This window comes from Amblyomma maculatum, chromosome 2 (genome assembly GCF_055883805.1).
Source record: "Amblyomma maculatum isolate TAMU_Amacu chromosome 2, ASM5588380v1, whole genome shotgun sequence".
NCBI classification, from domain to species: domain Eukaryota; kingdom Metazoa; phylum Arthropoda; class Arachnida; order Ixodida; family Ixodidae; genus Amblyomma; species Amblyomma maculatum.
The window spans coordinates 151,288,163-151,432,341 of NC_139345.1; the positions used below are offsets into that span (position 1 = coordinate 151,288,163).

General features: G+C 46.6%; 1 protein-coding gene across 2 annotated transcripts; it reads left to right on the forward strand.

Annotated features, from left to right (window-relative positions):
- The first annotated feature begins 6,590 nt into the window (after window positions 1-6,590).
- On the forward strand, window positions 6,591-65,008 carry LOC146200180 (venom metalloproteinase antarease-like TserMP_B). Of its 2 annotated transcripts, XM_084595416.1 has the most exons (13): window positions 6,591-6,722; window positions 12,068-12,240; window positions 16,265-16,357; window positions 16,529-16,667; window positions 16,778-16,932; window positions 17,426-17,497; window positions 17,562-17,689; window positions 17,765-17,817; window positions 32,081-32,189; window positions 32,942-33,109; window positions 34,367-34,502; window positions 62,496-62,642; window positions 64,562-65,008. In XM_084595416.1, the coding sequence occupies exons 1-13, from the start codon at window positions 6,665-6,667 to the stop codon at window positions 64,727-64,729; spliced, it is 1,599 nt and encodes a 532-aa protein (XP_084451542.1). In that variant the 5' UTR covers window positions 6,591-6,664; the 3' UTR covers window positions 64,730-65,008. The 2 variants fall into 2 exon arrangements, with proteins under 2 accessions (XP_084451542.1, XP_084451543.1); XM_084595417.1 differs by lacking the exons at window positions 62,496-62,642; window positions 64,562-65,008 and having other exon boundaries at window positions 34,399-34,502.
- Window positions 65,009-144,179: the final 79,171 nt, after the last annotated feature.

Here is a 144,179-nt window from a genome sequence, read left to right on the forward strand (position 1 = left end):
AATGAACAATAATTTCAATCATATCATTATGGAGTGCATGGTAGAAATAGGCAGGAGAATTGTCAGAGAAATTACCGGTAAACTGTCTAAGGAGATGAAAGCTTTGATTATGAAACGCCAAAGTATGGAAGCCTCCAACCCAACACCCCAGGCAGAACTGGCAGATATCGCGACGCCAGTGGCATGCATGGTGTGAACAATTTTCTGATAAATCATCGAATGCCTCACTATGGCGAACGTTTCGTGCAATGGAGCATGGTCGTCGTTCTACTGACGCAGCAGCAACAGCATGCTTTGCGGCTAATCTGTCGCCGGGTGATTTCGCCAAAGAAGCTGCTCGAAAATTTTTCCCAAAATACGATATACTGCCTCCTTCAGCTGTAAACCTTAATTTGGCAGGTATCCCTGCAGACGCATAGAAATTACCATCTGCTGCCGACGCAGATGGAATTGCGAGCCCCTTTTCGATGTGCGAGCTGCTGGCTGCAATTGACGATGCGAAACGGAAAACAGCGCCCGGCCTGGACAAAATTCAGTATGAGGTTTACAAGAACCTCAGTACTGCTGCACTTCCTCAACTACTAGACACCATAAACAAAGTGTGGCTTGATGGTGTCGTACCCGAGAGCTGGAAAACCGCTGTCGTGATCCCTATTCCCAAACCTGGGAAGCCTCCAACGGACCTCGCCAACTTGCGACCAATCTCCTTAACATCAACGCTTTGCAAGCTTGCAGAGAAAATGCTAGCCACACGACTTTCTTGGTGGCTTGAACAGCACGGTTTTTATCACCCTGCTCAAATTGGATTTCGTCCATACATAGGTACAGAGGACGGGTTGGCTGTCTTGGCCTCAGCAGTTCTGTCATCTACCCGCAGCCGCGATGTACGTACCATATTAGCAATGGATGTTGAAAAGGCATATGACAACATCAGTCATGCTGCAATCCTGAATGCCATTGACATGCTCCATCTCCCTCCGAGAGTACGCACTTTTGTCGCATCATTTTTGGATGGACGAAAATTTGCAATACGTCTCAGCGGTGACACTGTTGGTTCATTCGTTTCACTACGTGGCGTGCCCCAGGGATCAGTATTGTCTCCGACGTTATTCAATATTACTTTCATCCCATTGGCGTGGCGCTTACATGATATCCCTGAAATCAAGTTTTTGCAGTACGCAGATGATATCACGGTATGGAGCACTCACCATGATCTTCTCACTCAAGAGGCCGCCCTTCAGTCAGCATTAGACGTAACCTCTGATTACGCCTCCTCCATTGGCCTTCAACTTTCTGTGTGTAAAACGTCATACACGTCAGTCGCCAACCGCTGGGGACGCCGTAAACTTGCCTCAAATCCAATTCGTCTCTCTCTATCAGGCACCCCAATACAAGAAAGTTCGAGCCTGAAAATTCTGGGCTTAACAATTCACCAATCAGGATCAGCGACTGCTTGGCTCTCTCAGGCAAAAAAGCAAGCACTTCAAACTATAAGTTTAATAAGAAGAATTGCACCTAAAACGGGTGGCGCTGGCTCGTCTGTTGCACGCCAGTTAGTGAGGGCGGTTCTGCAGCCCCGTATTGTTTATCAGGCCCAGTTCCAGCATCTTACAAGGGCACAATGGGATCGCCTTGAAGCCTTAAATCGAGAAGCTATGAGGACCATAACATGCCTTCCACGAATCACACCGGTCGTAGCGTTACAGGAGAATGCGCAGCTCAACACCATCGATGAATTGGTGCAGCAGCGCCGAGATGCTCGCAGACTCAAGGCCACTTTGTCACATTCCACGCAAGCACTGAGGGCGTATGCAACGTCACACATTATTCTTCAGCCACCTACGCCAGTTCTCCCTCCCTGGAAATTTATACAGTTAGGAGACAACAAGCCAACTGACATCCGCAGACCGACGTCTGCCAACTCTGCATCGTTGCTACGCCAGAGATTTGAAGAGCAAGATGCTAACCTGCCTCAGGATTCCGTAGTAGTGTACGTAGATGGAAGCCTGCAAGGCTGTGAAGCCAAAACGGCAATCCACTGTCCACGGAGGCCTAGCCTGAATCAGACAACTACGTTTCAGCTTTCGGAACCACTTACATCTTTCTGCGTTGAGCTTGTGGCAGTTCAAGAGGCACTCTGCTCCGTGACTTCTATAACCATGCTCCCTACAGCCCACATTGTAATCCGCACTGACGCACTTCAAGCAGTACGTCTGCTCCGACGTGTCAGCCGCTGCCCTAAAATTTGCCAGGACATCCACCAGCTTGCGGCGCGCATCCCACAGTCAATACGCATTGAGTGGGTCCCACGGGATCTGCTGCCTTCCCAAAGTCAAGCTGATTTTGCAACCCGCCTCGTGAACCAAGACGCATCAATCCCACAGCTTCTCGAAGTCGACGACGCTACCCTCCTTTTGTCAAGAAAGGAGCACCTCCGGCGCCGCACACGTGCACTTATCCCTCCGTGTGCGATATCCCTTCCCCGCGGTCTCACCCGTGCAGAGGAGGTTGCGCTTAGGAGGATCCGGGTCGGTGTTGCCCTTACACCAGCTGTAACTAGGACGTGGTCATACTTCCAACACTTATATCCTCGCCCAGGATGCCCGATCTGTAACAACGAAGATGTCGAGGCCGACATCCACCACTTGCTGTGGGACTGCCCAGCACTCAAGCCAACACGATTCCGGCACCTGAGAATAGCTGGCCTTTCAGCAACCAATCCTGCCTCATACGTCACTTGGACGCAGGGACCTCATCATCGCTCACTTCTGGACTTCATAAAATCAGCCAACCTTTTTCCATTCATTTAATCATTTATTCATCCTTCATCTCATAACCTACTGATGCCCTGAGGCAATAAATATCGACTTAAAAAAAAAAAAAAACTGGCAGATATATCAAAGCTAATCAATAGGCGCAAGTTGGCCGACACAAGGAAGTATAACATGGAGAAAACTGAGCAGGCTCTAAGGAACGGTCGTAGCCTGAAAGCTGTAAAGAGGAAATTAGGCCTAGACGAAAATCAGGTTTATGCATTGAGGAACAAGGCTGGTAATATAATAAATAACGCGGACAAGGTAATCAAAGTAGCCGAGGAATTTTACGTGCCTTTACTGTAGCTTTAGTAGTTGGGACAAAAAAAAGTTGGCTACAATGAAGAGCAATCAGACGTTCAACAAGTAACGAAGAACGAAATGAAGAAAGCCTTAGAAGCTATGAAAAGGCGGAAAGCAGCTGGGGAGGGTCAGCTAGGGTCAGATTTGATGAAGGACGGAGGGTATACTGTGCTAGAAAAAATGACCACCCTGTATACACAATGCCTCATGCCATCGAAACTACCGGAATATTATCGTAATTCATAAGAGAGGGGAGGATAAGGAGTTGAAAAATTACAGACCATATACCGCTTACTGCCATTTACGTACAAGGCACTCACCAAGCTATTCGCTAATAACATCACGATAACCTTAGACTTCAATCAACTAAAGAATCAAGTAGGATTTTGGAAAGAATACTCGACCATCAATCATATCCGTACACTATAAAGCAGGTGATAGAAAAGTGCTCAGAACATAGCTGGAGTGTAGGTGAGGCATATGTGAAAGTGGCTTTACAGCAACCATAGTCCTGCATATAGAAATTGATAAAATTCTAATTAAGAAAGGTATTAGCCAAGGAGCCACTGTCTTCCCAGCGATATTTACAGCTTGCTTAGAGGGTGTATTCAAATGCATGGAATGGGAGCAGTTAGGCATCAGGGTCGATGGAGAATATCTCAGTAATCTACGATACGCTGATGACATCACCTTGTTAGTAACTAAGGGGTCCAACTGCAACTAATGATAAATGATCTGGACAGGAGGAGCAGAAAAGGTAGGCCTAAAGAGTATGATGCCGTAGATTAAGGTAGTGCTGAACAGCCTGAGAAAAGAACAGCAGTTAAAAGTAGGTAGCCAATCGTTGCAAGTGGTAGTTGAATATTTCCACTATATACAGGTAGTAACTGCAGATCCGGACCACGAAAGGGAAATAACCAGGAGAGTAAGAATCAGATATAGGAGAAGGAGGAGGAGGAAGATGACAAGGAAAGGCGGGGAGGTTAACCCGTAAAAGAAACCGGTTTGCTACCCTGCACTAGGGGAAGGGGGTGAGTGGATATAAAAGTTGTGAGAGAGGGATGGATGAAGTTACTGCAGTCTCTTCACACACATACCGCATCACATCAAGTCACAGTCATATCACGTAACATAACAGCAAACGCATAATCTTTCGATTAGTCCTGTGGAGCAGTTTACCGGTATCGCTCAAGAGGAAAGTGCATAACAGTTGCATTCATTCGACACATACCTATGGGGCTGAAACATGGAGGTTAACGAAAATGGTTCTACTTAAGTTGAGGACAACGCAGAGGGCAATAGAACGGAAAATGGTTGGTGTAAACGTGAAGATAAAGGCAGCGTGCAGAGTGGGTTAGAGAAGCAACTCAAGTTACTGACAATCTAGTCGAAATTAAGAAGAAATGGGAATTTGCCGGACATGTAGTTCGGAGAGAGGATAACCGATGGTCCCCTATAGGAGTAGCAAACTGAAACCGACAAAAATTCGGCCCCTGACGGTAGTGGGCCTTTCGCCGAACAACTCATGTTCATACATTGCGTGGACGCAAGGCCCTTGTCATCGCTCTCTCTAGAACTTTATTGGAAAAGCCAACCTTTTTTCTTTCATTTATTACACATCTTTAATTTCTTTACATATGATGCAAATATTATGGGATGGTGCAAATATTATAATTATTATTATATTAAGACATTCGCAAAGGTCAAATGGATGCAGCTAGCACAGGAACGGGTTGATTGGAGTTAATTGCAGGACTTTTGCCGTGGAGTGGGTATAGTACGACTGATGATGATGTTCTTGAACGTTCAGACACATCACAAAGCACACAATTGCCTTTCGCCACCATCGAAATACGGCCGCTGCGGCCTGGATTCGATTTCGCGTCCTTAGGATCAGCAGACGAGCGCCCGAACACGGACGAGCCTGGTGGGGATTTGTTCGTGTGTTCTTTAGGCTGCTACATATTTACAGAAGTGTCACATAAGTGACGAAGATTTACCCATACATACTGCTGGTTATAGCGAGCAGAAGCACCCTCCGTGACGGGTTAGTCGTTACGGCTCTCAACTGCTAAACGCACGTGGTTACACTTGTTCGAACCCATGCAGTGCGAATCCGCTTAATTGGGATGTTTCCGTTTCGTGAAAGCGCTACACGCGGATTAGCTAGATAACCAATATAGTGACTACGTGTGACCTGGTGAGGCTTTGAATGTCGTTCGCTGGTAGATGGGTCGAGAGGTATGCTCTAATATATAGTTTATCCCCATTCATTGGCCGATTGAGATCATGTGGGGTCTGTAGAAAAAATTCTTTATCCCTCTAAGAGGCCTAGAAGAAGAGAGGAATGGGGCTTCATGATGAGCTCAGGTTCATTTCCTCCAGAATTTGAACTCATTGAACTCCGGAGTTCCAACCGGAGAAAATAGCTTCCACTATAAAACTTCCCAGCAACGTTAACATAAAACTAAGGGACCACAGTGGGTTAGGAAAAAAAGGCGAGTTAATGACATTCCAGTCAAAATCAAGAAGAGGTTATGGCTTGAGATCAAAGGACACGCATTGCGAAGGTGGGATAACCGACTGTCGTTAAAGGCAACAAACTGGAATTTGAGAGAAGGCAAACGTAGCAGCGGATGGAGGCATGTTGGATGTGAGATGAGATTAAGAGATTGCGGTTATAAGGCCTGCTCAGCTGCCACAGGAAAGGATGGCCTAGGAGGAAAATAGGAGTGTCATTTGCTTTGCAGTAGGCATAGTTAGGGTGATAAATAGCCTTGTGCGACTGACGTCAGTAGGAATATATCGAATGCGTATGTCACATCCTTGCAAATTAGCACATTTCTCCAAATATTCACATCGCAGGTCATATTTTACAGATTTAGAAAGTATGTGTAGTCGCTCATTCTTTTTTTACATTCTTTTTCGACACTAAACTTTTCAGGGTATAAATATGACGCCAAGCCGCACGTTGCAATTAAGCGTAGAAAAGAAGACAAATGGTTTACTTAGAACTAGAACCTCGTGCGAATTGACTTAGAGAAAGTTTAGACCATGTTTTAAAGGACGTTTTGAGAAACATTTTTGTATATTGTATAGAGGCATCTCAAGGGTACAAAATGACAAGGCACAAATGGTTAGCGGGAACTTTAGGTTTGATCTCAAGAAACTTGACCACGAGGAATATATTGCCAGATGTAATAAAATGCGAACTTTTGATTAGGATTGCAGGCATGAAGCACCCTCAGGGACGGTTGACTTTTTTACATGTAGGCGATGTGTAGGCGATGATATGCCGGCGGAAAACAATGCGACCTTTTTCGAGGTTCGAAGAAGCATTTCTCGTTTCAGAACTGTAAATGCAGCTATATAAAACGCGATAGGCTGAGAAACGCGATGTAATGACATTAGCACATAAGTTCAATGATTGATTGCTAGCTTCTTTCTCCCTTTGAGAAAAGAATATATAAGAAGAACGCTACATCGGTGGCAGTGTAAACAAGGCCAGACTGCTTAACTGTGGTGTTCTTCACTAAAACGTGTTAGGAATGGCCGGACAGACAACGCTGATTGTCTTCATTGGGATATTTGGCATGGCAGCTAGCGGTAAGGAACTCACGTATAAGCGTGTGTCGAGGTTTAGACTGAGAGCAGGTATGGCGGATTAAGGTGGCTTCTGTGATTTCGGGATAACAATTTACTCGCTTTCTAATTTTTAGCAAAAACTTGTTCGCATCAACTTTTCCCATTGTATAACAAAGATAATGTTTGTCAATTTTTAGGCCATCATTTTCTAAAAACAATGTTTTGGCCTTTGCAGGTATTGCCACCTGTAAATTCACAGTAATATTGTTATTATAATTTAAACTCTGGGTGTATGAACATTTCACAGAAAATTGCTTTCATAAAGATATTGCTTGTGCGCATAGAAAACATAAAGGGTTATTGCATTCTTCACTCTACTGCAATTCATAAATACCTACAGTGTCATCGGCGACGTAATGGCATATGAGATGAGTGATGAAAATAACAGAAAGAGTGAAATATGAGAAAATGAGCCTTTAATATGTTAGCGCGGAGCGGAGCGCTCGCGCCAGGCAGGCCCGCTGGCCATTAAAACATATTTCATCGTCATGTCTTCATGTCGTTCTGTTTCTGTTGTGTCGCCGCGTTCCATCGCTTGTCATGCCACCCCGTAACATTTGGTTGGAGGTGCGGCTCATCCCCATCCTCGGCACTGTACCCAGCTCTGCCCCAGCCCTTTTTACTCAGACCCGACCAGCCGCTGTCCCCAGCCTCGTCCCCAGCCCTGACCACAACACACGACGACCAGAAAGAGCCCAAAGTCGACCCTACCGACCCTACTGACCCCACGACGAAGCGACCTCACGACCACTCGAACGAAAACAGCACCCCCGCCCAAGCCGTTCGGAGTGTCCATGAGCATTGGCCTTCGGCAAACGGTGGAGATTGGACTTGATGGTCTGGTGCAAGCATTCTTCCCATCTTCGCATTCATTGTGGTGTCCAGCGTTTCATGTCACAATCCTGTGTCTGTGTTCATCGTCACGTCATGCATTGGATTTCTAGCAATCGATCGGGACGATTGCTCGGTGGCCGCGGTTAATGCTACGCAGATGACGAAGCGGGCAGTGGCGCGGGGCGGAGCGCTCGCGCCAGACCCACTGGCCATTTAAGCATATTTCATCGTCATGTCATCACGTCGTTCTGTTTCTGTTGTGTCGCCGTGTTCCATCGCTTGTCATGCCACCCCGTAACAATATTTTGAAGCCATAGCTTCACTAGGCTTGGTAAAGCCAGGTTTTTCCCTGTGCTACAGTTTCCAAAGTCCTAAACTACACTCAAGTTAAAGCTAAAAGGTCAAAGTTGAAGGTAAAAGGTCAACGCGAGAGTGTGGGAGCGTTGTTACGTTGCGTAGGCGCTGTGTGACAGACGTGACGCGGTGCCACAGAGCTGGAGGAAGAGCAAGTGAGTCGTCCTACCTTGGGCAGTAGAAGGCTAGCTACTTAAGATCTAGCGTACATTGTGGTTCGAGCAGAAAGTAAAAGAAAGAGGCGAGAATTGAGTGAAGCTAAGAACGCAGCCGAAGTGCTTCACCAGGAATAGTCTCGTGAAACTATCTCGATGTACTTGGTTTACTCAAAGCTAAACCACAGAATTTTTTCTTGTCTGATTTGGGGCATGCTATGACTTTTCTTGTGTCTAGACTAATGCAGTATTCAAGGCAACACTAGGGTAGCTCTTGCAGCCACAAGTTTTGATTGTGATACTATTTATCAAATCCATTTGAAGATCTGATGCACTTGAGGGAATTTTTTTGCTGCTGGTTTCAAAGTAACCTAATTTCAACGAAGGATCGGCCTCACGCTATGCGCGTTCGAAAGGTCGATCAGTACTGACCTTATCGTTAAAAAAAAAACATCTGAACAGCTCCGGCCATTATCGGCGGATTCCAATAGACGTGTTTGGGTATGTAAGAGACGAGTACGAGGAGCTGAAGAAATGGCTGACATTTTTTAAGCGGAAGTGAGCATTCCTGACTTGTTACGGCCAGAATTTTGAATACAGATATTGGTTGGCTGACATTTTTTAAGCGGGAGTGAGTGTTCCTGACTTGTTACGGCCAGAATTTCGAATACAGATATTGGTTGAGGGCCCTAACCTTCATTTTGCATCTCTGTCGGTAAATGGGCAGAATGATCCAGATCTTCAGTTCGAATTCATTCTGAAATAGGGGCGCTGCGGTCTAAGCAATCCTTATAATTCGTTAAATGCAAGAACAATCAGAGGCTCATTGCGCTCGCAGTTATTGAGAACGACCCTTAAGAATAATTTTATGAATTTGTAGGGCTTATTTTGTTGCCCGTTTCCACGAGGCAGATGATGGTCCGTGGTACGCGAAAGCATGAATTGAGAAATAAGTTATGTTTACCGCGAAACTGAAGTGACTTGCCACGCTCTTCTATAGCGTTTTCGTTCCTGGGGGAAACAGGTGATTGTGACCTCCCTTAGTGTTCCGAAAATTTGAGACTATTTGCTGTGGTTTCTTTTATTGGTGCAGTTAAGGCAACGTTCATATCTGAATTTTGCAGGTACAATTTTGAAAGCTACGAACTGTCTTTGTGGCATGATCAGTGGCAAGAGGCCGCTGTAGAGAGCTCCCAGAGAGCTCTCACTGACGTACTGAGCGTGCGTATGTCACAGCTAGGTTGTCCTGCGTCCAGCTTAAAAAATGAGCCGTTGATCCAAACGTTCGCGTGGTTTGGTTTGGTTTTGGGGTTTAACGTCCCAAAGAGACTCAGGCTATGAGAGACGCATTATTGGAGAACTCCGGAAATTTCGACCACCTGGGGGTCTTTAACGTGCACTGACATCGCACAGCACACGAGCGCCTAGCTTTTCGCCTCCAGCGAAAAGCAGCCGCCGAGGCCGGGATTCGATCCCGCGTCCAAGTTGGCGTGATGAAATACACTTTTCTCTCGCGATGACTATGGCGCTGACCCATCAACGTCATGTTTAGAATCGCTAGTGTAGTCTGGCGAGGCGTTGCAATTTGTGCGGCCACCTGGGACGTCCTTTTGCTGTTGCTTCACTCATTTGACAAAATAACCTTATTCTTGGATATATGCACTTGCGCAATCACTTCAAGACAGTTTTTGTACATTATACATCTGCGGCGTCCCACCGGGTAGTTCACACTCTCAAGCTTCTGCTTCATTGTGCTTGGTGGTACGTAATCAATATGAACATTATAATACGCTGTCTAAGGCCTCGCTGAATCTGGACACGCACAGCTTGTTTCAGTCCGCTTCTATTAGTCAGACTTTCTTTTATGTTTTCCCGTAAACGGCAGCGTTCTGCGGTTTTTAGCATTTATTGGAAGTACTAGTGATCGATACGGTCCTTAATCACGGTTCCTCGGCCTTAAACATGACCTAAATGCGCTGTGTGAGATGCCTTTTGGTATAACGAGTTTGAAATCCCGTTGGTTGTCCTTTGAACAAGCCCGTTCAGGAAGCGAGTGGCGCCATTGTTTCCTTCTTCCTTGAAGCCTTGCATGTTTGTCTAGAGCTAGTTTAGGTGGGCACGGAATGGGCTTCTGTTTTAGCGGCGTATCACACAAAAACAGGCATCGACATAACGGAGGAACAGTTCTGAAGGAAAACAGAACGCGCCTCGAGCTTCCCTTTTGTGGAATTCTAAACTAATGTTTGTGCACACAAACGAGATAGATACACCCATAGCGGTAAAAAAGAGTTGTTTGTAGTGTTGCGTTTAAATGGGGTAGGATGTGTAGCTCAAGCAGAAGGCCAGGTGACGACAAAGGTCTTGTACCTCGAAAAACACGTTTTTGAAGAGAGTGAAGCGTCGTTTCCTAGGAGAACGTTATAAAACGAAACTGCGAAGTCTAGTGAACTGACGGGAACATTCACGTTACCAACTTGAGCGCTGCCTTCACCTTGTGTTTGGCATACTTTGGTCTGAGATGCCCTTGCGTCATTAAAACCCACCGGCATCATCAACATTGACTTTATCTAAATAGAGGCTAGGAGGTTCGAACTCGTCGTCTTTACTGACGTCGTTTTGCCTGCGAGCGAAGTGCAGGGAGTCCTTTACATATGTAGGTGTTCTTTAAGCCATAGGATGAAGCAGTTATTGAAATTGGCTCGACATCACGTACTGTGGAGAGAGTAAAAGTCTACAATTTAGGGTTGTAGAAATCCTTTTTATGCACTTTTGGCAGACTGTGGATGGCCGGTGGTGGACTCGAGTGGCACAAGACCCGGTGCCTGTTTTCTTCTGGGACTAACTTCAAGACGTCTGCATGTACCCTTTGAACTTGTAATGTAACGATTCACTTTTGCCTGAGTTATTTTGGGGCGTACAACCTCCAAAATAACCAATGGTTCAGTTTTTGCACATCACCTCGTCATGCAAAAGCGTTTTCATCTTAAGAATGCAGTCGACTGGTTGAAGGCTGCGTTTGTTTTGCCCTTATCAACTTGTAGAACAATGCCATCTTCGTCCTCCCGGACATAGAACGCCGCTACTCTACGCAGGAGGGTGAGCATCACACGTGTTTTAAGAGCCAGCGCAGCCATAGCCAGTATATTTAGGAACTGCAACATTCATGACGCCAAAATACCATCTAGCACGCTTAAGCAGAAACTTGTAAGAGTGAACGCAGCAGACATTCTAGGGTTGTGTACGAAACTGCAGGAAATTACTGCGAAGATACCTGTGCCATCCAATAAGGCACTTTAAGCAAGCCGTCGAGGCGAGGACTCCAAAGGCCGCACGGAAGGAAATACCTTGGAAGAACATTGCGCACCGCGCAACATGGCATCGATTACCATAACGCCTTAGTGAGCGCAAAGAGAAATTGTCTGTCATCACGCCTGCTTCTTGTATGACCACTTCTAGACGCTGAAACGTGTTTAACACGGGCGCTGGACAATCGTTCCGAGACATACACATGCTGAATACGCCACATGTTCTATACGTGAGTCGCCACCTTCTCCTTTCTCTTTCCCTTCGAAACAGGAAACCTATACGGCCGAGAAAGTGTGATTTGTCTTTTTTCTAATTTGGCTAGGGCTCGTTTCATTCGTTTTATTGTTCTTTCCGTTTCCCAGACTGAATTCTGTGAGACACTAAGCTGGATATGCTCGTGTTATATGTCTGTAGAAAACGTAGAAAAATTCTAGGTCAGCCACAGTATAGTTGCGCATAGTATTTGTATCAGAACTCGCCGTGAGGATGAAAAAAAGGTTCGAACAGAAATAATTCTGACTTTCATTTCATTTGAACATCAAAATTCAACCGAAGCGGCGTTATTTCAGCTGATATTTTAAAATTTTAAATAAGAGAGAATGACGGCTGTTGGTCACCTAACTGTGGTAATGTGTATTGAATTAATGGGTTTTGCAGGACAATGGAAGCCTATGCTTGTGTACCCTCGTTTTCTTGAAGAACGCTCACTGGATGGGAGGCTGGCGTTGCATATCCACGATAACCTGACATTGAGCCTTAGGAAGGCATCCGTAGCAGCACGGCAATTCCGAGTAGTTGAGCTCGACGATGGAAGAGAAGTAACACGCTTTGTAAGTTTGGCGCACGCCGGATGTCTTCCTTTTTTTCTTCCGCCAACTGAAAACTTTCGACTTTAATCCGTATCCCAGTTTCATGCACCTGTTGAACGATTCAAAGTCAAAGACCTTAAGAGGAAGTAAGTACTCAGAAAAGGTTAATGAGATGAGGGAAGACGGGGCTTAGGGCTTCTACATTACTGAGTTGGCAGTGTAACGGTTTTCCACAAAAATTTGCTAATGAATCTATTTGGCGTTAAGAATCGTCATTTGCACTTGTATTAATACGCTTATGCAATGATTAAAATAAGAATGACGCGTTCATTAAGAAAGCCTCTTGCGTCTCTAATAAATACAAGTGCCCAAAAACAAAAACAAAATAAGCTACTGGCTGGAATGTGGCATTTAGGGTGCTTCTCGCTGCCCTCGGTCGCACAGCCACGAATATTGTCCAAAACAGTAATTCTTAAAATTTAAGGACAACCATATTTGCGCTGTCGGCGGCATCTCTCGCGCTCCTAGGTGCTTCTTCACCCGCCATACACTACTCTTCCTAGGCCGCCCATTTGCGTTTGGGTGGACAGCAAGTTCAACTTGCGGTTTTTTACGACGATGTTTAGCCTAGCGAGCGCGAGGGATTTACACCGCGTCTCCAATAGTGCAGCTGAACCAGATATGCTGCAAACTTCACGCTCTCATTTCTTGAGTTGTTAATAACACCACTTTCTTGGGCCTCCTGTTCAGTGAAAAACTCTGAGGCCTTCCTATTGACGTCGTTGTGAAGGAAATATTAAGACGCGGTCCTCTGGTAGGTTGTTGGTAGTTGGCTGGTGACATGGAAAGGCACTTGTTGGTCGGCGGATTGTGCGAAAGCTCGCAGCCCATGATATATTGCCCTATTTACAGGTGCTGCCGATACGATGTGACGGTTGGATGGGAACTGAACCAGGAATCCCTGGATAACGAGCCAGACACTCTGCCTCTATGCTACTAGGAAAATTTGAGCTAGTTGGTACAAGACTGCAGATTACCAGTGCTGCGACGAGGAACAACAACGAGAGAGGAAGGACAAGGACGGAGAAGCTCTTGTCCTTGTTCTTCCTCCCTCGTTGTTGTTTCTCGTCGCAGCGCTGGCAATTTGCAACCCTATGCTACGTATTATTTGTTAAAGAGGGGATTTCGTATCTATTTCCGGAGATCGGGAGAATGATTCAGTAGTTTGGGACTGAGTAGTTGTGAGTTTTGTCACATGCCAAAGGCCCCAGTTAAGTGATTATTGACCAAGAGATTCGAAAAAAGAGCCACAGGCGAGAGTTAATAAAGTGGCAGCCTCGAACCCCTAAAGGTAAAGCCTCTATGTGCCCCGATACTCTTTTTTTTCTTCTGTTCTCCGCCGAGGTAATTATAGCTAATATCTCTTATGCACAACATTCGCGCTGCTAAGCTACAGTCACTCGAATGGTAATGGAGAGATTACGATATAATGCGTTGACATGACGTCACCACGAGCTCATAGTTTGTGTCATGCGATGTTGCCATGGAGGAGGCAGGAACGCTAGACAAGGAGAAATACGTTTCTCAGAGTTGAAAGAACTTTAATTTGCCCTGCCAGTGCAAGTATTGCTGTGCCTTTTATATCTTGTGTCTCTTGTCAAAACACAGCAAAAGAAAAAAATCATGGCGTAACGTAATCGGTTAACGCACTCGGCTGGTGAACGGATTGGTAGGAGTTCAATTCTTGGTAGATGATGATCTTTCTCCTTAAAACTTAAACAGAATCCCGCCGTCATTTTATTAATAGGTGGAGTGTGATACTTTCTGCGGATAGACAAACGCACACACATCAGCCCATAGGAGCTGTCGCATTATTAATCAGCCCTTTGATTGATTCGCGTAGTGCTCCCATAGCAGGTGGGTCGCGTCCAACGCTTGGTAACAGGCGCGGTCCTCTAGCGTGGTTACGCTCTTTTATTGTACTTTTTCTGCCTTGTTTAGTTTTGAATATTAGTGCTCTGACTGCTCAAACACTTTTAAAAACTGGTCATATATTACAGTACTAGGTGAGGCAACGGGCGCAGCTTTTTGACTTGTTTCAATCCCGAGACCACTCACGGTGCACGTAATTACGAATGAGGTAAGGCTTAGCCGTCGGCTTTGTTGTGCATCTCAACTCAAACGGACCATTTAGAAGGAGCCGTCGCCGAAGAGGAAGCATGTAAGTCTGTTACTAAACCGCCCCCTTCCTCTTTCTGCTCATGCTCTCTCCAAGCTCTGCGCTGTTATTCTTATCATCTTCCGCACTCCGCGTGCACGCTCTTTCATCCTTCGATTTGATCGCTGTTACTTCTGTCGATAATGGCACAGAGAATATGGCGCCGCACTGTAAAAACTGTTTCTACGCTGTAGACATACCCGATAGGGCTTCGAGCATGCTTACTTTAGCTTACATGGAACACGCGTATCTTTAGCTTTATATGATCCGCTAAACAGACAGTCGGTTTTTTTTTTTTTAAGTCATCAGCACTGTGCCCCTGAACACGGGATGCTTCCGGCATAGTTCGATTAAAATTGGAATACTATCACACATCTGAGCTTCGGAATAAGCGTACAGATGTAAATCGCTTGAATGACTCAAAACAGAGGAGCTAGATTCAATAATTCCTCGTATTCTTATGTCATCAGTATATCATCTTTCTTCAAAATCGCAGTCCAGCCTCTCGGCCCTTGCCCGGGATTGCTGCATGGACGTTTGTGTTCAACTATTTGTGTTTTATATTCAGCTAAGACACGAACCCTACATTTGCGCGTCCCCATTACGCATCCCTCATTGCACCGGCCATAAACAGAAAGTGTCACGACGGCGCATCAGCACCGGTACATTACGTACTTTCTTTAGCAGACTGCCAGCGACTGGAGGGGTCTTCCTCGAGATCGTGCAGCCATAACCGCCCGGTTCAGGTTCCTTGATTGCATTACACGTGTGATCAAATGACGAGAACTTTAGTATAGCATTTTCCTTCTTTTCAAATTAAGTGCTTACTCAGTTGTAAATTTTTATATCTCCCACTCCTTATATAGTACCTCCGACGAGGGCCCTTAAGGTATTTAAGTGAAGTAAAGAGCACACTTATGGTGAATTGGAGCGGCAGAGCAGGCCCACCTGAGAGCACTTTAAAAGTACTCTATGATAAGCGGCGCCCTCCAGTGGGAGAGCAGGAGTAGAATCACTGGCTTTCAATGGTAGAGGAGGAGGGGTTTTCCTCCGCTGAGAGCACCCGAGTGCACTTCCGGCTGCTCCCTTGTCTAAAGCGAGAACAGAGAAAGCACATGGCATAAAGCGTCATATCTGCGCCATCTTTTGTTTTTCTCTCTTGAGTCGGTGACGCTCAAAACGGCGGTTTCAAAGCTTCGGCTATACGTCGGCACTCGGCAAGCGGAAAGCATTGCTCAGGTGCTGTATGCTTGTTTGAGAGCCGCTATGCAAATGCATACAAAACAAGCGGTTCTACAAGGAGCGTTGGCCTCTCGACACGCAGAGAGCGTTCCCGTGGGAGGACAGTTACACCCTCGCTCGGCATGCTTCTGTACTGCTCTGTACTGCTCGGCGCTTCTGCTCTCGTCGCCCCAACTGAATAGGCCATTACTGTGTTTGTGGGGGAGTATTTTCAGTTCTAATATTATCTCTGCTGCGCAGAGAATGAAAGTCTGCCAAAATAGAATATATGCTTATCAATGTTCCAGATAAAAGGGTAATCTCTGCTTTGAAAACTAGGATAGGTTACCTTACTGATGTCCCCTATACTTTATATTGAACATTGCTAACGGTCGAAACAATGTGGTAGTGCTACGTGCAATCGTGTTCCTCAACTCGTTTTTTTTTTTTATCGAATGAATGTTTAGAGCCCTGAAAGCGACAATAGCTCTTCGCCTGTAGGAACAAGTCAAATGCAAAATTTAGCCACAGAGGTCGGCGATACGCCCAGAGAATAAGTTCTGGCATGTGCCTTTAGACAATCACCTTCTATTCTTTATTTTTCAGTATAATGGAAAGGACATCGAGGAACACCTGTTTGAAGATGAAAACCACTGGTCGACTGTCCATGTTACGCAAAAACAGAGCGGGCTAGAAGTTGTGAGTGCAGTTTTCAACGTGATTTAGTGCTTTTAATTTGTGCCTTGTTTAGGCGCTCTGGGCTTTTCACTTTATTGAGGTGTAGTTTTAGCATATAGGAGCACTCTATCACAAAGAACGATATACGGCTAGAGGTAGTGCATTCGGAAATGTGAATTCTTGTCCCTGCAGGAAGGCGTTGTGGGACCGAATTTGAGAATTCATCCAATGCCGGAAATGCAAAGGAGCGGCGATGTCATTGTACCGCATATGATATTCGAAATAGAGGAAGACAATGTATTCGACACTGTTGTGCTACCGAATGACAGAGGTAAGTTAGTGTGAAGGGCAGCGCAGTTAACGAGGTCGTAGAACGTGGGTGATATTTGTCACCTTTTTCGTTCCCCTTATGTAAGCTTTTTCAACTCCTCTTTTAATAAGGTCATCAGCAAGCCACAGAAAGAATCTATCGCTCTCAGCCCCCCGTTCCCAGTGAAGTGAATATTGAGGTGTTTATTGTCTCTGATGGTCCACATAACGGACACTTCAAGAACAACTCCGATCTAATAGTCTATTTTTGCATAACCATGAATTCGGTGAGTACCTTTGGTTTGTTGATAGGAAATAGAGTGCGCTAAAGATTTCTAGTTTTTTGACACCTCGCTACTTCAGCTAATATGTGTGCTGAGGTTCCTAGCATTTCATCCTTGTACCGACCAACAGCACAGGGAACACTAATCAAGTGACATTAACAACATAGTGATGTTCCACGCACTAACGGATTTAACCAAAGTGACCCTTATCAAGCCCTTAGCCACACCTATATGAATAATTCGCTTTTAGGAGGTTCTGAACGAATGAGCACAAGAATGAATAAATGGAACATACAAAGAAGCAACCATAGCAGCCGGCGGTAGAAAGTGAGTAGGGCGAATAATATGGCAATGTTCTCAGCTGCATTCCCTACACTGATTAGCTGCTTGGTATACAGTAGGTCTAAGTGGCGTGGCGATAAGGTTGATCTCATTATTTGCCGATATTCTTGAACCTCTGTGTCTTCTACATCACTCCTCTGCCCTGAGTTTGCAGGTCAACATGAGGTACAGTGAGACTAAAGATCCCAAAATAAAGCTGCTATTTACTGGAGTCCAGCGGAGCCCTGTAAGAAATTATTTGATATTATTCACTAGAGCCTCAAATGCTAAAACTGTCTTCGTATTTTCAGTTTGACCATTATATAACGGCATCTGGAAACTTTATGCATGACACTTCGTCATTGGAAAGATTCAAACACCAAGCTGGGCTTTACAAGACAATATACGGAAACCCGGATGTTGTGTACTTGGCAACTGGGTAGGCAAATAGTTGTTGAGCATTGTGAGCAATGGGTGCAGCCTGAATAATTATCATATTCCCAGTATTTTGCAGGCGAGATCTGTACAGCAGCGATGCGAACGGAAAGGCGAACACAAATAACAAAGGTAAGAAAGCAATGTAAAAACACACAATGGTATTTCCGTATACTATCTAATTCCATCTCAAGCAGCACATGACTCCAGACCTCTTCAACTTATTGCACGCTGTAGTTTTATTTGGAGTCTGAGGCAGATGACGTAGAGACTCTACTGTGAATCTGGTTTGCCCAATACATGGGTTCTTTCACCGAATGTTGACCAGAATGTTTAAATATGACCGCTTTAAAATATGAAGATTGCATCTGTGGTGCTGGGGTGGCGGCCTGCAGGACACCAGAGATCCGATAACGTATGTTGTCTAGGAAGCTGATAGACATTTATAATAGTCAAGCTTGAAATTACCGTGGTTAGGCGCCGACGCAGCCATGAAAAAGTTATAGCTGGCCTTTTGCGAGATACATATTTACACAAAATTTCAACAGTGCTATCGCCCTGGCCATCATGGCATAATTATTCGCAATGCCGCGTTATCTCTAAATTTCAAAAAAGCGCTTCTCCGTTTTGCCACGAATCGACGTCATTCAGTGTACGTTACCCACTAGAGCGCCTGGCACATTACTTTCTCCTTCATGTGTGAGGTTGAACGGCGAGCTGTGGCGACTGCAGTAGCGTGGCTTGCGCAGAGCAGGTCGCAGACAATGTGCGGTACAACGCGACGCAGAGCGTGTCTGTATCTTGTGAATATCATCATGGCACTCGCCGCCGATTCGAATGCTGATGGCTGCAATGGGGATGCGCGTCCCCTTTTTCTCTTCATTTGTTTCTTTCAACTTTCTTCTGTATGCTCGAGCCAGCGGTGGTGGCTCAGTAGAGCTAGACGGTCACAACCCACATACATGCACAAACAAATACGCACGCACAAGGCAACACATACGCACATACTCATATACAGACACGCGCACATAAACATGAAGAGAATGGCATCTCTTTGCACTGCGAGCTCTACACACACCCCGCGGTGGTTGATGAAGTTATGCAGCGACATCGAGCAGCAAAATATTGTCTTCTAAATGTTGGAATGTTGACTCGCGCTTATCTATGAACGGCGGCTACAAATTTTCCTTTTGAAGTCAATCACCTGAGCATAATAACTACAACAAAACATAAATATTAGTTCACCAGGGTAATATCCAGCAAGTGCGTCTCGCCCGGAATGAGACACCTATTTATTATCTCAAGTATGACTCGTATTTAAACGTTAATGAAGCTACTATTAGTTTTTCAGAAGGCTTTAAAAAACTGCACCCGAACATTCGAACATTCGGCATATTACAAGGAAGTCATGAATGTGAAAAATGACGATTGGAGTTCTCGCTTTTTTATTGAAAAGATGAGATGGTCTGAATATGGCATGTCGTCTTTACTAAGGGTAATCAATTACGCCACGGTATTCGCATAGCCCTGTGGAGGAGCAGTTACATCGTTGACTGAGCCCGGTGAAGACTAGTTGGCACTAGATGCTCGGCACATCGGGAATATTGTTCAATAAATAGTTTGTATTTAAAATTGCTGTCATGACCCCTTTTAAGAAATATTGCACGATAAAATCGATTTCGGCTTCTTCAAAAATCAACAGCCTGGAGCAAAACTAGTTTTCTGACAATCACTAAGCTCTCATAATATGGTAAAGGCTTCTAAAAGAAAAATAAAATGTGCAAATACCTTCTTTTTGCTAAAAACGGCTTTCTCGCCGGCCGCCGTCGACGGCGTGCATGCAAGCACCTGAATGCAGCAGACACTGAATAGCAGAGGACACGGACACGAAATGCCGTTGTGACGACAGCGATCAACGGTTGCCAGACCAGCAAGCTGTTTTCAAGTGAATCGAAAAACTCATTGATCACGCTACTGCTCCGAGTGAGCTTCCATTTTAAGGAATTATAATTTCACATGTGGAGTCAAACAAAATGATCCGTTTATGTTCTAATTTTAGCTGCCATGTCCTCTTTACACCGCCATTACATTGCAAGAATATTTTAGATTGACAGAGTCGCATAAAATTTTGCACAGTGCTGAAAATATCTTCACATGGCGTGGTTTCGACTGAAAAGAACATGCAGTATTAGTCTGAGTTCTAATACCAGCTAACCTCCAATTTGAGCTTACAATGCGAGATAGACGGGATAAGAATTGTTATAATTGATTGCGTCAGAAAAGTGATATGAAATTACGTTTCCCGTTAGAATTTTACGCCATATTTGAATTCCGCGAAAGAAATAAGAAGAGGGCGTTTAGGCCAAAACAGCCCGATGGGCTATGATTTAACATTTTTGTTCTTCGAATTGAATTTTCTTGCATTTATTTGCGAAAAGCATCTAAGTCACATTACTTTCAGGCATGAATTCAGCCCTTATGTTTGGTGCAACGCGACCTAAAGATAGGGAGAAGGCGGAGAGTGCTCGACACAAACTTTGCGGAAACTTCCAGTTCACCTTTCAGAGCTTACGAATGGAGCCGCTACCTGGCAATGGGAGCTTTAACTAAATTTGCGTCTGTACAATGTGAAATGTCGGGGACTGCACATGAGCCAGGCGCCCAGTCTTTCGCTGCGTCAGACTGAACACATATGAACGCCTCTGCAGCCACTTTCAGCAGCAAGGAATACCCCCTGACCTTTAAATTTTTTTCTCATTCAGAAGACATTTTATCAATACTTAGGCAAAAGGGAATTTGCTCCAGTACCCTTGAGCAATGACTGGAACAGTATTGATAAACAGTTTTTGAGTGCGCGCATATCAAATTGCAAGGAGGAAAGAAAATTTATATCGAAAGGAACCATACGCAATCGGTTCCAACCAGCCCTGCTTTTAGATGTGCACTGCCGAGAAAATATATTTAGATAGATGCAGTATACGCTTTATGAATTCTTTGTGGAAACTTCAACCCGAACAATGAGAAAAGGAAGGAACATATTCAAAAGAGAAGAGGGTGCAGCGTGCGTTGCTTTGCCGAGACAACCGCCTTAAAATGAATGATAACGGATGGTCTCTGAGGTTAATCGAAAAACATTTCAAGCGAAGGCAAGCATAGCAGTGGATGGTAGGAATTTAGGTGAGGCAATCGAATTAGAAAGTTAGCGGGTGTTGTGCAGATGCGGCTCTCAGAAGTCCGAGGCAAATAGAATGATATGGGGGAAGCATTTGCCCAGCAGTTTGGTAGAAGGCATTGAAAGGCATTGGAAGGCAGGTAGGAAGGCACTGGAAGAAAAACATGCTTCGTACAGTGGCGTGTCTGATATGGTAATAGCTGCAATGAAGCTTCAGAAACGACGAGGCTCTTTTCAAATTAGCTGCACGCTAGGCTTCCTTCGCATTTTCCACGTGTAGCTCCAGAACTCGGTACCGGCATTCGCGTTACATGTCCTGCCCGTACCCATTTCGTCTAGAGTTTTAGAACGTCAGTTACAGGTTAATATTCGCTGTGTGACTATGCGGGCTTCCTGTGTCTTGATATTACGCCTATAGTTGTCCGCTTCATTGATCTCTACCTTGTCCCTAATTCAAGTTGACAAGTTCTGTTAACATCCACATTTCTGCCCCACATGTGAGTACTGGTATGATACAGCTGTCGAACGTCTTCCTCTCCAGGTTTTTTCTGCTATTCACGATATGAGAGTATGTGTTTATATGCGTGTCAAACCAATCTTTGCTTAAATTTTACTTTTCAGGTCTTTGTTTGTGGTCACTGTATGCCCTATGTAGGGTACAATCGTACACATTTCACCGCGTTGCTACCTTTAGAAAACTGTTTCACCTTCTAATGCTGTTGAACATTACTTTTAGCTCTCGACTTAAGATTTAAGCCTACTGTTCGGCTTTTGCTGCCTAGTTCATTCATCATTCTTTGCAATACGTCCCCTGAATTAGCAACACAATGTCACTAGCGAACTGCAGATTATTGTAGTATTCTCCGTCAACACTTCTCACAAACTGTTCCTAGTCCTGGTGCGCAAACAGCGGTGTGCTATTCACCTTCAAGTAAGTAGTGAATAGTACAGCTGAAAGCATCTTTAGTTATGAAATATTACAATTCCTCTGCATACACGAAATACGGGTACCAGTTTTGTCATTATCTACAGCCCCATTCTGCAATCACCATATACATTTTCTACTGAGCTATGCTTTCACATCATATATGAAAGCTATTTATATGAAATAGACGTACATATTGATCATTTTTTACCGCCCGAGTCATAGTGTGAACATCAACTATTTAGGAGTAGTCTGCGAAATATTCAGCTGGTTGAGTTGATTGCATTCTTAAGATGTCTTGTTTATTTCAGCGAATACATTTTTAGACAACGGTTTGTTTATGCCTAACAGATAACTAGCTGATCGGTCTGTTATTTCTGAATTCTACGAAGCACTATTCCTTCTGACCAATGTTGTTTAGTGTTCTTCCCAGATTCCGGCATCTCTAGTTCATAATGCATTGCTCATGAAAATTGGCGAATGTTTCTAGAACGATCTCTCTACCATTTTTGAACAAATATTCTGTGCAATGAAGATGGCTATGCGATAATCGAAGCATAGAACTCTCGATTGCTCGGCAGTGACAACTGCTGTGCAAACACTTCTTGCAGAAAATCTTACTTGTTGCAGCAAAGTAGAACCAGCGTTGGCATCACACAAAGTTCTCCCGTGAAAATACATCGCCAGCAAAGCTCGTCGTTGTGAGTTTGCATCATGCTGACGTAGCTTTTTACAGAGCATAATCCTTGAAGTCATCCTAGCCTCGTATGCATTGGCAGCTGATATAGGCCATTTTTCAGTCGAAGAGGGAACTAGCCTCGAACAGAAGCGCACAGCATCACTCTTCCACTCCGGTATGTGGAGAAGCGTTGATAGTAGCAGTTGCGCCAGTGCATTCTACGCAGAAAGCGCACGCGCTACGCGGGCTTTCGCACACCAAGCATCTTGAGTAACCGAAAAGCGTCTAAGCTGCTTAGCTGCTGTGAGTGGTGCGCTAAGATTGCTGTTTTGATAGTTTGTACGCTTTCTTCCCATCCTATACCTATCTTTGCCTTTTTACCCAATTCGTGCGTTCCCCTCCCTGTTCGTTTCATTTCAACCGGCTGCAGCGCAGCTGCTAACATGTGCCGCGGCAAACAATATCTTTTTGTTTGCTTTGTTGCTTGAGTTTACAAGAGTATAATAACCGAAAACGGATGATTAACGGAATATGAAGACAATAACAACGGTTGTATGCAAGCGTATCACTGCACGCTGTTCCTATTGGAGAAGACGCGGAGCTTCTGACTTTCAAACTTCAACCTAAAGTGTTTCACCTTGGCAGCATTTCCTGCGAGTTGTGAGCGCTGTGTTTCGGAAGGAGGGACAGGAAAAATTGAATACTCGTAGAAGCACCCGTTGGGAAACAAGCAGATTGTTTTCTTTGTCGCAAAATATACTAGATGCCGTCTGGCAAAGAAAAATTATTTCGGCACAGTAAGCTGAAATTTATGAAAGTATAAAAGAACATGCGTTCCGCTTAAGACAACGATGCCTAATAGATTGATTGTCAACTTATCATTCACTGAAACAGAGTATTATTTTGTTTCTGAATCACTGATTTCGCAAGGTTGTGCTGCCAAAAGGAAATTTAAATGTAGTCGTGGGAAGAGCAGTCATTCCTGATAGGCAAATTTTGCGACAACAGATGCACCATAAAATATATATTGTAGCAATCCTGAAGCAGATGAAAAGCATAGCAGAAGACAAGGATAAAAACGTTTAGAAAATACTTGTGCCGGAGAGGCAGCCGTTGACTGGCTGAGATCTCTGCCTTCACAAAGTGTTCAGCGCTCCAGCCTCAAACCTCGTCGTTACAAATTGGTGGAGAGCGGGGAGCGCCTACCCCCTCGGCGCATCCTCAACCGCTGGAGCTTCGCACGAGCTGTTACCTCGCGGGTCTCCCTCTCATTCCGATGAGAATGCAAGACAACTGAGCAGTTACAAACAACAACGCGAGTCCATTGCTCCCCGTCTGACGATGTACCGCCCACCGCCTCGAATGCGACGCTACTGTTTTGAAAGCCTCGTTATTTTGCCGGTCAAGCATGGGAAGATGTCCATGAGTGGCTTACTCATTATGAACGCGTAGCCGCTTTAACCGCTGGGATTCAGTGGTTAAGCTCAACAACTTCGTGTTCTTGACGCAGACCTCTTTGATGTGGTAACAGAACCACAAAGACTCCCTGAAAATTTGGATGGCTTTGTAAAAGCCTTCAAAGAATGTTTATGTGATATTAGTGCGAAGAAGACATTTGCAAGGACGGCAAGATAGGCCATCTGCTCAAGGGCGTTGTGGAAGATGTCAAACACATCCTCATTCCCAAAGACAACTTGAGTTCGGTCCCCGACATTAATAGGCACTGCCGGAAATTCGAGACACCCAGGATTCGCCGCATTACACCGAAGTTGGGGCGGCTGCAGATGACACTACCGTGGCTAGTGTAGAAGAATATCTCTCCTAAAATCACCTGTGTGCCATTCGTTAAATTGTTCGCGATGAGATTTCACGACGTGAGCAGCTTACTCAGTCCCCTTGCTTCGCAGATGTAGCATGTGCTTTTCCAGCTCATGCACGGGCGTGCCCACCGACGTCCTGGTATGGGCCAGTGAATGACAATGACTTCGCCTGCCGAGAGAAATTGGAGACCCCGCTACCAAGATCCAACCAGATTTACTAGCAGTCCTCTTATAAGCGAGGAAGCACCCGGGGTCCCGGTGTTACTCCAACCGTAAATCGCGCCGACCGCCAGACAAACACATCGTCCCAAAACCTAATTTCAATATTCGTCGCGTCCTGCCAAGCAGGAGGCCAATGGCGCGCCGCTTTTTGATCGACATATTCCCGTGTGCTATCGGTGTAGTGTCGCCGGTCACACTTCCCGCTACTGCAAACGGCGTGCACCTTTCCGGTGCAATCCTGCGACGGCATAGACCCGAACCGCCATCCATTTCTACATCGACTTCCATCGGCTAGAAACTCCTAAGCGGAGGAGCCGTTTACAAACTGAAGGACTTCGCACCTATTTTACCGCCTCTGACTGTAGGGCGGTACCACCTCCTTTGTTTCGTGTGCACCGTTCTCCTCATCACAGAGCTGATCTCGCCTACTTTGCAGGAAAACTATCCAGCGCTGCTGATGGAGGGGAGGTCGCAGGACATTGTGTGCTGCTGCCTAGTATTCCTCCAGCTGTTAGCATTTAGGAATCTTTTGAAGGACAAAGTAATGTTTGAGAAAAACCTCCTAATTTTTATGGAGTGAGTAGATAGTTATTGTATCCGGATAGGCAGTGTAGCTTCAAAGTTTCCTTGGGGCACGGTATTTCCGGCGGAGTGTGCTGTACTGGCCCGATCTACACGCGATGTTATCTTCGGAATTAGCTTTACGCGTATGTGGGCCGCTACAGTTGATTGTCGAATGGCAGAGCTTAGCCTTAGTGGTCCTCTTCCTCACGAACTTGTTCTACAGTGTACGTCCAGGTCTCCTGCTCCCGTGCCATTAACGACTCCGTTGAGGCTACTGCGTGCCCTTTCGTTTACAGTGCGTCAAGAAACATGTGTTAGTTCCGAATTGCTTGGTTTCTCTATAAGAAGGCCATACCGAACTGTGGACAACAAATTGCGCACCGAAACCGGTTGTTTTTCCGGCGGGCTAGAAACTGGACTCATTGTAGCGCAGCTGTCCTGAATTATATGTAGCCAAAGAAGAGGAAGTGTGAGCGTTCCGTGAAGAAAGAAGATGCTGATGCAGGCCATCTTTGTGGTGCTGTGGGTATCCCCTCCGTGCGCTGGTTCCAGGGGCCGCCCTGCTGACCTGCGATCGCTGTCATCGTCCCGTCCTCTGGCTAGGCGAGACATTTGGTGGAGGTACTGGATGCGAATCCCATGCAACGTAGCTCTACACGTAATTCGAGCTCGGTCTTAAAGTCCAGGCCGCCGAATTTTCTTAGTCTGCTACAGCACCTGAACGCCGCGCCAGTCGACGCCAATAAGTCCAAGCTCCAGAATTCGGACTCTTGCCCGAAGGGAAGACCGCCAGGGCGAACGTCACCATGGCCTTCTGGCCGCAGCAAACCGACAGTGCGGCTGCTGCGCGGATCATCTACGTGCCATAGACCCCAATGACTGTCACCCCATTTCGTGGCGATAGCCTGGACGACGTTGAAGATTGGTTTCGACATTTCGAGCGGGTTGCGCGCTACAATGGGTGGACCCCCGATCAGTGCCTTCCAGAATATCTACTTCTCTCTGGAGGCAATGGCACGTTGCCCCAGCAGTGCTGATTACTGACCGTGACGCCGCGTTTGTGGCGCAACTCACTCAGGAAATCTTGCGCCTTAGGTGCGCCAGCCTTCGCCGAGCCACAGCTTATCATCCTCAAACTAATGGGCTGACGGAGAGGCTCAACAGAACTATAGCCGATAAGATCGCCATGTACGGGGACGTCGACCATCGGAACTGGGACGAGGTACTGCCCTATGTTGCCGTTCTCTTATAATACCGCAGTCCGGGAGACCACCCTTGTGTCCCCCTTCCAGCTGGTGCATGGAAAGCAAGTCACCACCATGCTTGACGCTATGCTGCCTCACGCATTGCCAGACGACGTAGCTGATGATTCTCGGCTAGTATGAGAACGCGCGGAAGAGGCTCGGCAACTGGCCAGACTCCACATACAACAGCAATAGCGTACCGATGCTCGTCGCTACAAATTCCGGAGACGTGACGTCAATCCCCGTCCCGGAGACAAGGTCTGAGTGTGAACACCGGTTCGCCATCGAGGGCTCTCAGAAAAGCTCATGAAGCGGTACTTCGGTCCGTACACAGTTGTTCGTCGTGTCGGTGAACCTAATTATGAGGCGTTTCCCTGTGGAACGCAACCGTCGTCACGCCGTTTCTCCCGTCCTCAAATTGTGCGCTTAGTGCGGCTTAAGCCGTATTACCAGTGATCACCGAGAACAGTTCCGTATACTGTAGCGAACGTTCTGAAACCGTGTGTGCTTCTGCGCGGCGGTTATTTCATTTTGTGCTTAGCGTCGGGACGATGCTTCTTTTCAGAGGGAGGCAGTGTTGCAGAAGAACAGGAAGTGCGAACGTTCCGTGAAGAAAGAAGCTGATGCGGGCAATCTTTTCGGTGTTCTGGGTATTCCCGCTGTCACGCTGGTTCCTGCTGCAGCCCTGCTGACCTGTGGTCGCTGTCATCGTCCCGTCCTCTGGCTAGGACGTGACAATATGACTCTCGTTGGCGCTTTCCCGGACAACCCCGCTACTTACACTCCTGCTGAACATAAGCTTCTTTCGATGGTCAGTACATCGTTAAGCACCTCAAAACGCCACATATTGAAGAAGCGCTTGTCCCAGCACGCATGTAGTTTCGATTGTACATAGTCGGATGGCTCGCAACGTTTTTCCGCTGACTCGCCGCGCCATGGAAGTGACACGGGATCTGCCCATCCGATCCGCCAAAAGCCGTACCGAGTTTCACCGTCAGAGTGCAGTGTCATCACCGAGAAAGTTCAAAAAATACTTTAAACAGGAGTGTAATTAAGGAATCCTCCAGTCCTTGGCGCGGTCCCTGTGATACTGGTAAAAACGATGAATCCTGTGGGTGCTGCATCGACTACCATCGCCTCAACGCCATCAATAAAACGGATGTGTATCCTCTCCCGCAAATCAAATATACCATTGATTACCATTGATTTCTCTTCGGTTGATTGGTGATCGGGATATTGACAGATACTGAGATACTCTCCAGACAAGACAAAAAACTGCATTTGTTACTCCGCACGGCCTCTTTTAAGTTATTGTTATGTCCTGTGGCTTCTTTGACCCACCGGACAGATTTGAAAGATTTATGAACACAGTACTTCGTGGCCTAATGTCGGAAATCTGCATGCGTTATTTAGACGATTTTGTAATTTTTGGATTGATATTTACTGAAGATAGCACGCAACTCGCTATTGTTTTGGACTGCCTGCAGAAGGCTGGCCTTCTTCAGAATTCTAAAAAATGTTTTTTTTTTTTTTTGCGAACATCAAGCGCTAGTGCTCGGACATCGCGTCGACCCCGATGACGATCGGCCAGATCTACAGAAGACTACGACAGTTGCTGCATTCCAACGACCGCAAACTCAAATGGAGCTCAGCAGCAGGTGCTCTAGGAATAGAGTGCGCTGGTAGTCCAGTGATTCGTTCCTCAATCGGACAACCAGAAGTCATCCTCGTGTGGCAGAAACCTTTTATGTGTTCTTTTTTTTTTGACCAAGTGTTTTGGTCCGTGGCCCCATTTTCCAAGCAATTAAGTCCCGAAAAACCAAGCATTAGGCAGCAAAATGTTTATGCCAATTATAAACCTGGGGCACCCGGCAGCAACAGGAATCGCCGGTACTTTTCGTATGAGAGGCTGGTGCTCTCCCACAAGGCCACCACTTCGCATCACACACAGAATAGTGCACATGACTGCAAGTGGTCGTCGCTCAGCCACAAGAAAAGTAGCCCATGTCGCCCGGATCAAGCCGTGTCACTACCGCTGGAACGACTAACTACCTCACCCATGGGGAAAGTGTAGCAACCTCAAGAAGTTGGCAAGCATATTAGAAGGCAAGAATAAAGACGTTAGGGAAAAGCTCCCGTGCCAGACACGCAGCCGTTGACCAGCTAAGCTCCCTGCCTTCTCCACCTGTTCAGTACTCCCACTTCAAACTTCCGTAGTAACATTATCATATAAACAACTTTTGCTGAGGCCTTTATGGGACATAATTCGATAAGGTGACTATTCCATATGTATCAATTGTCTATTCTTTGTTTCATCTGGCTGGCCGTTAGCGTGTAGGCAACATCAGACTAACGCAGCTTGGGGACAGTCGCAGAAATTTCAGCACAGGACTTTCTGCCTTCGACAGCTGTCATCACCACTTGCTGTACACAGCTGCAAAATGGTGGCTGAGGCATGTAGGCAATGCTAAAATCAGACCACGACCACCAGATAGACAATTCTACGACGCTTGAACGCCGCGGCTTTGCCACCCAGCAATTGTCACCTACTTTAGAGTAAATAGATCCGAAATAGATAATAGATAACCTTATGAAAGACCAAACAGCTTACTGTCTGTTGTGCAAAAGGTATTTACTAAGGTAATCGCTAATAGAATCAGGACAACCTTAGACTGCAATAAAGCAAAGACTCAAGCAGGTTTTCTGAAGCGGTACTCTACTATCGATCATATCCATACCATCAACCAGGTGATAGAAAAATGCTCGAAATATAACCAGCCCTTACACATAGCATTCATTGATTACGAAAAAGCATTTGACTTAGTTGAAACATCGGCAGTGATGCAGGCATTGTGAAATCGGAGGGTAGACGAGCCGTACGTGAAAGTGCTGGGAGATGTATATAGTGGCTGTACAGAAACCATAGTTCTACATAAAGAAAGTAACAAAATTCCCATAAAGAAAGGTGTTAGGCAAGGAGATACGATCTCTCCAGTACTATTCACAGCTTGCTTAGAGGAAGTATTCAGAGACTTAGAATGGGAGCAGTTATGGATAAGGGTAGTTGGAGAATACCTCAGTAATCTGCGATTTGCTGATGACATTGCATTGCTAAGTAACTCGGGGGATGAACTACAAATAATGTTTGATGACCTAGACATGGAAAAGTGGAAAGGTAGGCTTGAAAATCAATATGCAGATGACTAATGCAATGTTCAACAGCCTCGGGAAGGCACAGCAGCTTACGTTAGGTAGCGAAGCACTGAAAGTAGAAGGCGAATGTGTCTACTTAGGACAGGTAGTAACCGCAGATCCGGACCATGAAAAGAAAGAAACAACAAGAATAAGATTGGAATGGAGCGCATTTAGCAAGCACTCGCGGATTATGACAAGCAGCGCACCGGTATCGCTCAAGAGGAAAGTATACAACAGTTGCATCTTTAGTGTACTCACCTGTGGGACTGAAACGTGGAGGCTAACCAAGAGGCTTCTACTTACGTTGAGGACAACGCAGAGGGCTATGGAAAGAAAAATGGTAGGAGTAACATTAGAAGATAGGAAGCATGCTGATTGGGTCAGAGAAAAACCTCAAGTTACTGACATTCTAGTGGAAATCAAGAAGAAGAAATGGCCATGGGCAGAACATGTAGTACGAAGAGATGATAACCAATGGTCGCTTAGGGTAACAAACTGGATTCAAGTAAATGAAAGCGCAGTAGGGGACGGCAGAAAGCTAAGTGGGCGGATGAGGTTAAGAAGTTCGCCGGGGTCAAGTGGATACAGCTAGCACAGAAGCGAGTTAATTGGAGAAATATGGAAGAGGACTTAGCCCTGCAATGGATATAGTCAGGCTGCTTCTGCTGCTGCTGATGATGAATAAAACCCCGATTGAAGTGTGACAAATCTATGCAGTAGCTGCTGAAGCAGAAAACAGAGTATGTTTCTTGCTTTTACTGCTGCAACGTTTGCGATAGATCGTCTAAAAGTCATTGAAGGATAAAAAGCACACCTAAAGCCGCCTTTCATTGCTTGCTTCACCACCCCTTTGGGCAATGGTGCGCCATTGCCTCTCAGTGCCCCAACCTCCCTCCGAAGTTACATGCTAATAGTAATCAGGCTTGCAGTTCTTGGGCTACCCCATAAACTCCTGTATTTTATGACCGTTTGGCTGGTCCGCTGCTAAAAATCGTTTTTTTTTCAGTCAGGTACTTCCAAACTCAAAAATATGAACGCGGAAGTTACGAAATGCTGATGTGCGCTGCCTGTCTCTTGTTCCGCAGTTGCGACCGCACGCGCCAGCATGGTGGTCGCTTTCGGCTTAGTCGCTAGATGGCGCGACCTACACACAGTGGCAGCGCCCATAATAAAACGCTCTATACCCGATCCTTCGCCGCTGCCTCGGAGGATTTCTTTAGCTCGTTCTTTGTTATTAGCAGAACGTCTGATGCTCTTCAGTAGTGTAACTGTAATAAGTGTCCTTTTATTACAACAAGTAACCTTAATCAGTTGGAGTGCACTTACCCGTCCTTTTATCGTTCTTATAACACACTTAAGTTAAGATAACGAAATACTTAAACTAAACTCAGCAGTTCATATCAGAAATGAAATTTCATGTAGCCAGGTTTCATTTTATGGTTTATACCTGCCCAGGAGCACAACCGTCAGCTTTCAGGTCCGCTCATTCTCAAATGCTTCTCTTGAGACCCAGCTGTGGTGCACAAAATAATATTGTATTCCTGAATTACCAAATAAACACTAACGCGCTAAATAGCTTCTGCTGGTAAATTCTGCCTGTTTTCGCTATTGCGCCCCGGCATTTATATGTGTTAGTGATTGTCATTTCATTTAAGGGCCAACACCTGCCCCGACATAGGCCATCTGCTTTTTAGCCCACGTGCATCGGGCGTTATGCTCGCAATGGTCACCTGAAACCACGACCGGCTTTATTACTTACCGTGATCGTACTACTCTGACATCTCCCGTCAGATTTTAGGCATACACACGTATGGAAGGGGCGGCGCCTATAAGGTGCCATTTTTATATTTGTGATGTTTTTGAGAGTTGATGCGCAGGCTATGCTCTAGACACAATGAATACGCCACTGCCGGTCAAATCTGGCACTGCACAACGCATCTGATATCTTCTAATCTAATCATGCCTCTAAGAGGGAAGAACAGCAGAAGCTGATTGGGCTCTTGAACCTGGTGGGGTCGGCCAGTGTTGCCTGGGCGCTGTAAATGATAAAGGCGGGTATGCAGGCGCAGGCTTTCCCGCAACGTCGCTGATGTGGGCAATTAGCAGGGAAGTTAAGGGAGAGAGGTGGTGGTGTTCTAGGATGGCTGAGGGTGCTTGCTCACAATTTTACGATACGACTAAGTTCAGAGCAGTCTCCCTCTAGGCACATGAGCAGACGACATACTAAGTTTCCGCTTTTGCGGAGGTTGCAGTGTAATAGAAAGCAATCAGTTTTCAAATCAGTGTTACTAAAGAGCAAAATGTATGCACTCAATTCTAAATCACCACATACCTCAATATGAGCAACTGGCCGAAGCAACCAAGTCATATAAATGCTGACTGCATACGATATTGCCGCCTCTATCAATGTTTAAACAGCAAAGGCTCTATAAAATACGTACTTTTTCATTGCCGGTGCTGTAACCTTCCAGAAACACGCGTTGTCTAAAGCTTTAGGTGAGTTCAGGGGTGATTCATTTGCACACAATAGTAAATAAAACTGTGCCTTCTTTAAAACATAGATGTTTCCTTCAGGTATCGGATACCAAGCTGGCTTGTGTACTGAATACTTTGTGGCGCTTGGAGAAGATGCTGCTGGATACTATACTGGAATTTACACCATGGCTCACGAAATTGCGCACGTGTAAGTATCGAGCACATTTGGATTTACAGGCACCAGTGCATGAAAGTTACTTTTTGTATTTTCGAAAGGCAGTCTCTAGCCAGTGTAGGCACGTGTATCTGTTCATTTGTTTAAGGGCTTTCCAAATTCACCTTGTAATAATGTAGTAATCGACGCTTTTTCTGGACGTTTCAATATGGGTTTATAGCAAACAGGCAAGATTTTACCAATGCATAAGTGCCTCCCTACACGAGGGAAAAGGGCCACCAACATTATCTGGCGAAAATAAATATATTTTAATTCTATCATTCGCATATATCACTTCATTCGCGGACCGTCCTGGGAGACGAGCAAAGACTGCCAATTTTGGCCCCTATTGTTCTAAGTCAAGTTCCGTACTAGCAGATTAGCCGAGGAGCAGAAAGGTGCGAATGGCAAGCCTTGTCAAATTAGCAATTATTTTAGCTCAAATTGAGCCAAAATATATAAAACGAACATTGAGGTCAAGTCCACACTTCATGCCCTTAACGTTCCGGACATCTCGGCAAACCACGGTTCATTCAAGTGTCGTTCAAAGTCAGCAAGGCAGACAGCTCATAGAGGCTGATGTGTGCCTTGATTCTAGTGCGGGGCTTTCATGACATCTGTACGCGTACCTTGCACATTACTGTCGTAATATGCTTCGCGAAGTGTTATATCTTTGGTAATAATGTCACTGACAGAGACAATAAAAAAATCTTAATGTTTTTTTTTATTGTTAACATGTTTTATAGGCTAGGCTCTGCCCATGACGAAAGCCCACCCTTGCCCTCAATGCCTGGACACCCAGGATCTCAAAGGTGCCTTTGGAGCAGCGGTTTCATCATGAGCTACATCGACAATGGGCCTAACCGACATCGCTTCTCTGAATGCAGCCTTGAGCAAATGCGATTTGTAATCCTGTGAGTTTCCCACTTCCAAACTCGAATCTTAGGCTCTTGGACCTGATTGAACTATGGAAGTGAGTGAACAAAGTATTTCGATATCAATTTAAATGGGGAAAACTAGAACCATTGCAGCAAACGTCTACAGACAATGAGCATTGGGCACGATTCGCATATGTGCCTGGCCGAGGATAACCTGATCCCCACTCCACATAAGTGTACCGTAGGAAACAGTGGGTACGCAACAACAGGCACGAATTGGTATGCTAGTTGAAATACAAAAAATAGTACTAAAGCAGACAATATTGCAGGAAGAACAAATAGCCCCTGCTGGTTCTGACAGAGGTAAGTAGTTGTAAGAGGCAATAGTGGCAAAAGCTCAAAATGGGAGGATACGCGAAGCAAAACATATGCGTTTTATAGTGAGATTGTGCCTGAAGTTTGGCAGGAGTTGGATTATTACGCGAAGTACTTACAGCCTGTTTGTTCGAAATTCCGTCGCCGTAACACAGAGTTGAGAATGGTGTTGCAGAAAGCACGCAAGTGGTTCCCTATCAAAAGCGCTACACAACCGTTCTTTGTGCACTGTTGTGCACTGAAATCAATAAGCTGCATCCGCAGCTTATTGCTTTCAGTTAGTGTTAAGCATTGAAGCTTTTCACTGTCATAATTATTTACTGCTACTTCTTACATATGTCCTTAATTAAAAGTCCTTAATGATACTCTATAATACTTATTGATACTTAATGATATGTCCTTAATGATACTTGCCCACAAAAATGATGATTGAAATTTCGTGCGGGCACTTTGGTCGACTCGCTCTATCCGCGCCATTGGTGAGCCATGATGTGAGGGGAGCATATTGAAGAATATATGCTTTGACATGTTAAAATGAGCGTCGAGTTCGAGCTTTCGTGCCTTCGCAAAAGAAGGGGTAAGTAGGTGACATATAAATTTATGGCTTCATCCTCTAGACTTGCGAGGTTTGGTGGGCATTAATGACCTCAGTGGTGAAAATCATGCATAGAAGAAGCCTTAGGAAGATATCTGATTTGGAGTGAGCTAGGAAGTCACTCGGTGACATACTGATGCCCGTGGGACAAAAGCTCGAATAGTGCTTATCAAAGCGCCTGCTTTTTCTTTTGCAATCTCGCACTTACACTTTACAAAGTATCAACTGATTTTGTTTAGAAGTTTAAGCAAAATAGTAAAACTATTTGGCAATGCAAAACAATCTATTTGAAGGAACCTTCCATTGCTTTACACTCACGACAGATTGCGAGGAAAATTATGCTGGGATGTTACAGGCGATGAAAAAAGAGAAGATGGCAAATATCCTGGAATGCAGGTTTCGCCCGATGATTATTGTAGACAAGTAGTCAAAAACCAGCGCAACGTCACTGCTGATATGGTGCGTATATTTTCAAAATTTGCTTATAGTGTCGATTGCCTCTTCCAACCTCCGATTTGGATGCTAGAATAAAAGTACCAGAGGAAGGTCGGCTGCCATGAACATTGTCGCCTACATGTTTTCACTCGGATGAAAATGAAAGTTTTGGGAGCGAGTGGGAATGTTAAATGCCCAGCATATAAATGTTAATTTCGACAGCATATATTAATGTATTTAAATACGCTGATAAAACGAAGGTAGTCGAGAAGGCTGTGAAAGGAAATGCGATGCATAACACAGCAGCGCAAAAATAAAATAATAGGCATCTGCGGACAAAAAATTGTGTTGCGTAATATATGAACAGTAAAAGCAGATCTAAATACATTGTCAAAAATTTAGGTAACATACAGCAGCCTTAAAAATAATAAACTCGATAATGCGGAAAACTTACCTGTGAATGGCGTTTCAATTGGCAGAGGTGCTGGGGAAAATGAATAAACACAATACTTTGTGCGGCACGAAGATATTCCTGCTGAGGGTGATCGGTGCGGCTTAAAATAGATGCAAGGGTAGCAGTAGCCCGGTTTAAGGAGTGGAGTGTCATGGTAGAAACTATGAAGCAGGTGCAGACGAGAAATACTTCTGCGGTGGGATATGTTGTGATTCGTCTTTGTGCCTGTTGTAGTATGCTGCCATGGAGGGTTGCATAGTTTGTTGATGCTCAAACTCCGCCGGTACACTTCATCACCCTTTGACACGAGATGCGAAGACCTTCGAGAATTACCTTGGTGGATCGGTACCGTGCCTCACTGCTTTCGCATCTTTCCATGTTGTAGGTATTTGGGTGTTTTGTCTGCATTATGTGTCGCATATTTTAAATTCAGCGCTTCCGGGAGCAGCAGGCATTGAGTTCTTCGACAACCGCCCAGCAGATTGTTGGTATCGGCAACGCTGCATGCAGGTTTCTTTGTGAGCTCCAGACAGCCCTATTAGGCTGACTGAAAATCTCACCGCCGTGGACAAATAAAGTGTTACTTTTGGAAACTAATCGCTGCTTTCCTCACTTCTGGACAGCAATTACCACTACGTGAGATTGTGCGACTATATCGAAGAATTTATGAACAGTTTTCTAGCATTTCGCATTACAAACAGTGTAACTAGGCCGGCAGAGTTGTGTAACTACGCCCGCCAAAAAACATTATGCGCTCAAAAGATGAACAGGTGAAAATGCTCTCTGCTGTAGTATGGGGAGTTAAAATGAACGGACTGTGCTTCCTAAAGGTCAACGCTTGAATGCCGTGCACAGAAGCAACCAGTGCGATATTTTTGCGCGTTAGTATGCTTCAGTCTCTGATGATTAGTTACGATCAGTCCAGAAAAACACGTGCCTGCAAGTGGTCAGCGTCTGCAAGATGAACCTGCGTACTGTTATTCATGTCCTCAAGACGGGTTACAGCAACTCAAACCCAACACGAAACCACTTAGCGAACTGTGCATGTAACGCAGCATTTGCATTACCGTATTTGTTCGTCTGTCACCACTCCGCGGTAATTCCATTGTTGTAGCTTAATGGGCACACCACACCCATCGGCGATGTTTCAGTATCCCAGTACAAGCATTATAAATCTTCCCGTAGCAGCCATACGATCAAGGATAAGGAGCCACTTGGGGCTCGCTGGCAGTGTCGGCCCCAAAACATTGCCTGGCTTGGGATTATGTTTTGTGCTTGCGCGACCGTATATAGTGCGCCCACTTCCGGTTCTTTCTTTCAGACTCGTCTACAATTGTAACTCGAAACAAATATTTGCTTTAAATACAAAATGGTGCATCGAAAACAGTGGGTTTTATAAAATTATGCTTCATTTCATTCGCACAAAAATTCTCATTTTCACGCCTGCGTTGAGCGAAGCAAAAGATGGTGGGCTGCCAAATGTCGGGTACAAGCCCTTGATGCGCTCAAGATATTCTGCTGCCATCAGAGTGTGGCGTCACGAACGATGTCAGGGGCGCATATTCAATAAAAAATTACGAGGGACTTTAGCGACTAAATTGGTGAAAGGCGAAAGCCGGAGATCTCTCTTCTTGTCCAGCGTTCCTGCCATTTGCAGTCCCACACTTGAACGCGCGCCAAGGAACGCCACGCTTCTAGAGAGATGACGTATGTTTGTTTTCTGTTTTGTGGGGTTTAACGTCCCAAAGCAACTCAGGCCATGAGAGACGCCGTAGTGGACTCCAGAAATTTTGACCACCTGGGATTCTTTCGCGTGCACTGACATCGCGTAGTAGACGAGCGCCTTGCTTTTCGCCTCGAACGAAAAGTGGCCGCTGTCAGCGCACGTTAAAGATCTCCAGGTGGTCGAAATTACTCCGTAGCCCTCCACTACGGCGCCCCTTTCTCTCTTTCCACTTTCACTCCCACCTTCCTTCCTTCCCTTACGGCGCGGTTCAGGTGTCCACAGAGCAAGTGTGACAGATACTGCGCCTTTCCCTTCCTGTGAACCAACCAACCAACCAGAGGCCGGGATTCTATCCCGCGTCCTTGGCACAGCAGTCGAGCGCCATAACCATTGCGCCACCCCGGCGGGTTGGAGCGATGGCGTACCATCCAAACTCAAACTTGTCGGAGAAAGTAAGAGATACTGCGTATTTCCTATAGAAGTCTCATCTTGTCTAGCTTTCCTGCCATCTGCAGTCCCACACTTAAACGCGCGCCAAGCGGGACACACGTTTTCCGCCGCAAAAACGGCTAATACAAGCGCATATAAAGACTTTCGCCTTAGTAATATACACAGCGTAAGATGCGGTCGTCAACGCAATCCAGACACCGCGGAGCGCTCAGGTGAGCTTCCATAGCCACCGCATCAGGCAACTCAGCCACTACTGCTTCTTTTTTGTTATCGCAGCAACTGGACATCGCAAGGGTTATGTACAGTTGCTAGCTCTCACGCTGAGCGTCGCCGTCTTCATAACTTTCATCCGAACACGACTGCCTCAAAAAAGACCGCGCAGGCACTTCCACGTGGAAACCAAAATTTGAAAATGTGACCGTATTTGCATGGAGAGGGATGCCGTGTCTCACGCCGTAACGACTTCTGGGACTGCTCTAAATCCTTGCTTTGAAAAATAGGGACAGAGAGCGAATCCTGCCGTCGATTCTGCCGGCTTAGGACCGGAGCCTTTCACACCTACACACATTTTCGAGTCAGACCTAAATAAACTCACGCTGGTTGATGGGTTAGGCATTCAGGTTAGCTCTACAACTTTTTTAACCACGAAAAGCTTTTACGCACGTCGTCGCGGACCATGACGTAATGTGGAGCCAAAATGGACAACTGCTCTTCCGGCCACCAAAACCAGAACATGTGGGCGCGAACGAGATTTATCTATACAAGTTCTCCCCCATTTTATGCTGCGCAAACGAGTAAAAAATTTTATTACCTCGAATTCGTTCGCGATGTTCGTTGAGATGTTACTCAAGCTGTGAAACTCAATGGCGTTCAATTTTAATAATAATAACAATTGGTTCACACGAAGGGAAAGGCGCAGTATCTATCACACTTGCTCTGTGGGCACCTGATTGATTGATTGATCTATAGGAAGGGAAAGGGGCGGTAACTGTTTCACTTGCTTGCTGTGGACACCGCGCCGTAAGTTAAGGAATGAAGGTGGGAGTGAAAGTGGAAAGAAAGTGGAGCCATAGTGGAGGGCTACGGAGTAATTTCGACCGCCTGGGGATCTTTAACGTGCGCTGACATCGCCCAGCACACGGACGACACTTCGTTTCGCCTTCATCGAAACGCAGCCGCCTTGGTCGGGTTAGAAACGGGAACTTCGGCACAGTAACCGTATGTCTTACCACTGCACCACCTATTTGCCATTTCTAGCAACGCCGCTCGAAAGGCAGAAGCGCGACACCATACACTCCGTTGTCATTCGTTGGCAGTCAGGGGCCTTTTACAGTCGACAGCTTCAGGGTAAAAAGGGTGCTTCAGGTTGAAAGGGGCGTTGCGCGTAGCAATGGCTTTTTCACTATCAACAAGAATGGCGCCGCGCTCCGTTGCCATTAGCATTTCACTTTGCATCCACGCTAACTTACGGGACAGGCAGTAATTTTTTTCTTCACATCTAAGAGCCCTGAAAACGTTGCCCAAACAACATTTTTGATTTATTTTACACTGTCTCGAACTTTTTTGTTAGACATGTAGTTATTTACAAAAGCATGTTCATTACGGGCAACAAAATATAGCTCCGCAAAATGTTTGTTCCCATGAACAATACATTGAATTCTTCCTTGGCCATATGACCAGCATTAGGACAAGAAAATGCAAACTATTTCTTAGCATAGACAGAAGAAGCATGACTATGTCACGATTTTTCGCTGTATGTGAAAGTATTGTTCGGATTACGTTGTCGTTGATATTGTTACGGAGCGCAATGCCCAGACGACGACGATGTGCTGGTGCGGTGTACTGAAGACGACGACGCTCAGGCTGAGGTGGTTTCGTTCTTTGGTGTGTAGTGGGCTTCTAACAATGAACTATCGTTTATCGCTGCGTACTTTTCCTTATTATTTGGCAGAGGTGCTGGGTATATTACCAGGTGCTGAGGTTATTGACCAGCTGCGCAACCACCCCGATCCTTCCGCCAACATGTTTGTGCTCCATAACGAGATATTATACAGATGCAATATGCGTCCAGATGGCGCGACCTTTTACTGGTCGTCCCGGCTCGGCAGCGCTCTGCTGTTCTCTACCAGCTTTACGACGCTCCTACAGCAGGACACTTGGGAGCATCACGCACGTATGACAGTGTACGACGCAGATTTTAACGCGGTAGCGTTAAGGAGCTCGTGCCGCAGAAAAGCCGGTGTCATCGGCGGCGTTGGCCGTGAGCGATAAATCCCGGCATGCACTTCATAAATAAAAAGCAACTTCCAAGATGGGCTGGGTGGGAATGGAACCAGTGTCTCCGCAGTGTGAGACGGAGACGCTACCACTCAGCCACGAGTTCGATGCTTGAAAGTGGTACAAAAGCGCTTCTAGTGAATGCGGTGTTGCCTTATAAACGTGCCGTAGAACGTTATACTGCGGTGTATATCGGTAATTATGAGCATGTTACTTATAGAAGTCGCAGTTACACGAGTAGCGAAGTACGTTTCCGCTACATTTCTCCTGCGCTTTGCGCACATGCAGAGCCATCTTGCGGAAAACACAGAACCCCTCCTCGCAATGTGCGGCGCTGCTCCGACACGTGGCGCGCCACTCGCCCCTCACGTTTCGCCGTGCACCCTCACGGGTTGTAGAATCAAGCGTCTTTCCTTTCTTTAGATCACTATCTTCGCTCACCCGCTTCTCCCCTTCGGCCGCGCGGATACCGGTGCGAGGATGCCCCAATACCCTTGCGTTTAATAAGTTTTCTCGCTCTTTCCCCTTCCAACATCCAGCGTGTGTCACTCGAACAGTGGTGTTTAGGCGACACGGCTCCTCTCTCCGCTCACAGCGCGATTGCTAGATGCAGCGTCTGATGCCGGACGCCTCTAACGTGATCGCTTCCGCCGTAGCGCTTCTGCTGGAAAAGCGTCCCCTGCGATGTGTGACTGACCGACATACTCAGTGCGTGTGAACGCTAAAGGAACACGGGAGCAAGAAACGTTGTAGTGTGCACAACACAGTGCGATAATGTAGATTGTGAGAAGCATTTGTTTGAACAAATAATTAGAAAAAAGTTGTACAGTGCACTTAGAAGTGTTGAGCATGAAAACTATGTATTTGTGTGACTCAAGAGCATACCGAGCGAATGAGTGGGCGGTTCAAACGAGGTGCAATAACGTTATCGCATTCCACTCTTGAAGGCGAGGCTTAAGCGTCCTCCAATTTTTTTCTGGCCGTGTCTCTACCGCTCTGTTCGTCGTTACGTCGTCGCTTGTGAGCTGTGTCAGCGCCGTAAGACACCCTCGCTTCAACCTAGTGGGCCCCTGCAACCAATTGCAGTGCCGACTGAGCCCTTTTCTCGTGTGGGCCTCAATCTTCTTGGGCCTTTTCCGACGCCGACTTCTGGAAACAAATGGAGTGCTGTGGCGACTGATTATACCACCCGATATGCTGTAACCAGGGCTATTCTCACCAGCTGCGCCTCCGACGTTGCCGACTTTCTTCTGCATGACGTCTTCTTCATTCATGCCGCTCCACGTCAACTGCTCACAGATCGTGGCCGCTGTTTCTTCTCTCAAGTGGTTTATGACCTTCTCCGCTCATGCGCTACTCGTCACAAATTCACCACGGCCTAACATCTGCAAACGAACTGTCTTACTGAGCGCCTTAATGGCACACTGGCCAGTATGCTGTCTGTGTATGTGTCCGATCACCATCGTGACTGGGACGTCTCCTTACCTTTCGTCACGTTCGCCTCTAACTCCTCACGCCATGATACCTACGGATACTCTCCCTTTAATCTACTCTTCGGCCGTGACCCTTTACTCCCATTCGACACCTTTCTTCCTCTTGACTCTTCCTGCAGCTACGCTTCGGATGCCATCGACCACACTGATGCCACCCGCCACATTGCTCGAGAGCAGCTTGAAGCGTCTCAGCGCTCTCAAAAGCGTCGTTATGACCTTCATCACCGTGACGTCCACTACCCCTTCTGGTTCCCTCGTACTTTGGCTCCCGGCCCGCCGTGTGGGGACGTGCGAAAACCTCCTGCCTCGTTACGTAGGCCTTTACTGCGTCTGGCGGAAAGTCACCGATTTGATCTATGAAAAAACAACGTGCCGATGGTGGGAACCGAACCCATGGCCTCCGAATATCGCGTCCGGTGCTCTTCCTACTGAGCTACATCGGCCGCTGTTCCCCCTACTACTTGGTGCTCTTCTAACTAAGCTACATCGGCCGCTGTCCCCCCTGCTACTTGCTTGGGTTTTTATGTTGTCTGAACAACATAAATACCCAAGCAAGTAGCATGGGGGACAGCGGCCGATGTAGCTCAGTTGGAAGAGCACCGGACGCGATATTCGGAGGTCGTGGGTTCGTTTCCCACCATCGACAAGTTGTTTTTTCTTCTAATTTGTGTTTAATTATCTTTCCGCTAAACAGATTACATTACTAATTTCTGTGATTATCCGAGTAAACATTAAAAAAAAGACAAAGTACCATCCCCAGCGCTTTCCTTGGCCTCGCCGACTGTTGGCTTCTTTCCTTCATGTATTATAACGAGCACCCTCATTTCCCCTTAATTGATCTCTCTCTCTTTCTCTATACATGGTCTTGAATATTTGGGAGCTTGTATTTAAAAAGTTCCTATGTATAATCTGCTTCCCTATTCGAGCTGAAGTAACGTTCACAAAGTAGCAAAATATCATCTACGTTATCAGGTAAGTAATTCAACATCGGTACTTGCCTAGATTTTCCGAAATCGTGAAAAAACTGCTCTCGGCGGCGTGCACAATTTTCGCAGAAGAGAGTCGAAAAGCTATTTTGACGTGGTGTGTCATCTTTCGGGCAGCGAAACAAGCGCGCCAACGGCCGGGATAGAGCTTGTCTCACTGCTCGACAGATGACGTAACATGTCAAAATAGCTTTTCGACTCTCTTCTGCGAAAATTGTGCACGCCACCGAGAGCAGCTTTTTTCTCTATTTCGAAAAATCTAGGCAAGTGCCGATGTTGAATCGCTTATCAGATAACTTAGACTATACTTTGCTACTTTGCGAATATTCAAGGCCCTGTATATATATATATATATATATATATATATATATATATATATATATATATATATATATATATATATATATATATATGCGTATATACATGGCTACGGAGTGCCGTGAGAGAAAGGCGGCAAGAATGGCGCCAAGAACAATGCAGTCCTGAGCCTTTGAATAGGGTTTTTCTCTCAGGGACCAGCCTTTTCCTTCAATCAGCAGAGCTCTTACTTGGGAGTTGTCTTGCGGTGGCATCACTGAATCGGACTGGACTCAACCATTGTTGCTGGGGCTCTGCCTTTCATCTAATAATTTATTTGCATGTCCTGAAAGGAAAGCGGACTACAGCGCATAGTTCGCTTGTACATTCGACGGCATCACGCGTGTACACAGGTGCCAGATTTATCCGATCCCGAAGAAATGCTGGTCACTCATCATGGGCGCTGGACCTCACAGTAGTTTCTCGGTCAGCAAGGAGCACAGGATGCTTTGCTAGTTCCCGGTGCACCGCAAATCACGCGCAAACGCACACACACAGCCCAGAACAATATAGACGCTGCCAACACAGACACTCCCTAGCCTCGTCATTGAAGGCGCAATCCATGTTGGTGGCGTGCAAACTCCGAGGCACGAATCGAAATCTGCTTCACGAGTCGCTTGCCTCGATCCGGCAATCCCTCGTTCCCTCCGAGATGTCTCCTCTGCTTCGAGGGCGGGAGTCCCCGATCTCTCCGAGATGTCTGCTAAGTGAAGGCCTCGACCGACAAGGCACACGTGATGATCACAGGATCACAACTCAGCCGGGAAGTCGAGCACTAAGGTTAGAGGTCTGCAGCCGCTTCTCGCCGTGCCCAACATCTTGGCTCCGAAGTTTTTCCCGGTCTCACATGGTATGAAACTTGACGCTTTAGGCTGGATGTAGTCGACCTGGGCTAAATACAACGCCAGTTTATGCTCTTCCCTATATCCTTAGATGAGTCAGGTTTTTATGTGCATAAACGGTTACCAGCAGGTGGCGGGTTAACCGCGAGCACCCATGCGCACCGCAGAGCCTTTTTCGTTAAGGTATAAATATACACAAAAATAAGAAAGGTTTTCGGGAGAAGAAAAATTTGTAACCTTCTCTTCTTCCTAGGTATTTTATCTTGATTTACTCCTTACTCTCTTTTCGGCTTAGAAGCAGCAACATAAGCCGTCTGCGTTAGTATGTGCTTCTCCTTTTTTGTACATTACCTCGAAGCTGAATTGTTGCAGAGTAAGGCTCCAGTGCAGAAGGCGTCCATGTTTGCCCAAAGTGCACTCCAGCCAGGTCACAGGACAGTGGTCTGTTTCTACAATGAACTTCGCACCAGATTCAAAGTAGGCTATTTTTTGTAGCGCCTACACCAGGTAAAGAAGAAGCAGGGCAGACACCAGGCCGCCTCTAAGTGCGTTTAATCCTCGGCTATCAATGCCACAATAATGCGACCAGTCTCTATCAGGCGCTCCGCACTCTGAGGTGAGGGATACCTTAAAGCTTGAACGGTGTCACCTCAGTGGCCTCTGATAGCCACCATGATGAAGTTGGTTGCACCGTTTCGCTAGCTAATCTCGCCAATCACATGAGCTACGAAGCTCAGTTTCTAACTTCCGCAACAGGGGCACCAACAGTGCAGAACGTGCAGAACGTATTGCAGCACACATTCGAATCTACACTGTAGCCCACACTGTGAGTTCAAGTTCTTCCGAGTATTCTGCTATATGGCCAGCAAGCACTGCGCTGGTTCGTCGGGCTGAGTGACCACAATAAATCAATCCCTCAGTTCTTGTAAGAGCCCACTATGTAGTGTGGCACCTGGGTACTTTTTCCGCAGCCTGTGGCACCCCTTATGATGAACACCTGAGATTAATGGATGCGGTGCAAGATGCTTTCGTAAGAGGTTTAGACTGGAAGTTTATAGTGCTCGTTTGCTACTTTGCCACTTCGAACAAAAAGGGGTCACATAGCTGTTCCGCGTTTTCTGGGAGAGTGACAGTCTCGATACCCAGAGAACTGATGGTTTCATGCAGTCCCTGCTGTACGTCTGGCTTGAGGCTCACTTCGTAAAGCTCCTACTCACTCTCAGTCATCTTGGTGCATGCCGTGTAGGGCCCGATATATTCAATGTGGAACATTTTGCGCAACACGGACAGGGCACAGGACATGGACGCCATCTTCTTCTTGGAGCCGTGCTCCCCGGCATGAACCTTGTTTGGCTTTGCACCAATTCACTTCTAGTATTATTGACATTGATCTTGTTCATCTGCTTAAACTTGTTAGCTCGGTGCTGGAAGTTCATAGCTGCAGCTAGAGGTTCTAGGCGCACATTACTGACGTCAACACTTTGACATAACTCACATGCATACTCTGACACAACACACCACTGCACTCTGAAACAGCACTCTTGGTTCCCACCGCATGTTTTCTGCGCACTGTCCTTTTTTCTTTGAAACAGTGGCCACCACATTCCTAGGCTGCTCGATGATTCGTTCTCCTTCTTCCTCAACCTTTTGCAGCATTGCACCACTTAGTTCTCGCGCTTGTGTAATAACACCGTAGAGGATCTCTTTAGTTTTCACCTCCTGAGCTTTCATAGCGTTTACAAATGTCGACAGGGCAACTGGAATAACTGTTGCGGCTCCTTCTTCTCGCATGTTCTTCAGAAGAAGGAGGCTGAGTATCTGTGCTGTTCACTGTCTTTCTTGCTTTGCTCAGAATTACGTATTGCGCGTCCATCGTTTTCTGCTGACGATTTCTGGGGGCCTTGAGTTAGGTCGCTACATCCCATAGGCGCTTTCTTGCCAGGCTCTTACCTGTGCGGGCCGGTAAAGTCGATTCTTTTGGGTGATCACTCCATGGCTATGTAGTGATGCGCATGATCAACATGTTCCGCTAGTTCGCAATCTTCATTCGTTTGATGTCTGAAAGAATCTCTTTTGTAAACAGCCCAGAACCCTTTCCTCAACGTTTACCGTTCCTAACTGGTATAATTCTGGGACACCCCCTTCTGGATTAATCTCTGATTGCAATACGTCTGTTCCAAAGGTGTTTCACACTGTATGGCAGCCACCCCTCTGTAACTGCTGGCATCGCTCTGGGCCCATTTAAAATCATCAATCTCTGCGACGACTTGTTGTACTTTGCCTCCTCCGTTGATTCCTTTGGGTTTGGCTCGAATAATTTGAAACCTGGGATTCCCAGGAACACGGTGGCACTGACTTGCCTCTCTTTGAGCTCAATTAGAGAATTGCTGGTTGAAATGTATTAGGCGAAATGCTCTGGTGACGACGCTTTCGTAGACACTGCTGATGCCATAGGGAGCTCAAATGCTGCTTTCATAAACAGATAGCTGTCGGTAGAAGGAGCAGACGCCTGAAGGGTCTCAATTTAGTAGCAAAGAAGCATTGTCGTTCTTGTAGTTGTTTTCTATTACCCTAGCGCAGATAAGACATATACCAAAACGTTTTCTTTAAAAAGCTCCATCTTATTGAGCAAGGGTAAGTCGTCGTTGCAGGTTTTCAATCAGCCGTTAAAAACCTTTAACTCAGTAACAGTTCCTTCATTCAATTTCAAACTTTCACTTGCCTCATTGCACAGCCGGGTCAGAAAAGCACATTGAAGGACTTACTTTATTTTGATGCGGTCTATGGTACCTCGCTGAAGCCTTCTTCGTCTCTAGACGGTGGGGTTCGCTGGCAGAGTTCCTGGTATATTTCCGGGGGCCATTGAATTTTCTTCTAGTAACTAGTACGAAGGATCGATGGAGGAGCTCACATTACCTTTCCGGGCTCGGCACAAAAATATAGAAGCAGGGTAGACTCCAGGCCGCCTCTTACTGCATTTAAACCTCAGCTGTCAATACCACAACTAGGCACCCAGTCTCTACTACGCGCTCTCCGAGTTCCAAAACTCCTCTTCCTCCTTCCCCTCGTTCTCTTTGTAGATTTTTGCTTGAATCGGTAACCCCAGGCACGCACATTCTTTTTCAGAAGCGCGGTGATCATTTCCATTGCCATCTCTGGCACATCGTACTGCATCCATGTCCTTGTTGCTCGCATCGCATTGGAATAGGTAGGGCTTGCTGTAATTCGACGACTTTAATACGGGATCACTCATTAGTGCTTCCTTCAGTGCTCGAAATAGTCTTTTTTTTCGCGGCGTTTCATTTGACCTCCTCGGGTTCACTCCTGCACAAAGCATCAGTAAGAGCGCTAGCTATTTCTGAGTACCGCGATATGTATTGCCGATTGTACCCTACAAGGCGGAGAAAGGGCGTCACATATTGCTTTGTTTTCAGCGGTGGGTATGCCAAAAGGGCGAACAGATTTACCTCTCCGGACTTACGAATGCCTTTCCGGACGACATGGCTGAGTTAAGTGACTTTCGTTTGTCCAAGTTGACATTCTGGAGGGTTTACTATCAGGCCGGCGCTTTTTAGTCTAGTGAGCACCTGTCTCAAGTGACATAAGTGCTGGGCCCAGCTGTCAGAATAGCTGGCTACATCGCCTAGGTAAGGCACACAAAAGGCTTCCAGATTTCGTCACCACCTTACTCTTAGCCTGGAATAACAAAACGGCACGTTTTTGAGGCAAAAACAGCACTGTCGGAGAGAACATTCCGAAAGGAGTACAGATGCTGCGCAACTCTTGGCTCTCTCCGATTGTTGCACCTGTCAGTATCCTCGCACGATGCCCAGTGTCGAAATGACTTTTGCTCCACTGACTTGCTCAATCCATTCTTCAATTTTGGCAGTCGGAAAGATCCGATGTTTTCTGATTGCATTTAACTTTGCATTGGAAGCTCTATAGTCAACGCAAGGTTGAGGATCCTTTCCTGGGGCCTGAACAATGACTTTTTGTGAGTTATAGTAACCCTCAACTTTCCTGATGGCCCCCAACTTCAACATCTGTCTCACCTAGTTCGCCAGAATGGCCCACTGTTTACGCGACATTCGGTAAGGCCTTCAGCAAAAGACGGCCGAATCACCAAGTCTATGCTCCCTGGTAGCTCTGAGAATAGATCTTTGAACTGTTCGATCCCCTCTCGAAGGCCGTTGCTACTGCTGGCATCAAGACAATTAGGAAATACAGTCCTCCCTTTCTGTATCCTTAACTAAAAAAGTTTGAGTGGCACATTGCAGGTCTTGTATGTTCTCCGTAACCTCTTCGGGAAAGTTCACAGTGGTATTTACGATTGAATCGCGTTCCCTATAGGGTTTCAGAAGATTTGCGTGATATTTTTTGCACATCTTTCGCTTCCTTCGCATTTTGACTGCCTAATTTGTGGCAGATAGCTTTTCCAAAACTACTTCTGGACCCTCCCATCGGATTTCTAGTTTGTTTGCCTTCGAGGGTCCGAGGAAAAGGACCTTTTCACATGAACTAAATGAGCGCTCTCTCGCATTTCGATCATAATCGACTTTAACGGTTTGTCTGCTAACTCTATTTTGTTTTCTCCGCGAGCTCACAGCTTTGGTAATCATCTCCAACAAGGTGAGGACGTACGCCGCCACTGATTAGTCTCCGCCTCGGCCTTCCAATGCTTCTCTTAGCATGAGCATCGGCGACATAATTTCCTGGCATAAACAAGCTCGTTTATGATTAACTTGAGCGAAAAAACACGGACAGAGAGAGAAAACACGTACACACACAGAGCGCAGAACTTCAAACTTTTGTTCGTAAAACGCTTCGAATGCCTTTTATACGCTCAAAACAACCATCACATGACACAGCCGGGATCAAAAACAGATAATTGTTGACAGATACGCGCACACGATGCGCGGACACCGGTTACACACCATTGAAACCAGCTTACACACCATTGAAACTTGAGAAAAGAATAACAGAGAACCGGAAGAATAAAAATCCTGAAAGTGAAGATACTACCTGTAAGGTATCTCTAGGCACCCCCGGATTAGCGGCTAGGTACTCAGTACCTCGTGGTAGGTTGGCTTGGTGGTGGTAGTGGTTTATTTACTTTATTTAAATAATCCAAAAGAAGGAAAAGAGTATTGCCGGCCACGGCAACTGCTATCTAAAAAACTGAAGCACTTGAGCTGCGGCCGGTGGGAAGGAAAAGGGGATAGGGAGAGGATAGCGAGGGGAAGTAGAGAGGGGTGCGATAGGAAGAAAGGACAGGGGGAGCTTTGTACATTATTTACAAAGTAAAGACGGTCAACGAGTTCGCATCGCTCGCGCGCGCGTGTGCGAGCACTGTCCACAAATGCCTGCGCGCGAGCGGCCATGAATTGGTACTAGCTGCGTGCAGACGACAAGGCGCCGCGAATCACCGGATAAAGCAGGGGAAGCCATTAGATTGACGAGTGTCACCGGGCGGCTGACAGGCAATCGAGTCCCCAAGAGGGGGAAGTTAAGCTGCTTTGTGCATACCTGCAGTATGCTTTTTATACGAGCCGACACGACACCGCCGTCGCGGTTGAAACGTCCGTTCACAGACACGCCGCGTCCAGACGGGTGACATTCGGTGCCGGTGGAAGAGTGATGGGGAACGTTGAACAAAGGAGAAGACGTTCGCAGGAGGACCGATTTACCGAGCGTCTTTTCGTCGCGCCGCCGCTAAGCCGGAGGTCACGAACTTTGCAAATTTTAGGAAGAGCGGGGGCGCGAGACGGCGGCGGTCCGCTAACGACCCTGCTCATTTGCTGTGATAATCTTGGCGCGACAACACGGCAAGGTGTACAGTGGAATGTGGGCAGCATGTGACGTTTTGTGTTTTGTGGTTTGTGTTTTTCTTTCATTCGTTGTGGGCAAAGGGTTTCACTTGCACTGCTGAAGTTGCACGTGGCAACGAACCAATCATGTTGAAGTTCGTGGCGATTGGACGTAATGGAAATGTGGGCTGGACACGGAGGGCTTAAAACCAAACCCGAGAGACCAGTCCGATGTTCTGAGCTATAGCTTGATGTCTACATCTTCGGATAGGCCGACCTAGCCAGATCCATGTATCTTTTGCCTAACCTTGCTGTAAATATTGCTAAGTTTTGTATATAAACTTATGTTATTCTCTTTGTAACTCTCAAGTGTCGTTATCCATATTTCGTCGTCTCTGATCACCGTCTTGGACGGGGCGTACCTGTGGTGAAATTTGCCACGTCTTCAAGTCACCGAAAAGAACCTAATTTCGAGAAGAACTACGCAAATTCACTCTACCAATACCACGAATGAGGGCATCAACAAAACTCTGTATACTAGCAAAAGTTACTCAGCCATAAGGGATGAGACGCGACACCGACAGTAATAGTAGAAAACGATGAAGATACAAAGCCACTAAAAGACGCAAGCTGAAATGAACTAAAAACTAAGAAAACCGCCGAGGACAAAACTGTAAAACTGAGGGTGAAAGATGGTGGTGGTAACAACTTTTATTGCCACGAAATGAAAGGAATTATTTCGGGCTGGGGCGAGTCTAGGGTGGCCTCCAGTCGGGAGCGACCTCTTGAGCTCGCGTGACGAGGGCCAGTTGCGTAGTTTTTCTTGGGCTGGCCAACAGCTTGTCCCATTCCTCCGCTGAGGGAGCTGGCAAGAGTGTCTTTGGAGGGGGATTTCTGGCGCATTCCCAGAGTATATGGTCTTGAGTGGCCTGCGTCCTGTCACCGCAGTGCCGGCATGCAGGGTTGAATTCTCCGTTAGTAATTAACGATAATCGGTAGGGGCTAAGAATGGCCTTTGTTTGTAGGCGTCTGAGTATCGTGGCTTGCGCCCGGTCGAGGTCGGGGAGAAGTGCGGGGTACGGGCATCTTAGCTCGCGATAAAAGTTTGTTACCTCCGCGTATGTGCGCGGTGCCTCGACAGGCGCGTCCGTTCCCGATAGATCTCCCGTCTCCCGGTTGGTTAAGAGACAACACAAAGGTAAAGGCGACACGAGCAATGAAAATGAAAAAAAAAAAAACCGGCTAAAATCTAAGAAGGATGGAAAGAACAATTAACATGAGTACGGATGCAGGTTTAAAAAGGACGGTTTAAAGTGTTCCTTTCTAAATAAATACGAGATTTCTTTATCAGAAAGCATAATAGACGGTGTGCTCGCACAATTCTTCGAAATTTTGCGATTAGGAACGCCTCAATTATCTCCCTTTCCGTTTTAGTTCTAACCGTCGCCCTGTGCTTTAAAGAAACGGCTGACAATCGTTCTTTTTTTTGCACTTCTTACAATGCAAAGCTAAATTTCCCCCTGAGGTGGCAGAAAGGTTGCGAACATGTTCAGCTGCCCTCTCATTGAAACATCGCCCGGTTTGACAGATGTACAATTTGCCACAGGATAATGGCATCTGATAACTTCTCTGGCACATTCAGTGTACTCAAGGCTGTGATTTAAGGTGCATTTTTGCTGCCTATCATCTCGGTTCATGATTGCACAGTTTAGCGAGCTTACATGGCGCTCAAAAAACACGAGTTTGACGCCGTATCTACCTGCAACTTTCTTTAAATTGTGAGACGCTCGGTGCAGATAAGGCATAACACACACTGGTTTTCGGTCTGCGTTCATTTTTCGGTTCGTATTCTTCATCCCCTGTAGCAGACTTTCACAAACACAGGCTAGTAGTTGCCGCGGATACCCAGCAGCAGGCAATGTGAACAATCGCTCTTTTAACTAGTTTTGAATGTGCACTGTCAAAGGGTAGTAATTGGTTGTTAATAATAATAATTGGTTCACGGAAAGGGAAAGGCGCAGTATCTGTCACACTTGCTATGTGGACACCGGAAGCGCGCCGTAAGGGAAGGAATGAAGGTGGGACTGAAAACGGGAGGAGAGAAAGGGGAGCCATAGTGGAGGGCTACGGAGTAATTTCGACCACCTGGGGATCTTTAACCTCCATCGAAACGCAGCCGACGTGGTCGGGTTCGAGCCCGGGAACTCTGGACAGTAGTCGGGCGTCTTACCACTGTACCACCCCGGCGGGGCAGTAACTGCTTGTTCATTCTGGGGTTGTATGACTAACAGATATGTGAGGGCGTTAATTCTAGATTAATATCCATGTCTCTGTCCGTGTTTTTTCGCGCAGTTTAATCATGGACGACAAGCAGCAACTAGCCCGCCAGAAAACCCTTCTTGAAAAAACAAGCTGAGCCGGAGCAAACCCTGTTGATTCCTGAGGCACTGTTCAAAGTGCCAACAGTGTAGCTGGAATGCGATTATCGAAATTTTTCCAGCGTTCATAGAAAAGAGCATGAAGGACTCGCTCGATACTAGAGTCGCTCCTCTTCTCGACCCTTTTAGATTGGGAGTGGCCCGCCGAGCTGTAAATCAGCCTGATTATGAACCAATCTAAAAATCTGGTTTTCAACGCGCTGGTAAACACAGAACTCTGATCAGTCTGCACCTCTGATGGAAACTCTACGCGCGCAAAAACTGACAGCAGACCATCTATTACACTAGTGGAGGTCAACTCCTTTAGCGGCACTGCCTCTGAGAATTTAGTAGCTGGGCACAATATTATCGCAAAACTTATTTCTCTTAGTCATCGGTAACGACCCCACGATGTTGATGAAAATACGTTTGAATGGCTCCGTTATAACGGGGACTATTTACATTGTAACTTTGACCTTGTCGTGCGGCTTTTCTACTCTTCACAAATTTCTCATGAACGCAAGCACTCTTCCATGTCGCGGAAACAACTTGGCCAGTAAAATTCTAGGTGGAGACGCGTTTTACTGTTATTTACTACGAGGTGACCCGACCAGCCGCTGCTATGACAAATTTTTCATGAACGCACGCACTCTTCTACGTCGCGGAGACAACTTGGCCAGTAGAATTCTAGGCGGAGACGCGTTTTACTGTTATTTACTACGAGGTGACCCGACCAGCCACTGCTATGACAGATATTCAGCAAGTGCTGTCTTTACTTCGTTAGCACAACCTGCTGATTGAAAATTACCCCTCTTCTATTCTGGTAATGACGAAGCAACAGGCCATTCCTTTTGACCAGTTTGACGTTATTTACTGACACTCCTTGTCTGTTCGAATCCCGGAGCTTTTTTATTGTTTCGTCTGCCCCCGGTTCCTCAATAAACGGCTCCTTTTGAAGAGAGAGACAGCGCTCGAAACGGTTAATCGACGGCGGTAACAAAGAGCTGGACTCCACCGCCTCATCCTCTTCCCACTCATCCGAATCGGTCACGGTGGCACTGTCTTTGCCTAGGTCTTCGTGACCCCTTCATTTTCTCCTCCACAACATGAAACTGTGCTCCACTTACATGTCACAACGGTTACATCGTATTTTAAATGGCTGATCAGGTTTCTGGCTTTATAGCGGGTAAGCGCACTAATTTCGCCTTGCTGAAAGGCAGTTCCCCTCTTTATCAGCAATATCTCAGACCTATTCTAAAACAAATTAACGTTATTCCATGGGCACGTTTTCTGAAACCACGTCTTCCGTAGCAAGCGAACCGATGGGGCCAACGACAGACAGGCGGTATCTTCCTGCACCACTTCCCTAATTCAGGCGCATTCACCTGTGAAATCTGTCGCAGACACAGACGACGGGCGATCTACATCCTTGATAGTTGCGGAATCCCTTAGCACTCTGTATGTTTTTCCTATTCAAAGTGCATTCTTCCATCAATGTCTTGAGTAAAGTCAAATTCTCACCAGTATCGCTTACAAACGGAAATAGGACGCGCTTATTTGGACCACTTGATGCAAAGCGTCTCGGTTGATGACTTTTGAAACAGACACTATTACTTTGTGCCTCATATCTTTTTTCGTTTCAGTTTTTTTGAAACCGTTTATTGGAGGGTTTCTCTGGCTGATTCGCCTCCCCTCCTGAGGGGTTGTCCCCTTTCATCGCTCCGATATTCCTAAAAAACGGCTTCGCGCCGTTGTATTTGTTTTGTGCCAGTAGGGTACCCTTCTGGCCCTCTCTGATTTTTTGCACCACGATTTCCGCGCAACGTGAGGTGCGACGCACACCCTTCCGCAAGTTTAGAGGCCCTTTGCAAAGTATTTACCTTCATTCCATTTGGAATTGTGTGATAGACTTTCTCTAGACTGATGCATTCCATGATCTTGTCTGCGTCTAGGCGGACGCCTGCGTCCTTTACCATTCTATTAGGTTTTTTTTCCAGTTGTAGCTGAGCTCTAGTCAGGATTCGTCTGTAGCGTTTGTGGATTTTATCAAACGCAGTCGCAAAGCCTCGGGATTCAAACGATGCCTCTTTAAGACTTGCCTTCACGGCATTGTAGTCTTCAGTTTCTCATTCACTTAGGCTCCCAATTTCGTCTGCTACCTTACACGGCAATAGGGTGGTGGGGGTGGTGGTGACTATGGTTTATTTTTTGGGGAGGGGATACTGGTCACGTCTTATGTTGGCCACCTTTGTGGCATCACTCTTGGTGACCAGGGGGAAGGGGAAGTTGGAATTAGGGGAAGGTTGGGGAGGGGAAGGTTGCTGACGCCGTATATGTCGCCGCCATTTTCGCACGAAGCACTATAGGCCCATGCAGGCCTACAGAACAGAGCAGATAAATCAGGAGGAGCCGGTGAGCAGAAAGTTGGTTCCGAGCTGGGAAGAGCAATTGCCCTTCCGTATCAGCAGGGAGACCAAGATTCCGATAGCCATTCAGAAGTTTCTGGCGATGGCCAGCGGAGGCTGGACACTCGAGGAGCAAGTGTCCCAGTGTGCCAGTATTGCCGCAAGAGGGACAGGCTGGGCTGGGAGCTCGGCCACAGGCATACATGCGGGACGGAGTCCACGTGCAGCCTATTCGAAGTCGTAGGAGGAGGGATTTGTCCTTCCGTGGAAGTTTGTCAGAGAGCCGTTGGAGATGTTCACCAGCGGCAATACGACGGTCAGGATGGAAAGACCTTATCGACCTTCTCAAGAGGGGTCTTGAAAAGTCAAAAGGTGTGACAGCCTCAGTGACTGGGGCGCCGTTGTCGTGCGCCGCTTTGGCCAGGGCATCCGCCTCTTCATTGCCCTGGACTCCAGTATGTCCTGGAACCCAATGTAGGGCCAGTTGATACCCCGAGTCCTGAAGGGCTAGGAGACGGGCTCGGAGAATGTTCACCGAGAGGTTTGTGCCGTGGTAGATAGTCAGGAGCTGCAGAGCAGATCTGGAGTCGCACAGAACATTCACAGGTCCAGGAGGGACACTGCAAGCGATGAACTGTGCGGCTAGATGTAGACCGGCCAGCTCAGCAGCTGTTGAACTGGCAGGGAATGACAGGCGGCAGGACCTAGACTGGTCTAGCTGCGGTGCTGTCATAGCAGCAGCTACTTGGAAGGTAGCTGGTCGAACTGAGCCATCTGTAAAGAGGAGTGTAGATCCTCTACACTCCTCAAGGAGGGCTGCAGTTGCCTGCTGGAAGGCAGCTGCAGGGGTGTGACGTTTGGTGAGACCATCCGTATCCAAAAAGACAGGAATAGGGGCAGGAGGAGGGAAAAGCTCTACCCCATTACCAAATGGGCCGAGTTCAGAGAACGAGTGAAAGACATCCCACTTGCAGGTGACTTCCTGGATTTTCTTGGACGTTGCGCCAAGAACTCCACAATCACCTGCGCAGTACCACTACATGCACCAGTCCCGGACCTACGTCTACTTGGACTTAGGGCCTCCACACGAAGGGCTGAGCGAGTGGCCGAGTGCACCCACCATCCCGAACATTGGAAGGCCTTCCGTAGGATCGATGCTTGCTGCCGTCGTCAGGCCAATCGTCGCTCCCGGGAAAGCTGGGCCAGCATTTGCCGGTCCATACAGTCAGCCAGACAGTCCTCTGCTGCCTGGCGCATCCTCAAATCCCTTTTGCAGGTTGCCTCCAATCGACAACCTGTCCTGGGAGCAGCCATCGCAAGAGGCATTTCCTTTCAAGACTTGGCCGAGCAACTTGCCGACTGTCTTTCCAAGTCAGTCACGCCCCCCCCCATCCGCTGGACTTCCAGTGGCGAATCCCCCTTCGCCCCTTCGGGCTACCCCTTCACCGCCAGCAGCTTTGGCACCGACCATCTCTGCCCTCTGCAATGAACCCATTGCCCCTCATGAGCTTCACCGTGCCCTCAACCGCTCGAAGAAGAAATCAGCTCCTGGCGCTGACGGACTTACACTCCAGATGCTCCGTAATCTGGATGCCCCGGAGAAGAAGCGCCTCCTCGCAGTCTTCAACGACACATGGGACAGCAGCATACTACCGGACAACTGGAGAAATGCCATCGTTGTTCCCATCCTTAAGCCCCGTAAGCCGGCTAAACAACTATCCTCCTACCGTCCTGTATCTCTCACATCTGCAGCCTGCAAGACTATGGAGTTCATTGCCCTGGAACGACTCACATGGATCGCCAGAGCAACCAACTTCCTTCCAGAGATGCAGACAGGATTTCGGAAGCACCGCTGTACTGCAGACTCTATAGCGGATGTGGTCTCCACCCTTGAGGAAGCCAAATATGCGGGCGACGTTGTCTTCCTGGTTCTTCTGGATGTCCAGTCCGCTTTTGACAACCTGCCCCATACCATCATTGAGCAGGCTCTGGATGCCCTTGGAGTGTCTGGGAAACTGCGTCGCTTTGTCTCGGCATTCCTCTCCAATCGCTCCTTCCAAGTTCGAGTTGGGCAAACACTTAGCTCTCCTCGTCCTGTTACATCTGGGGTTCCCCAAGGATCAGTCCTCAGTCCTTGGCTGTTCAACCTCGTCCTAGCTGGCCTACCGAACTTCGTTCAGCAGATCAGAATCCACAAAGTTTCCTGCTCCATCTATGCAGATGACATAGCCCTCTGGATCCGAGCTCCGAAGAGACGTATTGTCTCCGCTAAGAAGGCTATGCAGCAGGCACTGGACGGCGTCCAGTACTTCCTATCATCCAAGGGATTGACCCTCTCGGCTACTAAGTCTGAGGCCCTCGTCTACCATCCCAGAGGAGCACGGAGTTCCCGCCGTCTTGCAACTTTGCATATCGAAGGAACCCCTCTTCCATGGAAACGCCAGGTAAAATACCTAGGTCTCACAATTGACGACCGTCTCACCTGGATCCCAGCTGACAAAGGCCTCATTCCCCATCTTGATCGTGTGGGAAGAGCAGTCCAGCGTCTCCTTGCAAATGGCAATGGTTGTTCTTCCACTTGGGCAATCAAGCTCTTCGAGGCAGCGGCGACATCGGTCATCCTATATGCCCTTCCCTTCGTCTCCCTTCGGTCGACTCGAGTCATTCGTCTCGACACGATTCGAAGGCGCTGGATTAGAAGATTCCTCGGAGTCCCTCAATCCTCACAGATTCCCGCTACCCTTGCGGAAGCTGGTATCTATCCTCTGGATTTTCTACTCGCCCAGAGGGGACTGACCCACATTGATCGTCTCAGCCATGCTCCAGATGGGGCCTCACTCCTAGCACGGCTGCACAGCAAATCCCAGTCTCGTATGGGTAAGCTGTATACAGTGTACAGAGAAATCATCGGTCCTGTCCCAGGTTTCTCTTTCCTACCCCCTCCACCCAATCGACGGCAATAGGGTCAATCGTTTCTGTGGTCCCTGTTTTTGCGGCGGTGTGGATGACGTCACTCCGGCTGTAGTGCCTTTCGTGGAAGGAGCGGGAGTTAGGCCGCAGTTGGTAGCTACCGCCTAGCGAGTTGGAGCCCCTGTTTTTGCGCAGCTGTGCTTGGCGGCGCGCCAAAGGTCACGCTAAACGTTAATGGTAGCCACCGCTTCGCTACGGGAAGGGCTGAAAAGTGAAAGTAGTATTGCTTTCGCAGTAAAAAAAATGATAATGACGCACCTGCCTTAGCCAGACGGTTAAGCAAAACCGTGCACAACGCAAGAAAAATCATTACGTCTACAGATAAACTGCACAGGCTTGTAGGTACACAATAGGGCGGTGGAAAACGATTTCCTTCACCTGGTTTTTAAAGGTTACGCAATTAGCAACAAAATTTGAATCACCTAAAAACCATAACCAGCAAAAACACGAAGGCATTGTGCGACTTGCCATTTCTTTGACATCTACACAGAACTGGCAGCGAACACAAATTTTAGAACAGACGTTTTTGATCCATAAATAAAAAGACACACCAGCGCAAATTTCACGCACATCAAGGTATACATGACTCCAGCAATTTAAAGAGCAAAACAGTAGCCTAGGTGTTCACTTCCTGAAGCTTGGACAGCTTACGCAGCTCCTGTGTCTGATATTTCGTATCAGCTTTTTGGCCTTTGCAAAACTGCCTCATTTTCATGGCAACATAATTGTGTAGCACGGTTGCCACAACTTCCTTTTTAAGGTCGGAACAGGAGAACTTAAAGTTGTAGTTGTCAAGCATGTTGTCTAGCGTCACTTCATACGCATTTCGCAGAGCTGCATGCTTTTGAAGTTCAATTTCAGTGGCATGGAGCAAGTGAAACATACTTCACTTTGAGTGCATAAGACCTCGTCTATTTTTCCAGAGAACAACGCTGCTTTCTGGCTATTGATGAAGGGCACTTTCTTCCAATGATCTTTTACGGCACTTCGTATAGGTGGTATTCTTCAAGACCGTGCGGCATATGAAGCTAACTAAATAATAAATTATGCAGTCGACAGCTGCCGGTATCTCATACAATTGTCTAACGCAATGTAAACCTCAGCCTTAACGGCAACCAAGCCATCTAGCTTATATTTCAGCAGCTGAACGTGTCGCTCAGATTTGGCATTGTGATCAAAAGCAACTTTCAAGTCGTTCAACGTTAGCACAGGTATACCGTGCATAGATTCCACATTATGAACTTGACGATTTCCGAATTTAGGGGGCTTAATTAGACTATAGACTGATCGCATATTATATAGCTGAAGAAATGTGGGCATAGACGGATGGTCATTTTGACCTCCAGCTTGTCGGATAACTCCGAAAAAGCGTTCGAGCAAGTCATGGTTAAATGTTCTGGTTAAGACGTATTTGAAACCGCTCTCTTTCGGCGGGTACCTTAGTAGTTCAAATGCGGAAAAAATAGTCACGCGAAGACCTAGAGCGGTTTGATCGGTAAAGTAACCTGCTGGATATATTTTTCCTGATACCACTTCTTTTTCCCAGTTGTTTAGAAATACAGCGATGAAGTGCGGGCTCTTAAACCTCCGCTTTCAACGGTGACGCCCTCCTTCAGATGTGTTTGATTCAGGGTGTCAAAAAGATTGTTAAGCCTAAGCGTGAATTCTACCTTTGCCTTCACATTTTCTAGTGTTTTTGTTCCTCTTTGAGACTAGAATTCTAAGCATTTGGCTACACTCATGCTGAAAAGTTGAGTGGCTAGCTTTACCCGCACCTTTTCGGCCGTTGAAAGATTTATCTTAAAAAGTGTTAATTTAGGGCAGACACGCAGGCTCCCAGGTTGCGTAGAATCGTTTACAAACAGCCTATCAAAATGTGCCCATTTAACGCGATCCCTGCTCACCCACAATGCTTTTTGTGCGTGTAAAACGTTCCTTATGGATTTCTTGAGATAGGGCGCTGCCCAAATGAGTGATAGCTCATAGAGTCGAGCGCCAAGCTGACTGGAGCGGCGTCGCATGCATATGCGGTGATAGTTTCCGTTCGAAAAGGGAATGTCAATATATTGTCGCCGGTACAACGTACGTAGGAGCGGAGGTACACCAAATTTGCGGAAGGAGCTCATAGCAATATATTGTCGCCGGTACAACGTACGTAGGAGCGGAGGTACACCAAATTTGCGGAAGGAGCTCATAGCGGGGGATCCCGGCCTCGGCGGCTGCGTTTCGATGGAGGCGAAACGAAGAGGCGTCGTGTGCTGTGCGATGTCAGCGCACGTTAAAGATCCCCAGGTGGTCGAAATTACTCCGTAGCCCTCCACTACGGCCCCCCTTTCTCTCTATCCACTTTCACTCCCACCTTCATCCCTTCCCTTACGGCGCGGTTCAGGTGTCCACAGAGCAAGTGTGACAGATACTGCGCCTTTCCCTTCCTATGAACCAACCAACCAACCAACCAACCATCATAGCGGGGAGCGCGCTGTTTAAGCTTCCAGGGCTTGAGAGTCTAGTAAGAGGGGGGATGTCCCTTCCAGGTTGCCTACAGCAGTTAAGAGCTTGTCATGGGTTAGTAGAAAGGTTCTTTCTTTTGTCGCAAGTCTTAATGAAGTGAAAGTACGCAAGGACAATTCAGTCCAAGTTGCGTTGTCATGCAACTTGTGTTATTTGCGGTAACTCTAGTGTAACTGATATTGCTGCCAGTGAGGTGGACACTGCCTGCTGGCCTATGATTAAGCTTTGTTAGAATACGGAACTGGGCAATAGCACCTCAGATAATAACTGAAACGCCGTTATTCGACGCAAAGGAGCGAACGCCTAGATCTGGATACGGCGGCTGCGTTTCGATGGAGGCGAAACAAAGTGGCGTCCGTGTGCTGTGCGATGTCAGCGCACGTTAAAGATCCCCAGGTGGTCGAAATTACTCCGTAGCCCTTCACTACGGCTCCCCTTTCTCTCTTTCCACTTTCGCTTTCACCTTCCTCCCTTCCCTTACGGCGCGGTTCAGGTGTCCACAGAAACAAGTGTGACAGATACTGCGCCTTTCCCTTCCTGTGAACCAACCAACCAATACAAAGCCACTCTAAGTTGCATATACGAGATCGCATAACTACCGGAATATGCGCTTGCACGCCATTTTCTTCGCTCTGCGGATGAACAAAACGTTCCGGCAGATGTCGACAAGGCAAACTGACTGCGCAAGATTATGGCGCAATGGGAAGGCGAACCGCAGCCCCGGTAATAACTTTGCAATTAACTTTGTAATTAACGTTGCTAGCTTTGATTGCACGCACAGAGGCATTGCCCGGTCCTCAAGCGCAACTATGCGCTCAAGGACATGATCGCGTTATTGCCACGAGTCGTGTGTCCAGAGGAGTGGCGACGTTCGAGGTTGCTGAGATGTTTTCGCCGCTGGAAGCAGAAAGCCCCTAGGTAGGGCGGAATCGGCGGACCCATACTAACAGTCATCATCATTATCAGCTTAACTATACCCACTGCATGGCGAATGACTCTCCGATATTCTTTTATTATACCGCTCCTGTGCTAGTTACATCCACTTGACCCCTGCGAACTTCTTACCCTGCTCCGCTAACCGTACTTCCGCCGCCCCTGCTACGCTTTTACTTCTCTTGGAATCACGTTCGTTACAAGGGACCATTGGTTATCCTCTCTTCGCACTATATGTCCTGTCCATGCCAATTTCTTCTTGATTTCCGCAGAATAGAACTTGAGTTATTTCTCTGACCCACTCTGCACGCTTGCCATCTCTTAATATTACTCCTACCGCTTTTCTTTCCATATTGCTTTGATTTGTCCTCAGCTTGAACGCTCTTCGTAGCCCCCACGATTCGGCCCCATAGGTAAGTACAGGTCAGATATAACTGTTGTATACTTCCCTCTTGAGGGATACCGGTAAGCTGGTAGTCATAGGCTGCGAATGCTAGCCAAATGCGCTCCACCCCAATCTGATTCTCCTTGTTATTTCCCTTTCGATTTCCGGGTCTGCTGTTACAACCTGTTCTAAGTACACATATGCTCCCACTACTTCTAGTGCCTTGCTACCTAACGTAAATTGCTGTTCCTTCCCGAGGCTGTTGACATTACATTTGTCTCCTGTATATTTATTTTCAAGCCTACCTTTCACACACCCATATCAACAGTACTTCCCAGACAAAGTGGCTGTAGATGCGAAAACTGCACGGGCTGAAAACTGCACGGGCCTAGCGAAACCCAGAGAAGACTCCGCGTGCATCGCTGCAACACTCCAGGCCAGCGACCTAGCCGCGACAACGATAAAAAGCCACGTCCGTGATATCACGCAAACAGCGCCTCCTGCTGAGCGACAAGCCAAGCGACTCCAAGGAAAAAAGCGGCACCCATATGGAGTTCACAATCCTCCTCTCCCAAAATTCCCCCTGTTCTGGCCAATCAGGAGGGTCAAGGGTCTGAGGACGATTCCGTCCCGAGCCTTCGGGCCACCGCTTCTGGTGCTACGGCCGACAAAATTCATAGTGAAACTCAGGGCCTCAGGGAGGGCAAAGCTCCGCTGGGGAACCAGCCCGATGGCCACTCCAGACCTCCCTCGGGCGGGCGGGAGGGCTTAGGCTCCCCGCCCGACCAGGCGGTCGCAGATCACTTTCCCCCACCTCCGAAGCGGAAATCTCTCTTGTCATCGCGGACTTTGAGGGACGATTTCGGGCCTAGGAAGTACGGGTCCTTAATCCGTCCTGGGACCGCCTGTTTGGAAAGTCAATGATGGCCTGAGGGCCGACGTACACTTCCCAGCATGCCCAGTTCGGCATCACTGAGCAATTGCGTCAGGCTTAGCGGACGTCTCTGTACACCTTTAGACCCTACCTCAAACCGCTGCGCCAACCGCCGGGAGATCCCGCCGTGGGCACCAACACCAAGGCTATGCCGAGTACCGATTCTGGGTCGGCTGGTGCCAAGGCCAAGGCCGTGGCCAAGAGGTCGGAGCCTGAAGGCTGCCCCCAGTGGCGTTTCGCCCCCCCCCCCCCGCCTCTCTGGGTACTCTAGTCCTTCCCCTCTTGGCCTCCTTCCCCCGGAGATGCCTGCGGAGAAGACGGAGGTGAGGGGAACAAGCGTATGGTGCTGGCTGTTCGTCCTTCTCCTCTCCTTTCATCTTGACGAACAGCATCAGGGCAGACGGCGGTGGTGGTAGTAGTGCGACGCCCGATCGCGCGGATGCTGCTCCGAAACCGAGGAAGAACGTTGAGAGCTCGCAATAAACATCTTGGCCGGCTAGCATTGCCTCGGTGTGTCGTTCTACACGGCCGTGGCGCTGGGCCGAGTTAGCGGCGGAGCTGGGCAGAGCCCGGGCCCCCTTTGAAAACCCCCAAGATGTGTTAGGACGAAAGTTTTTGATGGCTCATGCTGTCGTGGCTAATGTGTGTCCCGCTTTTGCGGCATTCTGATTGGCAGAGGCGCGATGCGTTCCTGCCATCTACAGCCCTACACCTGAACGCGCGCCAAGGAACGCCACGCGACAGGAGCGATGGTGTACCGTCCAAATGCACACGACGCAGAACGTGTGACAGATACTGCCCCTTTCCTTTCCTTTCCTGTAAACTAATAATATATGTAGCACTGTAAAGAATGACGACAAGAGGCTAACAATGGGAGGCAAATTATAGGATAGGAAGAAGGCCTTCACCATTCTCCTCTTAAGACACATCTACAAAACCCTCTAATTTTTTAATATAAGTGCATGTATTAAAGCAGTGCCATTAAACTTCCCTTTCGGAATCAGTCACTTTCAGAAGCAGATTTTGTTTTGTCATATAGTCTCTGAAAACTCATTTTCTTTACATTTCAGGCCTCGGCTACCCTTCTACAGTGCAAACTGAAATGCCAGTATCTAGTGCAGGTACCATATTATTACAACGGCATGTTATATCACCACAACGTTTATTACTACGAGCTGCACAACACATTGGATTACATGTTCTGTGCGGCAGGAAAGGTAAACAAACGTCTGTCTACAGTAGCGTTTGAAAGCCGCCCAGTCGAAAAAAACTACAGAACTTTGTCAAAAATACGACGAAATATCCTGTAGTTCTGTCGTAACCATCAGATATTTCTCTAGTTCTGTAGTACTTTTCTGTAGTTCTGTAGTTTTTCTGTAATATATTTCTGTTGTCTGTAGTTCTGTTGCACGTTTCTGTTATAACTACAGAAATTTCTGATGTTACTACAGAATGTTCTGTTGTCACAATAGGTTTCCCGTCAAAAACCACACAGAAATTCTGTCGTAACATCAGAAAATTTTCTTTAGTTTTTTCCGACTGGGCGCCCACACTGTGTGCGCTTGTAAACGCAGGAGACCTGCAGCTGGGGCCTGTAAACTCTCGCGACTGAGGGTGGCCCACGCCTGATTTTGTAAACGCCACATAAACAACCGCCGGGGTCGTTTTACTTCGGCGAGGATTTGTTGGTACTAGAGTATGGATTACGGCGGGTGATGTAAATGTTTGTTCCGGCTCTGCCCACACCTCTGTTTTAGGGACTTATTAACACAGTCCTTATTTAATAGGCACGCCATTGATTTCATGGTAATGTAAAGCTCTTATTTGCCATTCTGATTATAAGAGATGGATAACTGTCGATCGGCAAAAATGGAAAGGTGCATCAAAGATAACTGAATTCAGCACGACGTTCTCGATAAAGTAGTCAGAGTTCACATACATGTTTTGTGAAGTTTTGTTAAACTATCTTTTAAGCTAGCGCGTGTCCTGTGTCTGCTTCTCTTGTGTGTGTTTCCTGTGCTCTTTAACATTAGTCAAGCTATCCACAGTCTAGCCCAATTTCAAATTTTGTTAAGCAATCATGATGTGGCATAATATATTTATAAACAGCTAGTATATTTGGCTCGCGGTAAAGACATATTCATTTTGCATGTTTACATCATCAGAACAGATACTTACTCTAATGATCCCATATTAATGTTCTTTATCAGGCACTTTGATTAAAAAGATATTTGAAGGTAGCAAGATATCAACATAAACACTTTCGAAGTCCCACATTATCTAACTCTGAAGATGATCTCTGACCATTACCTCAACATAGATGAAACTTATTAGTCTGCCAAGACAGCATAGTTTTGATGTGCTCGCAAAATCAGTTTAATTAGGTGATGGATTTAGCAATGTTTATTTTTATTTATCCACTTTTCAGAACCGCAATCAGGTTCGGAACTTAGCAGTGTATAATACATTTTTGACAGAACTGGTCCCCCTCCCCCCCCCTCCTCTACCTATTCAAGAAAATGGTGATTTAAATGTAACACAGGAAATAAATTTAAATTTAAACCCTACGTGGATTATGGATAGAGGCATGTTCCACTGAAGATCAAGGATTGAGGTGCGAAAATGAAACACCTTTGAGATGTCAGCAAAACTGTCCATCTGCAAGATGACCGGTTTTTCGAACTCTTGTTAACTGTTTTCAGCTATCACGCGTATCCCATTAATAGACAGCCCTAGGCAAGAGAGGGCATATCAAATAGTAATTGGCATGAAATATAGAGTTCTTACAAGGTCGTGCGTTTGCCACCTTAGTGTACACATTAAAGAAAAGAACCTCTGTGCCCTGCACCTACATGGTCGTGGATGTATAATGTGTGGTCAGACATAGAGCCTATCAACCAAGAAATTGTTTAGATTGGCATTACAGCTCATTTTAAGGAGTTTGATCATGATTTTTTAAGTAAATAAATTCAAATTATGGTAAATTTGGGTCGCTATGATGACATGACTGTCATTGTGTTGTCTTTTTTTCACGTTAGTATCAATAATTAGAATAAGCAGTAATGCAGTTGACTCGGTAATAGCTATAATTACTATTTATGTTTTGGAGGTGATATCAACGCTTTTCACTTTTTAGGTCTGTATCCGCGGTGTCTGCCAGAATCGACCTGCTGACGTCTCAAATGTACCGCCGACAAACAAGCCTACAAAAACCACTGCTGTGTCAACAGATGAATGCCATTGCGAATGCCCTACCACACCTGCGTCCAAAACGGCCGCACGGAGGAGGCACCAGGTATTCTAGAAAACGTAGTGAACGGCGCTCGTCACCAAAACAAACATTTGCAACGAAACACCTCTCGCGAAGTTAAGGTCAAGAGAGCAGTCACATTGAACTAAACATCTGTATATGTCGTGGTTTCGCTTAAAACATTGATGTGAACTTCAGGTGCATTGCGAAATTGGCAACACATATAGAAAGAGAGTCAGATTCTGGTACCTAAAAATGAACAATACACGTATTACCAACTATTTTTGTCTCGCTTCCTCCCTTCCTCAATCAAGATTGTTAATACAATAAATAAATAAAGAAATATAAAGAAGTGTACGATTATTATGCTTGGAATAATGCACGCCACCCATGATGCAATGGCAAGTGTGATGTGAATTGCCTGCACTTAGAAATAACGAGAAAGTTGACTGACAGCACATTGAGCTGGTTAAGCCGAAAAGCCGCCTCTGCGCTCAAAAAATTTCGACAGCATTGCAGAACCTCTACTGGAGAAATTCGAAAATGTGCGTCCATGTTCTGTGCGATGTCAGTGCACGTTAACCAGACGACGGACCACGGACCTGTTTTGGCCCGCGGGTTAAGCGTCATGTGACGTTCCACTTCCGGTTTGTGAGGTCCGTGCCAGGTCCGCACGGATCAAAAGAATGGTATTCAAGGGTGTGGGTAATTGTCCTGGCTATTTCATGACGTACGATTAGGCCGCGGTTATCTGCACTGTCGACACTAATGGGGACGCAAATGACTTTCCCGGTCCACATATGCTCTCCTAGAACATTCGTGCAGGGCTCTGGTTGCGAGAATTTATAGTCGTCGAAAGGGCTCTGAATGCTAGCTTTGCTGTCCAATCTCTGAAGCGTCAACCTTATTTCCGTCGCACACACTTTTGCCGTGCGATATGTCACCAACTTCCACACAGCATCCAACGAAAGTCCTCCTTGTGCGAGCAGAGGCAGGGCAAGTTCGTTTTGCACAGCGATCCTTCCCCAGCAGTAAAATAATGAATTGTAGTCGAGTCCGGAATTCGCTTTTTATTTCTAGAAGAAAGTACCGCTGCGAGGGATGAACATCTGCGCTTCCATGTTGAAGGGTGTCCGATACAATTACGTAGGGATGTGCAATAGGTCCATCCGCCGCTTTACCGCTGCTTCGAATGCAGACCACAATGGGACGAATTGTTGTTTGCTGGTCCGGTTAAGTGACTGCGCAGCGCTCTGAACTATGAACTTGTAGTTATCTGCAAAGCGAAAAAGGGCAACTGCTTCGGTTGGTCGGAGCGTGATTTTTAGGGTCCGAAGACATTTCTGCTATGCTTTGGTAATAAAGTATAGCAGCGGTAATTTGTTTTATGTAGACATTTTTCGCAGTTGTGTCCGTGATGTTTGGCAAGTGCATGGCCCACACATGTGGCAATTCTCACGCAATAATAAATTTAAGAAATAAATAATGCAAATAGAATTTAACAGAAAACAGCAAGTTTACATATGAGATAGCCGAGAAATAAAGCCATAATGAAGTGAAGAAACAACACATTGTAAATGTGAGTGCTGAGTCTGTGAGATAACTTGATCTGAAGCAGCTGGGTACATATGCCAGTATGGAACACAAACAAAATGGGATTGTCCATATTTCCTATGCTGACAGTTGTAAAGAAAACAAAGTGAAGCATGCTTGCTGACATCTCTTAGATTTCCTTATACAGTAAAATAATGCAAGACTAATGTCTTTTTCTGAATATGATGCTAAAACTGTTTTCAGCTGCAATGCAACAACCGTTAGCAGGTTCAGCATCTACGATTGACAAGAATGCACACCAACAGTGCCAACTCATCAGCCAAATATAATTTATATATGTATATATATATATATATATATATATATATATATATATATATATATATATATATATATATATATATATATATATATATATATATATATATATATATATAACAGATTCTGCGATTTTAAGGAGCTGAACTCTATTCTGAACAACTCCTTGTTCTTGAAGGGCATTCGGCAACTGTCTCCCAAAGCCCAAACATCTTTCCTTGAATTTTTTTACAACTTGGTCACCACGTTTACTCCCAAATCAATAGCATTCTCGGATGATGGGATGCAATTAAGGTAAACTGAATGAAAGAGAAGGCTACGATGTTATTTTTCACACCAGTGTCAGTATGCAGTGCAACTTTTTTGCATGGCATGTGCAGATAGTAAATCCTTGCATGAAGCTTTTAACGTATGCACATATTATTGTTATAATAAAGGGACCAAGGCCAGAGGAAATAAAACGCAGTGCACAAAAAAGTTCATCAATGAAAGCTTCTGCTTCATTTTCTCCATTTCTTTTCGCTTCTTTCGATTCTTGAACTTGCTAAGCAGCCCATTGGAACTTGTTATTAAGCAGATCGCTTTTAGTTCATACTACAGATAGCCCTGAAGGGGCTGAAAAATTGCGCCATAACCAATTTCAAGGACCTTTCATGATGCTTGAAATTGTACAATTTCATGATCCAGTGCTGAGGTCCAGAGAAAAGAGAAAACGAGTTCAAGTGTATTTTCTAATGTGGGGATGGAGCAGCTGCTGTACTACTGGACGCAATGGATGCCTTCTTTTTATAGTTTGGCTTAACTCCAGTCTCCTTAGTGCAGTGCTTGATCTAGAGCTCTCATGTTATCAGGCCAGATAATACGAGACCTACAATTGCAATTCATCGGGCCAGGTAATACGAGATCCTACAATTGCAATTCACAGAAGTCGATCCTGACATCTGCCAAAAAAGTGCACACAACCTAACTCAATCCCAACATCTGCATAAAGTTGGCACCCAATGCATCTGATGAGCCAGTCGCCGCCATCTTTCCATACTGACAGTAAAAACACTGCTGTAAAATTACCTGAACTTACTTTGTGTCCTTCCTTTCTAAACTCGGAGCATTGCCATGTCATACGCAGTCTTCATACATTTGGAAGAGAATGTGGTGCACACTTCTGACATTTTAAGTAGGCTTCATATAATACAGTAAAAACATATTTGCTAGGATATTAGTGTAAGTCATTCTACAATCTCTTTAATGGAGATAGTAAGAGAAGAGGCTGCAAGCTCACCTAAAGGTCGTTATTGAAAGTCAATTCTTCTATGTTAGAATAGGCAGAGGGGATGAGGTACAGAACAGTGCACCAGGAATATATACAGTCAGAAAGGACAAGAGCTTAGACACAGTAATGACACAAAGTTGAAGACAAACATGGAGGGCTCGCAGGAAAAACAACAAGTCTCTCTTTTGTGCTCCTCATCTTAGTAAAGTTCCAAGAAAAATATCGTTTATAAAGAACAGGAAGTAATCATGGTGCACGTTTCCGACCTCTCTAGAACCGTCTCGAATGTCCCTGAGCTACTGTATTGAAATCTGGAAGAATGCTCACCAATTGAACGCTTGAACTGATGATGGTCACTGGAATACAACAGCAGGGAGGACACCTGTGGTCCACGATATAATGCTGTATAGCCATGTCATACATTTGGTTTGCTGCATGGGTATTATTGCATCATATTATTAATTTGATATAAAGGCGCTGGATGTAGAAGCCAGAGTAGAAGCAATCCCTGCTACAGTGATATTAATATGACGCATAACGGTACCTTATAGAACAAGAAACACATTTGTTTCCAAACAGATAAATGAAAGGAAATGAGAGTGCTCGTTATAATACGTGAAAAAAAGAAGCCAAAAGTCGGCAAGGCCAAGGAAAGCATTGGGGATTTTTTAATTTTTACTTCGATAATGACATAAATTAGTAATGCAATCTGTTTAGGGGAAAGATAATTAAAAACAAAGTAGAAGAAAAAACAACGTGCCGATGATGGGAGGTCGTGGGTTTGGTTCCAACCATCGGCACGTTGTTTTTTCTTCTACTTTGTGTTTCCTAATGTTGAGAAAGCGCAGGGAACCAAATTAAAATGAAACGCAGTGATAAAGCAAACATTAATAGTTTGTAAACTACTGAACGCCACGGGACCGCCACGATTGAATGTATTGCGCTCACAGTCACAGAAAAACAAAGGTGAAGTCACGAAAAACGAAGGTGTCAAAAACCAAGCAACCAACTAACCAAACAAACAAAACAAACCGCCTTAGTGCACAGTTAGCGAAATGAATGCTTTTCAACTCGCCGAAATTTCTGTTTTACAAATTGCTAACTTGTGTTGCCTACAAACCTATATAACATTTATATTTAGTATCTGGCGGTGATCACAAGTTGTGTTCGAGAAATTGGATGTAATTGGCGGGCATCGCCTCATTTATTGCAAAGCGCTCAATTTACATGGTAACTACGCTTAAGCAGAGTCGTTTGTTGGGGAAGTTGGTTGAGCATCATTTTAAAACAGCGCTAGAACACGGACAGAGTGAATCAGTGGTGTATAAGATTCCGGTGGCATGCGGAAAGCATACGTTGCTGGAAAGGGACGCTGTTTAAATGGTAGAATCCGTGCGTACAAGAAGCATTTAGAGCAGAAAAGGGACGGGAATCTTGTCGACCATTGCCAGGACTGCCAGTGTGAAAGGTGCTTCGAAAGGACGGAAGTAATAGGCCGAAGCCGAGATCAAATAGCAAACGAAATTATTGAGGCAGTAAAAATAGCAGATGCTGCGTAAGCAGCACTTTCCTAGCACTTCAAGTGAAGGGAAGGGGTTTTTTTTGGAAGGGAGAGGGTGACGTATTGGTACGTGTGACGGGTCTGTTTGTTTACTTTTTATCTGCCGCTGCCTATAAAAAGAAATGCTTCATGAATAAAAATTCACTTGTGAGTTCAGGGCAGTGTGTGTTTGTCTCTTTATATCTGTCCGAGTTCTAGCGTGGCTTTCCAATAACTCTGTTAGCCAGAAAACACCACAGTTGAATCGTCGGCATATGCATTGCACCATGGCGTAAAAACATTTGTTGAATATTCTGGGTGCCGCCTCTGCTAGTGCAGTCTTCCCGACACGACATTTGGGCCATCCCATTGAGAACGGGGGATGGACGTACACGGACTGGAATCACCCATTCTTCACCACGGGGTACGGCTGCGTGTGCGTGTGTTGTGCGGTGTGGTCGGTGGGTGGCGCGCAAGAGGGACGATCGTGCGCGTGCTCCCTTTAAGTGAAGACAGACACTCAGCGCTTCCGGAGCAGTGCAGTTCATTGAGACGCTCTCCGACAAGTGTCATAGTGAGGGCAGTTTGGAGAATTAAAAGTCATGTTGTTGTTGTTTTAAAAGTTCTCCCCAACGTCTTTGAATAACGAACAAGATTTATGGAAATGAGTTACTCAAAAGAACATCTATAATAATGCTTTTGTACGGGATTTTGGAGCAATCAGCGTGAACTGTTGAGAAATGTTTGGCGCAAAATTTCAAAGTGCCTTACGTGCGCTTTCTTGGAGCACTCCAATTAAAGAACTTTGATGCGCATTGTTTTATTTAAAGAATTAGCAGTGCACTGTTCTGCTCGCGAGGCAGAAAAAAAAAATAAACCCATTCAGCGTTCAAATCGCTTCCATTGTACGTAAAAATGTCGTTTTTACATCATTTCTGTGACGGCTGGACTCGCAATTCCTAAAAACTGAAACCATGTTGACATATTTTAATGGAGGAGCAAGGAATTAACAAAAAAAAAAAAAGCAACGGGGGCACAACAAACGCCGCAAGATACACGCATGGTTGGTGTCATCTCAGTAAGTTGAACCAGTGGTATCAAATTGGTAGAGACGTCCTTATGCTCCGTCACGAGTGTACGCAAAAAGAAAAAAAAATAAGAACAACGGACACTGGAACCGTTAATTGGAGTACCCGGCGGAGAAAGGTTAGTTACAGTCGGTTACAAAAACTCCGAGCTTCAGCTTTGCCCTACGCTGCGCGCACGGCGCAGCGTAGATGCAAACGACTGTCAATGCTCTTAACTGGCCTAGAAAGACACACTGCAGGTAGGCAAACAAGACACCAGCATGTGTCCTGTCCGCGTACTTGCAATGTGTGTCTTTCTTGTGCGCCAGTACCATGACTGAATGCGGACGACACTTGCACTCCGCCGGAGCAGCCTCCGCCGCATGGAGGAAGATGCGCCGCAGCAACAACCGGGCACGTGACAGCAGCGAGGGACCACCCCAGTGTAGGATGAAGTTCGTGTTGCCTGAAGAGCACGAAGGATGCTCGCGCGACACAGGAAGTGTAAGGAAAAAACCTTTCAGAAAAAGTTTTCATTTACAACACATCCTTATTTTCTTTTCTCCTAACTAAACATAAACCATATTTCATTACTCTGGCAGAAGCTATAGTTTGACGGATGCGGGACGTCGCAAAGAAGCAGACCAATCGGCCTCGAGATCGAGCAGAGTCGCCACCTGGCGGCATAAATGTCGAGCCTTACCCAGTGTGGATGCGTGTTCGCGTCGCTTGCCAGCCCGCAGTGATTTACGTGCGCGCGTGCAATGTGTACAAGAGCGCTTTTTGTTTCCTTCGCGGTTCCTGAACGCTTTTGCTTAACTATCTGCCTCGTGCAAAAGAAATATGAACAGGCTATCACCCGACGCCTCATTAAAAAAAAATTCTTGTCCATATCGAGTATGTCACGCTGGAAAGGATATCATCAGTCGCGGTCTTCGGCGCTTGAGATTCTTTGACAAGCGTTGTCTCAAACGAAGCGCTGCTGTCGTTAGGCGTCATGTCAACAGGTTAATGCTGTCAATGCAACTTAATCAAAGAGCTGAAAAATTGTTTCTTCCCGTTTCTGTTTGGAATGCCGCAACTACTAAACTTGCGACCGCAGACTGCTGCATAGCAAAATCCAGTTTGAAACGCCACTCTGTGCCTTCCGTATCCACGATACAGTTGTCTGAGTACCTCTCTTATCTTTTTTTTTGCTCTTACCCCTCTGTGGCGGTGTCTCAGGGGTAGGGCGCTCTACTGCTGATTTCGAGAAGGGGGGGTTCAATCCCGGCATTTCGAAAGGCGCTCCTCAGCATGGGGTTTGACTGCACGTTATAACAATCTACGTCATCCGTTATATAGCCGATGTAGCATTGCGCATTAAAGTCATATATGCATTTCATTTCTTCTGTTTTATTTTTTTTGTTCAATGTTTCTTCGCACCCGTAACAGTGGTAATGGGTACATTTCGCTTTGGAGAAATGCACGAACGTTTCAGAAACAAATCTTCGCAGCACCAGTTACACTAAATATTACATTATTCACATAGCTCAATCTACACTGGTAGTCCATTAGAATTATGAAACCCACTTTTTGACCGTACTGTCTTTAAAGCTAACTGGTTGTTTCTGACAAGGGGAGTAAAACAGCGTCACATGGGCTTAACCATCGGTGCTTTGTTCAGGAATAAATACATATTTATAGTCACATGATAAGATGAACTCCATTTCTTTCAGGATAGTTTTATATCCTGTACCTGTTGTGGAAGTAAACGACAGAACCGCCCCAAGTCACTCCTCAACAATAATTAAAATAATAAAGAAATCTTCAGCCTTCAAAACGCCTTGCCAGAACACGACAGCGGCTCGATCTCTACTATCGGAGCGACGGTGGCGCCACCTCTATGTCGATAACGCGCGAATAGTCATTCAAAAACGCTAATACGTAGTAGCGTTGCACAAGGATGGAAAAGGATGGCAGCTGGAATCAAAGCAAAAGGAGCATAAACTGTGAAATGGGATTGTGGGCCATGTACTGCGCTTGGACTGCCAGAAGATCAAATCAGTCGATATTGTCGACCATAAACCCTGACTGCTCATTGGAGGGTCAAATTCTAAAGTTAAAGCTCAGCTACTTTGGTCATCTGATGTGAAGAGAGGAGTCGCTGGAGAAAGACTTGATGTTGGGAAAGGTTGAGGGTCGCCGGAGAAGGGGTAGGCAGCGAACGCGATGGTTAGATGGCATCCTCGAGGCACTGAAGATGAGGTTATGTGATGTTAGGAAGATAGTGAGAGACCGGAAAGCGTGGCGTGACATGGTCCATAGGGTCACGAAGAGTCGAACATGACTGAACGACTGAACTGAACTGAACTGACTGCGCTTTGACGTGATTTATTGCGTTCAAACGTGCACCGCAGCAGAATCTAGCGACTGAGATAGTTTGTGAGCAATGCTCGGGATGTGTAGTAGGGCCCTTTTAAGATCCATCACTGAATGCCTGACGTTTGGAAGATCGGATTCTTTTTTGCAGCTTTTTTTTGTGCAGAATGGTGTCCTCTACCACCGTAACTTTCATAATGACGGTTCTCCTCTTCTGTTGATAATTCCCAAGCAGCTTCACAGCCCTGTTGAAGATATTGACGAGGTGCACACAGCTGACGACCTCGGTGTGTCTCGCACTTAAAACTCGGTACGGCGTCGTTTTTTGCCCTGGACTGTACCGCAGCATCCGGCGATACATTGCAGCCTGCGACATGTGTCAGCGTAGGAAAAAAGCCATCGAGGCCACCAGCTGGCCTTCTCCAACCTATTGACATGGCCATGGAACCGTTGTATTGTGTTAGGTTCGGCCTTCTTGGCCCGTTCCCGACTTAAGGGTCAGACCACAAATGCATCAAAGTGACAACCCATTATGCGCCATGCTATGCCATCGCAAGCTTTACCAACGAGCTGCGCTGCGGATGTCGCTGACTGCCTTCTGCACAGCGTCATTCTGCGTCACGGCGCTCCTCGCCAATTAATCACCGACCGCGGTCGCCCTTTCTGAGTGCTTCAACCGCACACCAACGCACGTGTTATCAATGTATGTATCACCTGATCACCACGACTGAAACCTCGCGCTAACATATGTCACATTCGGTCAAATATTTAGGGAATCCCCCAATTCTTCGAAGCACGACTCGGCAGGTTATTCACCCTTCTGCTTTTTGTCAGGAACCCCGCTTTACCTTTCGACACGCTGGTCCCACCTGCTGGCTGCCGCATAACCACCTACTAACGTGACGCCATTGCTCAAGCTACTGAAGTGCGCCAAGTAGCTCGTAGTCGACTCCTCACTTCACAGATTTGACAGATGTCTGCTTATGAAAGGCGACATCGCCACTATTCCTATGACACTGGGTGCTTAGTGATTCTATGGCTTCCTGCACGCCGCGTAGGCCTCTCGGAGAAACGCTTGTCCCCATACAGTCGCCCTTATCATCCGGTGCACGAAATCTTCGATGCGAGGTATACCAACTTGTCCCTCTTCCACTCGCGTTCTCCTCATCTCGCCCCACTACTGATATTTTACATGTGTCCCACCTGAGGCCATTCGAACTTATGCCTTCTTTGCACCTTTAACGCCGGGACGGCGTTTTACGCCACCGGAATCATGTTACGAGAAGGCGAGGACGAAGTGTTTCCTGCACTTGCCTCGCGGAAGGCAGATTGAAGACGACGAAGTGAGACTCGTTCCGTTGTGCTGCTTGTTGCTCTACAATTTATAACGTTCTTGTAAATATACTGTAAATATAGTAGTATTCACGTAACAATATATAATGAGCCCCTCACCCTTAATTTCGTGGCGACATCTGGATGAGACGGGCGCTAGAAACAACTTAGTTTTTTTGGAAGCATCTTCGACGTTTTAACAAGCCAAATACCGGCGACTTGCTTACCGTTTTGGTCGGCTTTCTTACACGGCTGCTACGTCTTCTTGCAGCGACGTACCTACACTACACCGGCCTTTGCACTCAGCAGATGTAATCCGGATAATCCGCTTCCCGTTACGTTCACTCCTGAACTTACCGCGTCCACTATTGCCCTCTTTAAAGGAGAAGTTTTGCGATCGCGTGCCTGAACCCTTGCAGACCATCAGAACAACCTCTTTACAACACGCCACGGTAACAATTGCTGCTGCTGCTGCTGCCACTAAGTCTTCTTTGTGCGATTTGGCTTCCGCAATCCTTCAAAATGGCACACCTTGGAAGGACCGCCCATCTGCTTCCACAGCTCACGTGTCAGCCACATTTCTGCCCATTGCCGCACTCGCTGGTTTTGGCCTCATTGACCGCCCTTTTCCTATGATCGACACGACGACTACGCACCCCACCTACAATCGTCACTTGCTAATCCTCACGTCTGCTTCAACACTCCACCCTCTCGCAGGTTTAGCCGTTCTCAATTGCTACGTCGCGGCCGAGTCAGCCGCCTGGGAGAAAAGAGGACGCGTCAGCCGTCCATATTGAGGAGCTCGTTTATTGATTAGGTACCTGATATTTATAGTACGCAAAATGAGTCACAGATGACGACACTATCCGCAGTCAAAGACACTTGAGAACACTACCTCCAATTAAGAAGCTGGGGCGTGTGTGTGTGTTCAAATGTTTAAGAAGAGACCGGCTGGTCTGTTGTTGCCACGCATAACGATCACTCACAACACATCTGACAGGCGAGTCCGGTTTATGAGTCTTAACAATGAAAAACACATCCGAACACGCCTTCTTGCAATCACTGATCCCCTTTTCTAACCTGGTGAGCTGCAGATCATTACATAACTCAATAGCTTTTGATCTCCTAACTTTCTTTTTAACTTTCACAAAATGTCTCCTTCTTAAACACTTGAAAGCTTTTGAGTTTGATGATCCCCTTGCTACTAAGACTTCTTTTGAAGTGATCCATTTTTGAAAAGGTCAAACCAATAATGGGTACTGCTTTTCTATTGATGTAGAGGATTTGTTTTATTAGGTGCAGCATTTAGTATGGTTTGAGCCGATATGGCAATGCATGGAACGCAATCTTGTTGTAAGAGAAGCCGGTGTATTCTAGCTTACATTTTATTCAAGCTCAAAATATCTATCTCTAAATAAATTGGCCAGTATGGCCGACGTGCCTGATTCCACGAGGTAGCTCTGTTTCATTCACAATGCCTTGATTGCATTGCAGAAAATACTGTTGATGATTTGTCGTGAATCCGAGTCCAGGTTATTTTTTTCTGGGTTAGTTGCGTTGCACATTTTGATATTTTATATTGAGGCTGAAAGACCACCAATATGTCAGCGTTGTCGGCAGTCATTTTAAGGCTCTGCGGAACCTTTTGAAATATAATGGCACGGCTTTAAATTAAGTTCACTTGTTTATCTCTCATTTCTTTATTTCTGGTCATGACTTCACAGTCAGCCTTTTTTTTTACCTTAAAACTTTCCCCACGGCTGACGCCAAGTCGCGCCATGGGGTAGCTGACGGCGCGTGTTCGGGTCTATTTTTCCATTTTGCAATAATCATCTGTGTGGGAACCAGATATAGATGGGCAAAACGGCTGACTAGTGAGCGGCTACGAATAGCTCAGCACACTAAAATCAGCCGGCTCATTTTGAAAGGTTGAACGGTTCACTTAAATATGTAACCGTGATTAGGTTACTGGATTGATAAGGGGTGAGCCTGAAGTATAATTTAAATGCATTTTTTTAATGCAATATGCGCTGTGCAGCTATCCGCGTTAGTCGTTTTGCTGTTTGCATAATTGTGCCTATTTGGCCCTCACCTGTTTCTCGTTGCTTTATCTCTATCATTTTCAAATATCCTTATAACCAGTCTTTTGTTGAATTTTGCCGCAGTTTTTTCCAAGGCGCACGACTCTGAACTTCCGGCTTCTCCCACTTCTCCTTGTTTCCTTTGTACCTGGCGACAGGTTTCTTCACCGGTCCCTGCCTTCCACTCGTTCAACCTTCGTGTTTTCGCCGGCACATAAACGCGCCGACCCTTTTTCATTCATTCATTTATTCATTTTGTGTACAAGTCAAGCCGCATCGCTCACCGTTGATGTTGTAAGATGTGGTTTTATTATTCTCAAGGCGTCTTTTTCGCCTTTAGAGCAGACGACGCGCTGCAGCCGGTGCTGTTTAGCTGTACGTGAACGAACATTTTATTTTGTTGCTGGGCTTGCTGCGGAAGGTTCTCTGCATTCGACATTCCTCTTGCTTTAACGCAGCTTGAGAAAACTACATAGAGCAAGCATGAAAAGCGTACCGTTCCCGATGGGAAAAACAAGACGCACGAAACCGGCGACGACCATCCGATGCATGCCCGCGGCATTGCTGGGTCTACGGGGCGGAGACACGCGACAGTGGCGAGGCAACCGACCGCGCTCTGAATGCTTGCAGCATACGAGCGGAGCGTGGATTTGATTACAAAACATTTATTTTGTCAGAAAACGCAGAATGCAGATGGTCCATGCTAGGTGACTATCAGTCCACGGCTGACATCTACCTGAGTAGCCCATTCAATGACCCGGGTTTGAACTCCCTGGTCTGAGCTGAACAACAAGGCCTCCCATTGTTACAGAGTAGGAAATTGTACTAGAGATTCTGGAGGCTGCTCCTCTTTATAATTCCACAATAGGTATTCATAAGTAGCTATTTCACAATATAGTGTACCTACATAACGGAGTGAGTGGAGACGGCAGATGATCGAATCTTTCGAGCGAACACAGCTGCGAGCGGCGCCGCCGCCCTGTCTCGATTGGTATATTTTCTTTGTATGCCTACTCGATCCCCTTCTCCTTAAAGTAATTTCTTTCTCGCTCTACTAATGAATCAAGCAAATCGCACCTAGCAGAGGATACGGATCTAACGGAACGGTTCCTCACAGTTCACTGAACGACGGCTCTCCAGAATAACCGCAGAAGAGGGCTCATTGCTGCTTACTGAGCGATGGCTCACCAACAGAACCGCCGCTCACGGCTCCTCACGGCTATCTGAATGACGGCTCTGCAAAAGAACCGTTGCTCAATTAGCCGCGGCTGTCTCTTTCGTTTTTGAAAGAATGTCTCAAAAAACAGCCAAACACGAGGGAATGCCTTCAACTGTTGTGAGAATGGCCAGGAAGTAGTTACAATCTCGCACTTCTAGAAGATAATGCTGAATTCACACCGCGAGGATGACCCGGGGCGCTTAGGGCTCTATTGGAACACAACAAAAAAGAGCTGGCTCTCCAAAAGAACCGCCGCTCACTTTCCGTGAGCCGTGGCTCACTCACTCTTTTGAAAGAGCTGGCTCCGAAGATCCGGTTCGCTCCTCAGTGACCCATCTCAAGAACAGGATTTGTTCAAAACATTGCAAAAAAAGGTTCGTCATTACTGCTGTCAACAGTTTCTGAAGTAGGTTCGTAGCACCAATATGTAGACTTATCAGTTCATACGGCCTAAGAATGGATGGAATACTTTGCAGAAGCATAAGCAGCACGTGCTTACTACCCAACATAGGCAGGACTTCGCGTGCTTCACATGCATGAAAACCCTAGACAAACTGATTAATACGAGACTCGAGGCAGTGAACTGGCTGTAACGCAGACACGAAATCTCTTCAGAAACACAAGCAAACAATGGGTTTTCTGCCTGATATGTATGAGTAAATTTCAAGTAAATAAAACCATTACAGATGTACGTAACGTAATAGCCAGCGTGATGACCCGGCAAACCGCGGAAGAGCTTATGTATTGTTAAACGAATAATACCGAACACCAAGAAGCCGAAACGTACGAAGAAACACACGGAGGTCGAACAATAAGTATTGACTCCAACATCTAGCTTCACTTCCGCGAACGGCATACTGCCTCGGCGCGTGCAGCTGCGCAGTAGAAGTAACCATTTGCGGAAAGGCGAGCGCCACCTATCATGTAAAATGGAAATCTTTGCTGGCACTTTTGGTTGGATAGGGACTCCCTAAATGCGTTTCTCAAGACAGCGTCCGGCGTCTCATTGCGCTTGAAGGAAGAGGAGGCAACAACTTTATTTAAAGCGTCGAGAATATCCTGGGCCTGGGTCACCAATTTTAGCTGGTAAGAGGCTAACCAAGCCCGCCACGTTGAGAGAAGAGGGTTTTGAAAGTGAGGGGACTGAATCGGAACAGGGCAGGAAAAAATGCAGTGTTTTAACTTTACATAGCACTCAGAGCAATTCGGGCATGCGGGGAATGTTTTTTGCGGAAAGGAAACGATCGGCTAGGAGTAAGGAGTGTATTTATTGTATGCGTTGAAGAATTCTTATTTGCATGGCAGCGTGGGGACTTGTCAGGATGATGAAGTGTACGAAGGGTTTCCCTAATGTTGCCATATTAATATTATTTTCATTTTTGTGGTGAACAGTTGCGTCCCACGTGAGTGGATAAGACCAGAGAATTCCAAGTGTCTGCTGCTGAAGTTCGCGGGTGAGGCGTAGCACTACCTCATTACCTAGGATCCCCGCATTATCAGGAATCCACCTCAATGTGAGAGTGTGGGGTCGTAGTTTGGTAACGTAGTTTGGTAAGAGGTCTGTGCAGATCATCATGTAGTTGTTCAGGAATGCGACATGTATTAATGGCGAGTATAGCCTGTATTGAATCAGTGTATATGGTATATATTGAGGGGCTAGGGTCTTCATTTGCGAGGTCCTAAATACTGACGACTATAGGAGTCTTGCGCTGGAGATTTGAGCTGGGTGGCGCTACCTCGGTAGGACAACAGCCAAACATCTGCTTATGCCGCAGCGCATATCTCGCAGGCTTTCTACATCTACTCGCGCTTCTTTCTGTCCCTTGGTGAGCGTGAAAAGGTTCTTTATGAATCATGGACATCATTGTGGACCAGGAAGGCCTAAGATTAAAAAAAAGGCGCTGCAGCCGCCTTTCGACTAAATCTTCAAAGCATGCGGCATATATCTTGACGTATCCGTCTTCAAACATCGTCAACGCCGCTATAGGGCCGCTTGCGTCGTAGGGTGCCATGGGCAAGATAACAATTTCATTGTTCGACTCTACTAGTCTCTTTCATAGGCGCACGAAACGGGCTACAGTGTTATTGGTACGCGCAATCAGGTGCTTGCATGATCTGGTTTAAGAGAATCATCTTTCGCCCTTTACGCTGGCCGCTCCGTTGGCTCAAGCCAAAATACAGAGTACAGCCAGCTATGTGGATATGTATGTATGTATGTATGTATGTATGTATGTATGTATGTATGTATGTATGTATGTATGTATGTATGTTGGTCGGTTGGTTGGTTTGATTGGTTTGTGGGGTTTAACGTCCCGAAGCGATTTAGGCTAGAGAGACGCCATAGTGGAGGACTCCGGAAATTTCGACCACCTGGGGTCTTTAACATGCACTGACATCGCGCAGCACACAGGCACCTTGCTTTACGCCTCCATCGAAAAGCAGCAGCCGAGGCCGGGATTTGATCCCGCGTCCTTGGGAATAGTAGTCGAGCGCCGTAACCACTGCGCCACTCCAGCGGGCGGGCGTGCATGCGTATGTATGTATGTATGTATGTATGTATGTATGTATGTATGTATGTATGTATGTATGTATGTATGTATGTATGTATGTATGTATGTATGTATGTATGTATGTATGTATGTATGTATGTATGTATGTATGTATGTATGTATGTATGTATGTATGTATGTATGTATGTATGTATGTATGTATGTATGTATGTATGTATGTATGTATGTATGTAAGTATGTATGTATGTATGTATGTATGCATGTATGTATGTATGTATTGTGAGCATTCTGTGGACCTTCTTTCATTTGAACATGCCATGATCTTCCATTTGTACATACCATCATCATCGTCCCGCGCTGCCGGCTCCGGCTCGCGCCTGGGTTCGTGATCGGATTAAAACGCTAGACAAGGCTTCGCTTTCCTTGCCGTCACGACCTCGCCGTCTCGACCTAGCCTTCTTTTACAAGTGGTGGAGGGGAAATTTGATCCCCTTGCTGCCTTGGGCCCTGCCTCTCGCTGGAGCTACGTTCCGGTCGCCGTTTGGCAACTGCCACCATTACTATGTCTACCGAAAGTACCCACGAACAAGCCGGACCCTCTACCTCGGCTGCACCACCCCCTCCGACTGTGCCCACACGGCAACGCGACCCGCCGCTGTTCGCTGGTCGTCGCGATGAAGACGTCGATGACTGGCGTGACAGCTATGAACGCTGCAGCGCCTACAGCCGGTGGGACGATGCTCTGAAATTTCTCAACGTCTCTTTCTACCTTATTGATGTCGCCCGGACTTGGTTCATCAACCGCGAGCCCCACACAACTAACTGGACCACCTTCAAACAGCAGTTCCGACAGTACTTCGCCGACACGGCAGTTCGGACAGATCGCGAAGGCCAAGCTCGCTTCATGCCTTCAAGGTCCTGATGAGTCATATGCGTCTTACATAGAGGCCATACTTGCACTCTGCCGAAGTATTAGTCCCACCATGGCGGAACATGAACGAGTACACCACGTCTTGGAACGGAATCAATTCTACGGCGTATAACATCCTAGTTGCTCAGAGTCCTTCAACTATTGATTCCATTATTACGACCTGCCAATGCATCTACCAGCTGCAGTCCTCCCGATTGCAGCCCGCCAACGCTACTGGCCCGACCTATGCTGATCTCGACCTGCGGGCACTTCTTCGAGCCACCATCCGCGAGGAGCTCCAGGCCCTCAAGCCTGTCTGTCGACACGGGTGCGATCACTCTTCCGCAACATCTAATGACACCGGTCTCCGCAGCATCATCAAAGAAGAGCTGGCAACAATCACCGAACCTATGATATCTGGCCCTCCGGCACCCCGCTCAGTACCGACTTACGCGCACGTCGCAGCATCCCCCCCTCCTTTAGTTCCCCCGCCTCGACCGGCACCAACCTACAATCACGTCAATGCAATAGCGACGGCTCAACCTGCACCACCCTATTACGCACCTTGGCGCCCCTCCCGACCAATTTGCTATTACTGTGGCATTAGAGGACATATATCCCGCGTCTGTCGTCGCCGCCTCCAGAACGAGCGCCGTGGCTACGATACCTTTGAAAGTGACATCCCTCCAACGTCATATTATCAACGCCGGTTTATTCCAAGCCCACCTCGAAGATCATCCCCACCTCCAGAATCCTCGTCTGAGCCTCGTGGAACCCATGCATCCCGACGTCGGTCCCTATCCCCATACCGCCGCTCAGTTTCCCCTCTCCGACCCGCAACAACTATCCCTGTCCGCCATCCGGAAAACTAAGTGTTGCAGTTTCCGGAGGTCAAACTGCACTCCGCGAACTTACCAGAAGTCCTCCAGATCGCCCGTATAATGTGAGTTCTGTTTTCGCTGAAGGATTACCGGTCGAAGCATTGATTGATACAGGAGCTGCAATTTCTGTCATTCACGCTGATTTGTGCTACCGTTTGCGAAAAGTGACGACACCATATGATGGGCCTGAACTCCATGGAGCCAATGACGTCCCTTTGCGCCCTTTAGCAAAGTGCACCGTACGAATTGTTGTCGACGGCGTCCGCCATCATGTGCAGTTTGCTGTGCTCTCACCATGTGCGCATCTGATGATTTTAGGATGGGATTTTTTGTCAACCGCTTCGGCGCTAATTTCTTGTGGTGACCGTGTTATCCATATGACAGACAGCGATTTTTCATCTGAAGTTTCTCAACGAAATCATCCCCTCGTTGCCGCCGCTGATACTGTTTTGCCTCCTCAGTGCGAAAAACTGCTTACCGTTGTTTCTGACCTCATCACTGACGGGGACGTACTCATCGCACCATCTTATCGTCATCTTGCACGCAGTATCGCCTTCCCGTCTAGTCTTGTGAGGTCCTGCAACGGCTCAGCGACAGTAGCGGCCACTAACACTTCACGTGAATTCCTCGTGCTCCCAAAAGGAACTTCTCTCCCCTGCATGATGGATGTTCAACCTTTGTCCTTGATGGTGCTCACCGCCCCTCTGCCTCAGCGCCGTGTTTCGCCAGACGTCTCTCTTTCTGTTCTCACAAAGACTATTAATCCTAACCTCACGCCGAACCAACGCCAAGAACTGCTGACATTGCTTCGACACCACCGAGCTATTTTTGATGCCACTTCCCCACCACTGGGACGGGCTAGTGTTGCGCACCATCGCATCATTACTGAAGGTAACTCTATCGTTCACCGACCGCCTTATCGGGTTCTCTCTCTGAACGAAAAGTAATTGAAGAAAATGTAAATGACATGCTCCATCGCAATATTATTCGTCCCTCGACAAGCCCATGGTCCTCCCCAGTAGTGTTAGTTAAAAAAAGGACGGCTCGGCTGTGTTGATTACCGGGCACTCAACAAAATTACCCGCAAAGATGTATACCCAATGCCAAGAATTGATGACGCTCTTGACTCTCTCCAAGGCGCCGAATATTTCTCGACTTTGGACCTCCGCTCAGGTTATTGGCAAATACCTATGCACGAGGACGATAAAGAAAAAACCGCTTTCTCAAATAACGATGGCCTTTACGAATTTAATGTTATGCCTTTCGGACTTTGTAACGCACCAGCGACATTTGAAAGAATGATCGATACTGTGCTTCGTGGCCTAAAATGGAGAACCTGTTTATGTTACCTGGATGATATTGTCATCTTTTCGTCAACTTTTAACGACCATCTCACGTGCCTGAATGAGGTCCTCACGTGTCTCGCTTCAGCGGGCCTTCAGCTCAACAACAAGAAGTGCCACTTTGCACAGAAGGAAATTAAAATATTGGGACATCTAGTCAGCTATGACGGCATTCGTCCAGACCCTGAAAAAATCATCGCAGTCTTGAACTTTGCTCGTCCACAACGGATTACAGAATTGCGCAGTTTTCTCGGCCTGGCGTCTTATTTCCGGCGTTTTATAAGGCATTTTGCAAGTATTGCTGCTCCACTTCATGAACTACTTAAAACACGCAGCCCTTTCGTGTATACTGAACAGTGCGAAGCCGCTTTTTATAATCTGAAGCACGCCCTCACATCAGACCCTGTTCTTGGCCACTTCAGTGGTAGCGCTCGAACCATCCTGCACACTGATGTCAGTGGTCTCGGTCTTGGAGCTGTACTCCTGCAGCGCGATGCAACTTCGCGTGAGAAAGTGATTGCCTTCGTCCGTCGGACTATGACCCCAGCTGAGAAAAACTACACCATTACCGAGCAGGAGTGCCTTGCCGTCGTCTAGGCTGTCCAAAAATTTTGCCCTTACCTATATGGTCGGCATTTCACAGTTGTGACCGATCACCATGCTCTTTGCTGGTTGTCTTCGCTCAAAAATTTGACAGGCCGACTTGGCCGTTGGATTCTACGCCTGCAAGAATACAATTTCGACGTCACTTATAAACCGGGTCGCCAACACCAAGGCGCCGACGCTCTTTCTCGCTGTCCACTTTCGGAATCGGCTTGCTGTTTTTCTTCCCAATGCATTTCCACCTATGACCACAGCCGACCATCTCTTTCCCCGAAGTATATCACGACAGTTTCATTTGACAACTCTGAGAACAAACACGCTCTCCGCTCACAGCAATTAGCCGATGCCTACTGCCGACCCATCATCGACCGCCTTATTGGCGCTTGGGACCCACCCAATGCTCGGCTTCGCCGACAACTTCGCAATTTTAAGCTCGAAGATGGCATCCTACTCCGCTTCGTATATTGCCCCTGATGGAACTCGCTGGATCCCAGTCGTGCCGCGTGTGCTTCGCCCACGTATACTGGCGGCTCTCCACGATGACGCTACTGCAGGTCACCTTGGTGTTGAGAAAACCTACGACCACGTGAAAAAACGATTCTTTTGGCCTGGCCTATCTTCCTGCGTTATCAAATACGTCCCATCCTGCCCTCTGTGCCAACGTCGCAAACGGCCGACATCTTCGCCCGCTGGCCTTCTACAACCTGTTCCCTGCCCCGCCACGCCATTCGACGTAGTCGGCATCGACTTATATGGTCCCCTACCTCTCTCCGATGGCGTTAACCATTGGGTTATAACAGCTGTCGACCACCTTACACGCTACGCTGAGGCAGCACCTGTACCGACCGGTTCCACTCAAGAAGTAGCAAATTTCTTTTTGCGATCAATTGTATTGCGTCATGGCGCTCCTCGGGTGCTCCTAAGTGACCGCAGGACGGCCTTCTTTTCGGCAGTAGTTGCCGAAGTTCTTCACGCGCATCCACCCTTCATAAGACAACCTCAAGCTACCATCACCAGACTAACGGGCTGACTGAGCGATTTCACCGCACATTATCGGATATGATCTCCATGTACATCACACCGGATCATCGAAATTGAGATACTGTTCTACCATTCGGGACATTCGCCTATAATACTGCAGTACAGCGGACTACCGGTTACTCCCCATTTTTCCTCGTTTTTGGCCGTCCTCCCACTACAATTCTCGACGCTTCCTTCTTCTCTACGCCCGACTACTCCACATCAGTACCTACCCAGTTCTTATCTCGTGTGGCCAGATGCCGTCATCTTGCCCGCCTAAACACAGCAGCGTGCCGGGAAGACCGCAAGAGTCGCTACTATTCTACGCATCGCGTGGTCTCTTATCGTCCCGGTGACGAAGTACTGCTTTATACGCCACTACGCACCCCTGGCATTAGTGACAAATTCCACCACCGCTACCTTGGTCCCTACGAGATCATCAGCCAAACTTCTCTAATTAACTACAAAGTCACGCCTGTTGATCCTCTAGCCGATCGACGCCACCGTGGAACTGAAATTTTTCATGTTTCTCGCTGGAAACCGTTTGTGCGCCGCAGTACATCTGTTAATTAGGAGCGGCCAAGCTGGCCGCTTCCGACTCCCCGGGCAGATTGTGTGAGCCTTCTGTGGACCTTCTTTCATTTGTACATGCCATTCTTCTTCTTTCATTTGTACATACCATCATCATCGTCCCGCGCTGCCGGCTCCGGAGCGCGCCTGGGTTCGTGATCGGATTAAAACGCTAGACAAGGCTTCGCTGTCCTTGCCGTCACGACCTCGCCGTCTCGACCTAGCCTTCTTTACAGTATGTATAACTTAATTAAGGAGCCGGCAAACGACGGGTTAAAGCGTCGTGACGCTGGCCAACGTTCACGTGTTCATTCGTGATAGCGAGAGAAACCGTCCTTTATACTACTGTTTTCGGCAACTGCACAAGTATAACAACCGCACGTGCGTAGCAAAGAAAGGGGAGGACAGTAAACTTGAAAGCTCACATAAAACATTTCTCATCTCAGTATGAGAGCAGCCATTCACATTCAAGATGAAAGGGCAAGAGATGACGTTTGGCGCATATTTATAACTAATTAGCAGCCTACAATAACATTTCGATCATTATGCAACGCGCGTTCCAGAGCTCAGAGTGCGCTTTTTAATGTGCGATGTCCCCACTGCGCCAACAGACAGAAGGTCTGGCTCGAAAGCTGCAAGCACATAAGTTAAAGGAGATTGACAGTATAGAGCAGTGGAACGAGGTCAGCGTACGTTCACTGAATTCTGTATCTATCGACGAATTCGCCAAAACTGCTGCTGAGGCAAAACTGAAACCTTTATGAAGACCCAGCTTCAGCTTTCTGTGTGTTTTTCCAGTACGCGGACTCTGTATTTTCAAACATTACGAGCGCGACTTATCAGCTACACGGGGCGCAAAAGCAAATACCAGCGAACAAATTTATCAACAAGCATGCATTGAAATCAATTCCCAGCAACGCCTGCACGGCCCGCGCAAAGTGCCTATGAAAGGCTGTCCCTCAGAAGGGCTATTTACCGCTGCCTATCCCTCTTGCGGTATCCTGTATTTTCGTGCTTAATTTTCGAAGAGCTCCACGAACTCGAGCGACACCCGCCGGGCATAAACTTGCAGCGCGCCGATTTCACCTCCGATTTCTACACGGCGTATAAAGCCTGACATTCCTTTTTCACATCGGCAAAACCGTCAAAGCGTTTTCAGCGCCTTAAATGTTTTGTAATTCGTACAAATCACGAATTAAAGCCCTGTATTTATACCGGCTGCATGCATTCGGATGCAGACGCCGGGTATTTTACTACCCACCAGACGCCTATAGGGCGCTTTTGAGCACCGATTTCGTGGCGCCCCCTGGACAGTGCCAGTCTCCCATTGGCAAGGTGTTGAGAGTCGCTGTAGGAGGACAATCTATGCAATGTCCAAGGGTATAAGTCCCTACCTCACTGCAACTCTCAATTGAGTAAGTGGCCGGCCCGACGCATTGTCTTAGTGTTGCTCTTTTACAGGAAACGTGCGTATGCTGACGACAGAGGATAGCGTAGACGGAGGTCTCATTTTCGTTTTTATAAACAATCTGGAGCGCCGAATTTTCGGATGGTAGCCTGAACAATGATCACGTATATCAATACGCGCAATATATACGTCAACTGTGCTCCAAGAGCATCGCAGCCGGTGCTTAAACAAGGAAAGTCATGTCAGAAACTTGAAGATGAAACTTCATACCAGTAGTAAGTTTGGATGACAGCGTCGTGTGCATAAAGACCTCGGTGTTCATGCGGCAATGACGTGGGTCACCGTTTACACAGGCCACAACCATTGAAGTCACTGCGATTGCTTTCTGGGGTGAGATATTTTTGTTACAAATATGCGTCTCTCTTGTGCTGAACGCTGATGGAGAAAATGAACATGCATTGCATGGAACCATTATTTTGTAACACGCGCAAATGTTTTTCTATGCTTTGTTGATAGGGCAGGAGCTCCTGCTGACTTCGTCCCTGCAGCTTCTGATGCAGGCCAAACTTTACTGATTAGTAAACGACTCATTATATTATCTCAGTCAAGCTCGCGCTGATACGCGAGAGCTTCGCTTACCGACGAGGTCGTTTCCTGCGACTAGTGAGGCTCCACTCTGCCGTGCGTCCGCTGTTCAGAGAGGAAACATTCAGTTTGTTGCATTTAAGATGAATGTTCATATTTGTATATAAAATTCAGATTTCGCCGATTTTTTCGATGTCAGTAATATTATAAAATCGAGATGTGTGTATTTAGCAGCAAGCACAAAATACAGCAAGGACGCCCACCCTCTTCAGAAAAGGCCGGTGCGCGCAACCTAATGGCGGTCCTGTTATTGAAGGCACAGTGAAGCCTGAAAGCGTGTAGCAGGGCTGCTGTTCAGTGCTTCGATGAGGGCACATGATGTTCTTTTTTGCACGGATGTACTCAGTTAGTTGACAGTTTTGGTTAAGGTATGCTCACTCCACCAATATACATGTCACCTCCTTGACTCAAGAAGGAAAGAAGCCCACAGTCGGCGAGGCGACGGAAACCAATGGGGATTGTACTTCACGTCTTTATTTTTTTGCTTTAATACTCACATAAATTATTAAAGTAATCTGTTTAGGGGAAAAATAAATAAACAGAAAATAGAAGGAAAAACGACGTGCCGATGGTGGGAACCGAACCCACGACCTCTTAATATCGCGTCCGGTGCTCTTCCAACTGAGCTACATCGGCCGCTGTCCCACCTGCTACTTTCTTATTTATTAATGTTCGTCTGTATACTAACCTTGCGAGTGTTCAACAGCGCCACCATCAGCCATAGCGGTGGACGTGGGACGTCCTTTGTTACCGCCACCGTCACGTAGAACTTGATCAAGAGCGAGGGTGAAAGCTGTGCTAGAGCCTTCTTACGCTACCTATGGCTTCATGACTGCCAGAACCAAGACCCCCGTAAGCTACAGGCAGATAAATGAAGGTGAAATGAGGGTGCTCGTTATAATACATGAAGGAAAGAAGTCAACAGTCGGCGAGGCCAAGGAAAGCATTGGTGATTGTACTTTGTCTTTTTTTACTTCAGTAATCACATAAATTAGTAATCTGTTCAGGGGACCGATAAATTAATACAAACTAGAAGGAAAAACAACGTGCCGATAGTGGAAACCGAACCCACGACCTCAGAATATCGCGTCCAGTGCTCTTCCAACTGAGCTACATCAGCCGCTGTCCTACCTGCTACTTTCTTGGGTATTAATGTTGTCACTATACTAACCTTGAGAGTGTTCACCAGCGCCACCGTCAAGCATAGCGGTGGACGTGGCGCTACAATCCCCATGAAGTACATGAAGTACAATCCCCAATGCTTTCCTTGGCCTCGCCGACTGTTGGCTTTTTTCCTTTATGTATTATAACGAGCACCCTCATTTCCCCTTCATTTATCTCCTTGACTCAAGGCAGATATGTCCCCATTCCGTAGGTGGTGCGGCTATAGAAGGAAAACGAAACAGCTAAAACGGAACCACGACCTCGACGAAAAATAAAACGGGACAGAACGAAACGCCGCCTCCGCAAAGCAGCAGTAGACAAGGACACCGATCACACTACCTCGTAAGCAAACAACGAGCTCTCGGGGACCACTGAAGAAATATCCAGACGCCATATTTTCATGTGGCGTACAGCTCAAATCAAGCCCGAAAAAATCAAACCAATGAACGACTGTTTAACCTTCGGTTCTATGATTTCAAAGGAAAGCAGGTTATGATGAGCAACTAATCTAAGCTTAAAGGCAAGGATGTCTCGATTAGCGATGATTTTTCAAAGCGCATATCGTACTGTAGAAAACGCCTTTTGAATAGTGTGAAACTGAATGAAAAGAAATTGGGACTTGCTTATGACAAACTATATATATATATATATATGTTTGGAACAAGAAGGCCCCTTCTTAGGCTATTGTCTTTGCTTTGATGACTTCCTTTGCTATTTTCGACTAATGTTTGGTAAAAGCTTTCTGACGAAGAATATCTGGTCTGCAGGCTAGTCTATGTTCTCCTTCGTCGCAATGTTTTGTAACAAACACTGGTGTATTCGAGCTTTCATTGTAGTCCTACTGGAATTATCTTGCTCTAGTTATATCAATCAGTCTGGCCGACGAGCCTGATTTTAGGATGTAGCTGTGTTTCATGCACAATGCCTTGATTAAATGGAAGGAAATATTGTTACTGATTTTATGTGAACCTGAGTCCAGGCTATCTTTTTGTCCGGGTTCGTTGCATTAGACATTTTAATATTTCATAGTAAGCCTGAAAGGCCACTAATAGCTCAACGTTGTCGGCCGCCAGGTTAAGGCTCAGCGGACCTTATGAGATATAATGACACGGCTGTAAGTGACGTTTACTTGTTTATCTTTAATTTGTTTATTTCTGGTCATGACTTCACTCTCAGCCTTTTCGTTTCTTTTAAAACCTTTCCCGTGGATGACGTCAAGAAGGCGCGTGATGGGTTTGCTGCCGGCGCATATTCGGATTGATTGTTTCATTGTGCTGTCATCAATTGTGTGGGAACAGAACTTTTTCAAAACATTGCAAGAGCAAAGATTCTTCATTCCTGGTGTCAACAGGTTTGTGTTTACCCAACGGAGCGGTTTTTAAAGTGGCGTTTGAACTTTAGGTTTGTAGTACCAACATGTGTGGTTATCAGGAGGGCGAATGCTGAAGTCCAAGAAACGAGTACACCTAGCAATTCATGTGTCACCATGACGAGTTCAAATATTCTTCAATATCTTAAAGTGGTCGTAATATTTTCGTTCAGTGGTCGGGAACATCTTCGCCTCTATCTGACGTCTACAAGCCTACAAGTCTACAAGCAAGAGCGGACAATCTTTAAATATGCAAGGGTAGGATATGCAGTACCCTATCTAAACCTGACAGCAAGGGAAAAGGAACAAATATAGAACGTAATAAGAAAAAGCATCAAAAGCGCACTCAACCTTGCCAGCGGCTACTTCGCGACCAGACCCTTGGGAATGGGGTACACAACACATTGGAGGAAATAATGGAAGCCACAAAAATGGCACGAATGCACAGACTCAGTCAATGATGGTGCTTTAATTGCAGGACCCTTAAACTCCTGTTCAAGAATATCAAACATTTGAAAAACTGAATAATCGGAATGTGCCCACGTGCCTTTGAAGCACATGGCTTCATCCTTCTGAAAATTTTCACCTGAAAAGAGGGAATTATCTAGCTTCCATAGCTTTCACTATGTTTTTGTATCGTCATTACACTTCTGAGAGTGTTTTGTTGGCTGGGTGAGATAGCCTTGCATCTAGAGATTTTAAAGGTTGCCGAGTTTGATATGAAAGATATAGCGACGACTTTCTAATCTCACTGGACGTCAGAAACCGACACCTCGACATCTCTAAAATAGATTATCATACATGCATCTACAAGAAGTCACTTAGCACCGGCGTCGTACAAGAATCATTATTACCGCTCTGCCTTTCTTCAGACACAACGTTGTTTCACTCTACGTATGTATGTACAAGTCAGGTAAATATGCAAGAGCCCCTCAGGCCTTTGCGCAACTATTGGAAGTATTTTAGGCTTTTGAAGAATGTTGCAACTCTTTCAATGTGTCCCAAGAACTGCGTCATAAGAAAAGCATTTCGTTCTTGGTCTTATGTTAAGACCAAGAACGAAATGCTTCTCATATGACGCAGTTCTTGGGGTTGATTTCACTTTACCGTACACCTCACATATTAGAGACTTTTAGTATAGCGTATGGGCGCTTTCGTACGATAAACGCTAGAAAATTATGGGACGCTATTCCGTGTGTGGCATCGGCGCTTTTAGTTGGCCGTACGAAAGCGCGAACGCAAACTACAGTGGCGACATCTAGGTTTAGAATAAGAAAACATATTCGGGCTTTTTTTTTTTTACTCGCAAGCCAAACCTAGCCAAGTCGCACCGGAGCCAGTTTCTTTGCTGTGGCAGTTTTGTTGTACTCCCTAACGCTGGTATTCCTGCGCTGACGACTTTTACCTTGTATTGCCATCATGGTGCATAACGGCCTCCTTTCAGCCCCGTACCAAGCCCGTACCGCCAAGCATATTTTTACGGATACACGCGTGTAAGCAGTCAAGCCAAGACGATTCACTTCATGGCGTTGCCATACCAACAAAGCAACGCTACTCGTCAGTCTTAAGGACTGCGCTGCCGCGGTGCAAAATAAAAAATAGAGGTAAATATTCGCTAATTATTTGCGCTAAATGCTACACGAGGCAAAGCGAAAACCCCGTGTGCCATTTATAGGCGCCAGCGCGCACAAAAACGTGGTAACGAAGACAAATTCACTCTGAAGCGGGCGGCCTGGACGCCGCCATCTTGTCAACGCTGATCTCCCATCGTACGTGAGGGCTGCATACGATAAACTCAAGTTTCAGCGTACGCTGGCCTATCGTACGAAAGAGTTCGGTCTCGGCTATCGTATAGCGCATGCGCAGTGCCTGTCACGATATTTTTGGCGTGCGCTATTCCTTTGCGTGTGTCTGTGTACGCTATACTAAAAGTCTCTATTATTGGGAGAACACCGGCGGAAAGGCCGCTTTTGACGTGCTACATGCGGTTGTAGAGAGAGCTTCTAAGGCTTTGTTATCGCAAGAACCGAAATGGATTCTCTGCCCACACTGCTGAAGAAAGCCTAGCAAATAGGCAGCCCGCATAAGCGAAACCGGCTACCAGAATAAAGCATTCATGTGTGTTGTGGAGAGCGTTCTAAACTAAAAAAATGGTAAAGTCATGGACAGAATTTAAAGGACGAGGGGAAATAGAGAACATTACGAAGCATATGCTTAGAACTTTCGACGAATGTGAAGGCGAAAATTTAATTTGGAGTTTCGTTGTTATTTACCATCTTTTATTCCCACTCTATGGCATTCAGATCTCCCAGTACAGACATCAGCCACCGCAGCGCATATCTTGTACGTCTACTCCATAACGTACTTTTTTGGTCTTGGCCGCCCGCGACTGGGGCCTGGTCGTGGTCACTTATAGCAATGCGGAATGGAGCTCTGTGCCCAAGCGGCGACGTATAGAAGACGGGCGATCGTACTCGGAGCATGCTGGCGTCGTTAGGTAGTTAGAGTACTGGCGTGGATACGATAGCCTTAATTACTCTTATTTTCTAATTAAAGCAATCACTTTACTTGGGGCCGTTGTGCATAGTTACATTTTAACGATAGCGTCTGCAGACAACATCCGGTTTCACATTTCGTGTTTTTTGAGTCATATTAGGCCTTTGCTTTAAAACACATAGCTCAGGTGGTTCTTTCACAATCATACGTCGATCGCACAGAAGGCCAGCATAATGTACCAAGCTGCGCAAAACGACAACCATCGGAAAGGAACCGACACCAGTAAGGGAAATTGATCATTGATACCGTTTCTTGAAAGTGATGAAGGGGTTGTGCATGAATTTCACAACTCGTGGAAACAGTTGCATCGGTAAGATCGACCGATGTGACATCAGAATGTACGAGTGTGAGTACTGCGTCAATTCTACTGCTTCAGCGTTTAAAACTCACAAAGCATTGACGCCATTGTGAACACAAACCTGGCTTTTGATGCAAATTTTTTGTGACCAAAACTTACTCGTTTTTAATGGTGCTTGACATCCTAAAGCGCTTCAAGCTATGAGAGACCTCGTAGTTGAGGGCTCTGGTAATTTCGACCAATTGAGACTCTTTCATGTGCACTGAACCGCACAGCATATTGCAGGTTACTGTTGGCCTTTTGCGAAAAGCGGCCGCCGAGGCCCCAATTAGGTTTTGCCTCCTTCAGGACAGCAGTCAAGCGTTCTAACTCCAATATAGTGTGCAATGGTGCTAGTGCGAGACAAAAAAAAATCAAGTCATCACCGGACGGAGCGTCAAAACGGACTCTTTCATTTTATAAGCGAAACAAACGCGAACGGAGAGCACGGAAGTCGTACACAGGAGATATAGCATGTCTTCGGCATCTGCTTGGAACCCGTCGAGACCCGCGTTCAGGGCAGCCGCGGGAAACTTCTCGAAAGTCCGACTAGCGAAAGCATCGCGGGGCAGACGGACCCCTCGAAGCTATGGATGACGGCTAACCGGCGCAGTAACGTCGCCTGCTGTTCCCCTTCTTTTGCCGGCCGCGACTCGTCTTCCGCGCGTCTCCCACAGGGCTCCCCCGTAGAGTTACGAAGCAAAGAGGAGTAAATGACAGTATAGAAAAAAAGAAAAGATTTAAAAATGACTTGAATCACTTAAGAGCCCAGAAGGGAAGCTTACAAATGAGCAGAACACGCAATCCAGGGCAACCATTTCCTCCAGGCCTATCTTGTCAATAGTTGCGGTTTTCTTGCTGCGCCATAGTAATCAGAATTGTCTATCTTAGGCTGGAGTAAGCGGTGATTTATCTAAATAGTGACGCACAAACCCATGCTTTGCGGTATCCTTCGCAGGGAAGCCGAACATTTGCTGCTTACTTAGGGCACTGGGTATGGGCGTGTGCTGTTGCAGCTAAGCTTTCAGCCACACTATGTGCTGCGCGACTTAAGTTGAGGACAACTCAGAGGGCTATGGAACGAAAAATGGTAGGGGTAACATTAAGAGATAGGACGCGTGCGGAGTCGGCCAGAGAAATAACTCAAGTTACTGACATTCTAGTGGAAATCAAGAAGAAATGGTCTTGGGCAAGACATGTCGTGCGAAGAGATGATAACCGATGATCGCTTAGGGTAACAAACTGGATTCCAAGGGAAGGAAAGCGTAGCAGAGGGCGGCAGAAAGTTAGGTGGGCAGATGAGATTAAGAAGTTCGCAGGGGTCAAGCGGATGCGCTAGCACAGAACCGGGTTAATTGGAGAAATACAGGAGAGGCCTTCGCCCTGCAGTGGGTATAGTCAGGCTGATGATGATAATGATGATGTGTTGCGCAGGGATGGGCAGTGCGCGTGGCTGCTTTTTAAAAAATTCTCCGGGAAGTCGGGCAGATGATCCATAAAGTATCTCCGCAGCACTAAACGCAATGGCTTCCTTTATTGTACACAGCAGGCTTAAGAGAAGGAGAGGGAACGTTTCAGCCCAAAGCTGGTCGTCGAGCTTCACCGTTAGTGATGCTTTAGAGGCGCGGTTGTACTCAGATGTTGCGCGCGCGCGACACTGCGACGTCACCTCATCTAAAGGGCGACCTGCTGCACTCCAGCGGCGCTTCACGCCGGGGCGTTCGACGGCTTCCGGCGTGTTCCGACGGCTCCCGGCTATGAATGCAGCCGGATGCTTTTAGCGCGGGCCACGCCGGGCCGCCTCCTCACGTCCAACGTCCAACATCTTCTGACCCTTCTGCCTTCTCTCTCTTGCGCGCAGTGAATATCGGGAAGTTAGCCAACATAGTGGCCAGACTCAAAATCAGTATGGTATAGTTATTATTGTAGTGACTTTGGATGCTGCAGCGGAAAGCCTACCAGACTGCACTGCTGCTATTTGCGCGTCGTGCCAGAGCACATAAGTTACTTCGTTTGTAAATGTTACATTATACTCCATGTTTATAGGCACACTGCTGAGAACTGCAGGTAGCCTTTTAATCCACGGGTTCGTCAGGAAGATAGCGGATTTCAAATAACATTGCATGTCTTGGGAACTGGCGGCAGCACTCCGTGTATTTGAGGTCTGCACTTCCTAAAAGAAGCAGAAGTTTTTCGTCTCGAACAATACATCAAGCAAACATTTCGTTTCTCGAGGAGTGCGCATAACTGCATACTCACCGTTAGAGCCACAGCCCCGGGTGGTATATATCCGTGTAGTTCTAGTATCCTGACAAACAAATTCTTTTACGGCAGTTGGTACTTGTTCGGCTAGTTCTTTTGATTGCATGTTTGCGGGATTGAGCGCACAAAGACGAAGCAAAAGAACACGAAGGACGACAGGATGAAGCAGAGATCAGCGCTTCGTTCTTTCGTCTTTCTGGTTCTTGTCTTCTTTCTTGTCGTGTTTGTGTGCAGAGCACCGCAGGCGTTTCATATGGCTTTGTTGAAGGGCTCCAAGCACATGACACTAAATACAGTGGTGCACTGTGGCGGCGGTAGCCGGTCCGAAACTCCATCTATCATCTGGGCGCAGTATGGGCCTCATGTTTCCAGTGCAGGCATCGCGCAGCGACGGCGTTCCTCAAGAGCGGAGAGTGCGAAACCGCAACCGAAAACGGCTACCACCTGCCGCTTTCCGTATCACGTGACGGCCAATATCCCTTAACGCGTTCGTTTATATTTTTTATGACTAGTGTTCACCATTCCCCGCAGCTCTCCTTATTTTTCCGCATGAGCACACTCCCCTTGTAGCTTCTCTCATTCTGCGCATGCGCCTGTCCAGCTGCAGTCGTCTCGTCACAGCGGAACCAATTTCACTCTAGAGGGCTGGTTTTGCGCTTTGTACGGCGCCGTAGACTTGACGTACCTGGCTTCAATCAGCGCTCGCCTGCACGCCGAAAACGTTGGAGTATAACTTCCTTAAGGATCCCATGCAGGCGCTCCATGGCTATTAAGCTGTAGGGTGATAGAAGCGTGCACAGAGAAGCCTTGATAGAGCAGAGTACAGGCAACTCTGGAATTGTCTGCCTCAAACAGTTGTCGCTTGGTGAGGGTAGCTGAAACGTGACACCGACGTCGCAACGAAAGCATGAACCAGTATTTTCAGGGAAATGTCTTTGAGAGGTATTGCTTCTGGCTACCGAAAGTATCGGTCGTGCACGTGAGGATATGCCGGAAGCCTTGACAGGAGGGCAAAGGCCCTACTAGGTCCAGGTGCAAGTGGTTGAAACGGGCTTCATGTAGAAGGAACAGTTAATGCGCTGTCCGATTGTTGCGAGTGATTTTAGCGTACTGACACTACTGACATGACTGCGCCCAGCGTCGGACAACGGCGTTCACACTAGGCTAAACGAAGCGGTCGGTGATGCGTCGCTGGGTGGCGCCAATGCCAGGGTAGAGAATGGTGTGCATCGAATCAAAAACCACTCGCCGGGAACTGAGCGGTACGAAAGGTCCCGGGTTTGCTTTGGGGGTGTCACACGTCACCTTGGATGTGGTGTCCGGAAGCAGTATTTTCTCCAGCCCCAGAGATAGCTGTCCATCACGTAGTTTGCGTAGCTCTGTGCCATCTACCTGTACAGCGGCGAAGCATTAAAATCCACGAAGGTAGGACTGGGAGAGAGTGCTCAGATTTAGGAAAGCTACATCGACTGCTTCATTCTCTGGCCCCAGGAAGTGCCTGATGTCAGAAGTCAATTCGGATATAAATGTCAGCTCTGGGAGCCTGCGTCTGGAGCAGTAAGATCTGTTTTTTTTCTGAGCACGAAGGTTAGCAGCTTGTCATCGGTGAGGATGTAGGAATGCGGCCTTCGAGGAAGAAGTGGAATTGCTTGATGGTGCAAAATATTCAGCATCTCTCTGCCAAATGTACCGTACCACACTTGTGCATAGTTGAGGCGCATAGAAATAAAGCATACTGGTTGTCACAGACAGCCGTCGTATTGCTGAAGGATACCTTATAATATGCTCTGGGTGGCTAGTTGGTCGCAATGTCTTTTTGTTTGCTGAAGGATAGCCTCTGCTGGCGTTGTTGAAGCATCTAGCCTGAGATGTGATAAAACGTTTGGAAGGGATGAATCAGAAGCGTTGCGTCGGCCGGCTGCTTCTTTGCTGTTGTGAAAAAGTCGGTGTGTTCCTGATTTCATCCAAATGCCTTGGGCTTCTTTGCATCCCCGCGGAGTAGGTCTGTGAGCATTTGGAGAATTTTGGCGCCTGATGTAATGAATCGCCGAGGGATATTTGAGACCGAGGAATTTGCGGAGCTTGCAGAAATAACATGCGCCGGGAAAGTCTTTGACTGTTTGCACTCTCGAAACCAGTGGCAGAATTCCCTGAGCTCCGACGCGATGGCCGTGGAAATCGAGGCTCTCGACACTGAAAATGCATTTCTCTGGTTTTATCACCAATCCATGTACCTCGGCGCTGTCACAAAGGTGTCGGAGGTGGTTCTTGTGTCTGGCCGGCGTGTTGCTAGCCACCAAGATATCGTCCAGATGCATGAACACAAAGGGCAGTCCGCAAGTGACTTCATCTATGAACAGTTGAAAAGTTTGTGCCGCATTTTCAAGCCGTATGGCATGCTCACAAACTCAAAAGACCAAATGGGGTTGTTATGGCCGTCGTGTAGATGTCACTTGTTTGGGCAAAGATTTGGTAATATGCCGTCAACGGGTCGATCTTTGTGTAAATTTGATGTCTTTGAGGCGAGGGCTGCAGTTATGGATGTGGGGAAGGGAGTACCGGCCTAGCCTCGTCCTAACGATTAAAGCGCGGTAATCGACACAAGGCTGCCAGTCTCCTGCGTCTTGCTTAGGCACCAAGAGTAGCACAGAGGACCAACTGCTAGAAGGGTGTATGATGCCGAGTTGGATCACATATTCAAACTCCCAGTGAGCAATTTCGAGCCTCTGTCCAGCAAGCCATCTGTCTGGCCACGACAGGTGGTGCAGTGGTGACTATAGAATGTGTTACCTTGTGCATCACCATACGTTCTGTGTTGCGCGGCTTCGTAAGTGCGGGAACCTCAGCCAGAATCTTTCATATGCTAAAGTGGGGCAGAAAGAGCAGTGCCGAGGGAGTACAGATTAGACTCCAGGCCAAGCACAGCAAGTCACGTGTTGTCTTTCAGCTGACGATCACGAACGCTGACGTTCAGGTAGAAGTAGCTCGTCTGCCCCTGGGATGGCAAAATATAGATCGGCTACTACGAACACCCATCTGATCAGGCTCCTGCGTCCGATGTCCACTGTAATAAATCGGAGTCGGCATTAGGCAATCGTGGTATTGTTGACTGCGTGCATTTTGGATGCTGCCTCACCACGTCGGCGGCTTCCGTGTGTTGCAGGTACGATAGACGGCTCGACTGCAGTGTCAACTGGCAGGCAGGGAACGTAATGTGGTCGACCACAAAGAAAAGGTGGTCAGGCAGCTGACCGATGTCGCATGTCGCCATTAGTGACTGGTAGGTGAGTTCCCTGCCCACGAGCAAGGTTGAATGCAACGGGTATCTCATTCCCCGAAACTGTTGTGATACCAGCAGAGGCGATGGTGAGACCCGTTGAATTGGCTATGAGACGGCGATCTATAGCATATGAAGGAGAGTTGCGTCTCGAGCAGTGTTGCGAGCCGTTAGAAGCGGTGAGCTTCTTAATAATAGCTGCGAGCCGGTCGACTTGTACCTCTAGGGACGACATTTGGTCTGTTTACTCAGAAGCTCTGAGGCGGTGGGAGCTGCTGCTAACGCGCTGCTGTCCGCAATGCGGTCAGCCATTTGGGCGAGTCGGTCCGGATGGACGTTGTCGGAGCCAGAAAGTATCGTTGTCCGAGCCAGTGTCGGAGCCAGCAAGTAGCAAGTAGATTGGCAACGCCGCTCAAATAAAAATGACGTTTGTGAGTTTGACGGTGTCGTCCCACTTATTGTACGCACTTATGCGTTTATACAACGCCAAGCAGTCTTCCACATCCGTGTCATCGGTGCCGCTGAATATGGCTGCGTCGCGCTAACGCGCTGCGCCGGGTCAGATGGCAGGGGATGGGGTTGGCGGTTGGTTGGCGGCCCCAGGCATCGCGGAAGTGGTAGGCAACGCTCGGCTGTGCAGCTGCAGGTTGAGGGGATTGCTGTAATCTCCACCACTTGTAACAGAAGACCTTGAAAAGGGCGCTACGCTGTGAACAGTCAATGGAACGTTCGGTGATCAGACGTAGAACTTTTGTCAGCACACTTTTGTCAAATTTAGCTGGAGGCTCAGCGCTTGTCTATTCTTTCCGCCTCTGCGTCTTTCATGTAAGCTGATCTTTAATACTCTCTCTCCTTACATTTCTATTTGGCATTGTTCTCAGTGTTGGCTTCTGCAAGAGCATTGCGTTTAGAGTTAAAGGTTCCAAGTCGGCAGGTGTCCTCTTGTGCGCGCTTGCTGTTTCGAGATCACCTGCCATGTTTACAGGTGGATGCAGCCATCAATCAGGTGCGAACAATGAGTTATAAACTACGCATGAACTAACTAAAGCAACCCATCGTTAGAGTCATATATTGCTCCGTCATGCCTTAACGCAGAACCTGTATTTTTTTTGTGTAAGCAACACTACGCCAGCTCTTCGGCACTTACGTGGGCTGTAACGCCGCGGCCACGAATGATCTTGAGCTGTTACCTAGCAACGCCCCAGCTGTTCCACCGAGTTCCAAAAGATGGCGCCGCAGGTGAAGCTCCTTCCATCGCCACTCGCTCCGACAGATGTGTGGTAGCCGGCGTTTGCTAAGCTGGGGTAGAGGGAAAGGAGGCGTGCCTCGTCGGGGTACATATATGCGCTTCGCCTCAGTGGATCTTAGCAGTTATGGAGAAGGTTGAATTGTCAAAGGAGAAGCAAATACAACGGAGCGAAACAGAGACAACACGCTGAAGAGACAGTAGAAGACCGCGCCACACGACTTGAGAAGCGTCATAACGAATGTGCTTTAGAAGTCGTGACAGGTCCAGGAGTGACTCTTCAACTGCGGAAATCCGGTGTAAGTTCTTGAGAAGAATATTGCTTTCAGAAATCAGATAGGTTTAACCGGAGCTAAAGCACTGCCAGTTCTTATATACGAAGGCAGCTCACTAAACTGTCATTTCAACGCTCGCATCATTAATCTCCGCTTGCGTTGAATTTCGAGCTGCGCTTTATTATTGCGTTGCATGCTCTGCGAAGCATATTGCAAATTTAATTTGTTTTTGACTAGCGCCGCGCATGACGTGAGTTAGGTTCGCTACAATGGCACTTGGGCCCAATAAATGTTATGCGACTGATACCGATAGTAGAACGTTAAGACAGAACGTTAGTATAGCGCAAACGTGCTGCTGAAGTAAAATATTATGTCTTAGCTGTCCACAAGCAACAATTTTGTACTCAGAGGATTGGTATGAGTTTTCAAAACCTTTAAAGGGCGGTGAAGTTTGCATCAAAGTAAAAGTATTTTTATGAGTAGTATACAATCAATCAACCAGTCAATCAATAAATCAAACACTTTTTTTATTTTCTCTAAATTCGAGAAGGTGACAGGGCTAAAAGCTCGCAAGCTTTAAAGATATCCTGCCCACTCTTTTACACTTGGCAGTGCATCTGAACAGTGATATCTTTCCTCGGAAACGTATGAGGCAATTCATACTGCGCTATTCATTATAACGCAGAAGATAACATTTACCGTACAGTTTTTTTAGGTTTAATAATAATATGTATTAATGTACTTTAGAGCCAATGGATACAGTAATACTCTTTACAGTCATCAAAGTTTTGCGTAAAATGCCTCGGCAACTGAATTTATGTCAAAGAAAAGTGATGCTTATGTGCAAACATATTAAAGGAATGGCAAGTACAAACCAACCAAACAAGTATAAATTCATTCAGAGGACTTGGGATGCTGGTAATATTTTCTGGACTGCAATAGAAATTGCCGTGTTAAACTGTTGTAATACAAAAGAAAAACAGCGTCACAAAGATGCAAAGGCATTTTTAGTTCCCTATTGAGAAATCTCGTATGGTGCCCGACTGGTTTTTACCGAAACTGTATGATGCGGTACAAATATCATAGCGGTGTGGTCTGTCCTGTATAAATTTAAACAGCTTTTTACTACTGGACGGGTACATCGCTCTAAGAGGACAGACCGGTCCGGTATGCAGGTCGAACCGCACAGACCATGTCCACTGTGAATTTCTATCCGAACGGTCCGGTCTGGTATGAAGTAATATCGGTCAGACCTTTTAGGGTATGTATCTTGAACCTAGAAGCCCGTTTAGTATGGATCTGAAACCGTACGGACCAATGCGCGGTATGAAGCTCCGTACGATGCGGTATAGAGCTCAGAACATGATCTAGCCCATATATAGGACAGACCAAATCCCGTTTACCTTATGTCGAAGGAACCAATCCTTTGTGAAGCTAGTACAGAATGATCATGCCGGAGCATGCTATTGCTAAATAAGCATGAAATATAACAATATACATTAAACCTTTTCTATATGTGTGGGCTACGCATTCTTTCACAAATACTCAGAATATTTGAAGACTTCACAGTGTGTCCTAGCAGCAGATGCCCGCGTCGCATGGCATTTGCGCGTTCTTCCGTGCGAGCGCATGAGTTCATTACGAGCAACGCTGGCTACAACTCGTACGATCTTGGGGTGTATCTTCATATCTGCGGTTGAAAAAGAGCATTCAACGCGAAAGTCCAAAAAAGAACGCAGCGCATATCGCTAGCGGCGACCAAAATATGCTCGCCTAAAATGAAACACAGCGCTCGCCATCGAAATGTATACAGATAGTTGAATATTGTTTACAATTATTTATAATCAATTACGCTTCCTTAAGGGACTGCGTATGCAAAACTCTTGGTCGGAAGGACATTCACTGGCGTAGCTGCTATGCTGTCAGCACGTGAAGACACATTATGCAATACGGCAGGCATTATGGCACCAGACTTCTCCGTATTTAGCAAACCCTAAACGCTTTTGAAGACGATTACAGACGCTTAGCACTAGTAAATTATGATACTTGGAAAGTGGGTACAGAAAACATGACGCATTATAAAGATTCGGTGCACTGGTGGCCCTTCCTGATAGCTAGGAAAGGAATTCAGCGTATTTATGGGCGATCGGTGAACTACGTCCTCAATATCTGTGCCCGAAAAAAAAAACAATAATGAGTAAGAAACCGCAAAGTGGGGCTAGATTAACGGAAATATAATATCCGTAACCAAAAGCAGACAATGAATCAGAATGGTATCATCCACGCGGACATTGATGCGAGGAATAAAAGACCGTATTTTCGACCATCCATTGGCAGTGGATGCGTGAAAATAAGGTCTTTTATTCCGCGCATTCATTGGCAGGGGGGGGGGGGGGGGGGAAGAAGAAGAAGCCGTTCTGGGCGGCTGTGCCTGAAAATGTTCATTGCTGGAAACAGCGCATCGGCCGTTGGCTGAAGTCTTTCGACTTCTCAGGATACCAAAGACACGTACAAAGTTGTCCTTCTAAGCTTGCCTACCGGTAATATTGTCACGTAGTGGTGACGAGGTCGACGACACAAATGAAGGGTCGATGATTGCACTAAAGAAACTCTTTATTTGGGCTGACTTGCGCCCGCAAAAGAACTAAGCAACTCGGCGGCGGCGATAGAAACAATAGTTCTCGTCGATCGTCGAACAAAGAATGCCCGTCACTTTCAGCAACGCTCAATTTAAAGGCTGCACAGAACAATCTAGACAACGTCGCAAACAGCTACCAGCACGAGCTGGAACATTGTGGAAAGACACCCGAGTGGCCGGAATCTTCGAGACAGATCTCGGTGCATCTTGCGCTACAACAAAACTGATAAAGGTGTGACTCGCGACATAGAGCATTAACAAAGATTACGGAACTAATACGCGTTCCAGAGTCAGAGTGATACGCCTGTATGCCGGCGGCTGTTAAAAAAACAACAAATACTGTTTTGAAGGTTTTGCGGCATTACTCCCCCCTAAAAAAACATCGCCTCGATGTTCCAAAACAAAGCAACTTAAACATCAACACTGCAAAGTTTAAACGCCACAGATTGTTTAACGTGCGTAATAAGGCTTCAGTCGTATAACATGTACAATTTCTGGGCGTGCGCGTCGCCGCTGTGATGCTGATGTTCCGTTGGGAATGACTTCATAGTCCAGTGGTCCTACGCGGACAGTGATTTTGTACGGCCGAAAGTATCGACGCAACAACTTTTCACTTAATCCGCGACGGCTAATTGGTGTCCAAACCCACACTTGGTCTCCTGGATTGTACTCTGCGTGGCGTCGTCATAAGTTGTATCGTCAGCTGGCGGTGCGCTGTTGGTCTTTAATACGCAGCCGTGCGAGTCGTCGGGCTTCATCTGCACGCTGCAGGTAGGCGACGACCTCAAGGTTGTCCTCGTTGGTTACGTTCGGCAGCGTTGCGTCGAGCGTCGTCGTGGGCTCCCTGCCGTACACAAGCTTAAACGGGGTGGCTCTGGTCGTCTCCTGGACTGCCGTGTTATACGCGAAGATCACGTACGGCAAGATGGCGTCCCAGGTCTTGTGTTCAGCGTCGACGTACACGGCGATGATGTCTGGGATCGTTTTTTTGGCGCTCCGTAAGGCCATTGGTCTGGGGATGGTACGCAGTTGTTCGTCGATGGCTTGGGCGACGGTGTCGGCTTGCACTCTGGTCGTGTTGTCGTCGTGTGGAGCGGCAATGACAGCTGCGTCGTCGTTAGTGGTCGTCGGCCGCGGAGGATCTTAGTCCTTTCGCCGTTGAGCAACCTCACCTCCAAAGGTTGCTGCCTTTAGTTTCCCCTACGGGGACTAGGAGACCGTCCTTGCACGTAACCGCGGCCCGGCGACGCAAATCGGGCATTGTACGGTGATGGGGATCGTGATAGACGCCTTGGCGACGAGTGCTCTCCCTTGCGCAGGAAGTCGTTGATTTCCTGTGGTCGCTCGCCAGGACGGGGTTGTAGGGCGTCGACAGCGAAACCACGGAGGCCGATCCGCCTGTACTTGCAGTGACGGAGGATGTGTCCTGCCTCACCACAATGGAAGCAGAGCGGTCGGTTGTTTGCTGTCCTCCAGGCGTCGCACTTTCTGGGGCTTGGGGGTCGTTGGTAGGCTTGGCGGGTGGGGGCTAAGGGGCGGCTTTCGGGAACAGGGCGGTTGCGGCGAGGGTTCGGAACGTCATCACGTCGGGGCGGAGGGCGACGTAATGCACCAGCGTAGTTCATCGCTGTTGCCTCGTGTGCTGGAACAGTCGCAGCCGTCGCTTGAGGAACGCCCAGCGCCTGCTGGACTTCTTCACGGATGACGTCCGCGAGCGTCGCCACCTGCGGTTGTTGCGATGATGGCATCAGTCGGCGGAGCTCCTCTCGCACGATCTCCCGGATGAGGTCCCGAAGGTTCTCTCCGCTTGTAGATGCGTTGGGGTAGTTGTTTGAGCAGTCCGGCTGAAGCGGTCGCTCGTAGTGGCGCATCCGGGTGGCCAATGTCTTCTCGATAATAGACGCCTCCGTTTCAAATTCGGCCACAGTTCTTGGCGGATTTCGCATAAGACTTGCAAAAAGCGATTCGTTGACGCCTCGCATTAAAAATTTGACCCTCTCTCCTTCGGTCATGTTAGGGTCGGCGCGGGGAAAGAGGCGCTTCATCTCCTCAACGTATGCCAGGACAGGCTCGTCAGTAAATTGATGTCTTGACTGAAGGAGGGCCTTGGCTCTTTCCTTTCGGACGACGCTTGAAAAGGCAGTAAGAAACGCTTCCTTGAAAGTCTCCCAATCATTCATAGTTGCCTCATGATTTTCGAACCAAACTCGGGCATGTCCTTGAAGAACAAAGTAGACTTGCCTAAGTTTCGCGGCGTCATTCCAGCCGTTGAATTTTGCCACACGGTCGAAAAGGTCCAGCATCTTCATCCGGTCGTCCATGGAAGCAGGGGGGCTCACGGTGTTGGAAGAAAACAACCGGTGCTGTAGGCTGGGCCATTGTCAGCGTCGATGCCTTCCGAGATCGAATGGGGTCAGGCAGCAGACCGTGTTCGGGTTGTAGGCCTTGAAGTCGGCGGCTGGCTCGGTGACCTGTAGGCTGGTCTTCCAGGGCGACAGGAACACGGCTTGGGTCTTCGCTTGAAGGGTCAAAGGCAGCACCTCCACCAGATGTCACGTAGTGGTGACGAGGTCGACGACACAAATGAAGGGTCGATGATTGCACTAAAGAAACTCTTTATTTCGGCTGACTTGCGCCCGCAAAAGAACTAAGCAACTCGGCGGCGGCGATAGAAACAAAAGTGCTCGTCGATCGTCGAACAAAGAATGCCCGTCACTTTCAGCAACGCTCAATTTAAAGGCTGCACAGAACAATCTAGATAACGTCGCAAACAGCTACCAGCACGGGCTGGAACATTGTGGAAAGACACCCGAGTGGCCGGAATCTTCAAAACAGATCTCGGTGCATCTTGCGCTACAACAAAACTGATAAAGGTGTGACTCGCGACATGGAGCATTAACAAACAAAGATTACGGAACTAATACGCGGTCCAGAATCAGAGTGATAAGCCTTTATGCCGGCGGCTGTTAAAAAAACAACAAATACTGTTTTAAAGGTTTTGCGGCAATATTGTCCCTAATACCGATTCCCTGCATGCCGACCTTAAGGGTCGCCCGTACCGAGCACCTGACTTTTGAGAAACACTCGAACAGATTTTAGACCGCCGGGAAAATTTGTGCATTGGTCAATACCATATGAGTGACGTGTGGATGGTTACCTGCGAGAGTAGTTCTTAAAAGCAGAAGCTAATTAACAAAGCAGAGGTCCCTGTGAAACGACTTAGGTGCATGGTGTTCGAGCCGGATACAAAGAATGTCAAGGTTAAGCTCCCTTGGCTTCCCCGCTAAATGGAGCACCGGAGGATTGTGGAAGCTTTAGAGCCTTATGGAACTTTTCAATCTGTGAACACGGTAAGTGTTGGTGCCCAGGGATGGAGCATATGGAAACGGCCAACCGTGAAATCTCCCTCACGCTCAAGAACGGAGTGTCAGCAAGTACAATTCCTCACACTCTTAATTTTTATGGGGTGCAGCCATTAGTTCTTATCCCAGGGCGACATTAACTGTCGCTGGACGAGGTAGCCGACGGCCTGTGTGCTCTGATCCATCCGGGAGCACCTCGTAATTGACGTTGCTGGTACGCTGCACGATTTTTTACGCGGCAGATCAGCTTGTCTGACAGGCCGCGGCGTCGAACAGGAGTCCACACCCACACCTGGTCCCCGGTGTTGTAGGAAGCTTGTCTGTGGCGGAGGTCGTATCGGCGTGAACCCCTGTCCTGTTGCTGGGTGATGTGGACGCGTGCTAGTTGGCGTGCTTGGTCAGCATCTTTGGCAAACTGCTCGGCGTCAGAACAAAGTTCGGTATCTGTTTGGCAAGGGAGCATTGCATCCAGCATCGTCCGAACCTCCCTGCCGTAAACGAGCCGAAACGGCGTGAAACGTGTTGTCTCTTGAACTGCCGTATTGTATGCGATTGTCACATATGGTACGATTGCATCCCAGTTCTTGTGCTGGGCGTCGACATATTGCCAGCATGTCCGTGATGGTCTTCTTAAGCCTTTCCGTCAGCCCATTGGTCTGCGGATGGTAAGCAGTAGCTCTTCGATGCGCCGGGCCGCTGAGATGAGAGACTTCGGCCATAATTTGTGAAGTAAAGGCAGTCCCTCTATCAGTAATAATGCAGGTAGGAGCACCGTGCCGCAGTATCATCTGGCGTACAAAGAAATGGGCAACTTCAGATGTTGTACCACTTAGGTAACGCTTTGGTTTTGGCATAGCGACTCAGATCGTCTGTGGCGATGATTATGCAACGGTTGCCACAGGATGGCCGAGGGAAAGGACCGAGAAGGTCCATGCCGACTAGATCAAACGGTGCTCGTGGTGGTACTATGGGCATGAAGAGGCCTGCAGGCTTCGATTGCGGAACCTTCCGACGCTGACATTGCCGACAGCTCTTGACATAGCGCTTAGCAACATTGCATGGTTGGGCCAGTAAAATGTCCGTCGTATTCTAGCAAGTGTGCGAGAATAGCTCAAGTGGCCAGAAGTTGGTTCATCATGGCACGCGGAAAGGATTTCCTCTCTCAGAGCTGTGGGTACCACGAGGAGGTAGATTCTCGACTCGGATCTAGAGTTGTGCTTATAAAGCACACCACCTCTCAGGCAGAAAGTTGAGAGGCTCCGAGAAAAACACTTAGGTATGGTGGCTGGCTGACATTCTAAATAATCAATCAGTGCTCGTAACTCTGGATCGGCACCCTGCTGATGAGACATATCTGAAGCATCAACAGCTCCGAGGAAACTGCCAGCATCATCCCTGTCTGGTGAAGCGAGCTCGACAGGCGCACGGGAGAGCGTGTCAGCATCTTCATGCTCATGTCCGGACGTATAGACAATAGTGAAATCGAACTCCTGTAGGCGAAGGCTCCATCGCGCCAGGCGGCCGCATGGGTCACGCAGGTTGGCCAACCAACACAAAGAATGGTGGTCAGTGACCACTTTAAATGGGCGACCATAAAGGTAAGGGCAAGATTTTGCAGCAGCCCAAATAATGGCGAGGCATTCCTTTTCAGTAGTTGAATAGTTCATCTCGGCGCGCAATAAAGTACGGCTGGCATAGGCGATGACTCGTTCAACACCCTCTTGACGTTGCACGAGAACCGCCCCAAGGCCAATTTTGCTGGCGTCGGTGCGTATTTCTGTCTCCCTCTGCTCGTGAAAATGGGCTAGAACATGCGGCGATTGTAGACGGATACGCAGCTCACCAAAAGCAGCTTCTTGCTCGTGAGTCCGAACAAAAGTGGTGTCTCCCCGGGTGAGCCGAGACAGCGGCTCAGCGAGATCAGCGAAGTTATCGATAAAATGTCGGTAGTAACTGCTCAAGCCGAAAATCGGCGACCAGCTTTTTTTGTCATATGGAACCGGAAATTCCGCAACAGCAGCAATCTTGTCAGGGTCGGGGTTCACTCCGGCGGCGCTGGCGACATGGCCGAGAAATTTAAGCTCTCGGTAGCCAAAGTGGCATTTCTGTGGCTTAAGGGTCAGGTTAGCGGATCGAAGGTCTTCGGGTACTGACCGCAGGCGCGTAAGATGTGTAAATGATTCTGCGAAGACGACCACGTCCTTTAGGTAGACTAGGCAACACTGCCATTTAAAGCCGGCGAAGACAGTGTCCATCATCCGCTGAAATGTGGCCGGCGCGGAACACAGACCGAAAGGTAGAACTTTAAATTCGCAGAGGCCGTTGGGTGTGACGAAGGCCGTCTTCTCACGATCTTGCTCATCGACCTCAATATGCCAGCAGCCACGTTTTAGATCGATGAACGAAAAATACTTTGCACGCCGAAGGCGGTTGAGAGAGTCATCAAACCGCGGCAAGGGGTAGACATCCTTCTTAGTTACGGCGTTCAGTTTGCGGTAATCGACGCAAAAACGTAACGTGCCGTCTCTTTTTAACTAGAACGACTTGGGAAGGCCACGGGCTATTGGAAGGCTGGATAACCTCATCTTCAAGCATTTCCTTAACTTGCGACTTAATAACTTCGCGCTCGGGCGAAGGACGCGGAAGGGGTGCTGGCGGATTGTGCGCACATTATCGAACGTCGCGATCTGGTGCTTGGAGATGGGAGTTTGATTCACTTTTGACGACGATGCAAAACACTCTGAATTCCAGTAACAATGAAAACAGCTGGTCACGCTGGCTGACCGATAGCTCTGAGCTGACATTGAGATTGTCGAGGGATGTGGGCGGTGGCTTGGTTTCTGTGGACTAGCACTAGGAGACATCAGAGATGCGTTCGGCGAAAGCTACGGAAGTGTCACGAAAAAGGTTCCGATTTTCGTGCGAAAAATTAGTAACAAGTACCTTGAACTGACCGCGGTGAATATGAATCAAACTGCGGGCCACTCAGACTCCTTGTGTCAACAGTAACAAGACGTTACTTTCGGCTATTGCTTCAGCATCGTGAAGGGCATTGCATTTGACTTTAAGGAAGGTGCTTGTTTGGTGTGGCAGAGTGACACTGTTGTCACGAACTAGAAGCACATTGAGTGGTCGCTTTGCGCCGCTGAGGGCCACTGCTTTCTCTGTAGAAAACGAGACCTTAGAATCCCGGAGGTCAGTAATTGCGCCATATTCGCTCAGAAAATCCACGCCCAGATTCAGGTCACGTGAACAGCTTTTCAGAACAAGGCAGCTTACCACAAATGTTGACTCTTGAATTTGAACTCTGGCTGTGCAGATGCCCAGAGGAGTAATCACATGACCACCCGCCAGCCCATGGAGTCAAAACCGCCTGGAGAACTACGGCAAACTGGCTGCTCAAAATAGAATAATCAGCGCCAGTATCCAACAGAGCTCGAACATGGCGACCATCCAGTACTAGGGGTATGTTCAACGAAAGCTGCTCGCGAATGTCAGGCTTCTGAGTCTTTGAGTGCTCTGCGTCGGCGTACGTGGTCTGCTTCACGTGCAATTCGTCGTCGTTGCGGTTGCGTGCTTGCGTCATATGTCCTACCGGCAATCCGTCGTCATTGCGGGTGCGTGGTTGCGTCGTTTGTTCCGCCGGCAATTCGTCGTCGTTGCGGGTGCGTTGTTTCGTCGTTGGTTCCACTGGCAATTCGTCGCGGTTGTAGGTGCGTCGTGGTGGCGTCGAGGTGGCGTTATGATCAGTAACCGCGGACCTTTCCAATGTCGATGCGTAGGTTTTCCATGTGCGCATCAATGGGGGGTCTCCCCGCGCAGCGATGTCCAGCGAGCCTACCCCCGAAGGTCGCTGGTTTCAGTTTTCCCTCCGGTGACTGGGCGATTGGCCCTGCGCTGCCCATGAGGACCTCGTAGCAGATGGCGACGGGCGAGCCCTGGGTGACGGTGATCTAGATTGTCGCAGGCGAGACGGAACAACCCGGCGTTGATCACTGACGAAATCTTCAAAGGCTCGAGGCTATTCGCCGTAGCGAGGCCGCGGAGAATCAGCGGAAAACCCTTCGAGACCCAGCCGACGTTAGGGACAGCGCCGATAGACATGCCCGGTTCGCCGCAGTGAAAGCATAACGACCGTCGGTCGGGGGTACGCCACTCGTCTGCTTTCCGTGTAGGCGGTCGGAATCTGTGACATATTGGATCACGGGGGCTGCTGTTTTCGGCACAGCTACGCTCGCAGGAATTAGAGACGGCGACGAGGGCGGAGAGTATTGCAGCCCCTGGGAGTATGTGGGGCGGTGACACTCAGGTGGAGTAAGAGGAGGAGGAAGGTGAGGTTCCCCGCTTGGAAATGGAGGCTGGAGCACTTGCTGCACCTCGTCTCGGACAACGCTCGCAATGGAAGCAGGAGCTAGTTGAGGTGTGCCATACATCAGTCGGAGTTTGTCGCGCACAATCGAACGTATGAGCTCCCGCAGCGCCGAAGCTCGCTGCTGAAGCACTTCCTCTATAGTGGATGTTTCCGCAAGGAATTCTGCGACCGTTTTCGGCGGGCTGCGCACCAGGCGAGCGAAAAGCTTCTCTTTGACGCCACGCATGAGGTAGCGCAGCTTTTTTTCCTCGGACATCGTAGGATCCGCACGCTTAAACAGGCGCCTCATGTCTTCGATATACGCCGCGACGGTTTCATTAGGCATTTGAACCCGAGATTGGAGAGCGTGTTCGGCCCGTTCGCGGCGATCTTAGTTACCGTAAGTTGCCGCAAGATGACGTTTGAACTCACTCCAAGACAGCTGCTCTTCATGGTTTTCGAACCACGTACGAATGCGATCCTCAAGGCTGAAGTATACATTTCGAAGCCATGCGGCGTCATCCAAGAGGTTGAATGTAGCTACCCTTTCGTAGTGCTGCAACCAGTCGTCGACGTCTTCGTAGGTGTCTCAGTGAAAGGTCTTTGGGACGCGGGGGTTCTGAAACGTCACGCAGGTGGCGGTCGCGCCAGGCATTGAGACGTCGTCGTGGCTGCCGGTAGTCATGCCCGAGGGGGAAAACTCAGGTTTTAGGCCTCGTTGCCTGCGGCTGGTGCGGTGAACAGGCGTTTTCTTGAATATATGACCAGCACTCCTTCTTAGCCTGCTTAGCGTAGGGGTACGGGACATCAGACCTCACCTCCACCAGATTTGTCACGGTTTAGGCGACTTGGGCCAGGTTAACAGAGCTGGCACAGGTAGAATTGCATAGTCTGAGTTTTAGGTACGTCCTGCGAGTCCGGAGCCGATTAACTTCAACGTCATTTTCACTTCGAGAGCCCCCTGGCAATATGTTATGATTTCTGTGATAGATCGAAGAATCGACGATAATGTACCGAGAATCTATATCGAAATTCGATTTCAATTCTCTATGTTGTATCAGCATCGGGAGTACAATTTTGGTATCGAGTAGGGGTATCGAAGATACGTTTTTGAAGTATCTTGCCCAGCCCTGCCGTCGATGATACAGGAAATTCCTAAATCAAGATCTCCGCACGGTATGAAGGCGTTTAAGTTTTTAGAATGAAACAATTTAATAGAACCGAATAAGGCCCTGCCTGTTGGGAACCATCGTTAACAGTTTCAAAAGCCCTGCCAGTTGTGAACCATCGTTAACAGTTTTCAGTGCGCAGAACAGCCTATGAAGCAGTCATTAGGCTAAGCGGGGCAAAGTCGAGAACTCATCATTAGGCTAAGCGAGGCAAAATCCAGAACTCATATCCAACCTGTGCTACGTGACAGCCTCGACTTGCCTACCTAAGGAAGGTCAGCAATATCGGCAAGCATCGACACTGTTGCGTATCGGTAATTGTGTCAAACGGCACTGCAACAATCTCCTATTCAACTAAATAGAGCGGCTTTCAATTTCGAGGAAACGTTAAGCTTACGTACCATTCTGCTCATAAGCATTTCACGTTTCTTCTGACGCGTCTAATTAGGATCAGGTGTTTCCGTACGTCACCTATGGCTATAACACAGCGTCTCAGGCAACGACTGGATTTTCCCCATTATTTCTCCTATAAGGTCGTGAGACTTCCTGTCTACTGGACCCCATACTTCCTTACCACCCCGTCAATTCAGAGTACACTTCTTTTTCTGCTGTTGCCCGTAATGCTGAGCAGTGCCGTCAGCTGGCTCGCTTATTCACGTCGGACATTCAAGATCTTCGCAGACATGAGAACGATCACGGCAAGCCCGCTTCTTACTTTATTACCAACACCATCCTTTTGGTCTGTGTTCCGGCTAATTCCAAATTATCTGCAAAGTATATTGGCCCTTATCGTGTATTAGAGCGTACACCTCCAGTTAATGAGGTCGTGCAGCTGGCATCGCCTTCTTCGGACCACCGTCGCCACTGGCGAGAAGTTGTCCACTCCGTCTGGTCTTCCGCGGAACTCTGGCAGAGGTTTGACGGAGCTCTGAATTCACGATTTTAACAGTGTATATAAAAAAGAGCGTATGACAGTTGGGATCCAGAAAGGCCGAGTGATGCTGTGTTCCGTAATCAAACGCCAGTCCAAAGTACGCTTCTTTGCGTATTTGTTTTATCAGTTTCCTCTTTCGAAGCGGCACGTTTTGTTTTCAGCGAGGGGGGCACTCAACAGCAGAGGGCGCATGAATCGTGTTGCGCATAAAGCCCCTCGTTGCACACCGAGCGAGGCTGACGGTGCAAGTAGCAAGCCTCGTAGGCCTAACATCTCGAATTAAGCCGCTGAATGAAGGCCGGCCGGCTGCACGGTTTGACTGCGGCCTCTGTTGAAACAGTTATCTTGAGTGCCGCCTCAACGAGTTCGACGTGAGGGTGGGAGTGCAAAGACACTTGCGCGATTGATGCTATGAGTCGTGTTTCACCGAGTGAAGAGTACGCTGCGTAGAGGCAGGCCTAACTTTCTCAAATTGCTCCTCCATGGCGAGCTTGGCTAACCGTCTGAATCCTGAGGCCACTGTTTAAATGGATACGTGAACGGCGGCACCTTCGCATCAGCCTCCAACGCTCTCCAAGTGCGACTGAGAATGAAAAGACGCCTGCGCGAGTTTTTCACTTGTCTGGACGTTGTGAACGGTGTGTTGGCTTTTGTTTTCGCTTTGACTCGACCTGGTTGTGTGCGCACCGGTACAAATTCTTGTACGTGATTTGTGGCGCTCCTGACTTGCGGAATTTTTCTGTCTTGATATGGCAGCCCAGAAGGATATGCTTGAAACCCTGTCATGTGCCTTTCTGGGTGGTAATTATCGTCGTGTTTGTTTTTGCATTTGTTTTTTATGGGCAGAAAATTTCATTTATTTTTGTTTTAGTTTTCTTGTTAATAGCGTCGAGCCGGCAGTCAAGAGATCTTGAGGGCGCCATAGAACAAGTGCTCATATTAGAGCAGGTATACTCTTTTAAGGACTCGTTGCTTTGGTCATTTGTATGATTATACGTCTGCGTTCGAACGAAACATCATTAGTGCATTGTCAGTGAAGTACCTGTGTTAAATCTTGCCGAACCTGGCTCGCGCGCTGTGTGCTAGTCTTCTCATATGTCTGTACTGATGTTTGCTGTTGCCAGTGGAGATAGCTTTATGGCCTTTTTATTTAATTAGGCAATCCTAAAGTAATTATCATTTTCTTTTCCGTGCATACATGTAACATCTGCAGCCATTCGTAACCTTCTTTATGATCGCCTGAGTGCACGCAATGCTAGCACTCCCCAGGGAAACATGTTTTTTTTTTTCAATGTGCGTTACCCGAACGGATTTTTGTCTCGCCAAAAGTTTCTGAAGCGTGTTTTTGTGACTTTCAAGCAAAAACCTGCATTCACATGGGTGGTCAAATTCAATAAGCTTTTTATTCACTAGAGTTTCAAGTTGACTGTTTCCTGTGGACAATTTCTTTTCTGGATTGCACATCACTGTCATGAATGAAAATGATCAGTGTCTTGGCTTTCTGTTAAACAAAATTGCATCTTTATGGCCTTGCCCCTTCACGCTGGTCCCTTTTCCGTGTTGGCTCATTGTGTTTCGGTCTTAGATTTTGATATTTGTATCTGAAATGCAAGTCCACAGTCCTGAGAATAACATTGGGGAGAACATTTTAGCTATCAAACTGCTGTTGCACCTCACCAACCGAAAATTAGGAAGCACTTGATACATTTTTACCGCAAGTTTTCATGTTTGCGTGTGCTTTCGGCATCTTTTTTTTTTTCGCTTTCTGTATTCTCAATATTTTGTTCCTGTGTTATGAATGCGGTTAGGAACGGAAGGCAAATGTATCTTTGTGGGTCCAGAAACTTCATGCTGAGCCCGGCCTTGTATATCTTCTCTGTGCTAGTTTTCTTTTCACATTATGTGTGAACTCATGTTTATATAGAAGCACTTTTTACATGGTTTCTAATGTTACTTGCTCTGTTCCTAGTATGGTTTGTGTAATATTTTACAACCGAGCACGATAGAGGAATATTTAGACGGCAACCATGCCACTAATGTTAGGTTCAATTAAATTTCATAATTAAAAAGCGTAAACTGGCGCCACGGGCCTCGTTTTCTTTCCGCTGAATGCTGTCATATGTTGTTCGTGGCTGCGACGTTATGGGTATGTATAGCATCACATTGTAACAAAGCTAGCATTCAGAAGAATGCAAAGGCAGCTATCAATTGTGCTTTTCTTTTGACGTCTTTGCTCTGTTCCTCGCAGTACTACTTTATAAAGGTGTTGACAGAATATATCAATTTGATATACCGCACCTTCTATGTCCTTTTGCACATACAGATGTTTACCAAATAGCGCAGTTCCGCCTATAATTTACCAACAGGATGCGAACGTCAAAGATCAAGCGCATCGGATCGCTGCCTTTACCTCTTTGAAGACGTCGGTGGCGCGTGATTGCGGCGGCGGGCACATATCCGAAGCTGTCATGCACAGCGTATACCTTGCTTGATAGAAGCAAACAGTTACACGTGAAGGCGATGAGTGCTGTGTAATTGCAAAATTGAGTCGAACCTAATATCATTCTTTAAGGTCACGATAAAAAAGTCTCCTATTACCCGCAAGTGAACGTATTTTCCGCAGTGAGCATCTGCTCCCTACACCAACCGTAAGCACTACGCATATTTGGGAGTGAAGTCTACCACATATCACCTCCCGCTGCATGCCGTAACTGCTCCGTTTGTAGAGAGTGGATATCTACCCCAGTATAACTCTCGCACCCACATGCAAGTGCTCCATTTTTCTTAGGGTAACATTTTACTCTACTCCCGCGTTCTAAATCGAACGTCCTTTAGGGAGGACGTTAAAAGACAAGCCATGTACTCCGGTTTGGGTGGATTCGTGTTTAGTGTGTGCGCCCTTCCTAACATCAAAGCATAGCAGAAGACTAAATATTATATTATCGGCGATGATAGGTTCTCGCATCTAATTATATTGGTCTATGATTGCAAGGTTGCCGTCGTGAACTGTAACAACTGTCAGGAAGTATTCATTTATACTTATGTAATGCCGCCACAGCGGGTCTTAAGGTTATAAAAGAGAAGTGAACTGTACTAAGCTGGGTGCGATTTTGAGGTTTTGTTGGTGATGCGCATGATGTTCTGTATACGGCGTTATAAACAGGCAATTCCACAACTTCTTCCGGTGGGCGTTTCAAGATTTTTGAAGGAGTGGTCGTGAAGTAAATATTCATAGCTGCAGTTATTTTCGATTTCATTTCCTTAATGGTAAAGGTTAGGCTCTTTTTAATCATCGGCCCATTTCTTACCATTTTTGTAAACGCTTCACGTGAATTTTATGAAGTCTTATGCAATAATTCTGGTTAATATTTTATCTTGATTGTTACCAAGTAAAAGACTACGAAAACTGTGGTGTGCTTGAATATATGTAACAGTGTTTCGATGTCTGCAGATATATAATGTAAGCGTCGGAAGGATGGGTGTTCGAGATGAAGGTGGTTCAATATGCTTGTGTCATCACCGTTACTGAAGTCCAGGGAGCCGAAACGTCATTCCATCTTTCTTCTTTTGGTCGGTGTCGTTTATTTTTCGTCATGTCCCATCCCGACCAGACGGGCTTCCGTCAAACTCTCGACTTCAAGTCCAGATAAACAGCTTTTGAATGCGTTGATATAATATTTCATGAGCTGGCAGGGTACATAGTGATAGTTTTTGGTTTGATAGGCCGTCCATGATTTGAGTCTTAGTGTTCTTTAAAGAGAAGTGGTCGCTAAAAAACATTGCATCTAATATGTCCGATTATGGTTTCTGATTACGTGTACGGTGGAAATTACGGGTAAGAATGACCAGAACCATTATATCGTGTATTACTTCTGCTCACGCAGGAGAAAACAACATGGCCAGTCAGCCGTTTGAGATAGGTGTAGGTAACACAATCAAATGAGCCGTGGCCCGGCCACATAATGCTGTGTGCAACTAAACGGTTCCTTCAACTTGTCACCATAAGACATAGGCCAGTCATAAACACAGCCTATACTAAAAACCAGGGATCCCTTACTTATATTTGACAAACTGCCGTGGCAATTTTAACCGGCAGCATATCCGACAAAAGGAATACTAACGTTTTTTATACGAATCGCGAGTGCTACTCGATGCGTTCACCTTTTCGACACATTATATAATTCACTGGGACAATTTCCGCGTGATTTACGCTGGCTGTATATCATGTTTCAGCTATTCCCATCAAATCAGTTTTGAAACAGGAAGGCATTGTTTCCAAAATGGTGCGATAACTTAAATTTACAAGCCTTTTTTTTTTGCCTTGTGGGCTGTGGCGAGGGCATAATGATTATGTGTTGATGTCTTGTTTTTCTTTTCGTCACCAGAACTGCGTTTGTCAGACTTGGCAGGAACATTGCTGTTTATTTTGCGGGCCCTTGCCGGAGGTATTTTGTTATCGCTCCCTCACTCTTCTCTGTGTGACATTAGTTAATCTATTCACGCGGAAACATATGAAGAAAACCACTCGCAAATTACCGTATCAACGAAAAATGTCCTTGCGCAAGGACAAGGTATCCCTTCCTTGTTTGAGAAAAAAAGGGACTACTATACTGGCGCTATCAAGTTGATGTTTTGATACAGCATGACTCCTGACTATCGATAATTATTGTTTACACATTCATGTCTTAGCCTGTTCCTGATAGTTTAGAAGGTAGGCATTGCATGAATGTAGGAGGCGGGAGTGGGTGTAAGTGCCGCGAGAAGCTGAATTGTGCCATTGACGTATTGAGGTTCTATGATATTCAGCTTATTGACGTTTGCGTCTCATGCCGTTCATTCAGACATGATTGGCCATGAACAGGGATCTCCATTAGCCTAAGTCGAAACACCTTGCAAGAATCAAATATTGTGTGTTTTATTTGAAATATCGTAATGCAAGGAAGAAAAATCAAAGCACTAACAAGTTTTGTTAGAAAGGACTACGCCCTGACATTTTTGCTTATTTTGGACCAGTTTCAATCTGTTTCACCGTAACCCATTGTCCCTCTTGGCGCGAACTCGGAATTGAAGGAGAAAGCAGAAAGCAAATCTGAACTTAACGCAAGGAGATTCCGGTTTGACAGCCCTGGAAATAATATCACATAGCTTGAAAAAGGTTTTAGCATTCGCGTTCATCGCAGTACTTCTGCCAAGCCTGGTATAGCACCGCATCGTTAAAAGAAGCAAAATAACGCCTGCACGACAAGTTACATGTAGAAGTCACAAATCGGAAGGACTAACGTACAAACTTTGGCTTTTATTGCTCAAAATATATCTAGCAAGCTTGGTTTCTACTGTAAATCGAATTTGTGTGAATTCGTAGTAAATGTTAACAAGTGAATGAAAACAAGGTTTCGGTATTGTCTCATTAATAGGTGGTGACAGTGCCTTCTTAAGGTACATTGCACTCCAGATAAGGCTATTCGTTTTAGCCTTTATTCCAGCCGTCGTTAAGAGAAAACTACATTTCACCAGATTCGAAGACTTCTAAGACTTCGGAGACTTCACTCTTCTAAGAACTTGAGAATGGTCTGCATAGTACTCAAAAATCCAGATGCATTATTTCAATATGACGCAGTATTTCTTTGAATAGTTTGACGCACAGTTTTGTAGCAGCAGAGAAGCAAGTATCATCACCTCATGAATCATCTCTTGCTTTCTGTTGAAATAGTGACAAACAGTTTCGCAACAGCAGTGCGACAAATGTCACCAGATCATAAACGTTTCATTGCTTTGTACTTGTGTCTGCTTCGAGTTCAAGCTTTTAAAGGGACGATAAAATAGAGAAGAGAAATACTTTCCTTCCTTATTGAGGGTTGCGGGTGTCTCTGCGACCATCACTTTTCATTTCGCCTCTATTGAGTCGAGTCGCAGACGCTACTGTATGGAAGGCAAGCTAAATATTACACTTGATCAATTTGTACATTGTGTATTGATCGCGTGACCATCGGTATCGCTTTTACGTCGTTTTTCATCTTCACATGCTTGAGGACAACTTTATTCCGGGTTGCATTTACTGGTCGTGAATCACATGTCGCGAACAGGACCTCAGTGCTTGGTTGGACCATACTTATTCTTTATTTGGCGCCTCACCTCTTCACCACGCTAGACGACGAATACAATCGAACGTGATTTCACTTATGGCTAAATTCTACGCCGTAAAGTGGTTTCTTTAATCCATTACTAGTTTGAGTATCACTGTTCGGGGTATGTGCCGCTGTCTAAAGGCGTACAAACAATAATAAAGCGTAGACCGGTTTAACAGCACCACTATTACTAGCTCGCCGGTATTCACTAGAACCCCTTGTCGATGGCCACATACACTAGGTAATAAAGGCGAAATGTTTTACTATAGCTAGCACAAAAATATGAACATAAAACTCGCACAGCGGTTACGTTTAACGCGCAGCTGCTAACTGCCGTGTGTGAGCTCAGCTAGATTAAATGTACGACAGCTTCGTCAGTAGTCCAAGAAGAATCACTAGCACTAATACCATGCCCTTGGCCATAGTATACAAGGAAATGTGGTTTCCGTGAAAGCTTCCTGTCAACAAATGGAGATTGAAAGTGATATCCAACTGGATAACAGTGGAATTAAGGCCTAGCATATGCCCTAAAAGTGGTCGGTTTACGATGCGAGCCCTTGGTTTCGAACCTTAAATTGCGCAAAGAGATCAACTTCACCGGCCATTGAACGTACACTGTGGTATCACCACAACCGGACACGCACCCGCCCCCATACGTAGGTAACTGTGAGTTTTATGGCGTGCAATGCACGTCGTCGTCACAGTCAACTTCCATCCACGCGCTATGAAACCGAAACCCATATCGTACTACAGTGCGATATGAGATTTTTTAAAGGGAAACTGAATCGGTTTACAATTCAAGTAAATTAAATGAGCTGAGTGTATAAAGGCTAAGGTTAAATCACTCCAAGCCGTTTTGCGCTAGCGTTCATTGCTAATTGATGACGTAATCCCTGAATAAATCTATTTCGACATTCAGGCTTCTCTGCAGTACACGGTGACGAGTAGACACCAGTGATAGCGTCATATGTAGAGGTGATGTATTTCCAACGCAGAACCATTTTTTTTTTTTTTGAGGACGAACGACGCCGATGAAGGCAACGGTCACAAGGCGTTGTTCGGCGGCATCAGCCGGCTCACAACAGGATTGCGCGAAAGCTGCTGAAATTCAAGACGACACCGTTAATAATGTAATTTATTAGTTTCACCGCGCTGCATCAATTATTTGGGGGGAAGCCTGAGCCTTTTCGTGAATTTAATAGTAGATTACGTCATAACTTTAAATGATACCGTGCACTCACTTCGTGTACAAGTTTCACATATTCTTAGGCATGTGTCTCGGAAAATTGCCAAAAAAGCATTTCAACTTTTCTTTAAAGATACCCAAAATTTTACCCTCTTCTTCACGCAGATATTTGCTTGGAACCTAAACTTACGACCCTACCTGTGAACAAAAAGTGAAATCTAAGCCGTCGGATTTCCGCGCATACTTCTCTTTTCGCCAATTTAGCTGAACCAGCTACATTGCTTCTTTATATCCAAGTGGTAACCACAGCCTCTTAAAGGGCCACTCAGGCTAATTTCCGACAATAACGAGGTAATCAACGATTAATTTTGCCGAGGGCTTCATCGTCAGCGTAGCTAATTTCAGTTTTTACAACTTGCCAGTAGTAATATGTTTGGTTTACGTGATACAACGTCCTAAAGCTACCCAGGTTATGAGTCATCGTAGTTGAGAGCAGCGAACATTTCGACCACGTGGAATTCGTTAGCGTGCAACGTGTCTGTAAGGCGTGCAAGTGTCAATCGCTGTGGCGGAGCCAAGTGGAACGCACCTCTTGATGTTACTGAGTCGTCCCCAACGACAGCGGGCAGTGACAGCAAGGACTTATCATTAGGAACTGCTACCCATTCACAGAAGGCCCGCCGCCGGGGCACATACCCGATCCAGATGCTGAGCACATACATCAACATCGCGCTTCGACAGGATTGCGAATGGTCAACACCAACATTAGTTTTCGGTAATAAAACTGCCGAAGTAGTAAATGATTTATTTCTGCGCTGCCGTTACAGAATCACATACATGGAACGCTACACGTCGTTCAGATGGTCAGCTATGCTGCCAAAGGAAAATGAAAGCACTACGGCATTCCTGGTCAGTGACGGCATAACGAGCGAGAGTTCTGGAATGCGGCTAAATTAGTGCCGTCTGAAGTGCTCGCTCGAATGCTTAAAGGCCAACTGTCCCCCTTCCGGTCGAAAATATTTTCTTCTCCGGTGACTGATACTTCGCCCCCAGAACGCAAGGCCGCAAAATGTTTTTGAAAAGAGTAACTAATAACGCAGTTACAGCCACCGCAATCACCTGATTCTGTCGTGCTTCTCTCCTTCCGTTCCCTCGCAAAGGTTTTTCACTCTCCTGCCCGAGGTCGTCTAGCCTCCGCAAGACAAATTCCCCTTCCTCCTCCGCGTTTGGTGGGATGTGGGGCGCGGCACTCCGCGTTCGCGAAAAAAAAAAAAAAAAAAAAAACGGGCGAAGGAGCGCGCACCGCTGGATTCAGTCTGGCTGTGGAGAGAGAAAAGTGCGCAGCTAGCGGTAGACACCCATCCTGCACCCTCAGACAGCAAGATGGACCAATGGACGTCGTTCCCGAGAAATACGTCATTGCTGCGGCTCGACGGGCCAGCGCAGGGAACGAAAAAGCTGGCTTCCCGAAGGAGAGCATGAGAGAGCTTTGATTTGTATTTTCGTTGCTTTGCGGTGCGCGTGTCACTGTAGCATTTTGCACAGACTATCTCCGGTACCTGATCGAAACACTAGGCTCCTTCGCTTGAAAGGTCCTTCCCTGGACGGTGGCCCTTTAAGCCATTTATTCACTCGGACAGCTTGATGCAGGTGGCCGGCATATCAATCTTAAACATCGATGCGGCACTTACGAAGGCAACTGAACGAGTCTTAGCCCGAATTGGCAATGTTATCTCGATATCGACTGAAAGGGTCGCCTCGCCGCGAGTGAGATGAAAAATTGACAGTCGCAGTCATTTTGATAGCGAGTGACATTTTGAGTTATTTCTAGGAAAGTGTATCCTAACATGCTTACCTCTGCTCGTTTACTTTTCCCTGATGCTCGTCAGCATCTAGACGGCTTAGGAGGTGCTGCGTGCGTAAAAGTTTTCGGCAAAGTATCCGATTTCAACCACCTCACGAAGTCAATCTCCTTCCTTGGTACCAGTCACTTGTGGAATGTTATTAACGCACAGACGTTCTTAGAATCGGGACACCCTGCGCGCCGTATATCCATATTTGTTGCTAGCCTCTAGTCTTCCAGAGATCGTGGGTAAATCAGTGTGTTGGGTTTCATGAAATAATTTGTGCAACCAACAGAAAGCCAGTTAACGCCTATTGCTGCAAGGAATGCAAGACGGTGCTTCCACGACCTACACTGCAAACCGAAGCGGTGGGCTTGGGGTAGAGAATCCACGTCGCGTTCGGGAAATACCAGGTTCGAAACATGGCGCCGCCGTGTACCCACCGGTTTTCAGTGGGTACAAGCTTTCCGCCAGCCTGGTGCTCGGTTCCTTGGGGTGAATTGGTGAAAGGCTTGGGCATGGGGTCACAGGTAATAATCAAGTTGCGCCGATGGGACAGTGATTCATTCCGCCATCGGATAACAATAAGTCCGCCTCGTGATTCAAAAGGGCATAATGTGGCAGTTTTACGGCTCAAAGAGTTAAGCTTAGAAGGTACGGGCTCCATTTCCAAGCCATGAGCAGTGGTAAGCCGAGCTCCAGATCGGGTCGTGGCTTGTATCCACTTGCGATAACCGGTGGGCGTCCAGACGGAGTTGAAAGGCGGTGGTCCCGTTTTCGATCCCCGGACCAGGACAAATTTTTCTTTAACTACGAAGTTTTTGAGAATCATGTATAGCTTTCCATTGGGGATGTTGACTGTGCTAGGGTGGACGTCAATGAGATAATTACTCACTTATTGTTTCCAAGGGAGCGTTCGTGCATGTCAGTGCTGTGCTAAACTGTGCCAAGCTGTTTCTTAGCAGTGTCCCCGTCCCCCTGCCCCGTGCCGAGAGGATAGCAGATTCGTGTTTGACTAGCTGCACATATGTGAAGCTATGAGCGCAGCGCTACACAAGCGAACTCACACCTATTTCAAAGAATTAGATGCACGTAGTAGGGCCGCTTCCATGAAGGCATTGCTGCTGCATCATTGCCGCCGTCTGCTTCACGCTTCACGATTGCGATGTAATTGAGTCCACTTTTCGCCGTAAAAAAACATTCTTTCTATTCGGCAGCGTGAGTCCTGAGTGCGGGTGTGCTACCTTTAAAAGTTGTTTGCGAGGAACACAACCCGTCTAGAACTGTACAATTTTGCGCACACATTCTGGTACAAGTTTTTGACATCTATGGGCATTGAAAAGTCGTCGCTAGATTTGAACTTTAAAGCGCATTATTCAAGACAGTTGATTAACAACTGGTGGTCAATAAGATGGTGGCTGTTACAGGCAATAAATGTTCTGCCGATGCTATTAACGTTGTGAAGAATCTGGGTTCTTTTGCGTTTACAATTTTAAGCATGAAATCTTTTAGCTTCCTTTATCAGTGAACTTTCTTTTTATCCTGACATCGAAACATGAACATCAGTTATTATATGTGTGATGCAATGAGACGAGGTTTCCGTTGTGTAAGCCTTACAGCGCTCTCACCGCATCATTTCGCCATCTGTTTTTTTACGCACGCGCGAGAGATCACTCTCAACGGTAATGAATCCTCGCTGTTGCTTCGCATTCCAAGTATGTTTCAAACCCTTATAACACGCCCTGAAATGAGGACCTTTATGGAGCCTAACTGAACTGAAGGCGCCATTGTGCTACGCACATACACATACAACCTGATGCCAGCGGTTGAGGCGATAATAGTTCAAAGTGTATTCAGTTATTTGGGACCAACGCCTTCACTGTTCATCAGGTCATGTCAGGTCATGGCATTCCCCTCTTTAGGAGCTGTTGTGGGCACGCTAGAGAATCATTCGAATGCGCTGCTCTTCCCATATTCTTCTTAAGCTGGCACCGCGCTTGTAGACGCTTGTACTTTTGCCTCGTGGTGCATTTCAATACAATACCCGTAACAACTGCTTGCACCTTGCAATGAAGGATGAAGAAAGATAAGGTCGAAGCCATCTTGCTGAATATGATTGCTTTGTGATTTGTACGCCCCAACGGAAGACTGTAAGCCAGTGCTAACAAAGTACTATGCTATTAGCAATTTCATGCTTATATCAGCTCTAGATTATGTTAGAAGAGCAGTTTTTTACATCAATTCATTGCCGATTACATCCTGCATATTTGACAACCGTATCCAAAAGAACCTACCACGCCGTGGTGTCTCAACCGTTGGAATACTCGACTGCTGAACCCACGAATGCGGCTTAATTTCCTGCGCCTGTGAGCTGTGCGATATCAGTGCACGGCAAAGAACTCCAGGGGGTTGAAATCACATGGAGCCTCTTCTACGGCTCACTCGTAGCCAAGGTGACTTCGGGACATTAGGCCGCATCAGCAACACAAAGGATGCAAAACCAACCAATAATAACATCGTTGTTCGCAATGTTTTGACATTTGACTTCCTGAGTCGTACCTTGTCTTCCAGTCATCCCACATTTAAAGCTATTCAGCATTTGTACTGCAATGCTAGGAATGGTTACCACTGTGGTGCTAGCCAATAGGAGTGGGTTAATCACCGGAGCCTCAGCGTTATGAAAACACCATAGTGCTAATAGTAAAAGAAGTGCTCGCCCCTCGGGGAAAATACTTGCAGCGCCATTACTTCCTTACTTGCATCTGTTACCCAGCAATTACGCTGAGCAAAAAGCTGGGCGATATTTTTGTATCGCGCTCTGCTGGAAGCCGGCCGACATGGCGCGTGACCATAGTGCATCAAATAAAAGGGAAATTTATATTGGTATCTTGAGGCAAATTAATCTCATGTTACAGCATTACAACTCATAACTGTGTTGAGGTCAAAATTATTAGTTTCCGCAACGCCAGCAATGTTACGCCCACGTTAGAGATTATGATAGTTGCTGTTAAAAATGAATACTGTTGAATTTATCCAAGCCTGTACATATTTACCACAGTCATTACGCTCCCACGCCCCCCAATTTTTTTTCCTATATTTGTAATGATGCTACTTGACTGGAAGAATTTCTTAGCCAAGCCGGATGGTTCTCCTCTTGAATGTATGCAGAACAAATATTACTTATATATTTGCAGGACTGCGCTATTAAGCTTGCTTGAGGGTTGGAGTGACGAAACCCATTTTACAGAGCTATTTTCACTGACTGCGTCGTCATTGTCATCCCTAATATAATCATCAATGTCGCTACCATAATCACTTTCACAACATTCCCCGTTATTGCCCTGGCTATTACCATAATTATCATTGAATTCATCGTCGTTGTTATGGCTACTGCATTCCTCAGGTTAGAGAAGGAAAATTACTATCGGTTTCTCACGAGCCCGGCTTGCCCTTCAGACGGCAGATGATGATGATCCGAACCCGGACAGGTACATTTTAAATCTCTGGGCTCTTCGTCGCCAGGCAGATCGTTATGCTTCTTGTAACCCCTATGACCCTTCAGCTATTTCCGCTCTTCATCCGGCTACTGCTCGTGCGCGGCGCTACTCAAAGCGACTTAGCAGGGAACATTGGGCTGCATGGTGTGCAAGCCTTGCTTGTGCACAAGGCAATCGACATCTTTGGCGGGTATTTCACGCCATGGAGCACCGTTCTCAAGTAGCTGATTACACCGAAAGCATTCGCCTGGTCCTGAATGTGGACGAAGCTTCATTTGCACAAAGCAGCCCACCAGGTTTCCGAAATCATGATTGTATTCCTACTCCTCCTCCGGTATTATCAATATCTGAGCCCTCTGATGGGACGGCTAGATTTCACTTTGCCAGAAGTGCTGGCCTCCATAGAACACCTCAGGCTTATCTCATAATTTGGAAGCGCCTGTTTCCAGTCTCTGCTTCACATTCAATGATGTGTAGCACTCTGATGTAATTCTGGGAGAATTAAAACTTTCTACTGTTGTGCCGATAGCAAAATTATGTCAACCGCCATTTTCTCTAGCAACCCTCTGCTCTATTTTCCTTAAGTCTAATATCTGCAATTTTTACAAACACATTCGTGCAGCTGGCTTGTCATGGCGGTTGGAATGGAATGCTTCTTATCTAGAATCACATATCGGGTTTCGTCTTCAAATGGGAATGGAAGACAGCCTTGCAGCTTTGGATGCTGATGCACTTAACGATTCTCCCCAGAGTCATTTGGTATGAGCTGTGATTACTAAATTGACCCACGTCAAGGATCAAGACTCCCTCCAAAATGTCCTCGCCTACTAGAAACGCTTTACAACCGACTTCTCCTGTGCATATTCAAATGGCTTGCGATACCACTTCGGTAAAATGAACACTGCGCATTGTGACAACTGTGACTCAATTGAAACTGTGTTTTAGGTCCCTTAACCTGCCCTAGGCAATAGAGACTCGCAATGAACTTTTTATTTATGAATTTGAAAGATATTGCACTCCTTGACAAACTCTAAATTCACCTTGCATGATACCGTCGTCACGCTGTCAACACTATAAGCACATTTGTGGATTATGCATTTTATCATTCATTTTATAGAAGTACTTCATGATGCACCTTACAACGCATTTATTGGCCACGCCTCATCTTCCCCTTCATTTCTATTATATTACTGACCATTGTTTTTCAAACTTTCCCTCCCCAATTCCCCTTCCTACGCAGAGTGGCTTGCCAGCGAAAGTTAAATACAAGCTTAATTATCTTTTCTCATTCAAGGGTCTCTCTTTCCCTCTATATCTACAGACATCACAAATGCATATGACAACGTAATTCATTCTGCAATTTTTGTCACCCTTCAGGATCTCGGTCATCCAAATCGCTTTCTTCTCTCAATTCACATACATTTAACGAACAGAACATCTATTTCTCGCGTTCGTGAAAAGCTTTATGGTCACTTTATCACCAACCGCCTAATGTCTCAAGACTCCATCCTCGCTCAAATATATTTAACGCCACTTTTATTCATCTTGTGCAAGGCCAAGAAAACATTCCTTATGTATGCGTTCTTGCATATTATAACGACGCAACCCAGATGCGTCTGTAAAACATTTGGCGCTCCAGTACGCGATGGATGTCTTAACTTCTGGACTCCGCGCTTTGGGTCTGTCCCAATCTTGCAATAAATCATGTTTCATACGCATCGGAAACCAATCTGGTTGACGGAAAGCAGCCCGTTTACTTTTACGGTAGGTAATTTTCAAATTCATCAAGTGGAAAGTGTTTGTATTCTAGTTCTTCATACATCTGTAACTGGAACCCCTTGGCTAAACGCTACCTGTAAATCGGCTCACGATACACATGATCTGATTTGTCGCATAGCTATGCGCTCAGGCGGAGCGCGTTCTGATACAACTCGTCAGCTCATGCGCTCCGCCCTTCAACTGCGTATAGTATACCAGGCACAATGTCATCGCGTATCCTGTCGACAATGGGACTCCCTTGAAGCTATCAATTGCGAGGCTATGCCATAACCTACCACTCTCGTCTTATAGCCATACCCGTCCTGCAAGTACACGCTAAACTTAATACATTAAATGAACTAATGGACCAGAGTGAGGCGAACAGAGCACAGAATATGTCGCTTCAGCTCCATCGCTTACAGACTTACCCCTTGGTCGTACTCCCAACTCAGAAAATTGCTCCCTTCTTTCGCGGCCGATATCAGCTATGCGTTTACCGCCAGTGTGCATAATATACACAGATGCATCACACACCCCACTGCAGGGAGTTATCGCTGTATACTGTCCCTCCCATTCTCATCTTAACTCTCGCGCAGAATATAGCGTGGATACATGTACCCCTTGCCGTCGAGCTTCAGACGATGCACATTGCAATTACTTCCGTTCCGCTCAAACCCATATTCGATATTGTTAATATTTACACTGACTCCATAGCCGCCCTTAAGCAGCTTAAGGGTGTTCGGCGCACACTCTTAAATTGCACAATCCATTCACCACCTCTGCGAAATTACCCCTGTCCTGTTCGTAGAGATTAGATTCGCGGCCATGCTCACGATCTACATAATATCCATATGAATAGTATGACACACCTTGACACATAAGACATCCCGCCACCTTCACCTCTCCCCCCAGGTCCATTCCTGTCCCATGCTTTCGAGAAGGATTCTTTACGCCAGTGAACACGAGCTCTAATTCCTCCGCATTCATACCCTCTCTCTCTAAATCTTACTCAGGAGGAGGAGGTATCTGCGCTCCAACGTTACTAGATCCTTTCCAGTTCTCAAACTCCCTCCGCGGCGGCCGTCAATGCGTGGCCCTTGTCCGTTTCCGCTCACCAGATGGCGCGGCAGCCACGGTTAGCCCTCGTCCAAAGTAAAATAAGGCAGTCCACCGATCGCTGGATGACTGAGATACACGATGCCTCTAGAGGCGGAGCAAAAAAATTATGGAACCATCTACATTACATCAGTTTTAGCTGAGTCATTTAAGAGCAACGATAGAGTGATCTCCGCAAATCAGGAAGCAACACAAGGTAGCAGAATACAAAGCACCTTAGAAGTGACCAATCTAAACTTAAAAAAGGCTGAAAAAATATTCCTAAAAACACATCTACAGGAATAGATGGAATTCGATCCGATCAAGATGATCAATGAACTTGGTATAAAAAGTAAGGAAAAGCTGTTAAAAGGTCTGAAAACAGTCATAACGAATAAGCAATTTCCGGACAGCTGGCGGCAGAGTAAAATGTATTTGATTTATAAAAGGAAAGGAGAAAGGATGCACATAAAATTCTACAAGCCGATTACCATAACATCTGTTATGTACAGGTTGGCCATGCAGGCGGTGAAATTAAAGGTGCAAGCATGGGTAGAAAGTAACAAGATACTTGGCGAACTTCAGAACGGCTTTAGAAATGGTAGGCGCTTAGATTCTACAAGCCGATTACCATAACATCTGTTATGTACAGGTTGGCCATGCAGGCGGTGAAATTAAAGGTGCAAGCATGGGTAGAAAGTAACAAGATACTTGGCGAACTTCAGAACGGCTTTAGAAATGGTAGGCGCTTAGATGATAGCCTGTTCGTGCTTACCCAATGCATTTAAATATCTAGAGTGGAAAATAGACCTTTGTATTTGGCCTTCCTGGACATAAACGGGGCGTACGACAATGTAAACAGGGAACTCCTGTGGAACATATTAAAAGAAGAAGGTATCGGTTATGAGATAATAGAGTTCCTACAGGAAATATACCTGGATAACAAAGTAGAAATTACATGGGAAGGAATAAGAAGTACGGAGATGTCAAAGTATGCAAAGGATCAAGACAAGGCGGTCCTCTATCACCGCTGCTGTTCATGCTTTATATGATAAACCTGGAATGAAGAATACAAGACGGTAGCCTAGGTTTTAACCTGTCATATAGGCTAGGCGGAAAGGCGGTAGAGCAGTGCCTCCCCGGTTTGATGTATGCAGAGGATATTGTGCTGCTAGCTGAGAGTCTAGAAGAATTGCAAACTCTAGTTACGTATTGCGGAGACAAAGGGGACGCTCTAGGCTTCAGTTTCAGCGCAGTTAGGTCGATTCTGATGATTTTCAACGGCTCAACTCATCAGGGTCTTAAAATAAAAGGCCATAAAATACCCAGAGTAGCAGAATATAAATATCTGGGGGTATGGATAAACGAAGGATTGGCATACATTGGAAAGCATGAGCAATCACTTAAGATCTAAAGGGCGAAGAATTGCCGGGATAATGAAGCTTACGTAATTGTGGGTATACAACAGGTATGAGGTTTTCAGGGGTATTTGGAAAGAATTTATGGTGCCCGCACTTACTTTCGGAAATGCGGTTTTGTGCCTAAAATCAGAGGTACATTCGACATTACAAATAAATCAGAGAGCCGTTGGATGATTAGCACTAGGTACCCACGGCAAAACCACAAATGAGGCGGTACAGGGAGATATGCGCTGGGCATCTTTAGAAGTACGGGAAGCTCAGAGTAAAATATTCTATGGAGGAACGCCTGAGGAAATTGGACAGTAACAGATGGGCAGCTAAATTATTTAAATACCTGTACTTAAAAAGCGTAGACACATAATGGAGAAAAAGAACTAGGCAACTAACTAGTAAGTATGTTAGTCACAGGGACGGAGAAATAAAGAGCATAAGCATCAGGTGAAAAACAGTAAAAATTGGATACATTCGATGGAAAAGAAACAGAGTGTATAATTATACCTAAAGTGGAAAATGCAGATCAGGAAGGAAGCTTTCTTTGATGACTCAAGGGGCAGTGCCCTACTTTTTGAAGCTAGATCCGGGTGCCTAAGAACACGCACCTACAAAAAGAAATTTAACAATGAAGATGACGCATGTGCTGTATGTGGTAACTCCATTGAAACAATTGACTATGTTATACTCGAATGTAATGGTATCCATCCGGAAGTTGATGCAGGCGCAGTCACTGTTCCTGAAGCTCTGGGGTTTACAGGTACCAGTGGCCGGGTGAGTGAACCGGCGGTGGAAACTAGCAAAAACGACTGGAAGATTGGTGGCTTAAAAGCAGAGAAGTGACATAATGTTAGTAATGTAGAAATAAAAATTTAATAAATAGAATGATGGTTTAGTTAACCAATCTAAATCAATAATTAAGATATAGGGAGATAAATGAGCATGATAGCTACTGCTACTACGCCGTTTCAAAGGGAACGCTCTTATATTCCATCCATCCATCCAGCCTAAAGCCCCTTGATAGTTTGTCAATTCACTTTAGGTTAGCCCAGTGCCACGAGCAGCGCAACACGAAGCGAGTACGGCTTGCCTGGAAAATCGCGTAGATTGCTTTAAATTGTGACATGCATTGCGTTGTGCATATTTTTGCTACTCATTAGGGCTCTACTCAGACACTGGGGATAGGCTATAATTTAGCAGGATGAACTCGAGATAGCAAAAGGGGCGAGGCTGCCTAGAACAATCTTTCACAGTCGCTCTTTGCGTACGGTAAATACTGAAAACGAAAATAAGCAAAGCAAACTGCTTCTCCCAGTGACGTAAGCACATTTATTGCGAGGCACAAAGGACGCACAAACACACTTCAATTGGTCAAGACCGCTTTACAACAGACGAGCTTTCTTACTCGCGATGGCGACTATCTCACTGGTTTCTAGGCAGCGATTCACATCCCTTGCATAAAAGTGCATCCGCGTTACAATAAAAAATTACAAGAGGTAGCACGTGGACGTGAACTTGTGCTGATCACAACCCAGCCGCGTTAGACTACAGTCATCGGAATCATCCAGGACCTTCCAAAATAGGTCGCCATAGAGACCGTCCTCATCATGTGAAAGTGAAATTGGCTCATTCTAAAGTGCAGCATCTTCCTGCTGGGATGCCTCAGGGTTCCCTCTTTGAAGCTCCGATATGTCGTCAAATATGCATTGGAACCTATTACTGGAGCTGCTGAACTTATGTCCTGCAGACACTACTGGCAGTCTGTGCGCTTGCCGACTTTATATACTACATATCCAGCTAAGTAGTATACAACACTCTCCTCTACAGAACCTCTGTAGTAGCTGTGTTCATCATTTGTTTGTTCAGGAAGGAACAATGGAAACGAAGTAATTTTTAACACCCTAGCCTCGATTTCACTTTGCAAGCTCACTTTGCACTTTGCACTTTGCTGTTCGAGCGATATGCCTTTCCAGCGGTCTTCAATGTTTCTTCCACACCTACACGTACCGCATTTCGCTCCCCTTGAACACTTCCACGCAGCGCTGTTTTGATGGGTGTGTACACGCTCTGCAGGCGAAATATCTGCGAGAAATTCACGACCGTAGGATGGGATTCATGACCTCCAAGTTAACGTGCCAGGCCAAAATGCCGCTGAAAACGAAAACAAGCATTATATAGTAAGTAGTGCATGTCTGTAACATTAAAGGAAAACTGAAACAAAGCCATTCTATTACCTCCAAAGGGTCATGGTTAAACTTTGGCGGTCAATATGTAAATTGCGCCCTTGTCGAAGAGGATATAGTCTAGCATCGACGACAATGTGGCACGTAGGGACTTCATTGTCATTTGTAAGGCAAACAGCTTCGTACCCTTTTCGACTGCGTTTTTTTAATCGTGTTTAAGAGTTCCAAGAACTGCTTGATGACCTCACTAAATATTGCGTGACTTAGGAATTAAACCATGAAGTCAAGCGATGGTATGCCAAACGTTAGCTCCAGGAAGATGAGATGCTTGCCTGTTAGCTCGGACGAAAGAATAAGAAATTCCTCGCACCGAAGCAGATTTCGACTGAAATTTCATACGGCAAGCTAGCACGGAACGTTTTAGCTACCGCCTCCGTCTGTGCGCGAAAGTTTTCCTACGTACTGCACAGGTTAACTTATATCCGTGATATATTTTTACACTCAACTTAATAGGACAGAAACAAAATAACAAAAAAAGGTTGACGAACGTTTTTTATGGGCACAATACTAAACTTTTAATTGACGCGGAAACGTGGCGGCACTGCTTAGAAAATCGCAGGGGACAAAACCGTTTTGTATTTAAAGTTCCCGCTATATATTAGCAGAGTGACGTCGTTTCTCTGACAGATTTCTCACTGAACTTTCGACCAATCTGAGGGATATTCGTTCCAAATACCGGAAATAGCTAAAACCAAGACTAGCCTGACCATCGAATCAGCCTTCTGTGTGCAAATGTTCAGCTCTAGGGCACCTTTACCCTGTACACCGTAGCCTCTGTACAGATGGCGGTACCTCAACTGGCAATCTGAAGCTCAGAGAAAAGCGCCGTCCCGCACGGAAAAACAGACCGAAGTGTTTTCGAACGCCTCGTCCGACATGTGATATCTCCAGATGGTGATATCTCCATCGACATCGGCGGTCTGCTGAAATGAGCAGAGGGCGCCTGCTTGGGAGCAGGGCAAATAACGGAGCAGTGAAAACAATTCACGAGCAGCCAAATGGAAGAGTTGAAAGCCCGCCGCTTTTGGGAATCGGTGCCCAGGACGCCGCATGTTCCACGCATGTGCTTCTGTGGAGAGATTCGTGGCTGACTGTGGTCTGGTTGGTTTTATAAATGTAGTCCTTGCTTCCTCGCCGTTTGCACTGCCAAACACAGCTAACAGGAACAATATTGTGCATCCCGTGCATTCGACAACCTGTTCAGTGTTATGCATGAAGTGAGATTGAGATGCCTTTACCCTTAGGTATCCTAGAATGCTTGCTAGGTATTACTGCGAAAGTCGGCTTTAGCCTTCAAAACCCCCCTTTCTATTCCATGGGTGGTTTGCAGTTTGTAGAACATGTTTTCGTACACTTCCCTATAAAATATAACGATTCTGTGTTGCACACTTTCGATTCGTCCATTGTTATCATGTGGATTAAATCCTCCTCCCCCCGCCTCCTTGTAGTTGTTTATTTTAGATTTGAAAAAGAGTGAAGTCGTCGCACAAGTTCGCAAAATGTCCTATAATGTTCTCATGTAGGAAGTCAGCTTGATCGATTTCAACTGAAGCTTTTTCACCACAGTAACTGTCCATGGTGCTCTTTTAGGTCAGATAATGTCAGTTTTAGCATTGAAAGGTTTGCCTACACGTTAGTTACTAAATACGGGATGATAGCCTCAAGTAAGGAGAGGCGAACCCGGCACCCGCTCTTTGAACGTGCAAAGTCGAGAATACGGGTTCGAAGAACACTTTTGAATAAAGAAATCAATTCGTTATGATCCTCGGAAAGCTTTCTGAGTTTTTTTACAAAAGCAGCGAAGTTGGGCAGGTGGCAGGATCATTTTCGTGTAAAACAGCTTCGGTAGAACTGCAGTTTTATTTTATTTTTCATAGAGGTTACTGCAAAAACCTAACTGAAGAGAAACTCTTGCGGCATTCCGTGTCATTTGGGACGAGCACGCTCAAGCAATGGTTAAAGAAGGTACGCTATTGTTTCCCTGTTGGTTCTGTGCAATGCTTTAGAGCACAAGAGTAAAGATGTTTTTTAATAGGCTCCAGTTTTTGCTGCAGGGAATAGTGACTTACAAACCACCCCTTCACATCACTTGTTTCATCTACGGTGACTAAAACGTAGGAGTCGCTGCGCTCGTCCTGTATCCTTCCGAGGATTGCTTCCCACATAGGACAGGTGCAGTTTTTTTTTACAAGTGTAGATTTAGATGACAGGTTCTATAGCAACCCTTTGAAGGAACTGTTTAAAAAGCAGATCTTGTTTTTTTTTCGTCAATGTTCGAAGCCACTAATACCTCACATAAGTCAGAGTACGAAGCTCAAAGGGATTGTATTGTTCATAAAGAATTCCGTGAAGAAAAATTTTTTTAGACATTAAATATTTACGTCATGTCTTGCAGTCTTAATGTTGTTCCGAAGAATTTTAGTCTGCGCTAGACATATCCACCGACATCACGTATATCTTCTACGCACAATATGAGAATGTAATGTAATGACAGTAGAAAATATTCTATGGCATGAAAAGGGGATCATTTATACTCTATTGTAGTAAGAAAGCAAACATTGAGAGGACGCTCAAGCTTCGCTTTAATAGTAGACGCGACGGAGCCTTTAACACCACTTTTATATTCCGCGTTTTTTATATTATTTGTTTCTTTTGATTTTTAGGGAAAGTAAAGTGAAATATCTGCCTCACTTCACTGTGAACACCTACACTTACTACTAACGGCCTACCGTTGGGGTGTATGCATATGACATTGGTTAAATTCGAATCATAAACTGGCCTCCAGCTTGACTGACAGATTAGTACCAATTGGCGAACGAAGTAGTCTGACATCGTCGAAAACGCTACAAAAAATATGGCGGGTCGCAATTTATTGTGCGATATTAGGTGCATATTTGTTTCGACCTGTTTCCTACTAGACATTTGAATCTCCTTCCCAAACTAAGGTGCAGCGATGACATTTCGGTGAAATGAACCCTATACGCTATCAGGCCATAGGAAAATTGTTACAAACAGGGGAACTTCTTTAAATTCGCAGCCCATTACGAAATAAACGATGCCGAAGGACCGCATAGAACGGTTCCTAATTTTCGGGTAGCTGCAAACATTCCACTAGAATACGTCTATTAGGTGCTCATGGTTGGCAGGACACTATTACCAGCTTAGTTTATGAGTACTCTACATCCGTATCAATGCGTTAGTTTTTCGCTTTGGCATGAATGGTAAGCCTGGACTTAGAATTGTGGCTAATATGAAAATAACGAGGTACGATGCGTCGCCGCCAGTTCTTCGTTTCTTAGCGATGCGTTTACAATAACGTTACTGATTCTGAAGACGGAATACAGAGCGGATCGATAGAATATAGCGCAGGAGTGACGGCCGAAGTGCAGTCTTCATACAAGCAATAAATGAGTCTTATTAAACGCTTTTTTATGTGTAGGCATGAATGTGTATTTCTACTCACATACAACTGGTGGCATTCCAGCTCGGCGTGCTACTACGAGATGCATCCAGATACTGTTTGATGAGGATAATACGCAGCCGTAAAGCACAAGGAAAGATATGGTGGATAGTGTTAATTTTAACCAGTTAATCTGCTTCTAGGCGGTTTATGCAGTCATTCCTTTTTAGGTGCAGCTGAAACGAACTGGGGATTGCTCGGATGAACCTATAACTGAATTCGAATCGTTTTCAAAATGCAGCACATTCCTGTCAAGAACCATCTTACCAGCCAAATTTCATAAGCTGTAGCGATAAAATATCACAATTAGGGAAACGATGGCTTCAGCATGTTTCACAGATTTTGCAGTTAAAAAAAGGGAATTTTAGGCACGAACGTCAGAAAAAGGCATTTCGAGGCACTAACCTTCGAAAAGGCATTTAAAGGCAATATAAGGCTGGTATTTTTATATATTCTCAACCTATTCTCATAAACCTTACTCGTGCTCATATGTCAATATGGTGAGCTAACAATGCTAACGCTGAAAAAAACAGGCGTTTGCCTAAAGCGGGTGACTATAATGAGAATTTACCATGCCTTCTGACGTAGAAACTTGAATCTGTATTGATTACTTACTGCCTTCATATACTTCATCACACTATTGCTCGGATAAGAAATGGTGACGTCACAAATTAATTACGTCACATTTGAGGATATTTTGCGTACAGATTTTGAGGACACCTCCGGTGCACAGTTCAGTTAGACTTGTGTCTTAATAATTTTATCAAACGGCGATCACACAATCCCGAAGAAGTTTTTTTTTTTGCAAAACATTATCTCATTATCGCTTTCGTGGTTTAAGATTTTTCTAATTTATTAATCGAACTCGAATTGCCAAGCCCTTTTTACATTCAATACGCCCGTAAAAGGTTAAAAATGAAGCAGTGGTGTCATCTACGACGCATCCCAAGGACCGGAAACAGAGACACAAATAGCCACCAAAGCGGCAAGATTCATGTGCAGTCAGCGTTTACTGACGCCACTCTACCCCGGTTTGCAACGAGTACAGATGCTAACATCCGCCGGACTTCGTGCGGATGCCGTTCTTTGGCAAGCGCGCGTATATTAAAGTTAGATTCTCTCGACCCGCTAAAACTGGGATAAGTTATCGAGGGCAGCCGCAGAGGAGCATCGCGCCTATGTTTTATGCAAACAGGCTCATGTTCTGTCTATTTTCTATATTATTTCAGATTTTACCCGCCACAATCAAGCTACTACAACAGTTATGAAGGCTCGAGTTATTGCTTTACTTATGTTATTTGTCTTCTTCCCGTCGGCATTGCCCTGCTGTGAGTATTTATCCCCACTTTGTTAGGCAGAGGAAGCTTTTTGATGACGACTTTTTATTTGAGCGTTCATGTTCTCTTAGCAATTTATTGCTTCATAAAACTCATGTATAAGATGTATAAGTTTTGTTCTAATATACAGGTGCTGATCTGACTAAATGTTTTTCGTATGCAGCGCCTTTTGGCAGTAATTCTGAGTATAGAGCTTGATTGGGGCCCTGAAGACATCTATGTCGAAATGATGTTCTCGGCGTTGATGTAATGCAGCCTTTTCGATGGACATGGGGACCTTTATTACTCTAGGTCTCATGATGAGCTTCTCTGTGCGCTGCGCAAACTGAACATTGTGGACGACAATCCCGTTCTATGTATCACACTGGAACCTTTCCTTGCCATTTTGAAGGCGTATCTTACTACAAACACTTTACAACATGTTAATGACTGCTTGGTACAAAAACGGCGTATTTCTATCAGACCTTGTGTTATGTCGATTGTGTATAACTAATATCAATCGATATTTCGCCCAAAGAAAAAGGGCTCGCTTTAAGACATGTGTTGTGTTCATTGTGGATGACGTTTGTAGTTATTTAAAATTTCTTAGATTCTCCTCAACACGCCCCTGTGTATGGTCAGCGTTCGAGTGGTTTTAGAGCCTTGTCTAAAAATATGAATTAACTGAGCAAATTCCTTATGTCAAGACCTTTGTATTCGGTGATTTAGAACTGGCCTTTTGCCAAAGTAGCACTGCAGTTGCGAATATGCTATGTGTAAAAAAGCTCTCTTGCCGTACTAATTGGCACGTTCAATTTTTGTGAAGTGCAGAAGTGCGAATTCGGGTTCCTTAATGCTGCAAAGAAAAGGTGTTCGCATTTTATGGACTGGTGTATGTTATGTATGCGCACAACTGCAACTGTGCTTCTCATCCTGGAGCGCCATCTCTACGTGGCCGCCTCAATCCTAACAAGGCTCCAGACAGCGCCACCTACTTAACCGCGACCCAAGTTCAAATCCTGAATAAACCTCAGTTCCTTTTCTGTTCACAACTGGGCTGGTCCGTGTCGTCAGTCTCTCCGACATGAACCAACATAACATGGTGTCAGAATAACCTAGAACCCCGTAAATATGGCCAGTGTATTTCTGCAACCACCTCCTCACTTCGAGCCCGGCGACAACCCGCACCAGGCATGGGAAGACTGGAAAGACGCCTACAACATCTACGAACTCGCATGTGAGTACGCCAGCAAGCCTCCCGCTACTCGCAAGGCCCTACTCCTCCATGTTCTCGGGCCACGCGGCCGCCGCGTCGCCCAGACATTCCCACCTCAACCTCCGAGCGCCGACGGCGCGCAGACGCCGGATCAAGTTACATACCTCCTCCAGCAGTTCGACGCTCTGTACAAGCCATACAAAAACGTAATACAGGCGTCGGCTGTCTTCAACAGCATGCAACAAAAAGCAAACCAACCGTTCGACGACTTTGTAACTGACCTCCGGAGGCAAGCAGAAAAATGCGACTTTGGAGAAAAAGCAGAGAGGCTCATAGGGGACCGCATCGTTGTCGGAATTAGAGACGCAGCATTGAGGGAGCGACTTTTCCGTGAACGGGACCTCACGCTTGACAAATAATTACAACGTGCAAAGCAGCAGAGATTTCTAAGAAGCACGTAAAAGACCTGCAAGAGCCCAAGCTTGAATACCAAAGAAGGCTGAGTATACTAGAGAAGGCTGTCTGGCTTCCCTTCGGTTTTGCTGGAGGTGGGCAAATTCTTTCGGTGAAAGATGAAAAAGCTTTCTACAAAGGCTACTGATCTGTCAGAAGAGGGTAACTAAGATTGTAATAGTCTCTTAAATCCGGAAGACATCTTATGTGCCAGAAAATATGGCTAAACAACGTGGCATTCTCTTCTCCGCTCAATTTGTTTTAGTCCATGCGCCCAGAGTTCCAGTCTTCAGTGGAAAACTGGTACTTGCAAAATGAATTCCTATATGGTGTTTGTGATAACTGCAGTAGGCGTAGTCTAGTCTATTTTATTCTTTGGTGCCAAGAGATGCATTGGAGAAACATGACGATCCCTAAGTTGCGTCTCGGTAAGCACTCCAGAACATTGGTTTCAGGTGCGGGAAGCAACTTAGCTTTTTATGGCAAGGACTATCACTTTTGTCTCTGGGCTTCACCATAGCATTATCAACCGCGGGAAAGAGAAATTTGAGCGATAGCTCAAATTTCAAAGGCAAAAAAAATAAGAAGACATGCATCAATGATTCATTAATTGTTATTACCTAAATCAGCTTCGCCTTTTTCATAAATGCGTTCTTACTCTTTTTGCGGATTACGTGCTTGCGCAAGGAAAAAATATAAAGGTCCTTTCATCTGTTCCTCTTCGACATAGACCAGGTGTGAGTGCAGCGGTGCTGTGTGTGTGTGTGTGTGTGTGTGTGTGTGTGTGTGTGTGTGTGTGTGTGTGTGTGTGTGTGTGTGTGTGTGTGTGTGTGTGTGTGTGTGTGTGTGTGTGTGTGTGTGTGTGTGTGTGTGTGTGTGTGTGTGTGTGTGTGTGTGTGTGTGTGTGTGTGTGTGTGTGTGTGTGTGTGTGTGTGTGTGTGTGTGTGTGTGTGTGTGTGTGTGTGTGTGTGTGTGTGTGTGTGTGTGTGTGTGTGTGTGTGTGTGTGTGTGTGTGTGTGTGTGTGTGTGTGTGTGTGTGTGTGTGTGTGTGTGTGTGTGTGTGTGTGTGTGTGTGTGTGTGTGTGTGTGTGTGTGTGTGTGTGTGTGTGTGTGTGTGTGTGTGTGTGTGTGTGTGTGTGTGTGTGTGTGTGTGTGTGTGTGTGTGTGTGTGTGTGTGTGTGTGTGTGTGTGTGTGTGTGTGTGTGTGTGTGTGTGTGTGTGTGTGTGTGTGTGTGTGTGTGTGTGTGTGTGTGTGTGTGTGTGTGTGTGTGTGTGTGTGTGTGTGTGTGTGTGTGTGTGTGTGTGTGTGTGTGTGTGTGTGTGTGTGTGTGTGTGTGTGTGTGTGTGTGTGTGTGTGTGTGTGTGTGTGTGTGTGTGTGTGTGTGTGTGTGTGTGTGTGTGTGTGTGTGTGTGTGTGTGTGTGTGTGTGTGTGTGTGTGTGTGTGTGTGTGTGTGTGTGTGTGTGTGTGTGTGTGTGTGTGTGTGTGTGTGTGTGTGTGTGTGTGTGTGTGTGTGTGTGTGTGTGTGTGTGTGTGTGTGTGTGTGTGTGTGTGTGTGTGTGTGTGTGTGTGTGTGTGTGTGTGTGTGTGTGTGTGTGTGTGTGTGTGTGTGTGTGTGTGTGTGTGTGTGTGTGTGTGTGTGTGTGTGTGTGTGTGTGTGTGTGTGTGTGTGTGTGTGTGTGTGTGTGTGCCTCCTCTGCCTTGTCCTATATCTGTCTGTGCTGGTTTCAGCTTTGAAAGCATTACAAACAATCGAAATAGACCACCAATTCACGCTTTTGAACAGTTAAGCATGCGGTCATTTGTATACGCGTCATTTGTATACGTGCATTGTCGAGACTGATGTTCTGTTTGAATAAAGTGTGCAATACCTGTCCAATATTCTATGTTGCTGCCTGGCTAGCGCGCGACCCCTTTCGCGAGTGCGGCGCCCGCCAAGGCACAGGAGGAGGAGGAATAACTTCATTTGATACCCGGCAAGGTTTAGCGCGACCGAGCCTAGGTCTTCCACGTGGGAACGTCGAGATCTTGTCTCTTCGCCGCCATGAGGGCCTGCTGAACGGCCCAGAATTGGTCGTTGAGGCTGAAGCTGCGCAGAGCGGCTGACCACCTGGACGAGAGGGTTTCGGGATTAACGCCTTTCAATCGTGCTTTGCACTTCCATAGCATGTGCCTAAGTGTTGCTATGTTTTTCTTGCAGACTTTGCATGCTTTGGTGTCATATATATCGGGGTAAATCCTATTGTAGTGCAGTGGGTTAGGATATGTATTTGTTTGTAATTGCCTCTACGCGACTGCCTGAGCTCTGCATAGTTGGCTGCTAGGAAGGAAGGTGTGGCGGGCCAGGTGCAATGTTTGGGTAAGTCAATAAAGCTCGTAATACTCTCTCTCCCTCGTCTTCGCCATGATTCTCTCCGGCACTGTAAGCGGGACCTCGTGCTACGGAGTGAGCGACTTCGTTAACGTTGCTGATAGGCGGAGAGACGATCACCATATGTGCTGGGAACCAAACTAGCTCGACCTTGTGGTCGGGTGAAGTTTCAAGTCCTTGATTATTCTGCAGGTTTCCACGTATATTCTCCCCTGGGCGTATTTTTGTATTGCCTTGCGCGAATTGCTGCCAACGATTGCGCAATCAGGATCAGATAAGGCATGGACGATGGCTAATTCTTCGGCCACTTCAGCGTGTCGGGACTATATGCTGGCGGTGTGGACGAGCGTTTCACCCATGTCTACGATTGCGACAGCATATCGTCAATTGTCCTGATACTCGGCAGCGTCCACAAAACACGCTTCTCTCGCTCTTCCGAAGTTCCACAGCAGGGTCGCGGCTCTGGCCTGTCTTCTGCCTTGATTATACGTAGGGTGTACGTTTCTCGGAACGTGTGCGCCTCGGTGGTCGTCCCTAACGTTCCGCAGGATTACCTTTTTTCCCCTTGCGGACGGTGGTAGCCAATGCCGAGCCGATGGAGTATGTTTCGTCCAGCTGCGGTGGTCGTCCGTCTTTCTAGCTGCGATATGTGCTGCGCTTCTGCGAGTTCGTCTAAGGTGTTGTGGATTCCTAATTGTAGCAGGAGATCGATGCTAGCCGAATCTGGCAGTCCAAGCGCCGTCTTGTATACCCTGCGTATAATTACGTCTATTTAACTGTTCTCCGCCTTGTACCAATGGAGAAAGGCAACCACGTATGTTATGTGGCATATGACAAAGGAGTGTACGAATCGTATCAGGCTCTCCTCCCTCGTGCCACTACTCCTATTGGTGACTCACTTTAGTAATCTCATTTCATTGGCAGTCCTGTGTATAAGCTTACTGACCGTCTCGCCGTTTACGCCGTTGAATTCGATGATCATGCCTCGATGATGATCATTCATTATCGGCAGCAGTGGTCACGACGATATACTTCTGATACATTTTCGGTACTGTCGCAGATTTCCGCTGATACACGCTGCAAAGAAAACGAAGAAAAAGAGCCTCTCCTCGTGCCACGCCCAAACTTCTCGTCATCAGATCCAGGGATCGTTGATCCATTTGGCGGCGGTACCATCGACTGACCGAGAATAAAAAGCGGCCACTATGACATCTAGGAACACATAGGCGGCAGCACTGGTCACGACGACATACTTCTGATACATTTTCGGCACTGTCGCAGATTTCCGCTGATACACGCTGTAACGTCGACTGCAAAAGAAAACGAAGAAAAAGAGCCTGCCCTCGTGCCACGCCCAAACTTCTCGTCATCAGATCCAGGGATCATTGATCCATTTCGCGGCGGTACCATCGACTGACCGAGAATAAAAAGCGGCCACCGTGGCATCTATGAACACATAGGCGGCAGCATTGATCACGACAACATACTTCTGATACATTTTCGGTACTGTCGCAGGCTGGTGCTCTCCCTTTTTTATGCGTAACTTTAGTCAATTGTTTGACCGCTGCTGCTGCCAAGCGTGTTTCAATGCCTGATGATGTTGAATGTCCGGAATGCCAGTCAGTGGTGGAATATCAAAATGGCGTTTCCTGCAGCATATGCCTCACTGTGTTCCACGTAGGAAAGTGTGCAGGCGTTTCTGAAGCAACACTGAAGTCAAAAAAAGACTATCGAAAAACTTGGAGATGTCCTAAATGCAGAGGGCCGAAAGCCAATACGCAACCGTTTGAGAGCGCAGATGCAGAACCAAACCTACAGAGCATGTGGAATATGCTGCTAGCCATGAACAAACAACTGGAAGTGTTAATGCCACTGAAACAAACTGTTGATAATATGGAAAAAGCTGTGCAATTCATGCCTGATCAGTTGACTGGTTTGCTTGAACGTGAAGAAAAAAAGGATCAAGAAATAACCGAAATCAGGAGAATAATTGGAAGGCTAGAATGCACTGAATGCAAATAATTCATTGGATCACTCCTAACTCAGCTTAATAACTTGGAATGGCGGAATAGGCGCGCCAACCTGTAGTTTTATGGGATTCCTCAAACTGAAAAAGAGGACCTTCTAGGAAAAATTAATGCCGCGTCGGCTACCGCCACTATCCTGTGACCAGCCAAAGGACGAGACAGAGAAAAGAAGAGGACAGGACAAGGCTTGTCCTGTCCTCTTCTTTCCTGTGTCTCGTCCTTTGGCTGGTTAAATATGAACCCTTACCAACTTGCCCAGTCGTCAACCTTGCTGATTATTCTGTGACGATGTGGATGCCATACATCGGAGGCCTTCAAAACCAGATCAGTTCAGTTCAGTGGTTCAGTTGTGTCCGACTCTTCGGGACCCTATGGACCATATCATGCCACGCTTTCCGGTCTCTCACTATCTTCCTAACATCACATAACTTCATCTGCTGCGCCTCGAGGATGCCATCTAACCATCGCGTTCGTTGCCTACCCCTTCTCCGGTGACCCTAAACCTTTCCCAACATCAAAGCTTTCTCCAGCGACTCCTCTCTTTTCATCAGATGACCAAAGTAGCTGAGCTTTAACTTTACAATTTGACCCTCCAATGAGCAGTCAGGGTTTATGGTCGACGATATCGATTTATTCGATCTTCTGGCCGTCCAAGGAACTTTCAAGAGTCTCCGCCAGCGCCACAATTCAAACGCGTCAATTCGTCGGCGGTCAGCCGTCTTCACAGTCCAACTCTCGCATCCATACATCACAACTGGAAAGACCATAGCACGAGTTATACGGATCTTGGTTGGCAGTGTAATGTCTCTGCTCTTTACTAGGCGGTCAAGGCTAGCCATGATTCTCTTTCCCAGAAGCAGGCGTCTCCTAATTTCATGGCTGCAGTATCCTTCCGAGTTAATCTTGGAGCCCAAGAAGAGTAAATCTGTCACAGCTTCCACTTCTTGTCCCTTGATACTCAAAACCAGATATGATTCCTGCTATTATCTGCCGATTCGCAAAGCACAAAACCCGGGACCTGTGGTGTGAAAACAGGAAAAAAAAATAGAAGATAGTACAGTGCACGTGCTTGAAAACCTGACGAAAAGGAACCGCGAACTACTACAACACGCAAAGGAATGGGCAAAACGACATGACTTCAGATATGTCTGGCACCGAAATGGCAAAGTACTGGTGAGGAAATCTGACGGCTTTATAAGCGATAGTCATCTCAAAGGAAAGTACACTTGATGAACTACTTAGGGGCCAGGGCTAGGGTGAGTAATGCACTTCGCCCACCCTAAATGAACCCGCCTCTTTCCCTTTTCAGCCAAACAAAACCTCAATTCTTCATGCCACCTACTCTGAACCCTGCGTCTGCTCAGAAAAAGAAAAGGATGTCTTTCTTTCACGTTAATGCGCAATAATTGCGTAACAAAGGTGACGAGTTTGAGTCTTTCCTTTGTGCACTAAATTTTCTTTTCAACATAGTGATGATGACTGAAACATGGTCAAAGCAGTGACGAAGCCTTAGAATTGCCAAACTATAACACGCATGTGCAAAATCGCGTTGATAAACGAGGTGGGGGCGTCATGATAGCGATTGATAGAATACCAAATGCACCGTTCTTACCGATTTTACTGCAACTCATGATTACTATGAAATACTCTCTTTGCAAAGTGGCAAAAACGTATTTTCTGTATTGTACCACCCTCCAAAAAGTAACTTCCTGAATTTTGCCTGCTTCCTTGACGAATGCCTCCAATGTATCACAGAGAATAATCTTGACGCTTTCTTAGGGGGCGATATAAACATAGATTTTCTTTCACATTCATCTAATAAACTAGAGGTAGAGTCAATACTGCAGTGCAACGGCTTTATTAACGTCATAAATGTTCATACGAGATTACAAGCAGCGACAGCAATCGATTTCTTTTTTACTAACCTCTA

Coding starts and splice junctions, on each gene's coding strand:
- LOC146200180 (XM_084595416.1), top strand. CDS start 6,665: ATGGCCGGACAGACAACGCTGATTGTCTTCATTGGGATATTTGGCATG. Junction 16,668..16,777: donor TGTGCTACCGAATGACAGAG/GTAAGTTAGTGT, acceptor TCTTTTAATAAG/GTCATCAGCAAGCCACAGAA. Junction 17,690..17,764: donor GTTGTGTACTTGGCAACTGG/GTAGGCAAATAG, acceptor AGTATTTTGCAG/GCGAGATCTGTACAGCAGCG.